This window comes from Xiphophorus maculatus, chromosome 11, assembly GCF_002775205.1.
Source record: "Xiphophorus maculatus strain JP 163 A chromosome 11, X_maculatus-5.0-male, whole genome shotgun sequence".
NCBI lineage: Eukaryota > Metazoa > Chordata > Actinopteri > Cyprinodontiformes > Poeciliidae > Xiphophorus > Xiphophorus maculatus.
Window position 1 is genome coordinate 21,655,651 of NC_036453.1, and position 134,355 is coordinate 21,790,005.

A 134,355-nucleotide genomic window follows, 5' to 3' on the forward strand; every position below is an offset into this window, starting at 1 on the left:
TGTAATAATTTTTCAAACATGGGAGCGACATTTCTCCTTATAGCGTACCCTTGGTTTCTTGTTCTGCCATATAAACCTGGAGATGATCCGGTTCCACTCGTTAAACTGCTTGGTAGGAATTTCTATTGATAAAGTTTAAAAAAGGAACAACAGTTGAGGTAAAATGATCATTTTTATGGTTTCTATTTGGTTGTACAAATCGAGCATCAGGGGAGCCCATTTGTCAGGTTATTTTTAACTTTATTAGTCATAGTACCATCATTTGCTTTGTATATTTTGTTTAAATTTTTAGTTATATTAACACCTAGATATTTCATGGTTCTTGTTTTCCAATTAAATTTGAACCGATTACTTATATCCTCTCAGGGTGAGTAGTTAAAGCACAGGGTCTGAGTTTTGTCCAACATTTAATTTATAACCTGAATGAAGTCCAAATTGGTGGAGGCAGGACATGAGGTTAGGTAGACTGGCATCTGGGTCAGATAAGGTCACCAGGACATTATCGACGTATAGACATGATTTGTATTCTCTCCCCTTAAATATGATTCTCTTAATTTCTGGGTCTTTCCTAATTTTTTGAGCAAGTGGCTCTATAAAATGTGCAAAGACAATTGGGCTCAGAGGACATCCTTGCTGTTGTCCTCTGAGCATCCTTGTTCCAGAGGGATTGTACCTGAAAGGCCTCCATTTATTTTGATCTGGGCTACTGTATGTTGATTTTAAACAACTTATGATTGTATTATTAAAGCCAAACCGCTGCAGAACCAGATATAAGTATTCCCATTGTACAGAATCAAAGGCTTTTTCAGCATCGAAACTGATTGCTAAAGATTTCAAAGGATTTCTGCTCATAATGTCGAACAAGTGTAACACTCGCCTCACATTATCCTGTGCACAACTATTTTTAATGAATCCTGTCTGGTCTGTATCAATCAGTTTGGGGATAATATTTTCTAGTCTACTGACAATTATTGAAGTAAATATTTTATAATCAATATTCAAGACCGAAATGGGACGGTATGAGCTACACTCACTTTTATCCTTTCCTGGTTTTGGTATAACGGATATTATCGCTTGTTTCCAGGATGGTGGAGTCACGCCTTCTTTAAGCACATGATTAAAACATTTTACGGGGAGAAGAAAAAAGAAATATTTTGGTAGTTAGAAATATTTTTGGCTCAGCCGGAGATCTCAGCAGTAAGAAATGCAGTATGGTCGGTAAAAGTCGACCTACGGGTTTCTAATGAAGATGGAATTTGTTTTTGTTTTTAAATGAAAGGTGAGATGTCGGCTGATAAAAGTACCAAATAAACCTGCAGATCACACAAGGCAGGCATCTGTAAAAGTTACTGTCAGTTGCCATCGTAAGCACATCCACAAACATGTGCAGAAACAGGTTTGTGTCTGCACATGTTTGTGTTTGAGTGTTTGGGTTATAGTTGGAAACCCAAACATAACAACATTAACAACAAAGAAAAAAAAGAAAATTAAAAAATGTGTTTAAATAGAAGAACAAGATAAACTAAAATAAATGTCTGCTGCAACTGTGTCGTGTTAGAGGTATGTTAAAGTACCTGCCCAGTTTTTTATAGTGTGTAGCTGTGTATGCTTACTTTTGCACAAATGTGAAGGCGGAAGGTGACTGTAGTTGCAGTGCTTACACACTTCCTGTACAACCACCTTTGAAACCGTACAAACAACACTGTCACACAAGAGTCCAGCACCACACCTGACGGCACAATGCAATAATAATGTTAACTTGATAGTGATTGGAACCAACCAACCCTTCCCACCCTGACCCAAAACCATAACTCTCTTGTTTTGACTTGAATTTTTTTTTCAAATAGACGCATAAACAAACAAACAAAAAAAAAGCAAAACTGAGAAGTGCGATTGATTACCTTAAATTCTAAACAACTTCCAAGCAGGTCATATTTTCAATGCATATAGTTTACCCCAGTAAGAGGGAACCAGCTTTGTTGTGCTGAGCTGAACCCAAAGTTTTAACTTATTAATAGAAAATTAAACAAAGTCTGGATGATTTTCACTGACATCTTTTGGAATTGTAAGCAGCTCTCTACAAAATGTTTTTCTGCTCCTAATTTGTGGAAGAAAAACCAACGACAACACAAATCAACTTTAAGTTAGTTGAATAATTTCATACAGTTCTCGAGATAAAAAAATACATCTTAGATGCACATGCCTTCATATTGTTCCTGAGCTTAGGAATGGAACTGTATGTACTCAGACTTTCAGGTCGTCGTCTTTGTGTCTTAAACTCCTCTTGCTGCTGTTGCTGGGGCTCAGAGCAGTATTTGACTTTGTCATGGACTGCTTTAGTGAAGATTCAGACACTTTAAATTCACTTATAGGACTCTTCTTGCTGCTGTTGGAGCTGAGAACAGTGTTTGACTCTGTTATATACTGCTTTGTGAAGACTCAGACTCTTTAAATTCAACTGTAGATGGAGTGGATGTTACATTTGGACATTTAGCATCCATCTTTGACTGCATGCAACAAAGTCCGTCCACGATTTTTTTGGAACCCAGGCTGTACATTTCAGCTACATTGAAAATCATGTAGCTGATCAAAACACAAGCCACCGCAAACATGAAGATGAGGAAAAATGTCTTCTCTGCGAGTCAGGACATGTAGCAGGTCACCATGTTAGGGCATGGATAGTTGCATGTGTACATCGGCTGGAGTTTAAAACCGTACAGGAAGCACTGAGTGGCAATGAAACCAGCTTCAAACAATGTTTTGAATACAATGTTTAGGATTTAGGTTCGCAGAAGAGCACTTTGCAGATTCTCATTGACCTTGTTGGGTTTCCTACCAGGTTCCTTGGATGGGTTGCTCCTCTCTTCCTCAGTGAGGACAGTATGAAGGATGTGGCCCAGGTAAATGAAAGGGCTGCAGAAACGTAGATGACCTGCAACACCCAGAAGAGGATGTGAGAAATGGGGAATGTCTTGTCGTAGCAGACGTTTTCACAACCAGGCTGCTTGGTGTCGTGTGTAAAGATGGACTGCTCGTCTCCCCACACTTCGTCTCCGGCAGTTCCGAGCACCAGGACGCAAAAGGTAAACTGGACGGCGAGCCAGATCTTCCCTACACTGTTTCTGGGCACTCTTCAGTACCTTCTCTAAGACCTCCCAGTCTCCCGTTGTAGCTCAGACGTTTATCCGCAGGTAAATCTGTAAAACCAGAAATGAGGAGATCACAAAATGCATTTAAACTTGTGTAAAATTGTGAAGTAGCATAAAAGCTTTGGATATAAAATGTGAAATGACCACTCTATTGGTTCTTCAAAGGTGAATCTATTAACAATGAACTAAAAATATACATTTAAAGAAATTCTTATGTATACTTGATTAACTGATAATTAGCATCTTTACCATGAGCAGCTGATCTGGATTGTACAGCTGCAGGTTAATAAACAAGATGAAAAAAAAAGTTTTACAGCATGAATGATTATTAACAATTCAAAAATATTTATGTGGAAAATATATATATATATATAAATACAATTGAAAATCTTACTGCCTGCAAGATTTAAAGGTACAGCATTGAGGAATCAGCTTTAAATTTTTGTTTGATTTAATGACTATTTTTCAGATTTCATAATTGTTTTTTGTTTTACTAATCTGCCTGCTACTGTGTGTAATAATACTTCAAGTACAGAGGTAAAAATAAATTGTTTTAGGTTTTCCAGAATCTTAGCATAAAGTGTGGCACAACTGTGCCTTTTACATTTAAAGTAGCTTTTGGATGTGACTTGAGAGCAGCTGATTTTTAATGATGTCTTTAATCTTAGTTTAACTCTTATCTGTAATCTTAGGTCTCCAATCTAGGCTCGCTGAGTTTTTTTTCTTTTGTTATTGGAAATCAGGGAAAGACTCAAACTCCCCTGTTTGCTTCCCGCTGAGTGTTAAAGTGACAAAAAGCCTCTTGACTTAAAAATGAAAACATCTTTGAACCGGTTTGTTCCTCTACCACCACAGAGGCAGTCATTATCACAGATTAGCATAGTTTCAGCTCGTGTTTGATCCTCCCATCTGGTTTGCAGGGAGACAGGTTAAACTGTAGTGATCACACAGTCAGTCTGCTTAGCAATCTTTTCATTCCAACCAGAAAAATGCATCCCTGAGGCGCAGATCATGTCTCCACAATGAGGTTGACTTTTTCTTAGAAAGCCGAGAAACTAACTCGCTTGCATTTTGGTTACCTAACAACAACCTCTTAGTAACTTGTGCAGGGGCAACTAGAAGCAGTAAAGACAGCTTATACTGTAAATGCACAACAGTTGAACATCACTGATGGTGAACAACAAAAAGATGACACTTCACCCAGAACAGAGCCAGCTGCAGCACAGTTCCTGATTACCAACAGCAAAGCAGAAAAACAGAAGCCAACACAGTGGGATCCTCCAGTTGAGCTCAACCACTTAACGGAAAGCCAAAGACAGACTGTGAGACAGATACTGAGAGAAGAGTGTCATGCATTTGCCTATGATGAAGATGACATAGGTTTAATTCCCACTTTGAAACTTCACATCACTCTGCATGACACCACTCCAGTGAAGAAAACATATATGTCAGTTCCCAAGCCATTACATCAGGAAGTTAAAGAATACCTTCAAGACCTACTGAATAGAGGCTGGATAACTCAGTCACGTTCTCCATATGCATCACCAGTGGTGTGTGTGAGAAAGAAAGATGGGGCTCTGGGGTTGTGCTGTGACTACCGGGAATTAAACAGAAAATCTGTCCCTGACTGCCACCTCGTTCCCCGAATCCAAGACATGATTGATTCTCTAACTGGCAGCTCCTGTTTCTCTGTATTAGATCAGGGGAAGGCGTACCATCAAGGGTTTCTGGATGAGAAAAGTAAGCCCTTAACTCCTTTCATAACAACATGGGGTCTGTACCAGTGGATCAAAATCCCCTTCGGTTTGAGTGCTGCCACAGCAGAGTTCCAAAGAAGCATGGAGGATTGTCTCATAAAAGTGTTCAATGATATCCATATAAATATGGACTGTGGGAGAACCACAGTGCTGGTTCTGTTGGACCTTAGTGCAGCTTTTGACACTGTCAACCATGACATTACTGAATCGACTGGAGAGTTGGGTCGGACTCTCCGGTCCAGTGCTCAACTGGTTTGAATCTTACATAAAGAACAGGGATTTCTTTGTTTCAATTGAAAACTTCTCATCAAAGAGGTCAAAGGTCACATGTGGGGTACCCCAAGGTTCAGTCCGAGGACCCCTCTTATTCAATATTTATATGCTCCCACTAGCTCAGATTACAACAGGAAATAATATTAGCTACCATAACTATGCAGATGACATACAGCTCTACATTACGATGTCACCAGGAGACTCTGAACCCATCCTATCACTGAACAGATGCTTAGAACTGTCAGGAAGTGGTGTGGTGGCTGGTGAGGTAGACGCGGTGGAACCAGGTTGCAGTAAAATGATTATATTTAATGAGGAGAAAACAGTACGAAACTCGAAAAACAGTCCAACATCCAAGGCAGCACTGCTGAGAGGAGACCAGGGCTCATCACAGGTAGCAACAAGGATAAACGAATGGACACAACAATGCAACGAGCACACATTAGACAAGGACCCGACGAGGAACAAGGAACACAGGTGGAGTTAAATACTCCGAGGGTAATCAAGGAAACGAGAAACCAGGGAACAATCAAGGGGAGGACAGGACAGCATGGAGACTCAGAGACACAGAAAACTTGAAATAAATACGCAGAAAAACTCGAATCCTGACAGTACCCCCCTCCCAAGGGCGGGTGCTAGACGCCCAAAACAAGTCCGAAAAGGAAAACACAACAAGGGTGGGTGGAGGGTCGCTGGACGGGGGGCCAGAGTCCAAAATACAATAAAGAACAACCCAACAGGGTGGGCGGAGACGCAGGAAGGAGCCAAGAGTCCAAAAACAACAGAAAACAACACCCAGAATATATCACATGGCTTCCTCAGCGCCCGGCATCGGCTACAAGTGACATATAACTTCGGAGTTGTATATCGAAAACAGTTTGGCAGTGCAGGTTTATTTACAGCAAGACATGATTATTACGCCAATGCAACAGTTGTGTGGCTGGTGTGAAGAACACAAATGTTAAAAACCGAACAAACCGCTTGAACTAAAATATCTTTAGTAGGTTCCTTTTACACTGTTTCAACTAAAAGCTGCTTGTTGCGGTCCGACCAGTAAGGCACAAGGACAAAGGCATATATAAAAAAATATTTTCTATTTATTTTTCCAAACAGTCTTAACAAAAGCCTTTTAACAACAAATCTCAAAAATATAACAAAATGGGCCCAAAAGAAATCAACTAAGGCATACCTAACTCAGAATAACAAACCAAAAACTGACCTCACACAATGAACACACAGGGGAATTTATACACAAAGGCTAGCCTACACAAACGAGGAGGGGTGGGAGATGAGACAAAAACAAACAATGCATAAACATAAACGACTAATTCAAACCAACACATTTTGACTACAACACAACTGTAAAAACAAAACAACCTAACACCAAAAACGTTTTAGCAGTTATGCTATTAGTAGAGAGAGAGGCAGACTCTTTATCATCAAGTCCCCTGCTTCCAGCAGCCTGATGGTTTGTTCCACTTCCTGGTTTGCCTTTCAACCAGTCCTCTCACTCAGCCAGTCCTTCAAACTCAACAAAACAAAGTAATTAATGGTTCAAATAAACAAAAGGTGTTTACTAAATGTGTGCACCCATAATAGTAAACAACCTAATGCAATAGACACAAAAAGAGTGAAATTATAAATATGTTGTGTGAAAACATTTAAATAAATACTAACACTGGGAAAAATATGGAGGAATATCCACACTGCTGTAACCCTATTTTTAATGCGTGGTTTAATTTTGTCTGCAGGAAAATGAACTCTTTCTCTGTTTCTGATTGTTTTAAGTACGGTAATTAGTGTTGTGAGAATTTTCAAGGCAAAGGTAAGACGTCCTTCATTTTAGTAGCTGCATTTATGCCTAATCCTAAATGCATCTAACCCTAACCAATACTAACTTGAATTTGAACCCAAAGCTAACCTGACCTACCAGAAAAGCAGGCACTCTACATCAGGATTGGCCTTTGGTCTCATAAAACCTATTAATACAACAAAAACCAAAACGGTCCTGAATAAGTAACAAAAACAAGTACGTAAACACATACACCGACGAAAAAACCAGGACTCAAGGATGTGTGCTAACTGCACTCACAATAGTTCTAATAAATAAGGATTGTGGACCAGCTGGATCAGCATTTGGTGCTGGTATGCCACCTACTGGTAGGAATTGCTATCTGCATCCTATGCATAGTGTCTATTTTGTTAAATCACCTTTATGAAGTTGGATCATTTGGTTAATAGGTTAACGTTTCATGCATTCAGGGATGTACTGTAAATAACAATGTTTTGGGACAGTCTCACTTAATTCACATCCATGGCAGAGTTCAAAGTAGAAAATCTCTGCTGAGCAAAAATAACAAAGATATGTTTCATATTTAAAAGATAAAACAAAACAACTTAATGATTTCCAAAACAACTGGGTAAAAGTATTTACTAAACGGATTAAGCACAATTGAAATCTTCTGAATAGTTGTGCACCATTATATTTAACATATGTATAGAACATCAGAAGAAAATATATGCATGTTATTGGTAGCAACCCTTTTGTTGAGCTGGCACCCAGTGGTTGAGATGTGGTGTACACAGATGACCTCAACATGTCAGAATCTTATTGCTTAAAAGTAAATTAATAAATGAATTATTTATTAGCAGAAAAAATTTGAAAAAAGTCACATTTTCACATCTTACTTCTTGCACTTTTGTTAATTTTAACCTTTAAAGTGGCATACAGTGTGATGCAAAAACAATTGTTTCAATTCACGGATCAGTTTCATTTTGTCATTTCCTTGTGATTTCCCCTTTAGCCTTCTTAACTTTTGTTTCCTGGTCACATTCTTCCCTCTCTCTCTCTGTACCTCCAACTCTTCCAGTAGAGTGGAAAATCACACGCTACAATGATGTAATGAAACAAGAATAGAAAGAATAGTATGAAAACCATGAGGAAGATGGAGAAAAATATAAGGTATCAGTCAGAAGAAAACACAACAAATAAACAAAACAAGTGTCATAAAGAAAACTAAAAATATTTCCTCCATTAATGCTCCATGAAATAATAAACATCTCAAGCTATGTTTGAAATATAGTGATAGCTTGAATTTGTTACTGTTCTAATTACAGTTTATCTCAACTGCTTTGGTGAATTTCTTGAATCATTTTCAACAATTACAAAGCAGAACATTTCCCAACAATTCATACCAACAATAAAAACAGAATGGAAAAGCCAGTTTCTTTCTTAAACATGAACATATCAGTGCCTCAAAATGACAAGTCCTTATTTCCTGTTGTTAACTATGGATTAAGCTTTGATGACAAGAATTGCAAATTGTGATTATGGGAGATCAGTGGCAAGAGACTGGGCAAGATTCACGTTTATGATTTTACTGTAACTTGTGATTCATAAAACAGAGCACAAAGGAAAAAAACTAAAGTAGCAATAGGAACACAAGACAATCTCCTTAAGGAAACATGAAGGGATTACAGTGCAGTCTTTCTTTACTTTCCACCTCCTTCAGCATCTGTTTGTGGGTCGCAGACCATTCTCTGATGATGCTGGACTGATGGAAACAGGCTGATGTCCTCATCTTCTTCTGCCTCTTCCTCTGTTTTCCCTCCTAACTCCTCTGTCACAGCCTCACTCCTCTTCTCTCTGGCTGTTGACTCCGTCCAAATCCTTGTTCTTCCATTGTCATAAATGTACCATGGTGTTATTTGGCTGTTGATTGTTCATGAGATGTACAATCAATCTATTTCAGAAAACTGGTTGATCTAATGCTCTACACATTTACCTACATTGGAGAAACTTAGGACTCACCTGGGAGAAATGTAACATTTTTGGGGCAGATTTATAAAAAAGTGTAATTTAAATTAATTAAAATATGATTGACATTATGACAAGTTGTTCAGGCATTTTGCATGTTAAGACTTGTCCGATGAACAGATGCTTAAATGTTGTGGAGTTCAAGACAATTCAACAAAGACCCGTATATCATGTTTTGATCAACATGACAAAAGCAATTTAAAATGTAGAAAAAAGCAAAGCAAATGCTTTGCTTTTGCTTTGGGCAGCAAATGCTAATGCAAAGCAAAGCAAATGCTTTGCAAAACAAATGCAAAGCAAAGCAAACCACTTGTAACTTGCTCAAAGAAATTAGAATACATTTTTATGTGCATAGGGGACACAATGATTTGAAGATCAATCACACAGTTTTGAGAATTTTAATTAAGAGACTGAGAAAAACTACGCTTTTCTATTTGACAGTGAGTCTTTAAACCTAGACGTAGCTCTTCTTGCTAAATTTGTTTTGGAGCAAATGTTTCCTTTTTTCCTTCCAAAATAGGTAGACCAACTCTATCACATTGAGAAGCAGAGATATTAAAGCTACTAGAAGCATGAAAACGATGAAGATTGTTTTCTCTGTGGGTCGGGACACATAGCAGAAGACTTTGGTAAGGCAGGGCCATTGTTCACAGGTGTACATCGACTGAAGGCCAAGTCCGTACAGGTAGTACTGACCTACAAAGAAGGCTATTTCCAACAGAATCTTAGAAACTACATTGGCAATGTACATTTTCAGGACTGCACCTTTCAACTGCACTTTAGGCTTACTTTTCGAGTCATTAGGTTTACTTTTCGAGTCATTATTATAAGATTGGTTGTCTTGATCTTCGTTGGCATTGCTTGATTTCTTGTCAGTGCGGTTTTTTTGAAGTACAAACCCCAGATAAACGAACGTTGGTGTGGAGACAAAGATGATTTGCATAACCCAGAAGCGAACATGAGAAATTGGGAAGGACTTGTCGTAGCAAACAAGTTCACAACCAGGTTGTTTAGTGTCACATAAGAAACGGGACTGCTCATCATTCCACACTTCTTTAGTGGCTGTTATGAGAACGAAGATGCGGAAGACAAACAGCACCCAAATCCAGACTTTACCAACGCTGGTCGAATGTTCTTGGGCACCCTCCAATAGCTGAGAGACCACACCAAAACCTCCTGATCCTGCCATTGGAGATGTAGCTTTGTCTTAATCAGATCCACCACAGAAACCTATAATGAAAGAGGAAAATGCCTTTTAAATTTGGTGAACTGAGATGGCTTCCTCCAGGTTGGGTGTCAATGACCACCTTAAGTCATGATGGTGGACAGGAACGGGAGATGGGTAGACAGGTTGCGACCGAGCCAAATGGCACAGGTCCCATTGTACTTGATTTACTTGGTTCAGGCATCTGATCGGACACCTCGTTTTAAAGGCATGTCGGACTGAGAAGAATCCCTTGGAACAATCCCAAAACTTTCTGGTGGAGCGATACCGTCGCCTATGGCGTGGAGAGATAAGAATGTGAAAAAGTTAAAAGCAGGTTTCATTACAAACAAACAAACAAAAATAAACCTTGAACATTTTCTTAATCTGTGCCTTAAAATTGGAAAGTTTATGACTCTGCTGCATAAAAACCTATATCAATCAAATCAATCAAATTTTATTTGTATAGCACATTTCAGCAGCAAGGCATTTCAAAGTGCTTGAACCATGTACAACCATGTACTTAAACTAACAGACAAAAAGAGCATTAATGACAGAGGCTTATGGTAACTTTGCTGCTGCTAAGGAGAATTACAGTTCAGGTAGGAGAATATGTCGTCAGGACAGCTATTAATCATAAACTCCACAAATCTGGACTTCATGGAAGAGTGGGAAGAAAAAAGGTCAAATTTTCACGCTTTGGAGATGTTTAATAGTAGTAATAATAGATGGAGCTTAACGCAAGGCACTCCTTTAAAAAACAGCTAAAAGGTCTAAGAGACTATAGACTGGAAAGGGGGTTCAACTCCTAACAGGACAACAATTTCAGACAAGCATGAGGCAAGAGAAATGGGTCTTTAACTGGATGTCCCACATTCAGAAGCTGCTGGTCATCAGAAGCATTTATGCAGGTTTCGACTCCTGATTTCACGTCTCTGCTCTATGTCCTTCCCTTTCTATTCACTTCAAATAAAGCCACCAATGTCACAACATCTTAGAAAAAGAGTTCTCAAAAAGTCACAGTGGTCATGTATGAGTGAATTCTTATTAACTATGGAGAAAACCCTACCTTTTTTGTCCTAAAGTGGCTGAGCCTCCTCGTCTCTTCACTCTCTTGACTTGGCAACACAAAATCCAGTAAAGAACCTGTTTATTAACCTTCTGCTACAGAGGGAGGTTACTTTGTGTCACCTGTGACACTTCCTCCTTAATCCATCCTCTAGTTCTTAAGAATTATTACCTTCAGTATGAAAGCAACCTGACAACTTAAATATTTGGTGGTTTGTCTCTGCTGTTCTAACACATTAAATGGACTATACGGTTTCTTGCAAATCATGATGAACCTTTTTATTTTTTGTCCTATTACGGCTACAAATGCCAAAAGTTATTACATAGCTCTCAACATTTTAACACATAAGTGTTTAAGCACATTTACATTAAGGCACCTTTTATTTTGATACCCCTAAATAAAACTAAGTGACACCAACTCCCTTCAGAAGTTACCAAATATTTGTTAGAGATAGGTCAGACGAATAATACCAAATAGAATCTATGTAATGTATTTTAATATGTATTAAGTGACTGATCTTTGACTTCATTAAGTGTGCTCTACAAATTTAGTTAGAAATATTTTGGCTCAGCCAGAGATCTTATTAGTAAGAAATGCAGTACGGTAGGTAAAAGTTGACATACCGGTTTTTTATGAAGATGGAATTCTTTTTCCTTTTCATGCGATAGGTGAGACATCCAGATAAAGTACCAGATACACCTGCAGATCACAGAAAGCAAGCATCAGTAAAAGTTATTGTCAGCTACCGTTTTAAGCACATCCACAAACCTGCAGAAACAGGTCTACACGTTTGTCTTCCATGACATGTTTCTAATAGAAGGACAAAAACAAACCTCTGTAGTTTAATTAAGAATTGTTCAGAGTGTATGAGAAGTTTTCAATTCATTCTATTTTACAATACATTTTCAGATTTTAATCAAATTTGTTATCTGTAAAAGTAAAATGATACTAAATTACTGTTTGATGCCTTTATAAACTGTAATATGTTAGCATTATTAGAAATTTTGAACATCCTTCTTTGACATCTGTTCATCTGTCACCTAAGGGAATATTTGTACACTGCAGCTTCTTAATGTAACCTATGAAACAGTAAGGCCGTTGTGATTTTAAAAATGTTTTCATTTGTGATCAAAAATAGCCTGACCGCCCGATTCTAATCTCCCTTCAGTGCCCTGTCTGGGCTTTCTCCCATTGAAGTGGATTTCTGCAGTAAAATTTCAAATGGGATAATCAGCAAAAAGGAGGAGAAGTTGTGAACGATGATATCGATTTTCTTTTAAACTTGAAGTCTGACTGTAGTTTTAGGAATGGCAGCAGAGGAAATGAATGAAGCTGTTCAGTCAGTGTTGGCCACCCTTAATATAAACAGCTGCCTCGTTCAGCTCTGCACTTCTCTCTTAGCTGGGGATGGTTATTTATGGCAGGGAGAATCCCTGCACCGTAAGTTCGTAGTGACGAACAAGAGCATTAAATATATCACGTTAAGATTGGGTAACTCGTTTTCACCGAGCAGGAAATAATCGTTTCTCTATAGAAATGTTGCAGCATGAACTCACCATGCAAAAAATTACTTACTGATGATCACAACCATTAGTTTTACCTGTCAGGTTGTAGACATAATCTGCTAAATCTTAAATGTATGCGTTATTAAACAAAAAAGGGATGCAGTGACTTGCTACTAATTGACAACTGGATTAGAGTGCTCTGGAAATTTGGGAGATCTTGCATTCATATTAATGATAACTACAGTAAAGATCCTTCAGTTTCTAAAAAAGAAGAAAAAAGGTCTAACCAACCTGTCAGCGACGGTTATATGGGTGTCATGTGGTTTTGTGTGAGATCAGCTAATACTTTAAAGTTCAGCTGACAACATTTTCCAGCGTTTAATGACATTACGGGAGAAGACACATAGCTCCACTATTCAATCTGTCGAGCGTTTTAAAGACAGCGTGACTTCTGGATGTCAGTTGTGGCTGATTTTTCTAATGAGCAGCACTTTAAAAATGTTATTTTCCTTATGCAGGAGAAGACACTTGGTCCCCTACCCCCATTTCAGCAACGATACTCCCTCAGTCTGCAGGGCCGCTATATATAGCCAACAGACAGGACTCCTTTGCAGTCCCGGCTCTCACCAGTGTATGAAGGCATATGATTGGGAATGTGTGCATTAACACTGATCTGTGTCTGTCAACAGAGCAGAACTGAACTGATCCTTTGAGCAATTTGTAAATTGTGAAAACCTAATTCAACAAATCCTCACAAATGTATTCTATAAAGGTCTTACAGTTTATTTAATGTACTCATTGTACAAAGTCCTAAAAACTAATATTAATATTCAGCTCTGATCAGAGGTTTTCATACATGTATTGGAGGATTTAATTTTATGATATATAATATGATAATCTTTTTTGTAGATGCCATTAAACTGGCTTTTTACGAGCAAATGACACAGTGGAGACACATTGCCTATGACGTAGTCAGAACATCTGCTCCACATTTGCAATAACATCCTTCAAATGGCATTTGAATCAGAGTGTTGAAGTAGCGTACAATCAGAATAAAGACTTCACAGTTTTTTTGTTTGTAAAGACTACTTTACAAAAATCCATAAACTCCTTTGGCAATCATTTATTTTTCAAAGTATCATAGGCATAAGTCCAAAACAAATACAATAAAAAGGCCATCAGATAATATGAACTGCTAGTTCAGAGGTATGTGCTTTTGAAATTTAAAACATCTGCATGCAATGTTTTTGTAAATGGGTGTGATTTTAACAAGACTTTGATTTTAAAACAACAACAAAAAGAAACATTTGATGCACCCCAAAAAAAAAAAAAATCAGTGGTGCTATATTTGGCCAAAAGTATCTTTGGCACAAAAATACATTATTAATCAGAGCAGCTAGACAAAGTAGTGCTGCTGAAAAATCTTCTTAAATGTAATTAACCCTGCTGAAAGCATGCATACTGTATTTTGAAAAATTAATTCAAAGTGGGCAAAAGACACCAAAGTGCCCAGCCAATGGTGGGATAAACTTAGGGGGAAAGCATGGCTGTGGTCAGGATGAGAAAACCAACTTATCTACTTTGTTCCTATATTGTATTTGGAGACTTTTGAATCTTCTCTAGCAACTTTTTATTCAAGAAAGCAAATGCGGTACTCTGTGACATAAAGCTGTACCATTGTAAACAAACGGAGAATTCACTGCAGTAGTAACCTACCAAGGCAAAGTATTGCAGAACTAATCAAGTGTACACAAAAATTTGTCCCGAACCAAAAAGACAGCAACCATTTAAGCCAAAAACCCCCCCACAAAACACTATAAGCTATTAAAATTGTAAACAAACAGCACCATGGCTACTTAAAAATGTCTTAATTTTACATTAAAACTTGTCAGTATTGTAAACATATCAGGAAAATCTCCAACAATAATAATTCATACATTCATCATGCCATAACAGTGCAAATTAACCTGTTGAAAACAATATATAGATTCTCCATGCATCTGAGGATTACTCAGTGATATAGTCAGTAGGTAATGCAGAAATGAAACATCTTAAAGAGATCCCTGAAGTTTACAATTACAACACACAATTGTTAATATCATTGCCAATATTTCATGGATCAAAGTGGTAAATGCAATCAGTTACAAAATATTTTTTTCTTTCTGTCTACTTTGTCAAGATTTTTGACATTGCCTGTAAACTCTGAAACCTTCAAAATTCATCCCAATACTTCTGTTCCTAGATTCTGCCGCACTGAGTGGTTCAATCTAACGGCCAGGGGTGGGCACTCCTGGTCCTCGAGGGCCGGTGTCCTGCAACTTTTAGATGCATCTCTACTTCAACACACCTGAGTCAAATAATGAGGTCGTTAACAGGACTCTGGAGAACTTGACTGCACTTAGGAGGAGATTCAGCTGTTGGATTCAGGTGTGTTGGACCAGGGAGACATCTAAGAGTTGCAGGACACCGGCCCTCGAGGACCAGGAGTGCCCACCCCTGATCTAACCTCTCTGGAGCTAACAGATTTCTAAGATGCATCACATCCTGTGATGGATTTTTCCTGTAGTCCCTGAGGCTTGGGAGGAAACATGAAGTTCTCAGATCTTCAGGTCATCCAACCTGCCCTTGTTGTTGCTGTGCTTGCTGGACTGACTGTTTCTACGCTGGTTTTCCACAGGAGGATCAGTAACAGGACCGGATATTTTTGTCTTCTCTGCATCATCTCCGTCTGATCGGCCTTTTCTCTCTACAGCCATGTTGTCCCTGTTCTGCTTGTAGACTACTTTGCTGTTGTAGGGGCTGTAAGCAGAGTTTGGCTCTGCTATGCTGTACTTTGAGTTTGCAGGAAAGGGCTCCGTCACTGTAGAGTGACCTGTAAAGTAGGTGTAGTTTGGAACGAAAGGTATCACCCCCTCACCTAAGGCCTTGGGAGCTTCCCTTTCCATCTTTGACCTTCTGACGCGAAGACCCTGGTGGCATTTTTTGAAACCTAAATGGTACATTTCCACCAAATTTAACAGCAGGGACAACGAAGCTACTGCCAGCATGAAAAGGATGAAGACTGTCTTCTCTGTAGGTCGAGAGATGTAGCAGTTCACCACATTAGGGCAGGGCCAGCGGTCACAGGTGTACATCGGCTTCAGCTCAAATCCATACAGGAAGTACTGAGCTACGATGAATGCCACTTCAAAGAGAGTCTTGAAGATAATGTTGAAGACATATGTCCGCAGAAGAGCACCATGCAGACGCACATGGCCTTGGTCGTCCTTAATGGAGGCCTTTGTGGGCTTATTGCTAATTAAGTCTTGTTGTTTTTCATTCTTTATGGCGAGGTCCTTGAGTTTCTCCTTCTCCTTTTCCTCCTTGCGGACCAGGTGAAGGATGTGACCCAGATAAATAAGAGTAGGCGTGGAGACGAAGATGATCTGCATCACCCAGAAGCGGGTGTGTGATATGGGGAAGGTCTTGTCGTAGCAGACGTTTTGGCAACCGGGCTGCTTGGTGTCACATGTAAAGCCGGATTGCTCATCTCCCCACACTTTCTCAGCAGCGGCTCCGAGCACCAGGATGCGGAAGATGAACAGCACCGTGAGCCAGACCTTGCCCACCACGGTTGAGTGAAACTGGGCACTCTCCAGTAGCTTCCCCAAGAAGTTCCAGTCTGCCATGGAGGCTCACGAATGATCAACAAAGCCTGGGAGAAAACCTGCAAGAATGAGGAAAATTCATTTACAATTAGTGCAAAACATATTGTCCAGTAAAAGACAAGAAACTTCTGACTGAAAAATAAATAAAATGAATTCTGAGTTCAACTCAATTTTCAATAATTTGGGCCATTGTACGTGATTTCAGCTAGTATGAAACTAAAAACCCTTGTTTTACCAAGACTATAGCATTTTAAAGCAGACATTGTTTTTCTTTGTTTTTCAATGAGACTGGATATTTTGTTCAAGCAATCTTGGTTCTAGCTGGTAACTGTACACTGTAAAAAAAAGATAAAGAAAAAAACCGTCTCCAATTTATGGTAAAATACTGGCAGCTGTAGTTGACAGAATTTTCCATTTTTCTTTAAAGTGTACATAAACATAAACTCCACTCCCAAAGCATTACATTCCTCTTGTCTTGCATAAATGTCTACGTTGCTAATTTGTTTATATCTTGACACACTTTGTGGAAACAGGTGGGGGCAGGACAGACGTCAGGTGGCTTCAGAATGACCACAGAAAACTAACCTGTGTCCTAATACAAGGTACAACCATTTATGCAAAAGCATCAGCTGCCAAACCAAAAACACTTAGACATGTTTCTTTTCTCAATCTGTGGAAATTTTGATTTTATCTGTGCTGATAAACTACTATGAATTGTCAAATGATCTTCTGTTTTTCTGAATACTCCTGCTTATCTTCTAAACAATATAAAGAACACACATCTGAAATATTGATCAAATTAATTTTGTAATTAGCAGATTCTTTATAATTAATATTCTCTACTATAATACGTCAGAAAATGTATTGTAACTTTTTTATCTATTGTAAGGATACTGATGCTGATCTCTCATGAAGTTAATCTTTGTTTTTCTCTGTGTGGTATCCCTTAATGTCCAATAGGAACGTCCTGGACGAGCTAACTGTGTGAGACCTGAAGCGGTCTCGGTGAGACTGCTGGGCTTGCCGGGGATCTTGTGACAGCGTGTCCAACCAAACCACGCATGCTGTTTTAAAAATAGTTGCAGTTGTCATTTAAATATGAACATATCAAGAAACACATGGAGATTTCAGTATCTGTTCAAAATACAGACTATGTGGCAGAACTGTGGAATCGGTATTCACAAGTACCCAGCCACGCTGTTTAACCTGGACTGCTGTCAGCCAGTAGTCATTGTAAATTTTGTGTTTTCAGAGATCATACAGGTGTTTGATAAAGTAGGACATGTTCCTATCTGTCTACTGGAAGGAAGACCTACCTGATAATGTTCATTTCCCTCAGTCTTCAGCTGAGTGGGACTCTTCACCTCACGGTGGGACAACGTTAGAGGAAACCGGAGCACAGAGGTGATCTTCTCCAAGATAGTTTTCACTGAGCAGTGTGTGGAACTGCCTGGTATTATTGCGACTTTCCCGAAGTGTTTGTTCAGAAGAGGAGCCGCAGCTAAACCAGATGAAACGTTTCCAATTTGTTGAAAAGTCTGAGATTTTTCTTTTGAACTGAGAGGCAGCTGAAGAGTCCAGTGAGGATGCAGATAAGTTGACGTGTTGGTGAGCTCTAAATATAATTCACGGTGTGGGGAGTGGCTGCAATGCTAATCTTCTAGTGACATGAACCCCCACTGACTTTGTGGAGCAGCTTCAGGCTCAAGAACCTATCAAGAAATTCAGTCTGAGAATTTAGAAAGTAAATATTTTAATCGAGAAGAATTGCTTTTACAGTTATATTGCCTTACAATCGTATTATGATGTACATTTTTTCACAGTTTTGTCACGCTACAACCACAGGCTTTATTTTATTGTATCAGGAGAGCATAAATGTAATGTGCATGGACTATTCTGTAAAATATGGCCTGTATTTGTTTTCGGGTTCTTTTATTCTCATTCTTTTAATTAAAATCTGGGAGAACCACAAGGCTTTAGAAGCCGCCTTATTAGCTGAGAGAGTCCATCTGCATTGAATTTATTCTCAGTATTAAATGCATGTTTTCAGTTAAGGGCTCAAGAATTTGGTAATCATCATAATGAAGATCAACATACCCACTGGATATGTCACAGATGGAGTTGTGGAGAGGTTTGCAGCAGAGTTGGGATTAAAACAGAACACACTAAACACATGAAAAACACACCAAAACTGAGGTTTTTGGCTTAGCTACATGCAAAGAAAACATTACGAATTCCCCATTAACACACACCCACACACACACACACACACGCATAAAACATGGTCGTGGCAGCATCATGCTGTCAGGATTAAATAATGAAAACATTTGCATAATTGAACTTAAGATTTATAGTTGTGCGATTCCGTTTGATTGAACTATTGAATAACTTTTAATACAAAAATGGTTTCAGGATAATAAAAACCGTTGCTTGGCAGTAGTTGTAATTAGATTTTTTCTTCAGCTTGTCATTAGCTGTCAAAAAGTCAGATTAACTTTAACTGTAGCCAATTTAACAACTTTCAGCTGAAAGGGTCAGCTCCCAATAATGTATGTCATTACTGCAAAAGCTGATTAACTTTTTATTACCTGTTTTTTTTTAGTTCTTCTGCTTTATAGGGGAAATTTTTACTTCTACTTCTAGAATCCTCCTGCTTCAGTGTTTCTCATTAATACGGACCTAATAGATGGGGAGGTTTTGGCATGACCTCTCCCGACCCCACAGACCAGGGCATACAGAAAATTGATGGATGGGTGGATGGTTTTGGCATGTTCCATAAAAAGATAAGCGCCACCTTTCCAGACCCAGCTGTCCTCAGGGTCACTCATTGTGACACACACACTGACCCCCTTACATGGGGCGGCTATTGATAACCTCAGGACCCAGTGCTCAGCTAACTATGACGACGACAGCAAACTGAGACGCTTGCTCACAGGTGGCAACATGAGATCTGTCTAAACTCGGTGAAGAAGTTGCTAAATGTGTTAAAGTTTCATTCAGGGTTTTCTCTTTTTTTTCTTTGTATCGATTTGGTGGCTGCTGAAAGGAGCACAGATCAGTTTTATCTTTGGGAAGACTGCTACCCTCTGGTTAAATTTGGTATTACAACTTTATTTAGGGAGAGAATACACTGACTCCGCTTATTTAAACTTAAAAAATCCAGATGAGAGCTACTTTAATTTGCTCTATGAAGGTATTTAGGACTCTTGACATTTTTAGGATGATCCTGTTAGACAACTTGTTAAAAACCTGAGACTCAGGCAACGGTTCCCCATCCAGTGAGCCTAAACGTGCAGCTGAAGCTATTTAGATATTATAATGGCCCAGTCAAAGTCCAGAACTCAATCAAATGTAGAGTCAGTGGTTGAAAAGACTTAGTGATGTTCACAGATGCTACGATTTGTTACGAAACATAACAAATTGTGAAATCGACTTATTGACATTACATTGTAATTTATCTCAGTTGCGCACAACTTGGTCTATTCAACAAAATCTCAGTAAAATACATTTCTTTGAGGCTGCGAGAAGAAAAAAATGTAAAAAAAGCTTCCGGCCAGTGTAATAACACAAGTACACACTTTGAATTTATTCTGTTGTGCATGGCCAGTGACAAAACCACTACAAAGAAAAAGAAGAAAAAAAAACCCATTACATTTGAATTCTGGGTTTAGGAGTCTGCAATAAACATCAGAGCAAAAATTTGCTATTCAAGTGTATTCTCATTATTCAACCAAATTTTATTTGTATAGCACATTTCAGCAGCAAGGCATTTCAAATTACCTTCTGCTTCCTTTATTCAGAAATGTGAACAGCATTGAAAGTCACTTTAGTGCAAACAATGGTTAAAGTCATTATTTTTCTTCAACACAAAATGTGTAATTCTTAACATGTTATGTTCAAGTCATAGTCAGATATTTTCCCTATTAAAATTAATACAGATTCCAATAAATAATTTAATAAATAACATTAATAATGATACCGACCATGATGCAGGCCCATCTTTGCAACTGTTAATTATTATTATTATTTGTGACAGGATATCTTTGAACTCTTGAATTGCTGGCACAATAAATTGTCTAAATTTCCCTCTTTGAGCCTGAAACCAGATGTTTCTCATTAAACTATCCCTTTAATTCTCACCAGTTTTAAACTAAGTGTGCACTGGTTAGAATGAACGAAGTTTATGTTGTATCCAAGCTCCCATAGTTGAGTCTCCAGCACTGTGCAGATGCTTACCGCAGGCTTTCCCTACTAGGAATGCCACTTCTGCAATGTTGAGCAGGATACAAACCCCAGACACGGCCAGCATGAAGACGGTGAAGACCGTTTTCTCTGTGGGCCTCGATACAAAACAGTCCACCGTGTTGGGGCACGGGTACGAGTCACACTTCACCAACCGGATCATCTTGTAACCGGGATAAATCATGTAAAACAGAAACATAAAAATGACCTCAAAGACGATACGGAACAACAGGCTGATGACATAAGTCCACCACAGAGCCCCTGTGATTTTCATCTTCTGGGTCTTTATCTGCTCCAGGTCTTTGGGATTGGTTCGCCCTGACAGTTTGTAGAGCCTTTTGTCGACGTGCCGGCGGTGGGCCACGTGCATGGCCACCAGCAGGGCCGGGGTGGAAACCAGAATGAGCTGGAGGGCCCACAGGCGGATGTGGGAGATGGGGAAGAAGTGGTCATAGCAGACACTGTTGCAGCCAGGCTGCTGGGTGTTGCAAGTGAAGCCGGACTTCTCGTCCCCCCACACGGTCTCAGCCGCAACCACCAGGACCAGGATGCGGAAGATGAACAGGACAGAGAGCCAGATGCGGCCGATCCCAGTGGAGTGTCTGTTAACGCCGCTAACGACAGCATAAAAAGATGCCCAGTTCATTTTTGGTTCCGGGTCTGTAGCAATAAAAAAAAAAAAAAAGAAAAAAGCATAGGATAAGGTCAACAAATGAAAAACATCTGTGAAAAACAACTCAAAGATATTTATAAAATTTATTTAAAAAAAAAAACCTCTTAAGCAGCATAGACACAAAAACAAGCAGTTAAAATGTAAACATTTGATGAAACCGCCAACTTCTGATGATCCACATTCATAAAATCAGACCCAATTACAGAACCACAGGGACTTCAAATGCGCGTAGTTGGAGATGACTACTAAGAAACATTATTTTAACCATAACTCTGTGATCGGGACACACTGGAGAAGTAATAAAATCATGAAATAAAAGGCAAATAAATGTTTTCAGTAAAATTTTATGACATGTATTTTAAATAGGAAAAAAACAACAAGTGAAAAGGCAACATTGGAATAAACATTAAAGCATCTCAGAGGAACAAAATATTTGTAGAAGAGTTAAATGCAGATAAAATATAAATGTTATTGTTCTTTTTCATTATGTGAAACTACAGTAAATGTCACACTGTAATGAAACTAACTTCTGTTCAGCACTTTTTTCAAAATAAAAGTTATTTTGAAGTGTGGCTCTTTATTAATTTTATTTTACTCACGTTTGTAGATATAATGCTCAGTAAATAGCTAAACTGACATTTTTTCCCCCACGTAATTCCTACTTAAACAAATTTAAGGCCGATCCATGCTTCCCAACAACAGACAGCTTTGTACTTCTACTCTGTGAAAACAAAAAATTAATGCAGCGAAGACATTTCATACTTCACAAAAATCCAAGAGCAGACATCCCTGTAAGTCTTTACATGTCTCTCCTACAGCACCACACTACCTTCATATTTCTTCATCTGGTTCTGCCCAGAATGTGCGTCAAAAACAAGCAGCAAAAAGAGAATGATGTGATTTTGTTTTCGCACCAAGAGAGAAAAACATGATCTTTGTTCTTGCAGAGTACTAACAGAAAAAACTGATGAAGGTAAGACTGAGAAGTTCAAATGAGTTTTGCTATAAATAGTTCTACCTTTCTAGTAAAAGTTAAAAAGTGAAATAGGACTTGTACTACATGAGGTTTGTGTGCTGGATAATTTGAGATTGGATGGAACAAGCTTTGACCAGTTTAGCGACTATGCTATTGCTAATACCTTTAACACTGAGGTAGTTGTGGATTTTAAGGTAAAAATGTTTGCATGTCTAATTTTTAGAAATATTTTAAAAGTATATATTTTTTTACTGGTTCGGTAATTCTATATCTCAGTCGCAAACTATTATTTTTTTCCTTTTTAATATGGCAGGATGATGCCAAAGGTTGTGCCAATGAAAATGTAACTAACTTAGAAAAACAAGTCCATTTAAAACAATTGTCAGAATTTAATAAATTTCACAAGATAATTTTTTACAATGAATTATTGCTTAAAATTAGCCTAATAAGCGTATATAAATTGTTTGCATTGTCTGTAATTCAATTTAACCTTTTGTGTTATTGGTTAACAGTGCCTGAGTGGTGTCCAAAGTCAGTCTATACGGATCAGTGTTCTGCACGTTTTAGTCCAGTCCCTGGTGCAACACATCTACATCAAATGATAGTTAAGCAGCAAACCTCTGCAGAACATAATGACATGTCCAGGTGGTTGTGAGTGAGCCGTGTTGGAGGCACATCTGAAGCTGGCGGGACAGCGGCCCTTGAGAACCAGTTATATATGCTGACCTCAGGGTTGTGTAATTTAGTACCAATAGCGAAAAGTTTCTTGTTGTGTGCAATGTTACTATAATCAGCTAATTTAAAAAAAATAGTTCAATAAAATTATTGTTGATTTTTTTTTACTCTTTTAATGACATTTTCAAGTTGAACATTTTAAGAGATACAATATTTTTAATAGAATTATAAACAATTGTAGATTTTTCCACAAGCAAATCTGAAAATTATCCCAAAAAGGTGAGAGAAATACAGTCGAGATCCTATGAACGCTTACTGAATTAGATTTGTATTTGTAGCGTTCGCTGTTAGATAGCGTCCTCGTTATTGAGTCTGTCGACACCTCTTTTTTTATTACCTAAACAAAAATGGATTAAACCCTGAATTCCAGTGAAAAAGCAGAAAATATTTCCTTGTTTTACATCGCAATTTCTATCTTCTATGATTGATCACTTAAAACATTGATATTTGCTGCATATTTAGGACCATTTTTAAATAATAGAAAAAAAAAATATTAGAGATTTTCTAGATGACAATATGGTTGTGTTTTAAATCAGACATTTGACAGGCACTGTAAAGAAGACTGAATAAGTAAGTTTGCATAAAATCTTAAAATATGGTATGTTTCAAACTATTCTCCAATCCAGCATTTCTGTTTTAAGTTGTTCTGGGTTCTTTTAAAACTTTTTTACTTTGTTATAAATGAAAAAGATTGTTAAAATCCAGGTTTTAAAAGTGTTTTGACATCATGAATTTATTTTAATAAATATTCTGTAGTGGACTGGCGACCCTGCCTCTCACCTGATGATCGCTAGTCGCTAGAGATAGGCGCCAGTCCCCGTTTTGACCCTTCAAGGATAACAGTGCTAAGATGTCAGATGGATTAATGGAATAGGAATGTGCCATTAAAAAATAGACTCATAAACAAACATGCACCTTCATTTAAAAGTTACAACTTAAGTGTTAATCAGTATTGCACAGCAAAATTAACTTCAATCGATCACAAAGTTTTCTCTAAAAGAATTTCAGGATTTAAATGTATATAGTCTGCTCATCAGTCATCCATCATGAAATGCATCAAACCCCAGCCCAGGTATGGATGTCAGAGTTGTTACCAGGCTCCGCTGGAGGTGTCAGAGGCATAGGAGGCAGTGTGGAGAACAAAAGTTGACCTGCTGGTTTGGCATGGATGTGGATCCAGAGGAGGGAGGAAACCTCTCTGTCCCCCCTGTGAAGTTGGCTCACTCACTTAAGAGCAACACAGACGCCCGGCATCATGTGTCATGTGACACATGTTAACGAGACGTCATGATGCAGGGTGGGCACCTGTGCCCAGTGTAACAGCGTACCTTCGGTTACAACAACTGAAGCTTTAAGATCACTTATAAAGTTTGTTGAAAACTGAAAAACCAAAAAGTTTTTAAAGAAATATCCTATTTGTCATACAAGTCTTGGTTGATGGTTTTACATAAAACGCACGGAACATATTTCAAAAACAGACTAGTTTTCATACAATTTCATTCGATTTCACTTTCAATCTATGTTATGTGACATGACAGAATACGATAAACCAGTTGAAAACACTGAATACCTCTCTACGAATTTGACAGCCATCTGTGAAGCACATAAAAAATTAGACGAGCTTACCGTCAGCTGCGGTTTTGAATCAAGTTCATCCAGAAACATTTGTGCAAACAGATTTCTTTTTTCAATCTGTGACCGTGAATACGAGTATCAGAGCACCATGACTTTGCATTGCTAATGATTTCGCTCACACTAGCCACTGCCCTGCACTGAGAAGGTCATATGCCTCTATTCAAGGATTTTGCATACAATGGCCCCATTTACGAGGACAAAACAAACGGCCTCAGAGTCCAGATGAAACGTTTTAATTTCTGCACAAGAATCTGAGTGGGGGACCGCTGTCTGTCCTCTTGTCCTCATTGTGCTGTGTTGGAGAGAGTACATGGAGGATGTTTTTTGACGCAATATGGAGTAAAAGATGAAAGGTCAAAAGTAGAACTGAGTCACGAAAGCAAAAGATAAGAAAACAGTGGCTCGTTATTCTTTTATCAGTATTTACATCCACATTGTTGCAGCCCACTAAGCATTTAATCTCTATTTCAACGAGTGGATAAAGGTGACCAGCAATTGAACAATGCTTCTGTTGAGTTATTATTGCTATAAAACTCTCTTTAAACTGTCAAATAACTTGGTTTGTCTGTGTTGTAATCCAGTAGCAATATATATATATATAAAGAATCAAATTGAGATAAACTATAAAAGCAACTTCAATAAAAACTTCACTCACATGCTTAAGGGCAGAACGCACTGATTTCCATCAATCTGGTGCAAATTGCACAGCATTGATGGGCATGTAAATAATAAAAAAAATTAGGGAACTTACACTGATAGGACACTAGGAGGCACAGTTGATGCCATTACAAGCAAAGCAGTGATGATGTCAGGCAGTTATACAAAACTAAGTGAAAACAGCGACTGAGGGTAGCCGACACATATTAAAGTAATTAGATAGCATTCTCAAAACTTGACAAGTGACTTTTTCGCAGAACTGGTTTGTCTAGTCTGCATAAACATGGGACTCTACCTAAGTTTCCTCTGGCTTTCATAATCAATCAACCAAGCTGACCATATCCACACAAATGAGCTTCCATTAAGGAGAACAGAAGAAAGTTCAAAAAGGTCATAGCCATTGATGTTCAGTTTTGTCATATTTCCAAGTATTGGTGCTACTCAGGGAACAATCCTTGGCTGAAGCTCTGGTGTACTTCACAGTACTTCACCGTTATTGTCAAACAGTGATGTTGTAGGTGATCTTTGCCTTAATTCACCTGGTCAGCTGGTTACACAAATCTCATCATACTCTTGAACCAAGAGACCAGCTATCCCTGGCACAACTTAGGCGTTATGGGCTGTGGCAACCTCAGTAGCAGGTGCGGGTTAATTTGAACCCTCTTTACCTTTTTGGTCCTTTTCAAAAATATCCGAGATTATGAGAAGGCATCTAAATGCTGTCTGGACAGGATGTCATGTTGCACAACTGTTTGACCAATTGGTAAGGGAGGACAACCATGCACATTTTCAAGAAGCCTTTTAGAAGTTTGTGTTTACCTTAGATAGAATGACCACACGAAGGGGGGATTATCATTTTTCATACCAAGAAGTATTGCACCCCATTACATCTGCACCTGCCTTGTGATAACAGGTACTGAACACTTCACAACGTCTCAGTTAAATGTCTCGTACGTAAGATTAATTTCATTCAGGCATGGTTTTAAGCACACAAACCTTGGTTCATCTGTAAGAGAGGCCATGTTGTGATGGCAATTCAGTTAATGTCTTCAAGACACACACCAGCAGTAGACCTGGCATTATAGTGTTGAAGGCCATAACCCTCCCTAAGACATCACCCTAGAAATGTCTGTCAACCAAGACAGCACCAAATCACACATGAGGCAGGAGTCTACAGACTGGATGCTGAATTTCGAGCTCCTCCTATTGAACTCAACCCACATTTTTTCTCCCCAACTGAGCGTGGGTGAATTCCTCTTTGACCGTAACTCTGCTCTGTTTGATCTCCAGGGCCAATTATAAAAGCTGCCAGCTACTAATACTGTATGACTTAGTTCTGCTTCAAGACACTGCATGTTTTATAGGTCTGAGGGGCGCCACGCATTACTGAAATGGGTCCACTAGTTTGCCGACACTGCCAACATGGTTTTCTGTTTCATCTTATAGCCTGGTCACATAACCTTTCAGCAAGTTCAGTTTCATTTTTATTACTCTTTCTGGACATATTTAACATTTTTAGTCAGAGTGTAATTTCTCTTCAGTAGCTCATCTTTACTCTAAAGATGAGGTAACTTCCACGCGGTACCCAGTTTACCATGTTTGATGTCCACTGGTCCAAGGTGCAAATTGGGATATGCAACAAGCCAATTTAGTTCAGTTAGCTGTAAAAGAAACCGTACAGAAATATTCTTATCTAATAACACTCTTTAGCTCTTGTTTTCATACATGAGGTTTTAATGAAGTGTCAAGCCTAACTCTTCAAATTGTTGAAAAATAAATCTATTTTTAATTTACTGACTATAATAGGTTTCTGATCACACAAATTACGAGCCTTGTACATGTTCATAGGATGTTTGCCAATATACATGTCATGAAGACCTGGGTTTTAAATAAATCAGCTAAAGCCTATGTGTTTGAGTATTGTCTAGATTTAGTTCAGCCTGAAGAATGACATCTGGAGTTCATAAACAGTTACTACAGTTACCAAAGCATACTGTAAATCAAAAATACCATACTTAACTAACTAAAACGGAAAAAAAAAACAAATCAAAAGTAGTCAAGCATTTGTCAGGGTTGAGGACCTGTATTTTCTGTGAAACCTTCTTTCATTTGTATATGTGGGAAGGTAAAATGAATGTTTTTTTTTTTTTTTTAAAGTTTTATTGCACATGTGTTTTAAATAAAAAATCAAAATAAAGACAAGGTTTTAAAAGTAGCGTGTAGTTATACCTTTGTAACATTACTAGTGCATGTGTCCTTGACCAACTCAATTTAAATTCCTGATCAATACCAGCATCATCCCTCATCTCATTACCCAGTTAATGACAAAAAGTAACAGCAAACACCGTAAAATAGATTATTGCTATGGAGAACTAGTCACTCCAAGATGCAACTCTTGACTACAATTTTAGAAAAATCAGCTTTAAAGACTCGTTTTTACCCCCCTCACCATCCATCAAATTGTGCATGGTGGCAAAAATAAGACTTCATTTCCAGTAAATATTGCTGTCATTGTATGAAGTCATTTCCTGACTTACTGTGATCAACTTGAATGATGGATTCTTTTGTCTGAGAGAAAATAGACTTCCTTCCTTTGTTTTCACACACACCAGCATTAAAGTCAGTCAGTGATAATCACTTATAAGGCAGTTTGAGTAAAAGTAAAATGTGCTCCACTAACATTTATTTTATAAGAAATGTTATGCGTGGAATCTTAAATTTAGCAAAATAAAATAATTTGTTGTTGCTGGATTTTCTTCCTCTCTGCACAAATCCATTTAAACCAAATTTCACATTTTAAGGCAGCTTTAAAAGTTAGTTTTTACCCCATAAAAACTAGTCTGCAATATCCTTTAATGCAGTTGCAGATTATGCATGTTTACAGATGTGCCATTAAGTGCACAGGTACGGAGTGTGTTACATATGGATGTTTCTATTATGCTAGGTTGCTTTTGTGGAGTGCTGTAAAGGTTAACTAAGTGTGAGGCAAGCTATGTTCTGAATCTTACTTCTTCTTGAAACAGTAACACACCCATTACCATTACACTGTTCCCGTGATTTGTTGAGACGTCCACTGTGTCTGCGTGGGAAAAATATTGCAAGCTGAACTGAAAGCAGTTCTACGATTGCTGTCTAAACAGCAACAGGTGAAAACTTGATGACTTCTGAAAGTCATGCTTGCTTCATTTCTGCAGAAAAAATCCCATACAAATGTGGAAGTAATCAGTTTATTTTGATTTATTAGCATGAATGCTGTAGGCTTTCACACTCTTGAGTTCCTCCACTTTTCTTTATACACTTTGACACTTAACTACTTCTGCATACTTTGTGCTATTTTCAACATTTACCCTACACTGCTCATTCAGGACATTACTGCTATGTCTTTTGGTATTGGTATCTTCTACAGTTTATGAAATATTCAGCTTTCTGTGATCATCTTGGGCTCCATTGAACCTGATGGAACATCTCATAATTTCTGAGAAATTCTTATAAAATCTTTGCACAATTTCACAGCAAACTACAAATCGACCACAATTTACACTGGTGTGACCAATCACAATAACTCTTGCCAGGTGAGACATCACCACATCCACAGGATGGACAGAAAATGTAAAGCTGCTAGTCTGTGCTGTTTAAGCTGAGATTTTACATTACTAAACTAATGATTTGTGTTTGTGGGATAGTATTTATTTTGTAAATAGTATTTACTTTAGTTCTTCAAATAAAGTTTTAATGATGAAAAAACAAATCTGCACACACTTCTCACTCTATTAAGCAGGATAATGTGAGGCAAACACCTTATCGACATTATGAGTAGAAATAACATGAAGTCCGTAGCAATTAGTTTTGATTTCAATAAAGCCCTTGATTCCATGCTATATTTACATCTGGTTCTACAACATATATACAACATATTTGGGCCTGAAGGGCCCAAATATGCCAAAACGTACAAGCATTTTCACACTGCCTGGTGTATTTTATTGTATGTCAATTTGCTAGTGGTAGTCTACATGATATAAGTATTTCAGCTAGATTCAACTTTTTAGTTAATTTTACCTTAAAACTGTTGTGACCTTACAGTATAAGTTTGAAATCAGTGTTGTGCAGCAATTTCTAACCATCTTTGGGTGGGATTTTTGTATTGTATTGTAGTTTTCACTCCTCTTCTAGTTTTTCTTTATGCATCTGCCCATTTTTTAAATTTCTGCATCTGACTTCAAATTCTTCTGCATTCATACTGCATTTCAGGAAATGCATTTTTTTCTATTTCTATTTAATTTGTCCCCCCCCCCCCCCCCCCCCGACCCCCTTTTTTTAACAGGATGTATAGATATTGTCTTTGTTGAAACTGATTTTTTTATGTATGTTGGTGCCCCAAAAATTAATGAAACTTATTCTATTCTATTCTGTGACCTTACAGTATAGGTTTATGAACATGTTGGAAAATAACATTAGCATTTTATAACCTTTTGTTAATCATTTGAGATACATTTATGTGCTATTTTATTTCTTGTATTTCTGTTATGTAAAATACGAATACTATTAGGTAAAAATAAGGTGTGCAATATTTATTTTCTTTTAATATGGAAAAATACCTTAAACTGTAATTTTCTCCTTTGCTAGCATTACTATTAGATTTCCATAATATGTGGAGGGAGCCATGTATGTACAGCTCCCTCCACATACATGGGATTCTGTGTGAAGATGTGTACAAAATCCATAAAACAAAGGGCTACCAATGAGAGTTGATGTTTTTGACATTTTGACATTAATCTGACTAGATAAGACCACAGTTGTACTTGTGTCATATTGGAAACCCATAATGGTGAAACAAATGAGGATGTATGGAAGCCCATTTCTGCCACTGTGATAAAAAACAAATAAACAAATGACTTGTATTTCATAATTATGACTTAGGTTATAATTAATATTTCATTTTTTTTACTATGAAATATCTATCTATCTATCTATCTATCTATCTATCTATCTATCTATCTATCTATCTATCTATCTATCTATCTATCTATCTATCTATCTATCTATCTATCTATCTATCTATCTATCTATCTATCTATCTATCTATCTATCTATCTATCTATCTATCTATCTATCTCATTATTTTCTCTTATAGAAGCAGTTCCCCTTTAAGAACCTCCTGGGTGTGGAAAATGGGAAGTTTTTTTGTGCGACGGTAGCCAACTGGTTTCGTTCCATTGCGTTTTTTGTGACGTCCTCAGCGTAAAACGGGTGATTACATTTCTTTAAAATCCGCTGTTCACTTAAAAAACACACACAACCCATTCACAGTGAGTGGTTTTAAGACATGGTTTCTGGCGTTAAATACGACGAACTTGTTTAAACCACAGGGAAAGACAGACGGCGGCTTTGTGAGAGGGGGAAATATCTCGGAATGGAACGCGGCCAAAGGAGATTTAGCCGCTCTTCTCATCACGATACTACAACAAGGAAAAAGTGGCAAAGCGGACCAGGATATAATTGAACCGAAGCGTAAACAACGCGTCCATCAAGGGGCAACGGGGTCAGCGAGGCTTAACCGGCTGCGTTCACCGCTCCGTTCCCTCCGCAGCTCCCCAGCGGCAGCCGCAGGCTCCCCCGGACACCATGGTTTGCGCTCCTGTGAGCAGCAGGGAGTTTGTAGTCGCTTCGGCTGAACTGAAATGAGCAGTGTTCCATAGAAAAGCGGAGGCAGCGTGTCTCCACAACAATTCCCAGCGTCTATTGTGTGAAAGCAGCTCGTCTCGAAGATGGGGCACCCTCCTCTGGAGTTCAGTGACTGCTACAAGGACAGTCCAGACTTCAGAGAGACCCTCAAGTGTTATGAATTGGAGCTGGACAGGACGAGCAAATTTCTCAAAGAGTTGATCAAAGATGGGAACAGTGTCATCACCGCAATCAAGGGTGAGCATGTGTTTATTTTTACTCTCAAATCTATTTTACCTGCAATAAGAAAGCAATAAGGATCTGCTGCATCATCAGGCCTTAATGGGGGCCTGCAGGGTTAATGGGAGTGAGTGGGAGAGGCACATTCAGGGAGGTGCTACTCGCTCCTTTTGAAAGGTCATGCTTCGGATGCAGATGTGCACGATGACCAAACTGAAAACATCTGTCTCCCTCTCTGAAAGTTTTCCACTCTGCGTGCTTGGTGCTTGTGTGGGTTCAGTCCCACTGCTGGAATACGGTGGACCAGAGCCAGAATCAGCACACACACCAACTGTAGATATGTGCTTATGGGTCTCCGTGGCACCCACAAGGCGGACACTGTACGTCCAGTAAGAAATCCTGAATGACCAGCTTATCACCTCGACAACAGAAGCTGTCAGTGTTGTTGCTGTGGAAGTGTTGGCAGTCCAGATAATGGTCACTGAGCAGAGGTAAAATTGCTCCAAATAATCCCAAATCTGGATTATTTACTGGACTTCAAATGCTTTGAAATATGCAAGTTATGCTTGGCTTGAGACGGTGAACGTTTTGCTGAAAGGCTGATTTATGATATATCACCATCCAAGCTTCTGAAGCGTTGCCATGCAGAGTTGATCAGCAGGCTCTCTGAGTGAAAGGGGAGCATTAATCAGAGTATCAACTAAGAGGTGCAACGGTGGTAAGTCTGAAATAGCTGCAGAGACCCCAGCTGAGATGGTGGAATATTAAACAGGATTGCTGTCGAAAATATTAATCATTCACTTCACATTTCTGGGAGAATGGCAGGAAGAAAAACATCAGAAGTCCAGTTTAAAATTCCCCACAAGCGATGAAGAAAGAAAAGAAAATAAATCCTAGAAGGCGTTCTGATGACAAGAAGAACTCATGCATCAGGTAAAAACATGGTGGTGAGAGCATCATGCTGTAGTGGATGCTTTTCGTCAAAGACACACTTCATCAAATATGACTGAGCGAAGCAAGAACAAAAAACAAGCTTCAACTGTGAAAAACTGGTAGAAACAAACTCAAAATGCTTTGAGTTTGCATTGTCTGACGTTAGCTGGTTGAACTTTTCAGGTTTGTTTTGAACACATTTTCCTTCACAATTTGTGTTGGGTTTATCACACAGAAGCCCCATAAAATACTTTTAAAATGTGTGGTTGCAGCTCGAGACGATGTGGAAGGAGTTTGAAAGTTCAAGGGGCATAAATACTTTAGGATTGTTTATGTTTGTAAATGGATTGAGGAATTTTACTTTCTGGTCGTTGGGAAATAAATCTCGTTTTTTAACAGGCTATTCCTTGGCAGTGCAGAAGTTTTCCCAGACTCTCAGTGCATTCCAGTTCGACTTTATTGGCGACTCCCTGACGGATGACGAGATTAACATTGGTAAGATGTTAATATTGATCTTCATATAAAGCTTACAAAGGAAAGTTCTTTAAAAGAAAGTTTCTCTAGTAGGTTAATAAGTTAGTCTAATTAGTTTTAAAATAATTTTTACTTATTATTATTGTTTTAAAATTCAACTTATTCCCTTCACTTGACCTCAGTGGAAAGAAGCTGCCAACTTGCAAGGAACCAGGAAGAAAAGCAGATTCTTAAGCATGTGAAGAGAAACTTTGTAGAAAAGGTTTTCATTACAAAGTTTATGCTCAACTGTTTTCTTTTGTAACGTTTTGATTACATGAAAATGTGTCTCCATCGTTTGTGTGAGGAATTCAGCAGTAAGTGGCTAACTCCGACTTCTGGTCCTTGTCTTTGTGTTGTTCTTCCCCAGCTGAGTCATTCCAGGAGTTTGCTGGACTCTTGCAGGAAGTGGAACGTGACAGGATGATGCTGGTAGGTTATCGGCTTCCTCCAAAGACCCTTCTGCATCCTATTTGAGCCCTCAGTAGATATAGAGCCACATTAACACGTCCTGCACAAAAGAGGCTAACACCACGGCCAAACACTTCTCATTCTGCTACACACACTTCCAGCTGTCTGGGTGTGTGTGTGTTTAATTCGAGTATATTGTCTTAGTCAGGACATGTTCACACAGAGGCGCTGTGCTGCCCCGTGCAGAAAGGATAAGAGCAATGCTGGCAATTATTTTAGTTTCCATTCCTCTTTTTAGTGTTCTTGTTCCCCTTTCTGTTAATGGAGCATGTGTGGGTATTTTTCATTAGGTTTCAAGACCTCAGGCTCCGACTACTAAAACTTTTCTGTGCTCTAAGTAATACAAAGGTTAGGTATGGTGCTTTTCAACTTTATCCTGTCTTTCCTGTTGGACTAGGCTTATGTATTTTAAAAACTTGCAGAACACATGATGGATGGAGTTGACAATGGAAGCACATTCTCTTTTCAGAATTACTATTTACTTATCTTTTAAAGGCCAGATATAATCATTTGCACAAGCTCTCCTTTTCAGTTGTATTCAGGCTTGTTTCTCACTACAGTCATATTCATTTTTATGATACAAATGGAAAAATATGAACAAGCACCTGGCAGCTGAGAACACAGTCAAAGTTGTTGGAGAGGGATGATGTTATGTCTGCAGTGCCACAATCAGGGATCAATGAACTGCAGTGACAAAATTACAACAAGCAAAGTCTTCAGTGCAAATTTTAGTTCATAAAATGTATAGATGTAGATGTATATTATGATTTGGTGTTTTAGGAGGTCAGGAGAACTGCTGTTTGAAAACAGCTGCAGCTAACTCACAATCTTGAGCAGTGTGTACACGAGCATGATTGAGAGCGCCAAAACTTTCCTCCTGGCTCTGATTGGTTGTCTCTGACTGGGAGCGATGTATTTCTGCAGATGAAAGTAGGTCCACAGGGAGGCGCAGAGGAGCTAGATTCTTTTCACAGTTTGTCTGTCACATATCATGCTGTTACAACAAACGCTTTTAACAAATATATAAAACACATTTTATAAATAAAAGTTTCCTTACTGCATGTTTAATCTATCTATTCTAGCGGCAACATTCGCCTTTTGAGGCCTCATTCCTAAGCTTTAGACATCTGGTTCTCTTAAAGTCTCACATTTAACATGTTTCATTTGATATATTGTCGGAAAAAAATGTTTTTTGGTCAAGAAAACAACCCATCTGCGCTTTTAAAATGGCATTGTTACAGACCCAACACATAGTGCCTTCCCGTATTAGTGGGCATGACTCATCACTTTCTGTGTTGAGTCATGTTGAGGGTTTTAGGTTTTGGTACTCGTTAATCTCTATTAGCATCAAAACTCAAATTTGCTAATTCTGTCTCTTCTCTTCTTGGTAAGTAAAAGCGCGGTTTGTGTTTTATTCCTTTTCTTCATATAAAGTTGTTTCCATTTTTGTCTGTCCAGGTCCAGAATGCATCCAATCTCCTCATCAGGCCCTTAGAGAAGTTCAGGAAGGAGCAGATAGGCGCAACAAAAGTGAGTGCTGTTATAAATTTCTCTGCTCTGCAAAACAAAGTGTGGCTCATTCATTCAGGACCAAACAAGTAGGTTTTTGGATCAGCTTAGAACTGAACATGCATATTCTTATACGGTAATGTTTACACACATTTCCTGCCATTGTGAACCAAAATCTAGCAAATCTAGAAACACCATGAGCTACTTCCACTTATCATTCAGAGTGTCTCAAGTTACTTCCTCAAAATGTTATACAAATTTTCACACCCAATTTATGACCATGTTGTATATGAACCAGTTATGTGTAAAAGTGGGATGGGTTTCAGTTCTTCTTTTTAAATTGAACAAGTAAGATGTATTTTGTTCTTTTTAAAATGAAGGCTGCAGCCAGCTGGAAAGACTGATTGTTTTTAGTGTATTTAAGCGTATTTTGCCTTTTTTCTTCCACACATTCACCCAGTTTTCTAAGATGACAGGCTGTTAGTGGAAAAATGCCATTGTCCCTTTATGTAGTCTGTCTTTAGAGAATTTCTCGCTGATGAATTTAGAAATAGTGCAGTTGAACACTTCAGATCAACTTGATCAATAACACAATGCAGTGACACACAAAGTGAGGCCAAACTAGCACCTGTTAGAAGTGTAAATCTTTTATTCACAAACATTTGAGCTATGCACTGACCTTTCTCAGACGATTAATATGCCGTGCTGCTTACAGAAACAGCTGATCTAATGTGTTAACCAGGCAAACCTGTTAATAAACCAGCACTGATCTCTCTGAGTCATTCTTCCTCTCTCATATATTTTCTTCGCAAACCCTAACCGTTTACTGACAAAAATAAACCGACCTGTTCAGCTACTTCAGTTGAATTCACACATTTTCTTTTGCAGGAATTAGGACACAATAAGTTAAGTGCAAAGACTTCAGATTTCTAACTTCCAAGATACAAGTGAATGCCACATGAGTTATGAAAGAGAAATAAAGGGTTTGTTCCAGGTTAGAAGTCACTTTTTAATTTAAATTAGTGACTTATATTCCTGTGCCAAGGGGAGTTTGTGTAATTCATTGTAACCTGCTGTAACATAAGCCTAAATTAACATATTAGTCAAAATATTTATGCTCTGCATAACAGATAATGGAATTTAATGAGTCGGGGAAAGCTGTGGTAAATCATCGGTTCTTAGACACTCTGGAGCTTTTAAAGTTTATTCTAAAGCTATAATTTCTAAGCTTGACATGTTTGACATTTCTGAAATATAGTGTTCTGAGGATGAACAAGCTAAATAATAAAATGTTCCGTTTAAAACCACTAGGTTACTTTCCCATTTAGATATTGGTGGTCACATTTTTAGCTTCTCGAACATTTTGTGTAGCTTCTGTTAGCCTCTTTGGTGCCCATTAATACATGTTTTTTCCTGTTTTTGGCTACTTATTGACTGCAGATATTTTCTTCAGAATCAAACAGATCAGAAGTGCATACAGATGCGTACACTCCACTCAATACAAACATACAGATTTATGGTCCGTTTGGTTTCTGTTATTAAAAAAATGTAACCACGTTCACGGCATCAAGTTATCGACTTTGCAGCTATCCCTCACACTGAGCATGCATGTGGTGAGAGTGGAAAGGAACAACTCCCTTTTTGACAAGAGGTAACTTAGCTGATATATTTTATTTATTACCCCCCCCCCCACACACAGATTATTTCTCATTTTATGCTGTGAGGATGTAGAGAAAGTTTTTTTTAAGCTTTATTTTTAATCAAAGTCTTATAATTTTTCATAGGAAAACACAACGTAGAAATAAAAACACATAGAACAGATGGGTCACCGAAGGAGGAAGTTAGTGATACATCACAAAAAGGACATGGACAACAGAGTTCTGAATAGTAATGGGTTACTATTGATGAAATGCCAAAGCGGTGTTGGCACAAAGCAACACACCTTGAGCACAGGGAAAGAATAATAATAAAAAAAAGTGGCACTACTTTACATTGCTTTCATATTTGCATACGTTAACAATTTTGACCAATAATTTTGGGCCTTGTTACTCCAAAGTCTTTCTTTCAACATCAAGGGGTCCTTAATAAGCCATTTCCTTGTTATTGAAAATACATAAATTAGGGTGCACCTATTGCAATTTTCTGGCTGATCGCTGATTACCAATCTTTAAAACATCTGATCTGCTGATTCCGATTTTGGCTGATACCAATTTTTTTTATCTGAACTGTCGCTAAACTGGTTAATTATTGTGAACTGTAAACATAGGTTTGACTGATAGACCCGCCCACCAGGTCTATCAGTCTAACATCTTTCACGGCAGAGCAATAGAGGACACTGGTTGATCTTTAGACCGTTGCCAAGGTAGATAAAATTGGTGGGGAAAGATGCAAGTATTGGCCAATAATCAATCTTTCAAAATTAAGGAAATCTGAGCTGATTTATAGCTCCACCCCTAACATAAATGTATAGTTTGAAAGTTTTGTTCAATGTCAAAGCCAATGATTCATTTGACCTCTTTCTGTTTAACCAGTAGAAAGACATTAATGAAAATATGACAGTGGCATGTCATCACATCATTATGTTGTCTCCCAACAATGCCCAGATTTAGCTCTGCTGGTCTGAGAATATGTTCTTTTGGGGTCATAAAAAAACTCCTAATAATATCTTCCATGAAAATTCCCCCTAGTACCATGAGTTAGTGGTGGTGGAATTAATTTGGCAGAGGTTTAGCCATTCATTGTCAGTATTATTTTTGCTTTCTTTGTCCACATAATTTTGACGTACAGTGTATTTTTTGTTTTGTTTTGGATTCTAGATAGCCTCCTCTTCCCATAAGGTTTACATTTATAGGCATCACAAAAGATATCCTGACAATGCTTTTCTAATATGTTAATGTTTTTGCTAAAATGGTACCTGAGCTGCAAATATCTGTAATAGTTTTGCTTGTGAAGATGACATTTTTCCTGTAGTTGTTGGAAGCTGTCCAGGTCGGTTCCAGATGAGCGCACGCAGCATGAGCTAATGCCATTTCTGGTCAATCCCTTGAATCTAGAGTCAAGCTGTGCTTGTCTAAAATGCTTTTGTAAAGACACATAAAAACACATAACTTTTCTGAATATGTAGTGTTGAGGTGTTTATCACCCATTGGAGATTTTGGGATGTCAATTTGACTTAATTCTAGTTCTTTCCACTTTGCATCATACCCCTCTTCAAACCAGTAGACAAGCGTACTGCAGTTCTGCTGCTTTATAGTGATTTTCCAAACATGAGAGTAACATTCCTGCTTTATCTCTTGGTAATTGTAATGTTTTATAGCATAACCTTGGGTTTCTTGTTCCGCCATATAAACCTAGAGATGGTTTGGTTCCACTCATTACACTGCTTAGTAGGAATTTCCACTGAAAAAGGAGGAACAATTTAAGTAATACAATCATCTTTATCATTTCTATTCAGTTCTGTAAATCAAAATCAATTTTATTTTGTTAGCCATAGTGTTCCATAATTTGCTTTCTATATTTTGTTCAGAGGTTTAATAATATGAACACCATAATATTTCATAGTTGTTGTTTTCTATTTAAATTTGAACAGTTTAGTTGTATCTTCTCAGGGTGAATAGGTAAAGCAGAGATTGAGTTTTTTGTCTATACTTAATTTATAGCCTAAATGGCGTCCGGATTGGTGGTAGCAGGACTTAAGGTAGCAAAGACATCATCGGCGTATAGATTTCATCCAGACCACTGACAAATTATATATTGATTTTAAACAACGTATAATTGAATTATTAAAATGTTGTAGAACCAGATATAAATATTCCCACTGTATGGAATCAAAGGCTTTATTGAAATCAAAACTAATTGCTAAGGATTTCATGTTATTTCTACTTATAATGTCGATAAGGTGTAACGCTCGTCTTACGTTAACCTGTTTATGTATATTTTAATAAAGCATGTCTGGTCTATATTGATCAGTTCAGGGATAATAATTTCTAGTCTGCTAACATTTATTGAAGTGAATATTTACTATATTTATATGTAAGACAGAGATGGGCTGATATGAATTCTGCTCTGTTTTATCTTTTCCTGCTTTTGGTATGATGAATATTATTGCTTGTTTCCAGGATGGTGGGGTCTTGCCCCTTTAAGCGAAACCCCATATTTAGAGCACTTCAACAGCAAACGCGTTATGGATAAAAGTTTTATACCATTCAGCTGGTAATCCGTCTCTGCCTGGCGCCTTGCTTTCCTTCAATTTTGACATGGCTTTATCGACATCTGCTTCTGTTACATCCGTGGTTATCCATTTATTTTGTTCTATGCCAATTTAGGGATTATCCAAAGAATCTAGAAACAGATTTATTGACGTAAGCTTGGTTAGTTAGGGCTGACTATTTAAATTCCTGTGATATATTTCAAATGACTTGTGCTATACAGCAGAAGAAATACATGTCCTGTTGGTAACAACGTTTTGTTTTTAAGGATGAGTCTGTCCAATTATTGTATTTTAAGTTGATAGGCCAATATTTGGTTTTGGTCAAGATCCATATTTTTTATGATTTAGTTTAATATATTTGAGTTTAAGTTCCACTTTATTGAGTTTCTTGTTTAATTCTGCTTTTACGACAGCAATTTGCAGAATGAGAGTAGGGTCAAAAATAGTAAAAGAATGACTTCCTAAACTACACAACTCATTAGGGAGTCTTGGTTGAAAACGAAAGTCCCCAGATGATGGTTGGGAGGTGGAGCGGGTCTCTCCAGTGCAAACTGATACAGTTCTGTAATGAGTATAGGCTCAATGCACATCCAGCCTTTAAACTGGTTCCCAAAACAATAGTTGTCTATTGTAATCTACTTATAGGAAACAGTAATGCCTATTTTGTTAAGATTAGCGAAGGCCAAATGTCTGACAGGATATCTTTATGAAAATATTCAATTCCTAGTTCTTTCACTGGATCCGATCTCTATGATTGCAAATCTTACAACAGGGATGTTAAATAAATTTACAGGTGGGGTTTATCTTGGTGAGGAGGCTGCATCATGACGACAACTGAAACTTAATAAAACTTTCAAGAAACTCCAGCAAGTTGTCTCCCTCTGCGTCTCCAGGAATCCCATACATGTTGTTTCTTATATTTTATCTTGGTTGCTTGTAGTTTTAGATGGCAACTCCTTCACTCCTCCATTTCTGCCACACGTTGTAGTGATTCCTCTGCTCTTTCTCTGGTCTCTTTCATGTTTGCCACAATTTTGTTTAGTTTTCCTTTGACCTCCTCTCTAAAACTGGTTTCTCTTCATGTCACTGGAGAAGTTGCCACGAAAGCAACTAAAATCAGAGCAAATGGCCAAAATCTCTTAGTGGTTAGCTCCGATGCTAGCTTGAAGTCATTCCTGTGTTGGTCGAATACGTCTTCATCAATTTTTCCTTTGGAGACTCTTTTGCCTATTTCTTATGTATGGTTTGGTGTACAGTTATTTGTTTCATTCAGTGTGTCCCCATATTTTAACAAATGTTTAAAAAACGTAATGGGGTTAATAGAGGAGCGATGTTGTGATGACTTCCTAAAGGTGGAGTGTTGGAAAGAGCAGGACTTTCTTAAAGAGACTGAGTACCAGTTTCAAGGGATCGAATTTCTTTTAAGTAATATTTGATTTATACAGCATTTTTTAACAACTAGAGGTAGCAGAGTTACTTTATTGTGTTATATAATGACACTATGTGGTTGGAAAACACATAATACTTCCCCTTTAAATATTTTTTCTTGTATAATTTTTTACAAATGTTCAGTGCTTAATAAAAAACCCCTACTGTAAGCAAGCAGAATTTATAAAATAAAACTTAATTCCCTTTCAGTTTCATAGAATTAGAATTTTGCTTAAGTACACTAATAAATAATGCCTCTTTCTTGATTTCTGTTCATGCATCAATAAACAGTTACACATCCTAAATTGCTTATGCATCCTGCAGGAAAAGAAGAAGAAGTTTGAGAAAGAGGGTGAAAAATATTACTCTCTGCTCGATAAACATCTGAATATCTCTGCCAAGAAGAAGGAGAGTCAACTTCAAGAGGTGGGATGTGATTCAAGTGTTTTGCATCAGTTCGGTGTTGAAATGTGAAACTGATAATGACACCGTTGTGGTCAGTTCAGTAATCAATCTTCTTTGCTTTTCTCTGAAGGCTGATGACCTCCTTGATAGGGAGCGGGTGAATTTCTATGATTCATCAGTGGAATACGTATACCAGATCCATCAAGTTCAGGACAGGAAGAAGTTTGACGTTGTGGAGCCGGTGAGTGCTGTCGGCGGTTCCCCACTCTTCCTCTTTGCTACCGCACGCGCAGGGAAGAGGGCTTTTCATTCACCTCGACAGTCGTGCTTTCAGCCACAGTCTGAAAATATATGTTTCGTCCTTTGGTTTGATAGGTGCTGGCATTCCTTCACAGCATTTTAACTCTCAACAACTTGACAGTGGAGATGACTCAGGACTTTATGCCTTATAAGCAGGAGCTGCAGCTCAGCTTGCAGAATGTAAGTGGTGTTGCTGGCCATTGTTGGGGGATTTAATATCTTCTGACTTGAGCCCTTTTAGTTCTATTCTGTCTTTGCCTGCAGTCTAGAAACCACTATGAGAGCACTTGTGAAGAGTTGGAGGAGCTGATGAAGAGGATGAAGCATCCTTCTCAAATCTCAAAGATGCAAAACTTTCTGCCGATGGAGGGTTATTTGTACTGTCAGGAAAAGCGTACGTATTAAAGATGAAGATTTCAGACGTATTGTAAATGTATTTGATTGAATTTGTGTGATAAACGTATATAGAGTCACATCCTATCTAAATAGTCAGGGATAAAGGTATGAAAAAGTTTGATTCAGGGTTAAGTTGTAAAACAATACCCCAAACTTTAAGCAGTTCCAGACAGTTTATCAAGTCATCGTACAAAAATGAAAATCATTTTATGTTACATTAAAGGGGCACTATTGTGTAAAACTGACTTTATGTAGAATCATGTTATAATGTTATTCCCTCATCAAAAACATACCTGGAGTGTTGCTTTGACTTTTTTCATGCATGTTTAAGAAATCCTTTAATCTCCCATGGCAACCATTCAAAACGCGGTGCAAAACGCCTGGAGGGACAGAGTCCCCCTTGCAGACTCCTCTGCAGCTCCTCTTCAGAGCAGCAGTTTACAAACTTCTGAGCTCCTCCTTACAGAGCAGCCCTCCTCCGAGACTCCCTCACTCAGCTCCTTTAGACTAACCAGCAGCAATTAGCATCTGGTGGAACTGTGCATCTGTTGAGGTCATTACACAAACTACTTTTCAATGCAAAGTTGGTAAAAAGATTAAGGGGTTAATAGCGGAGCAGTGTTGTGAGGATTTTGTGAAGGCGGAGGGTCAGAAAGAGCCTTAGTTTCTTAAAAAGACAGAGGCCCCAATTTCAAGGCTTCGGATTACAAAGTCAAATTTCTTTCAAGTCATGTTTGATATACAGTACAGACCAAAAGTTTGGACACACAGTTGTGTCCAAACTTTTGGTCTGTACTGTATATACAGCAATTTTATAACAACTGAAGGTAACATAGTTGCTTGATTGTGCTATGAAATTATACTATGAGGCTGGAAAACATATAATACTGTCCCTTTAAATCTACACAAACTTGACTTTTAACCTTAACAGACCAAGATGGAGCATTTCAGTCTGTAGGAGGCATGTTCCAAAAAACTTGTAATTGTAATTGCAGTCAAACATAGTTGTACAAAAATATTTATTCAGGGGAAATGGAGAGGAGAATATTTGTTGCTAACTTTAAATGTATTGCTGTTCTTTCACTGTTAATGTGTTAATCTACTACAAACACAGTTTGCAGTTGTAACATGATAAAATGTGAAATCACACATTTTTGAGTTATTTTGTCTCCCAAGTCTCAACAGATCTTTTTGTGTCTCTCTTTTTTTGGTCACTCCAGGGGCTTTGGGTGCATCATGGGTCAAATATTTTTGCAAATATCACAAGGATGGGAGAATGCTGATCATGGTGTCCTGTGAACAGAAGCCTGCAACAAAACAGGTACTATTACCACCAATAACCAGAACCTGGGGCCTTTGTCGCCACTTACATTCTTCAAACAACTTACCGTACCGTTGTTGACTCCCATTACCGACCACTTCTCCCAACTTTCTCTTTTTTTTTTCTTTTCCATGCAGGCCCCAACGATACTCACCCTGAAATCCTGCATCCGCCGCAAGACCGACTCCATAGACAAGCGCTTCTGCTTTGACGTGGAAACCGTGGAGAGGTTAGCGCAAACACAACCTGACGAGGCAACGCGAGAGCCTTGTGGGATAAACAGGTTGAGGCGGCGAGGTGAACAGGTGGCTTACAAGGACAGAGTGTGAAGGCTAAATGGACCGTAGCCCAAACAATCCCTGAGCAATGAGCTGGCGCTGGAAACAGATGGCAAACTCTCTGATTGCAGGGGGAAGGAACACAACAAGCTCATATTTATATAAAAGCACACTATTTGGAACAAAATGCATTTTAATAACTGCTTGAACTACGAGCTTCCCTGTCACCTTGCTGGCCTTTCTGGTCTTGAAATGGGTGGAGATACTCGAATGTCATTTGTGCTGTTTGGAGGGGTTTTATTGAGATTGAATTCTGCATTGAGAGTGACTCTGAGTTGAACATATCTGGTAGTTGGCTGTTTGGTAAACTCAAGGTGGCAGTGCTGTGTAATGAAATGCTCCTGGAGTTAAAGCAGGCATTCAACTTAATAGAAATGGATCAAATAAAATTCATATTTAACCCAGATTAGTAATTTTAGTTACTTTGATACCTAACATTTCCCATGTATAAAAGATTTGACATTTATTTCACTCTGAAAGTTGATTGCAACTTAAATTTATTAAAGGGTTTTGGCTTGCCAGAGGAAGCTTTCATCTCACTGCACAGTTGTCTTTGTTAACAATTGATTCACATCCCCATGAGCTGCAAAATCTGGCACTCGACGGCGTTTTCTGCACGACGACTATTGCAGCAATGTGTTTTTTTTATTTTTTATTATTATTACTTTATGCTTACTTACTTTTATCTCGTTTAGCTTCCAGGATGTAGTCTGATACATCAAAGACGCTCCCTCCCGGGGTGTTCTTATCGGTTTTTCCTTTTTCCATCTACTCCATTTGGCTTTAAAGATATGAGTCTGATGTGTGAATTTAATCAAACTGGCTACTGTTGAAGAGTGCATCGTTTCAGCTGAATAATTAAACTGCAACCTTTGCCTTCCTAATGGCTCTTGTTTCCGTTTCCACAGAAACGCACCCGTCACTTTCCAGGCCCTTTCGGAGGGGGACAGGAAGTTGTGGATGGAGGCCATGGATGGGAAAGAGCCTGTGAGTTTGTGTTGCTCATTTAGAATTGGTCTTCTTCGACTCTGATGAAAAATGGCTTTGCTTGGCAATGATTTTTAAAGTTAAATTTGTTATAACTTTTTCTCAGCTCTACACATGCTCACAAGAATGCACACAGGTTCAAATACAAACCCTGATTAATATTTGAGTTGATGTTAATTGGACCACAAGCTTTTTGTTGCTTTTAAAAGCAAACAGATCATGATTACCCCCTTTTTTGATCATTCTTTTCACTCTTTCCTCCTTTTGAAATTTCCCCACCACTTTTGGTGAGGTTTAACATATTTACCACTAAAAATATACAGTTGTGGTCTTTGAAGGCAATGAAAGTCCATCCAACAGACTGTTTGTCATTGATATGCAGAATTTGCATGCATTGAACATAAAATATAAAATCCTGCTAAATATTGTTTCCAGATAGACCTCTGAAACTGTGATGACAGTTGTGATTTAATACATTTGCTCAACTTTACCTCCTTTGAAGTCAAATAGCCTAATGTTTGTCGGTTCTGACCAGACAACTTTGCCCCAGAAGGCATTGGGCCTGTCCATGTGGGCAGATGTAAAGATCAGTCGAGCATAAAGTTGTTGATTTTGAAGCAGGAATTTATTGTCAGCTGGCTTAAGCATTTGTGGCTCCTAAGTTGATCCTAAACATCCCAACTAATTGCCTTTTTTCTTAAGATTACAGTTTGGCTCAGATGATTGATACTTGGACACAATGTGGTGTGTTCCAGTATGAAAATGTTCCCAAACAAACATAAAAAATGCTTTCAAAATCGTTATTTTAGGTTTTTGTAATGGTCTTTCCAAAACCCCGAAATCAACCCTACTAAGAATTTATGCACTACCTTTAAAAGCCAAGTCTGCCCTGGGAAACAAACCAGTTTCAGTGAATTCTGCTAATTCTAAAAGCACATGTCTGAGGCAAAAATCTCAAAGGGACATTAAATTAAATATTAATGGAGTTGCGTGTTTTTATTTAGACGTCTATGGATAATTTGAACATGTGTTGGTAACAGAAAATCCACAATGCATGCAAATGTTTTTTTTCCCAAATTCTTGTTTTTCAATCCACAGATGTTGATTGTTGTGTGCTTATATATCCATAAAACAACTTAATCAATAAAAGCCCAACAACAATGTGAAATCATTCAGTTTCGAGGTAGCAGATCTGGAACCAAAAGTCAATTTTGAAAAAGCTCTTAGTAGCACTGATTATTGTTGAAGATGTTTAAAATACATCTAATTAAATGTGGTTTATCTAAAAAAAAAAAAAAGAAAGACCAAAAATTAAAAAAAAACTTAAGCTAAAAAAGAACCAGCTGAGAAAAATCCTGTTTAAATGATGTTCAATTATTTGTGTAGGCGTAAAACAGCATGACGACTGGCAGCTTAACTTTAACTGGCATTTAACTGCTTAACTGGCATTTATGAGGCACCAGGTTCTGTACAAGATACATCTGAGGTAACATGATGCTTTCAGCGCACAACAAGGTATTTGTGTGCAGGTTGGTTGGCTGCAGCCTCAAATGACTTTAAACCAAATAGGGTTTGGTGTTGATGGAGCAAATTCTGCAGAAAATACATCTGTTCTGCATCTTGGGGAAAGGAAAAAAGATCCTACTTGCTACAGAGGATTTTCTTTCGTTTTGTGCCTCCTGATGAATGTCGCATCTTACCAGTTCAGTCTATTATTTGCTTGTGGTTGACAAAGACAAATAAAGGATGTGAAAGCGACACGTGGCACACATTTTAGTGCCCTTTTCCTGTGACACTTCCCCATCAGAGTCATCATATTTTTTAAAGCCTATTCTTGCAGTTTACTCTGACGGGTAAATTCACTGTACGTCAAGCCGACTTTGTTCATTAAGCACTTTTAAAAACGGCAAACATTGACCAAAGGACAAAACATGAAACTGCAAAAGAGGAGAAACAAAAACATGAGCAAAACAGAATAAAATGCAACTAGTGGTCTTGGTAGGAATATGAGACCACTAGTCTCTGATTCGTATTCTGATTCAATAAAATCAGAATACCAAGGACTTCTTATATTTGGTTAAAAGCTTAACCAAAGACATGGATTTTCACAACAAATTTAAAAATGAAGAAGCTGTTAAAAATTTGTGAACTTCAAACAGCAAATGCCCTGGCGCTTCAGCACTTTCAATCTAAGTTCAGCAAAATCTGGTCGGCTGATCTGTGTGACTGAGAAAGGGAATGCGAGGGCAGTTGTCCAGATTGGTTTTGAGGGGTAAGATCATTCAAATATTTCCCAACAAAAACCTTTTAAATGAAGTCTAAAGTAGACGGGCAGCCTGTGTAATGAAAATAAAACGGGAACTCCTCCGTGTTCCAGTCTAAATCTTTGTGGTAGCATTTTGTGCCCACTGAAAGAAAGCCAAGGAGGGCAGCTTAACACCAACAAACAAATCATTCCAGTAATCCAGTCGAGTTGTAATTAAAGCATGGGTTTTTCTTTCAAAGTCATGTTTTGACATCGGTTTTGTTTTGGCCAGGTGCCTCAACTGAAAAAGATGGATCACACCCCTGCACTTTTCTGACCACTCAGCTTGAAATCACTGTCCATTTTAAAACCTAAATTAGACAGCTGGTGTTTCATAGTGTACCACAGAGCCCATGCTCACTGAGAAAGACCAGTAAGTGGCACCAGTCAACATAGAGGAGTTATCTATTTGTTTCAGGAGCGTATAAATCTTGGTATCTTTTGTAAAGCAATGAGAAGCAATTTCATGCCTTCTAAGATCAGCTAAGGAAAAAAAAAGTAGAGGACCAAGAATTGGACCTTGTGGGGCTCCATAGAGAGCTAAAATTAGCTCTCATTTTGGTTACAAATATCTACACAGTGTCATAAATACAGTACAATATTCAGGTATTGTGATCTACTATCTTGAAAGAGGCGCTGAATCTTGGAGAACCAGGACCACATGGTCCCCTGAATCTGTACCCAGAAGGATTTCATGTAAGATGCTCAACAAAGCAAAAACTGAGCTGCGACGTGATTTAAAACCTGACTGAAGACTCCCAGAACACAATTTTCTTCTAAAACGCTTTCAGTTGGACGCAAACAATTGTCTCCAGAATCGTGTCTTTCACATTACAATATCCTGAATGAGAGACAAGATACAGTGGGGCAAAAAAAGGTATTTAGTCACCCACTGATTGGAGAAGTTCTCCTGCTTAGAAAGATGAGAGGTCAGTAATTGTCATCATAGGTACACTTTAATTATAAGAAACAATTCCAGGAAATCACATTTTAGAATTTTTAAAGAATTTATTTGTAAGTTATGGTGGAAGATAAGTATTGGGTCACCCACAAACAACCACAGATCTGTGACTTCTTCTTTAAGAAGCTCTTCTATCCTCCACTTGTTGCCTGTAATAATGGCACCTGTATAAAAGACACCTGTCCACAACCTCATACAGTCAGACTCCAAACTCAGCCAAGACCAAAGAGCCACCAGGAAGAAAATCGCAGATCTGCACCAGGCTGGGAAGAATGACTCTACAATAGGCAAGCAGGTTGATGTGAATGAACGAAGAACGGGGCAGTGCATCGTGAGATTTCAAGCCAAAACCTCCTTCCATCGGTGAGAGCATTGAAGGTGGAACATGGCTTTGTCCTCCAGCGTGACAATGATCCCAAACGCACCAGTCGGACAACAACGGAGTGGCTCCATTAAAAAGCGCTTCAAGGTCCTAGAGTGGATTATCCAGCTTCTAGACCTCAACCCCATAGAAAATGTTTATAAGGAGTTGAAAGTTTGCCATCAACAGGCCCAAAGCATCTCTGCTCTACTGGAGATCCGCATGGCGGAATGAGCCAAAATACAAACAACACTGTGTGCAAATCTGCTGAAGACTTACAGGAAATGTTTGACCTCTGACATTGCCAACAAAGGTTATGTTGCAAAGTATTGTTTGCGTTTGTTGACCAAGTACTTATTTTCCACCATAATTTACAAATAAATTCTGTAAAAATAATACAATGCTTTCTTTAATTTCTTTTTTTTTTAAATTGATTCCTTTAATTTTTGGCATTCATAGTTGAAGTGTACCTGCTGTGAAAATTACTGACCTCTCATTAAGTAGGAGAACTTGTACAATCAGTGCCTGATTCCCACTGTGAGGAATCTGAAAGTACAGCTATAGTAGTAAATTTTCATCTAGAGCCAGATTTCAGTATTTTTTTAGACTAATAGACCAACACTCTGATATGGATTGCCATTGTTATTTAATATCTGAAGCGGCAGATTCTTTAGTAGAGGTCATTTTTAATTAAACTAAAATAAATTGCAAATCTTTCCTATTCAGAGCTTTGTAAAGCAGCAAGTTTTATATATTTTTCAGTACTTTACACTGCTTTTTATTGGGATTTACATGAGAGAGAAACACAAAGTAACACATGCTTGTGAACTGGAAGGAGAATATGTCGTGGTTTTCAAAAATGTTCATGGATAAAAATCTGAAAAGCGTGGCATTAGTTTGTATTCTGTCCCACTTAAAAAACACAGTTACAACAATTTGCCTTCAGAAATACACTAATAAGCAAACACACACTTGAGTGTAATTTAATCTTAATGTATATATCAGGATTTACAATATATTAATACATTAAAGCCTGTTCCACACGCCAACAACTTCAGCGAATAAAGTGACGAGTCACAGATAAAGGATAAAATATTTATATTTATTTTAATTGTATTTTTTTATATTTTACTTTTATAGTTGGTGTTTAGATATTAATAATGCCTGCCAATAACACATATTTATATAGTCATATTTTCAAATTTTCTGTCAACTTTAAACATTTTTTAACTTAGTAACATAATGGGCTGCTGGATGATTGCCCTACGAACCCTACCACTGAGTTTAGCAAGTTTTCAGGGGAAAACCCTGTACATTTAATGTAAAAACTATGATTTTTCTCCAACTTCACAATTTTGTGGTACTTTTTCATTTTGCTCAATCACATAAATCCCAAACAAATTCTTTGAAGTTTGTCGGAACATAAAACAACGTGAAAAAGTTCATTATTAAAACTTTTGCAAGACTCTATATGCATCCAGGCATATGTACATGATATCTGACTTTTATAAAAAAAAACCAAAAAAAAAACCACGCATCGGTGTTCTTGCTCGTTAATGCGTTCATAGATTTGGAATTCATTTAATGACCAGGATTTTCTTTTTTTTTTTTCAGAAACATGCAAAAAACTGAACGTATCACTTTTCTATTTGGCTAATTTCTGTTATTCCACTCTCCAAAAACGGGTCTAATAATGAATGCGTGTAGCTGCAGATAACTTGATGCCTCCCATTTCCAGACATCTCTGGTAAACCCAAACTGGCCCTCGTTTCTCTTCTGCTGCGAGTGTAAAAACAGCCGTAAATCACACTTGACCACTAGACTGATGCATTACAGTTTCGATGAATGTTTTGGCAAACTTTTGTGCATTTCACGGCCAAGACATTGACATGCCTGATCTCACATCCCAAAATAAAAAGTTATTCCCCATTAAAAAACTTTTTAAAAGTACTTGGCAGTCAAGGGGAAAGAAATCCCTGCATGTACTTCTCCAGAGTCTCTTAAGCGACTGGATATGTTGGCAATTTTCTTGTTCGGCACAGAAAGAAAATCAATCATTCAAAATGCTGGAAAATGGAGTTTCGCTTTTAACTCTTAGTAATTATTCACTCTGGCATCCCCATTATTATTGTTTTTTTGTTTTTTTTCTTCCCATATGTTAGATTTGTTAGTCCTAATGCAGAATGTAACTCTGTGGGAATACCATAACACAGCATGCTGGGAGTCGGCAGCCTCTGAATCAATTGTCGGGTGTGACTGCCATATTTTTTCCCCAACTACTACCTGCTGCTTCGCGGTCATTGAACAAGACTCTCCCAGCGTCTCCTGCTGCTCTGTACTTAGCCCTGACCTCTGACGGCTGTCAGAGCCACGAGGAGGAGGAGTAGCGCGCTATTTCAGGAAGAGAATCAGATTGAAGCATTGATATAAAGACCAGCACATTTGATAAGGTCTGGTCTCACGGTCAGAAGTTCTAAGTCTGACTTCCTGGCAGCTGTGCCTGCAATACCGGAGCCAAATTTACTCAAAGATTGAATGCATCGTTCTTTTTCTGCTCCTCGTTGTCGTTCTATGCTATAAAACCGTTAACTGAAACCAGAAAATGGCGCTCATCACCTCGTAATTCTTCCTATGTCGCTGTGCATAGGAAGCTGGATCCCATGGATTTGTTGCCTTGAACCCTAAGTTTTTTTTCTTTCTTTTTTCCTCCTCTTTCGCTTAAAAAATGGATGCAGTCATTAATCACAGTGGTGGATTTTTCCACATGCTCCACAGTCTTCAATTTCTTTTTACATTTGCTATTTTCATTTCAGATTTATCACTCCCCCATTCACAAGCAAGCAGAAAGTAAGTCAGTCATCACTGTCCACTGAGGCTGAAGTTGTGATAAAATATTCAGTTTTTCTGTGAGAAGGTCTAATTTCTGTGGTGGGGTATTTTTCTTTTTTTTTGTTTTTTGTTTTTTGTTGTTTGCTTTCCCACAGTGGAACTAAACGAAACTGGATTCAAGTTTGTGCGAAAGTGCTTCAACTACATTGAAACTAAAGGTAAGTTGTTTACTGTCTGTATTCTTGTTGGTTTCTTACTCGCCTGTTGGGGGAGTAGTTGAGTCGTCTGTTGGCATCACTCGTTGGGTTGTTGTGAAGGGGAGCTATCGCTCATCACAGCGCTGTTAAAAGGCTCATATGAAACCTGCTTCAGGTTGGAAAGCTCTTCACTCAGCACATCCAGGCTTCCTACGCAGTCTGGAAAAGTCTCAAATTTTATTACAGAGTTTTCCGGATCTGGATCAGAATGAAAAAAGAAAATAGTGTATCAAAATACTTTACTTGCTGTCCCACTGTCTAAATTTCCTTCATACCTTGTGTCATTCCTTCTTTCTGTCTTTATTTCTCTTTCTTTTCTTCTTTCCTTTGTTGTTTCCTTCATTATGCACCTATTCGGTCTTTCCTTTCTGCCTCGGCTCTTCCTTGTGTCCTTTAGTTGGTTCTTTTTGGTCTGTCCTTCCTTCCTTATAATGTTCCTTTTGTCCTTAATCCCGTTTTCCCCGAGTGTCCTTCCATCTTTTCTGTCTCATGTCGTCCTTTCTTTGCCTTCTACCTTCACAATGTCCTTCCTCCATTTAGTCCTTGTATCCTCACGCCTTTTGTTTAGTCTGTCCTGTTTTTTTCTTTTCCTTCCTTCCTTGCTTCCTTTCTTCAATCCTTTCTTCCTCCCATCTTACCTCCTTTCTTCCTCCTTATGAATTTGGCATAAATTCTGCAAACACATTTTGTATTTTAAATTCTAGAATCAGAACTTCAAATTAAGCAAAATTGAATCGGGGAAAGTCTCAAATGATTAAATGAAGAATGTGTTTCAACTTTGCCCTTTGACGTCTCTCACTGTTTCTTTGGAGGGTGTCTTCAGTTGGTGCTAAAAGCACTAGCAAACACAGAAACATTCAGCAATTCTTTTTTAATTGCATCTTTGCAGCAACACCAAGGTTTGATTTAAGGAAACAGGATTACAGATGTAACTTGTCTATGAGTAGTTTCAGGCAGGAGCTACATGCAGAAAAGAACGTTTTCATTCTGTTTCATGTCAGGCATTAAAGAAAGCATGTGGTACATTTCCACTCTACAGCATCTGCCCAGATTATACTCCCTTGATTTCTGTTTTTTTTTTCCTGTATCCTCCCCTCTCCTCTGTCCAGCCGCCACACAAGAAGGAGTGTACAGGACAGTCGGCAGCAACATCCAAGTGCAGAAGCTCCTGAACGCCTTCTTTGGTAAGGACACAAGTCTGTGAACGTGAGCGCCATCTGTCCATCTGCTTTTTTAAAGCACATTAGCCTCCTGTAACACTTAAGAGGATCTGCAACATTTTCTGTCACGTGCATAGAAGGTCCAGGTAATGAGATGCCAGAAATGGCGCCATAGGTGTGTGGACCATAGAAGAACCCAGCTCTGCCACTGCCAAATGCGATGCTGCACTTTGCTGATCAGCTGTCTGAAACCTGGCTTTCACACTTTTCTCTTGCTTACAACAAACAAGTTTGGCTGTTTGGAAATATCAAACAAAAATATGTGGAGCCCAATGTAAAACCTAACGAATGGCCTCCTGTTATATTTTTAAGACCGAAGCTGAGAAGCTATGAGTGCTAACTAGCTGACTGTAGGCTCTTAGTCAGTCAATCAATCAATCAATCAATCAATCAAATTTTGTTTGTATAGCACCTTTCAGCAACAAGGCACGTAAATACAAAGTCATAGAACACACAGTCAACTATTGAAACATTACATTTTACCGTCATTACACACCACATTGTTGATTAATGTTTCATTTATTATGTTTCAAAAGCAACCCAGCATGGTGGCTTTTTAGTCGAGATTTAAAGAAGCTCAGTGTTTCAGCTGTTTTGCAGGTTTCTGGAAGTTTGTTCCAGATTTGTGGTGCATAGAAGCTGAATGCTGCTTCTCCTCATTTGGTTCTGGTTCTGGGGATGCAGAGCAGACCAGAACCAGAAGACCTGAGAAGTCTGGAAGATTGATACAACAACAGCAGATCTTTATTGTATTGTGGTGCTGAGCCATTCAGTGACTTATAGACGACCAACAGTATTTTAAAGTTTACTCTCTGAACTGCAGGGACGTTAGAGCTGGAAGTGATGTGCTCTAACTTCCTGCCTTCAATGAGAACGCGGGCAGCAGCGTTCTGGATCAGCTGCATTTGTCTGATTGATTTTTTTTAGGCAGACCTGTGATCAATGTGTCTAAAGATAAACGCATGGATGAGTTTCTGTAGATCTTGCAGAGGTATTAATCCTCTAGTCTATGAAATGTTCTTCAGGTGATAGAAGGCTGACTTTGTAACCGTCTTTTTGTGGCTCTGTAGGTTCAGGTCTCATTAACTTTTAAACATCAACTTATTGTTGTAGAGCAGAGCACCAATAAATTTCTTGTTTTTGATTCTTTGTCACACCTGAATGTTTTAGATTATTAATATTTGAATAGAGATAACTTGAGATTAGAAGCTGTTTTCAAGTGATGCCTTCATTTATTGAGGGGGGAAAAGAGCAGTGCCTCCTAAACCTAATAACTAATAATAACTAATTGACATCAAGAGTTTCCTATAACTGGCAATGTGTTTCTACCATTGCCACAGAGGACTCATGTTTGACATGTTTATGGTCATACTGCAAAGTCTGGACTTTGATTTAAGTCCAGACTTTGACTAGGCTACTCCAAAACATTTTATTGATTACATTTTTTTGATAAGATCTTGTAGTAATTTTGGTTAACCGGTCTCTCCTGGGAAGGTTCTCCACTGCTGCACGTTTTCTCCAGATGTTGATTATGACTCTTGGTTTGGTTCGCTGGCAACCCAAAGTCTTGAGCTTTGTAACCATTTCCAGACTGACAGACATTAATCACTTTGTTTTTCTACTGTTTTTGGATGATTTGTTGCTTTTTGAGAACTTTCAGGCGTCAGAAAGGTTCTCCTACAATTATTTATTATATCTGCAGGTGAGGTGATAATCAAACTTGTGTTTAGCCTGTGAAGTTGAGCCAAGCTTTTCAAAAAAATAAAAAAAATGTAGTTGAATCAAGGTTGATTCATGGTTTAAGAATGGGGGCAATTACTTTTCCCAGAGGGCCAGCTTGGTTTGGATAACTTTTTTCCTTTAATAAATGAAATCATCATTTGAAACAATCTTTTGTGTTTAAGTCAAGTTTATTTTTATAGCACATTTCAGCAACAAGGCAGTTCAAAGTGCTTTACACCATAAAGACATAGTACTGTAACCAATTATGAAACAGCAATAAACTTTACATTTTGTCAAACAGCATCATCAAAATCTTCAAAGAAATATACATCAAATAATCAAAAAGCAATGTTCCAGTCTGCTTTAGCCTTGAGTTAAAGGAACTCAGTGTTTTGGCAGTTTCTCAGTTTTCTGTAAGTTTGTTCCAGATTAGTGGAGCATAGAAACAGGTTGTCTTCTTTTAGTATTACAATTAATTTCTGACTAAATTTAGCAGCTGTTTGTTCTGTGTTTTTAATTATGTTTATGGGACAGTTCTGAGATAAAGTTCTGAAGAACGCCAAGACATGGTTGTGTTATAAAACAACATCTTTGAGCACTTTCCATTTTACCACTCAGAAACCTACTAAAGCTGGGTTCACGCTGCGCTATTATTGGCCGCCATACGCAAAACACCTTTCATTGTGAGAGAAAATTTCTGGTGGTGACCTCGGTCATTCAGTACGACAGACGCAATTTAACACTCTCCTGACAAAAGGCGAATTGTGACAGATCTCAAGCAGGGTCTACTATGTTATTGGCAAATAGTGCAATGTGACCTCTGCCTCAACCCAATTCTCGTTGCAGTCCTCTTTTGTGCACCATGCTGCTCCCTTCGCTCTTTTTTTCTACTCTAATAGTAAGAACACTAATATCCACAATTTGCAGTCCATTTATTATTGGACTGAAATAATGCTGATGAGGAAATTTGGCCATTTAATTCAGGTGAGTTGGAGAAACTGCGCATCCTAAAGTTGTAGGATATTAGCTCTCGAGGACTGAAGTTGGTGACCCCTGGTCCACGGCAACAAGTTGTGCAGTCTCGCATCCTCATGTGGTGTGACAGGAGTTATTGTCACATCAAGGTCACACAGTGGGAAATGTTTAAGTCCGGTACGATTTTTCAAATCCCACAGTGTGAGCCGAGGCTTAACACAAAGGCTGGCGTCCACCAAAACTGACAATGCTGCAGGAGCGCCATATCACCCTAAACACATCATACCCACCTTGAAACATGGCAGTGGCAGCATCATGCTGTGGAAATCCTTTTTTTTTCCCCAGCAGAAATGGGGAACATGGTCAAATTTGATGGAAGGATAAATGGAGCAAAAAGGTGGTTCTGAAAAGTGGTGACCTGAATACATGACAAATGAATTTTAGATATTTTTATGTAGAAATTTGTAAAAAACATGCACCCTTTTTTCCTTTGTGCCCTACTTTGTGTTTTTCTGCCACATAGCGTCTCTATAAAATACATTTGCTGTAGGTTTGTCAAGATAACGTGATATAAAAGTTGAAAGTGACTTATAACAACTCCTCTGTCACGAAAAAATAACAGCAAAACAGTCCACGATGACACAGTATTAATGTTGGCATTTTAGTGCTTAAATTGAACTTTTGCAGCTTTGATTGATTGACATCTGTTCCTTATTTAAGCGTACGTAAGCATCTTTTTACCCTCATTTAGTTTTAGTTTGAGCGAAAGACAACACTTGCGGTGGTAAGACTTTGCTAAATTACCAACTCGGCGACTGCTGCAGGTTGTCAGCTGAGCAAACATGGTACATTTGATACATTTCCTGGCAAAGAGAGCGAAGCCGCAAAGATACAGTAGCAGAAAGCATGCGTGCCGCTTTGCCACGTGAATGAGCACATTTCTCCGTCTCTTAACAAGCCATTCATCTTGGCTTGAGTAAGTAACTGGTGATCAAGAGGTGTTGGATTCAAAGGAGCGTCAAATGATGCTATAAACACCCTCAATAATAATTCCTGGCTTACAGTTTTTTAAATTATAATGAGGGAAATATAAAGAAAACCTGGCTGATCCGAGTGTGCTTCACAGAGCAGCTGCTGGATCAGCGCTCCTTTACTGGAGGGCAGAGGTCAAGAGGCTTCAAGCAGAGCAACATTATTTTTGAAAGAATAATTACAAGATTTAAAAAAACTTCAACACATGGGTATTTGTAGGGTAGGATTCAGCTTTGTACGCTTTCATACAAAATCCAAATAATTTGAATCACCCCTTCTGGAAAAACAAGAAAAAAATCCCAGGATTTACTCAGTTGAATTGTACAGCTCATTATTCTGTATTTCCAAATCATATCCAGGATACTTAATAAATCTATTTTAGTTGATGGAAATTCTTTGCAGATTGAACAGGGGGATTAAAAGGGGGAATTTTTTTTAGAAGCACTTAAAGAAAAAAGAAAAGGGAATGAAATCATGCTTTGTTTTGCAGTCATTTTGCAATAAATACCTAAGTGCGCAAGAGCAAGTGAGCAGTTAGTAGAAATGCTTACAAACCTCATAAGCTGTGGCACCTGGTTCATGGACCGGAAACATGACTCCAGTATGAGATTAAGTATCACTCATCTTTAAAACAAATAACACAGTTGGCTAAAGAGAATAATTCATGCCCTGCGGATCTCTACATGCGACGCCTGGCTAAACTTCATAACCCTTGAACTTGTTCACATTTTGTCCTCTTACAGCCACAGTGTTATTGTGATTTCATGTAACACACCAACGGAAAGTAGTGGAAAAATTGTGAAGTTGAGATTTTCAAATACTGTACTGGAAAAAATATCTGGATTGCCTGGCGTGCATTTCTGTCTGGTGTTTAGCTCCCTTTGCTGCATTCAAGAGTTTATTTCAGATCGTTGATGCACAAAGTAGAGACATACTTGGGGAAACAAAAAACAACCTGCAGCTATAATTGGAGAAAAATATTGTTCTACAGAATATTAAGCCTGTCGCAATACACAATAAATCAATTAAACGCATGATAAATTAAAACAAGCTGGATAATTTCCATCTGAATAATTGTTTTTTTCTCTTTTCTCTCTCTCTGTCTCTCTTTCTACCAAAGATTGGATGATAAAAAGCTTCAGTTTGGTGCTTTGGTCTCAACTAGGCCCTTTTTTGAATGACAGTTTAGTTTACAGAGACTTCAGTATTGCATTTCATTTGTTGTTTTGGTTGTTTTGAATGTTTAAAATATTTTCCAGTTCCAGTGTTAAACATTCCGTAGAAATGAAATGTTTCAAAACAACAAAATTCTCATTTATTGCAATAATTTCTGGGACGATTTATCATTCAGCAATCTATCATGACAGGCCTGAAAAGCATACAACAGGGGTGATGCATAGAAATGCATGCCACACCTTGCAGATTTCTTTGTAAAAAAAAAGAAAGTATCCTTTACCTCCACTCCAGCCTGGTAAAAACCAGCTTCTTGTACTACGCTTTGGTTTGTACAGAGAGTCTGGACCCTCTACTGTTGAGGAACAGTTGCTTACTGGAGACATGGACTGTGTTGAAGTTTTAAATGATTGGATCTGATTTTCATCGCTAACATTTGGCCGTGACGCATGTTATGTGCCAGCTCGACCTTGAAGGATCTACACTATGACGTTTAACGGAAATTATGTGGGCTGTAAACAACCATCACCCTCTGCAAAGAGAGAAATGCCGAGCTGAACAAGATGACTGTTCATGTTGAAGCAGTCCTCTTGCTCCAACTTTTATTGCTCAATATTTGGAACCGTGGCCAACGCAGACTGACTGGTTTATTCACTGCCTCCGCTGCCATTGGCAAACTACAATCACAGGCAGACAACAATTCATAAATCCTGCAGAAACTTGACATCGTTCACAACTCCGCTTTCTGTTCGCTGATTGGCCTGCTTGAAATGCATCCTGAGAAATCAAAGTCAATGGGACAAATCCCAAACGGAGCACTGAAGGGAGATGAGAATCGAGGGGGGTTGATTTTTCACATATAACCCCAATAAAAGTACATTAATGTCGGTGCGTGCAACATAACAAGATGTGAAAAAGTTCAGAGCTTTTGCAAGATTCGTGTTCATGGATAAATCCCCAATCTGTGTTTGGACAAGAAGCTGATGCTGGAATTCGTTTCCTGCAGCGCCGCTAACACGTATCGAGACGACTGACGACAACAAGAACGTTTCCTCAGAGGACGATATCGAGTTGAAAGGAACTGAGGAAATGACAGTCATTACCTCTACTATGATTTTGCAGGTGGATGGTGAAATATGGAAACTTTTCCAAGTCAGGAGATGATGGAGTCAATTGTCAAGATGATGACTCATCTTTACCTGTAATAGAGATCTTTAACTTCTCCTCATGGAAGACGTATCAGATGCATGGCCAGCAAACTCATCCTGTGAAGCTGACCTTTATCCAGCTCTGCTGCCTGATGGATGATGAATACTTTGACAGTTGGTGCCTCTAAGAGTTTATATCATCAAAAAGGATATTGGAGATGTACCAAAACTGCCCTATGTCTCTCTTACTTCATAATTTAATCGCCCTTGTATACCCCCCCAAAAAAGGAAAAAGAAGAGCAACACATGCCACATGTTTCTAAACTTACCGCATGCTTTTTGCTCCTTTGTAGATCCCTCAAATCCTGGAAATGTGGATCTCAACAGCAGCGACTGGGATGATAAAACCGTTACAAGTGCATTAAAGTTCTACCTGAGGTTCGTTTGTTTGTGTGTTTGTGAATACGTGCCTAAGAGGAAAAAAACAAAATCCACGCAGTATGATTTTTTTCATTAATTACGTTACATTTGGTCACACGTTACGTCATTTCAAAATGTTTCCACAAGGAATTAGATGTTTTCCAGAAAACCGTTTTATCATCTGGCATTAGACACAACTTGCTGTTTCCAAACTAACCCCACCAGAGGGCTCACTCTTTAACTTCTTAATAGTGTGACTATTTAATGAGTGGATTCTTGTTTTATTCTTTCGGTGTTTGATGTTTTAATTTATGTTCCCCATGTGTTTTCTCATTTTGTCTTTCCTTTCCCACAGGAATCTTTCTGAACCTCTAATGACCTACGATCTGCACGGAGAACTCATGAGCGCTGCAAGTAAGACATGTTTGAGAGCTTTTACTTCGCTAAGATCTGCATGGATGGGTTACAGCATGAACCCTAAAGTTGAGTTATGTTGCATATTACCAGTTGAGTCCAACCGTTTCTCTGAAAAATATTTGATCTAGCAGTTTATAGAAAGGGTGGAAACTTCGGATTTACGAGCTTGCTTTTTTTTCCTCCCCTTTTTTTTCTTTTTCTTTCTTTCTTTCTTTCTTTTTTTCTTTTTGCTGCTACTTTAGCGTGGCTTACACTGGCTGGGAAAAAAACATCGAAACTCTAAATGGATTAAAAGAGCCATTTGTAAATCAATACAGTGCAGGCTGTGGGTCGAGCATCTTTATCTATTTGGACACAGAAGAAAATCCAATCCTTTATTTATACTCGTCTGTCACTGTGCATTATTGTAAACCTGAGAAGATGGTAGGTTTATTAACACCAGCCTCTTTCTGTCAGGATGTTGCATTAAAGTACATGGAAATGCCCTTCATTAGCCGCACACGGTTCTCCTCATTACGTATCGTGACAGTTTGAAGACTCCATTTTATTGGCTGCATACCATTGCACTGGGTGGTCATGCTTCACTCCATTTAACTTTGCAATTAAGGGGAAACTTTGTGATTTACACGGCTTAGTTTTACAGCATGTTTTAGATGCATCATTTTCACCTAGATTTTTGCTCGGAATATTCATGTCTTTTTGCTTGTACTAAAACGGTTAAAACTTTGCAGAGCTTCTCTCCTCCAGTTGATTTTCCTCTTATGTTGGAACTAAAGCCTTATCAGAATTATTACCCACAGTATTGGTAAAAAAAAAAAAAAAAAAAAAGTGGCTTCTTTGCCATCAGCAGTATGCTTGCCTGTATTTTGGCCAGACATTCAGACTTTTAGGTTTGATATTTTTATGTCATTGTCATTTATTAAAACACAATTCAACACAGATGTCACCAAAGCGCATGTTTAGACCAGATGTTAAATCAAAACAGTGCTAGGGGCTCCCTTAAAGTGTAAACCCCTACTTTGAAGATCTTTTTGTTTTTTTTCCCGATCACATTGTTGCATATCGTTTGCATTATTTAAGACGAGCATTATATTCGTGTTTAAAGGGCTGACCTTTTTAGAAATGTGTGTTTTGTAACCACAAGTTCCTGTGCTTTAAATCTTAGCTCATACAATCACTGTAGAATCATAAGTCAATAAGTCGCTGCGCCGCACATGATTCCCGTTGTGACAGAAGATTAGTGCCTGCACTGAAATGACAGAACAAAAAAATATACAGATAGTTCAATGAGAAACTATTAGCCGCAGTTCCTGCAGCATGCACAAAAATAGATGAAAATTTGCTGCTATTTCCAGTTCCAGCCACAAGTTTATACTTACGGAGTGATCATAGAAATAAAAATTATATTAATTTTGGGCTTTTAACGATAAATTGAACCTTTGCTATTCAATGATGGAGAGAGAAGCTTGAGTATTTTTGAAAATAAGTATTGGGTGTTCATTGCGAAATTAAATGGCAATGAATACTGCCGGCATGATGACTGTCACTCACTTTTTTTTTACACCATTATGATGACCTCAGTGCTCTGCTTGAGCTTCAGTAGCCAAATACGCCACATGGTGTGTCTTATCCAGATGAAGTTTTGCATGCATTGGTATTGCGATAATGTTAGCCATTTTGAGAATAACGCAGATTTTGCTTGACAGGGTCCAGTTTATAATTTATATAATTGAGTGCTTTTACACCGCACAGAAATTTGGTGGGGGTCTAAGTGTTTCTTAGCAAACCACAACCACACATTTTTTTGCAGCCCTCAACAAACTTCTGGCATAGTTCTAGTGGGATATTGAACCACTCTTCTTGGCAGAGTTAGCAGAAAAAACATTTAAATTGGTGCTTACATTTTCAGTGGGATTCAGATCCAGGCCTTTCCAGGAGCTTAACGTCGGCCTGTTTTATCCATTCCAAAACCAGTTTTGATGAATGTTTGAGTTCATTGTCCCGTTGGAACACCAAATGCACCAAAGCATCTGAATCAAATTGGGACAGTTTGGGTAAGATGAAAGGAAATTGGTTAGAGTGTTCAGAAAAACCAAGGAAATCCACAAGGCTCCAACCCTACTGTGAACTGTAAATTGCTGGAAGCAGTGTCATTGTCCACAGTTTTATACTGGCATTGACTCAAAGCATACTAACAAGAATGAAGCCCCTGCTATTTAATCAACTTCCTACATGGAGCAGCCAGACGACTTTTGGATAAAATCCCTATGGTCAGATGAAAGAGCAAAAATTAAGCTGCCTGGTCACAGTTGATGAGAAGAATGCTTGGAGAAGTTATGGTCAGACTATCAAACCTAAGTACTGTCAAACTGTCGCACAAGGTGGTGGTAGGAGTGTGCTGTGGAGTTTGGAGGTGATACCAGTTTATTGCTTAATGACCTGGAAGGATTTGGGTGGGATATTCTTCAATATTCCATCCAAATCCTTCAGCTTCCCCTCAAATCTGTCCAGTTGACTCCAACCGAATTACTAAAACCTTGAACATTCATCAGAGCTTTTTTTTAAAATGGATTAAGTAAGCTGATGTGAAAGTTCTGGATTGTCTCCAAGCCCAATGTTAATGAATATCTAAAAAGGAAACGAGCTCAACCAGCTATGGTTAGATACACTGCAAACACACTAAATGTTATCAAGTATTTTTCTACTTTCTAGTGCAAATATTTTAGTACTCATGAAATAAGGCTAGACTGTGTTAAGTCAATAATACCTTAATATTAATGGAAAAAAAACCTGGCAGATTATTTAACTTATAACATGGAAAAAAGTGTGTTATAAATGAACTATTTTAACAGTGCAACTAGTACTTTGTATCAGTATTAATCAGTACTAAGCTTTTACATCTTGCTGAAAAGTTACTTGCAAATTAGTTTTGTCTTATTCCATGTGTACTACGATATTTACAGTATAAACTAGGCCAAAAGTACATGGTGATTTGTATTTATGTAGTGTACGGTAAAATATCCATCCAAAACTGTTCCATAACCTTGTTGAAGGTTAAACAAATGGATTAAGAGTTTGAATTTGTTTGGTTTTGAGATTTCATTTAAATTCAAATTTGTGCTTCATATTCCTTGTTTTAAGTCACTGAAGTTTTATTATTCAAAATCATTTCATCCTGAAAAAAAAATGTTCAAGTGGATCATTAAAAACCTCAAAACATTGTTTTTCATTAGTGTTGCAATTAGCCGTACAGGCACAAGAAGTATTAAACTTCGGCATTTATTGTTTGTCTCTATTTTTTATTTTTATTTTTTTACAATTATCTAAAACAACTTTGCACTGTCTGCCACAGAGTCTGATAATCTGGACTTTCGACTGAGTGAAATTCATTCACTCATCTACAAAGTACCGGAGAAGAATCGTGAAATGTTGGAGATGCTTATTAGGCACTTAGTAAAGTAAGTCCAAGCTGAGTTCATTGTGTCGTTTTTTTTACCACTTCCAGAGAAATAAATCCTCTCTTTCTGAAGTGAGCTCATGCTTTTTTTGTCACCGCCTGGCTTGAGTTACATTTTATTTAACCAGCCTGGCATGATGTTGACAGCGTGTGCAGCCACAGTGATGAAAACCTGATGACTCCCTCCAACATGGCAGTTATCTTCGGCCCCACACTCATGAGAGCGAAGGAGGAGACGGTGGCGGCCATGCTTGATATCAAGTTCCAAAACATTGTGGTTGAGATCATGATCGAGGACTACAACAAGGTACAAGTGAAGCGAGGATGTCCTTTTTATTTTTTATTTTATTTTTTTTCAATCAACAGGGACTGTTAGGGGTTTTTATTCTTAATTCATACTACTTCCATATGTCTGTGTTTGTAATGTCTTGTTAGTGGATTAGAGCTGTTATTACATGTGGTTTGTTTTCGGTTAATGAGGACCCGTTGGAAGCCTTGTTGCTGTCCAAGCAGTTGCCAGCACTGAAAACAAAAAAACAGTCAAGTTGAGTTTGTGAACTGTAATTATTACTGAAATGTACCAGAATTTATGTGTTTTAAATGTATTATTTTGCTGTAGTTTAGGCACTTTTGTTATGTATTTTTTAATTGTTATTATTTGTATTTGTAAATGTCTACAAAACTGTGCAGGGCCTTGCAAAAGAACTCATCCCCCGAGAACTTTCCTACTGTTTTAGTGATGATCTGAGTTCAACATAAAGTGCCGAACAATTATAAAAAGTAAAAACCTTCTGCAAACTAGTCTAAAATGTATTCAGCTTCCGAAATCTGACGCTTTAGGAAGAAATCTGTTGCACAACGGCATGTGGAGTGAAGTTCCCCGCTGCCCTTTTCCTGGAAGTTTGTGGCTATAACATGATAAAATGGGGAAAAAATCAAGATGTGTGAAAAATAACCAGAAGACTCTGTAAAATCTACTAAAGAGTACTTATTTAGTTGCTGTTTTTCAGCTCGTCATGCTTCAGCCTTTTACCTCAGTTACCAGCTGGAAGAAGCTGAAAAAGCAGCCAATGAACCAAAGTGCTACTGTAACTTTTTATGTGATTCCAGATCTTCACTTGCATGCCAGAGGACAGCGCCTTCCCACCTGTCCCTCCTCCTCGGATCACGCCGAGAAAGCGGCAGCCAATCACCATCTCCAAGCGGCCTGCTCGCGTTTTCCATCCTCTTACTCATGAGCAAGTCCGCGACGCAGAGAGTAATTATCAGCCGACCTAATTGTGGTCACCCTCCTTCTTTTCCCATCCTCCCTGTGCTCAGTGTACAATTTCGTCTTTTTTTTTTGTCTGTAGAGACCACAGCAAGGTCACTTCTTGGCATTTTACAAATGGGATTTATTGAAGCGTGCTTGTTTGTCCCAGTAATTATCACGAATTGCAAAAACCTGTAAGCAGTTTGCCAATTGAAATTCTTTTTTTTTTCTGTTTACTTTTTATGTTAATAGAAAACCATGTGACTTTTCTTTTTAATAGCTCATTTGACATACAAATAAAAGTATCCACTGTTCGTTTTTACCCTTCCACAGTCTTATTCTTCTAACATGTCAGAGTAAAATCATGACATTTTCTGTCTTCTTTTTAACCTCCTTTGTTGGTTCAAACTAAAATGTTAGTTGTGCCTCCTTGCTCTCACTGTGGCCCAGAAATTTGGCTCGTCTTTGTTGGGATATTTAACTTTTTCCCTAACTTGCTGCTTTTGCAGAGTTTGCAGGTTATGCACATGTGCAATTCATTTTACTGCAGTAAAGTTCTACACTGCTTGTTTACATTAACTTTGCACCCACTGTACAATCCCAAGGTAATTTCTGGTTTTTACATTTCATCAGGTGCATTTCACAGCAGTAAAAATGCACATTTAATGGTGGTTTAAGGTTACAGTGCAGTTAAAGCTGGGTATCATTTTTTTATATATGTTTTTGCAACAGATGGGCAGAAAGACACCTCTGTGGTGGATGGGGATGTCTCAGCGAGCCCCAAACCCATAAAGCCGATGAAACCCATGAGCTGTGCCCCACTCGCTCCAAGAGAACCTCCTTCGAGGCAAACGGGGATCTACAGGCCGGCCAGCCGCCAGGACCGGCCGCCCGACTCCGACGCTGAGAAGTTGAGCGATGTGAGACAAAAGCCAGACTCTTCCCCAGCAGCAAACGGGGATTCTGGGGTCTTTGTGAGTCGAGTGCCGTCGTTCCAACGTCAGAAAGCTTCTCCGAAGGGAACGTCAGCCAACCGAGAAGGTAAGAGTCCACGTTTTATTAATGAAAGTGAAACTAATTTATGTCGACATTTTATGTGAGTAGAATAATATAGATGATAACATCGGCATGGATTGTTATATAGTTTGAATGTTTTTCTTAAAGAGTATATGTGGTTCCTGTGGCGTTAAGGTGCTGTTGATTGTAACAGTGACACATTCCCATCATTTTATCTCAGAAGATTAACTGTGCACACATGTATAAGCTTAACATAATATGTTGGGCTTAAATACAAATTCACATTTTAGGAGGTGTAGCTTTAAATCGAATTTGTCATTACTAGAAGATAATGGGCCGAATTTCTACAATTAAATCCAACGTTATTCATAATTTAAAGTAATATTTTAAAGTTACAAGCACGTTTCTTGTATCTCGAAGTATGAACTAAAGATTAAGGTGAAGGCATGGGTATGAGTAATTTTGGGCTTTTTTGTAAATGTTCAACCACCAGCCTCTGAACTGCTGCTGTTAGACTGCTGCTCCTTGAAGAGCTTTTACTTTTCTGGGAAGGCGAAGTAGGTTTTCCTCAAGAATCTCCGGGATGGACTTGCCAAGTCCCGCTGTTGTAAATCAAGCTCCGCAGCGTGATGCCGCTACCAACACGTCTGCTTGTGGGGACCGTTTTCATGGGGTCACGAGGTGTCGGGTTGCACCACAAGCGGCAATTTCTTTTGATTATCACAAAGTTAAAATTTAGTCTATTCCACATGTTTGGAGATCTTTCAAGAAGGTTTCTTGTTTAGTTTTTTCCTTTTTTGTTGTTGCTTTTTTTTTTTTTTTGTTCCGGCACCTTTTTTTAGCCCAGCATTGTCAACTATGCAAGTAAATGCCTCCTCCAGCTTTTTGGCTCACAAGTCAAGGCGACCCAGAAAGCAGTGGTTTTAAAAAGATGCATTTATCGAAAGCTGGCAAAGCATTCAACCTAATTAAAAATTTTATGTTATGCTCATGATTAGTCAGACGTCTGGCAGGTACAGATTTAACATTTTTATTCAACCAAGCAGTTTGTTTAATAAGAGATGAGAGGAGTCTCTTAGAAGATATTAAAATAGTAAAAGTAGTATCAATTAAAAAAAAATTATTTACAATTTATTAATAAAGACACAACTTGTGAACATGTTATTTACAGATGTATTTATCTGCAATAATTCTGGTCTCTTGGGTTTTTAAAGGTAGTGCAGATGCGTGCTTCCTTCTCATCTAGTTCGTGAGTGGACCTCCCAAAATCTGCAAAGTGCGTAGAAGCTGGCTGGTGCACAAGCTACCCTGCCCTCTTAGCATTTTTTGGCCATGACTTTTTATTTCATCTCCACCTCTCTTTAATCATGTAGCGAAATTTGTCATCCCAGTCGGGCAACACAAACAGCTCAGACGTGGCTGCTGTACATACTGAATAATTTGCTTGTGTTTTTTTTTAAATTTTTTATGCTTATACCTGTTTTTTTGTTTGTTTTTGTTTCGTCTCTTAGGACATTCTGATGGTGTAACCAAAACAAAGTCTGCAGAGAAACATCCCATTTGTCGACCCCCCATCAGGCCCCCTGAGCCCCCATCCAGATGTCCCGCTCCACAAAAACTCCCAGTTGCAGCCAGCAGTGAGGGCACGCCCACATCTTAGTGAGTACACCAAAGTCTCTACCCTCATGCTTTCTGGGTAATTAAACGCAAGGCTTTGAGCAAAGTGTCTAAACCTGTTCAACTCTAAGATTTAAATTATATAGCGACACTAAAGCCCCTTTCGGACTGCAGGACCGAGCCTGGCTCGGCCTGGCCCGGGTTCAAGCCCCGGGTCCGGCGTTCTTGCGTTAGCGCTTAGAGCTAACTAGCCGAGAGCTGTGGTTCCATTCGGGCCAGCCAGACGGGGCTGGTATGCAGTCAGACGTTAATTGGTTCATTTGCCGCCGAGGCGGGCACAGAGAAGAGTCATCTTCCAGATCACATGTTGTGTTTAGACTTTCTCGAAGTCGGCGTCAAAATAACTCTCGTCTATTTTTAACCATCAAATTTTCAATGATAATTATGACATGCTCAAAGGCATTTAATTTTCATTTAGTTTAATTAATATTCAGCAAGCTGAAGGGAGGATCCACATGGCGCCATCACACGTCAGGCACATAAGTGCATGTAACTTTTTCTCTGTAGTGACAAAAACAGACTATTGACCCAGCAAATTACTTATAAACAATGAAATTAAATGATTGATCTTAAGCTATAAGCTATTTATCTGCAGTGGCCTGAACGTATAGAATCTCACCACTTCCTGGCCTGAACCTGAATTTCCCATCGGTGTGCGTAAAAAATATCTCAATTTTGATGTTGATCTGGAGGATGAATCTGCGCTACACTGGAGACTGGAGACTTCAGCCAAAGGTTTGAAATCGGGGAACATTTCTCTAATTGAAGTGATCAGAAGACTCTCTGCACAAGGGGATTTCCTCACCTCGCTTCGGTCCAGCAGGGGAATTCCCAAAGGCGCAGTGGTAGTTCAGCTGCACGAAACGTGGGTCCAGCTCAGAGATGACACTCAGATGAGGAATTTTTTTAATGATTTAGTTAAAGGTAAAAAGCTGAGGTAATTCTTTTTCCCAGCGCTGACTAGCATTTACAGAAGAAGCTGGACGGGATAACGACGAAGAACTGGAAAAAAGCTGGACGAGGAACGTAAAAGTTTTCCACGGTGTCTGGGAAGAGGCGGCCTCGGATCCTCGCACACTTTCCAAATGGAGTACATTAGGGCCGGCCCAGTGGCTGCCACGTCGGGCCAGGCAGTGCAAAAAATCCTATAGTGACCTTGAAAACATGACAGTTGCAGTTTTGAAGAGTCAGCACATTTCAAACCCTTTTATTTGATCTAAACTGTCACAAAACACACCACTGTTACAATCTTTAACTTGAGTGCAATCCACATGTAGACAAAGAATAATAGTTTTTTTATTGTCCAAAATCACCAGGGATTTATAAGTTTTATTAGTTACATTTTACTTTTGCAAATGGTTTAGATTTTCTTGGGAATTTTTATTGCATCTTATGATTAAGGTGTGAGTAAATCAAATTTCCCAAAAATCAGCAAGTGGCTTAAGGATAATTGCCAATCCCATACACAGCTTAGAGCAACTGGAAGTGTTTTTTTGACAACGTGTTGGTCTGACAAAACATAAAAAATGAATGTTGAAACCACTTTTTGCCCACTGTTGGGCATGAGGGAGGATCTGTGGGGCTGTGGGCTTCTGTCACTTCCAAAGGCCTTGTACTGGAACCTTGATGAAGTCTAAGGACATTTGAATAATTTTTAAAATCACGTCATTTGCTAGAAAACTTTAAAAATTAGTCACCCTTGGGTCTTTTAATGGGACACTGATCATTGGGCCAAATCAACACAGAAATGGTTCCCCAAACACAGAATCGACATAGGGCACAAATATTGAGATTTAGTTGCATAGAAGTACAATATTTAACGACATGGGTTTTGTTTTTCCCCTGAATAAATGTAGTTTAATTAAAAGTTGGATGTTTTGCTCAATTTTAGATTATGTCATCAATGCTCTTTCTACATTTAGGTGTCCTAAATGGACATGGCGGCACCATAAATGCACAATAGATATCCTGGTATCTATTGTGTATCACTGTTAACCATGCAATCTAAACAGCCCATTAAGTAGTGTCTTAGCTTCTGGAAATATGATTGAATGACAGGATGATTTCAATGTACCTGCACTTCCAGCTTCTTACCCTGCACTTTTTGTAGATCTTTCCTAGGAGTTTAACCAGCCACTTACCTTTGTCTTTCAGTGTTGCATCAAAGACCAAGTTTTTTGAGAATGCCTCCAGACAAGTTGTCAGGTTTGTAAAGCCTTTCATTGTTTCTTATCCACTTAGTCCATTTGTTTAGCTCACTTGACTAATCAGATGCAGCTTTTTCTACAATAAATGTCAGTTTAACTGCATGAAAGTGTGACAAGGATTTTAATTCCTATTATATGCATCAGCACTAAGATTTTAAGTCATTTAACTAAGTGAATAAATGCTAACTGCCCCATATTATTAAGATTTTCCATGCTGTGGCTTGTTTTTTAGAACATTAAATCTGTCTTCATTCTGGACTTATTTAGATGCCCAGACTCCCACGTGATAGGAGTGTGTATGTTGGTTTTATATCCCAATGGGAAATTAAAACTGAATGCACACCAGCCCCTGGAGACATCCTCTAACTGCAGGGACCAAATCGAGTTCTCTGTAGGTCCAGATTGCCCATTGCAAGTTAGGACTTTGCTTCTCAGGGAAAGTATAAAATTTCCCTTAAGCTGTGTTAACCAGTGTTTCCGCTGAGTTAATGACTTAGGCCTGGCGTGCGTGTCAAACGGCGTAAAACTTTAGGTAGTTTTATGTGCATTGTAAGTGTTCCCTTACACATGGGCCCTTTGATTTTTTTTTTTTTTTTCACTCATGCAAGATCCTTTAGCTCATGATGTAGTGGAGTCTGTGTGATGTGGAAATGGACACATCTGCTCTTTTATGATTTGCATGGCTGAGCCAATTCAAGGCCCCTGCTCTCTGCCCAGTGCAGGCAACGATGCACGATGTAAACGAAGAATGTGGGAGTTTTATCAAAGAGAGTTTATGTCTTTGGTGTTCTTTTATTGGTATCCCCCTTCATTATGTTGTCTTGAGTTTAGGCGATCCTTTCCAAAAAGTAGAAGCCTAGGCTTGAGTAAGTTTTGTTTTGGCTTTTGAACAACAGAGTATCAGCTTGCGACTTCAGGAATCATTCTCCCTAACCTGAATAAAATCTGTTCTGCTTAAACTTGCACATTCTGAATGCATTTCAAACATTTCGTTTCTGTTTCTTTTAATTTAGCCCTCCAACCTCTTCGCTATCCTCAGTCGTGACAAATGTGAAGAAAGAGGTAAGAGTTCAGTAGATTTTCAGATATTTACAGTTCTGTAACGATTGCGGAGTAGGATTAGGTTTATAATGATCTCAAAGTTAGGCGGGGCTGGTTTTGAACTTTTAATTTAGGTAAAACAACTGCTTGTTTTATTCATACTGATTTCACTGCTATGGATGTCCCATGCGTTTCATTTCTGTTGTTGATTAAGGATTCGGTTGAGGCCTTTATAAATGATCAGTATTGGAGTTGATTAAATTTGCCCCCCAGTGTTTATTGTTGGTGTGTTAGCAGTTTTACATCAGCTTCACGTTGTGACAACTTGCATACTGGTTAGTCATGTTTTGCAGATTTTAAATAATTTTTTATTGATAATCTAATGACAGTGTGTTTTTCCTAACTATTGTAATATTTCTCACCTGTTGCTATGATATACAGAGTGAACAAGGGAATGTACTGACTGCTGCAGCTGATAAAGTAGCTTTTCTTAATGTCACCCTGTGGTGAAGCAGCACATAGATCTTATCTGCCAAAACTCCATCTGTCAACCATTATTTAGTAAACCTGTTTAAACCATCTGCTTCTCCAGACCACCTATATGTCTTTATTATGTGAAGTTCCAGTGTATTTTCTTGAGCAGTGGTGTATGTTGTTAAGATTGTATGTTTGAATAATCTCTGCTGTAATATTTATTTAAGTTATGTGAATTGTTACCTTAACTTGGGAGTTATCTGGGGAATGCTGCATAGTTTACAAGCAGTGTTTTGTAACAGTCATAGCTTAGCTTGGCATTTCTTAGCTTATTTTAGCATCGCTTAACTAGTTTTAGCATTGCTTACTTCACACTAGCGCAAGATAGCTTACCCTAGCAAAGCACAGGTCTTGCTTGTAGCAAAGCTTTTAATACAATAGTTTAGCTTAGCTAGGTATATTTTAACATTGCTTATCTTATTTTAGCTCACCTCACCTAAGCAAATGTGGCTTAGCTAAGTTTACATTAGCATAATGTAGCATAACTTAACCTTTTAAGCTTAGCTTGATTTACCTACAGCTTGTCCTACCTGAGTTTATGTAACCTGAAGCAAACCGTTGTTTAGCTTGCCTTAGCTTGGTTTAGCTTAAAGCTAAAGTATGCATTTGTTATCTGTCATTATGTCTTGACAGTACAGTGTGAGGCAGATAATCTGTGGAAAAATTGAGCCGTCTCCCAGTCCTGTCATCTTCTGTGGTTTATGAAGATGAGCTGTCAAGTAAATTTTAGTGCCAAGGTTAAAACTCCCATTAGTTTTTCTGACTGATTAAAACAGTAAACTAAAACAGCTCCTTGCTTTGTTTTTATAGCTATTTGAAGAACTGACTCTTTCAGCAGTTGTGTGCTTGTACTCAAAACTCTTTGGCGGGAAACTTAAGTTCAAGGTCATAACTCAAAACACAAGGCTGCCAGCACCGCCTTTTGAATGCTGTGGTTATTTATGGTTTGTTTTTAAGACATGGATATCATAGCAGAATATCTTCATAATTGTACAGCATAAACACCACAAAGATTTAGTTGTAACTTCCAATTTATGTTTACTGCTCACAATATTATTATGTATTTTCTACCACTTTGCTACTTGTGAAGTAAAATTGATCAAACTAATTACCGTTGTTAGCCACCACATTTAAATGTTTATGTTTATTCAGTCAATCAGTCACACGTTGTTGTTTTTTATCCGGCTAGACGGATAAAAAAAACAACAGTATATACATGTTCAGTCTACTGTATTGACACGCAAAACCTATTTATTTGATGCTTAACCAACACCATGCTGTCTGGGCTTGTTACAAACATTTATGTCAAACCATCAATTAAAGGTGTTGGCTCTCGTGTTTCTTTTTTTTTTTTTTTTCTACTGCCAGAGAAATTTATAGACAGACAATTTTTTTCACTTCTTTCTATTTTTTTGTGTCTTTTCCAACTTGAGAGGAATTTCCTTCCTCCAGTCGTAAACCCCCAGCTGAATCATAGCTCACATCAACAGGTTGGGAAGAGTGAGAGCTATGCTACATTACATACTACCGGATAAAACTCTTTACTGCCACCAACATGTCAATAAACGGAGTTTAGAGTCCAGAAGCGGTAGCACGCAAAGCCCTAGTGGTTTTAGGAATTTGAAACCAGCTCGTGCTTAGTTAAACCACCGTCAGTGTGGTTTGTGGCAGTCTGAATCGATCTATATAATGTCTGCCGTTTGCGCCATCACTACTGATGAAGACTGGCAAGAAATGAATCCTTTTGACATGTTTTCGTTTTCTCTGTTTTTAACTTAAATGATGTCTTCCTGTTCTCCAAGCACCATGTCGCCCAGCCCTATTATTTACTATTACCCAGAGTGTGCTTATGTGAAAATATGCTTAGCATATTTGTCTTCCATTTATACAGAAAAAGGGGCTGAAAATCATGTAAAATTGACCCTTGTCAGCTTTACATCATGTTATGTTAGCCCCTCATCAAAAACATACCTCGAGTGTTGCCTTGATTATTTCATTCATGTTTGAAAAGTTCTTGACTCTCCTGTGGTAAAAACACTGGGAAAAAACGTTTGCTCTCACCGAGCGCCGCATCAACCGAGCCTCAGTCTCACAGTATGAACCGCTGCCTCCACTCGGCTCCCTCAGACTAGCGGCAGCAGCGATTGGCAGACACCTGGTGGAAGTGCACATCTCCTGATCTCATCATATGAGCTACTTCTCAGGGCAACACTTAGAAACGTTATTGAAGGCTTACTGGGGAAAGGTTGTGGTGATGACTAGGAGCTTCTGAAAGAGACAGATGCCCAATTTCAAGGCATTAAATTGCAAAGGCAACTTCTTTGAAGACATTTTTATAACAACTGCAGCTAACATAGCTACTTGGTTGTGGTATAAAATGGCACTATATTCCAGGAAAATACATAATACCGCCCCTGTAAGACATTCTATCCGTTTTGTTTCCCCAGAACTGAAGTTAAGAGGTGGAACAGTGGACGACCTGGACAGATGTTTTCAGCTGCACTTTTCAGATTCCATGAGAAAGAGGCTCCCATCAGATCTGAAAGGGTTTGTTTGGGTTTCAGCTGATTATCAGCTGTGTGACTGCATGGTGTTGTAAAGCAACACAACGTCAAACTCGATCGTCATTCCCCAACGCGTGTTGCATTGTTCATCAAATCTTGTCTTCTTGCTATTTTGATTTGTTAATTTATTTTGGGTTTTTTTTTCCATTGTTACTTGCATAAAGTAACCACTGTGCTGGTTATGACTTGCAGTGCTAACAGTTGGTCTTAGCAGTATGAAGTATTTTCCGCAAAGAAGAATAACTGACCTAACTGTCAGTTATGGTCAGTTACTGACTAAACTGTCATCAGTTTAGTCACTTGAAAGTGTAATCTATTACTTTAGATATTAACTTCTAAAATGTTTAAAAGGATTAGCTACTGCAGTTGTTTGCTAGCTGAGAAAGCTAATTTTGTCATATTTTTCAGTATTAAAGCATGCAGCACTGGAAGGGCACTAATGAGAAACATTTTTACTTCTGGCAGAAAACTGGAGAAAAATGAAGAAAATGTGTGTGTTAAAGCTAATAAATAAAGAAGCTATGATGGTTTTGGCTTGCATTCCAGCCACTGTATATTGAATTAATGACAGTTTTAGTTACAAACTGGGTTCCCCCTAATGAATTTTCTCTTTTTTTTTTTTTTTTACCAGCTTTTAGGTATTTCAAGTTGTAGGAGTGTTTTGTCAATTTGTTCCAAGTTGAAATGGTTAAGATTACAAAATCAGATGCAATCATATAGAATGTTACAAACCACACTCCAATGTTTTATTGTTGTTTCTCTTCTTCATGTTATGGTCATTTTACTTGTTTTTTAGATCATTTGAAATGTTTTTTTTTTGTCTATCTTTCAAAAAGAAAAATAAACAAGGACATATTTGAAAGACTCAGAAGTACAATTTATTTCTTTGAAGAGCTGTTGTTCTGATGTTTTACTGAAAGGTCCACTTATCCTTTCTCTTGACTCCCCTAGTTTACTTTTCGGATTGCAGGGCTCAGTTCAGTTAAAGTCATTTTGAGATTTTAAAGGCCTGTTAAATAATGTGGTAGACCCACGTCCCACATGTGCAAGCCATCTTGGAAGCATTTTTATTTTTTTTTTTTTGCTCGAAGGCAGATTTATATTTACTGAGGTTTAAGAAATGAGTTATTTATTTTAAATAGTGTTATTTTTAGTGCCGTTTTAAATGAGACATTTAACAAAGTCAATCAAAGTTATTTTGCTCTAGACTCAAATTAGCCTGGAATATTCGCTTGCAGGTCTGCCACATTTACGAGAAAAGATATAGTAAAGTAAATAAAAATGCCTTATGCCGTAAATTCATGTGAGTATTGTTGCATACCTTTCTATATCTATAGATATCTATATCTCTATATATAGATATATAGACATCTATATATCTACATATATGGAGATGTATATATCCTCTTTATCCTCTCTATATAGAGATATTTATAAATCTACATATCTAAATATATATGCAACAACAGTAACACACAAATTTAAGATAAGATTTATTGTCATTGTTATCAACAGATTACAACGAGATTGAGATTTGCTCCACTCGAGTTAAGTTGCAGGTTATGTGTATATTCATAATATACAAAGATAAAGAAATGAATAGTACAAAATGAGAAATAAGTAGACATCAGAAGATGGTTACAGCGCCTGGAGGTGTCGCAACAGAATTTACATTTATAACAAAGTGGTGTCAAGAGCAGAAGTTCTTATGCCTTTGAATTTAGTGCCATGATTGCCATCGGGTAAAAACTGTTTTTTAGGCGATTTGTCCTGGTTTTTATTGCTCTGTATCTCTTGCCTGATGGCAGCAGCTGGAAGAGACATTAAGGCATTTTTATTTACATTATTACATTTATTCACATTATTTAAAAAATACAAATCCTACGACAATTATGCCAACAGCAGTCTTGTGAAACACATTTTGTTCTTCCTGTGGGATTTTGTCTTATTCTTTAAATGTGCTCAAAATACCTCAAATGTTACGTTTCGTCCTGCAAAAAAATGAATGAATTTCTTTTTAGCGGTTTTTGTACCGTGTGGTCAACGCCGGATGCTTTTGCTGACTCCCATATTAACCAGAACTCCTATTTGTACCTCGGTCACTCCCAATTCTTAATCCTAATGTTTTACTGCTAATAATAAAACAGGCCCAACACACAGATTGAAATTGTCAGACTGCATTAGTCCTAGCGTCGTGACTCTGAGAAAACCGAACCTTTCAAAGGCTCCTGTCTGTTTAGTCTTTATAAATACAGAAACTAATTCACAGAAAAAAATGCAGAAATAAATATTTCCTCTGTGCAATCCTAATTTATTGCTTCAGTTTGGGGGGCGGTGGAACCCATAGTAGCGCCTTCTTGAGGCTATAAACTACGATGGTGGTGTTCAGAGTGAATGCCAGTGCCAACACGCTTGCACGCTCACCATTGCAATGACGATTTTGAGGCAGAATTTATGTCCACTGTGTGTTTAATGGCTCTTGGTGGCGCCAGAGTGAAAAAGGGATCATCAGTGTGATGTCTTTATTCTTTAGGAGGGCAGGGGAAAATGAATTTTAATGAGATTATCAGTTGGGATATTGAAATAAATAAAAAAAACCCCGTCAATCCGTTTGTAAACATCCGCATGACTTTGAGCTGCAGAGCTGTGATCATGTGGCGTCACGAGGGGTTGGCCGTTCGAAGCATTATTTGAGAAAGAAAACCAGAAGCAAAGCAATTCAACACCTCATATGTGGACAAAGAGCTTGCCTGCACATTTGTTTTACCATGCGCTCCTCCTCCTCATTCCAGTGGGCACTGCCAACGCAGGCCTGAAATCCCTCCCCCCTCTCGGCTCTTTGCTGTTCACTCCACCAGCTCGAGCTGAGCAGGGTGGAGTGGTGGCTCCCGTAGAGGTACAGTCAGTTTTCAAGCCTGTGTTAGTGATTAAATGTGCAGTAAAGAGTGACTCTGAGGAATCGGTACAAACCCCCTAGATCAGGGGTTCTCAAATCCAGGCCTGCAACTTTTAAACGTGTGTCACGTCCAACACGCCTCAATCAAATGAGTGAATCGCCTTTTGAGTTTGCAGTCAGATTCTCAGAGTCCTGCTAATGACCTCATTGAGGAGCCCTGCCCTACACTAACAGAGGCATCTTCATTTTAAAAGGTCAGTGCTAACATTTTAAGCTCACAATAATTATTGGATTACCACTAAAAAAATAAGTTTTTAGTTAACCAAAAAAAGTGTTTACACCCCTTGAGCTTCATCAGCGTTTGCTTGAGCAGCCACCTTTTGCAGCACTGAAAGACAGATTCAAATTCTATCACATTTATATATACTTTTAAAAAAAATAACTTTTATATTACCCAGCAACTTACTTACTCTTTGGTTACTTAGCAACAACCTGTTGAGTAACTTGCGCAGCAGCAGTTTCAAGTTTTTCCACTAACTCACATTTTCTAAATAAAAAACGACGACGTGAAGGTAAACCAGTGGATGAAACAGGAAAAATCACGCTGCCATTTTGATAGTATTTCAGATATTTGGAACTAAAAACTAATAAATAGCTATTTATCGATTGATATGAAACGTTTAATCGTGATATGTTTTTCAGTCATGATTGTAAAGGCGTATCACACCTTCTGTGTTATTCTTTGTTCAGGTTTTTTCCACTTATCAGTTTTATGCCCTACTTGTGTTTGGTCTATCACATAAAACCACAATAAAATGCACGTCGGACTGTAAGACGCTGTGTTCCCCGTTGTTGTTGTTGTTTGTGTTAAAACAAACCAAGAGTCCACGTTTCAGAGTCTGACTTCTTTTAATTGACCTCAGAGAGTGATGTAACTTTACATATTAGAAAAAACCACGCATAAAAACACAGGTCACAAAGGATATAAATCATACAAGAGATTTCTTTGAAAAGTGTATGAACACCAGAACACACAATAAAGTGATCAATATATACATTTACTGTAGAATGTACAAAGAGCCTTGTCAATATGCAGTACAGTGGGCACTTACCAGCTATTCTCTTTTAGAAATTAAAAAATACAAACACTTCCCCGCCCCCCTGACTGATAAAACCATGTTTGTATTAAAAGTTTCCACATGCATCCTCAGGACTCGCCTTTGTGTGCAATACACAGTTAATGCCTTCATTTTCCCCCTGTATGATGCATGACAAAGCTGAAATAGAATAAAAGCACAATCATGACAGACATTTTTTTACTTTTTTTTTTTTTTTTTTTTTGCAAAACCCTAACAATATAGTGCATTCAGGAAACGTTATAATCGGTCGCTTGTCTGTTACTCCGGTTCTGGCATCCCTCCGTTCGACGGATGTTTACCGAACAGCTACGTGTTGAAAAATGTTTCGATCGCACTGCGTTCCTCACCAGCCAATACATTAAGTCACATTTCGATGACTTGAAACACATTTGTTTCGAACAGACAAATAGAAAAGAAAGACATCGTCCACTTTGACGTTGAAGTGAACGCGGTCCAAAACAAAAAAAAAGGTGAAACTTGACGTCATCGTCCACCTTTCCGTGCTCTTTTTTCCTTCTGCTGAATCTCCCGCACAAAGAACAACGATGACACAACCAGTAATTGCACAATAAATAGATTACTGGAGGGATACCATATGAATGTCCGTGCATCTGTAAAGCTAAAAGTTACATTTAACGCTTATAAAAACACATAAGGCATGCAACTACCAGCTTAGAAAATGTAATGTGAATTATTTAATTTACATACTAATAGAACACTGTTGAAGACCACTAAAAACTGCAAAATAAGCTAGATAATTTATGTAATAGAGTAGTTATGACCTGTTACATGTGCAGGTTGATAAATGAAAGCAGTAAAGCTGGATATATTCTCCCATCTTGGGTTTTAATCATTGTTCTGCACATCAAGATGCACATCAATGAATTTGAATATCATCGAAAAATGATTTATTCCAGTAACTCAGTCTAAAAAGTGAAACGTTTAAGTTCTACCTTCCACTCAACCTTCCATTAACACGCTCCACTGCACAACACGAGAGTTTCTCATTGAAAATTTTTTCTTTTTTTAAATTGGTCTTGATCGAATGTTTTTAAAATATGTATTTTTGGAATTTTGGAAACAACATATTCAGTAGAATTAACAGAAATATACATATATCTGTAAATTACAAAAATGTGTTTGGTAATCACTCCTAAATAGAATTATTGACATAAATAAATTTTTCAACCACATTCCTATTGAGATGCACCTCGACCAAGTTGTATATACAAAATGCCTCGTCATTCACTGTTTAAATCGCTTTTAAATAAAACAAAATGTGAAACCTTTTGATTGTGTTTGACTCCGAGAACCATTTCTTTTTTAAGTTGTGTTTGGGATGGCTTATCTTGAGGACATTCCACTCATTCCGTCTCTCGGTTTTCATCACCAGAGGTTCAGCAGAGCCAGTCAAGGACTTTCACACTCTTCATGTGAGACCTTCCAGCTTTCGTTTGGCTTTGGCTTTGTTGCTCCAGCTGGGACATCAACGCCTAAATTTCAGATCTTTGGCATTCCTAATTCTTCACTTGTCTGGTCTGGATGCTACATTTTCAACATGCTGAGTAAATTGCTGCTCACCCCATTTAAAAAAAAAAAAAAGATTTTCTTCATTAAAGCACTGATGGTAAGAAAAAAAAAAAAAAAGGTGTGCACGTCATTCTGGGTAAATTCTTATCGCTTTCTTTTGTTTACCCCCTCATTACTTTGTTCTTTTGTTTCTTTTTGTTAAGTTCTGGCTGTGATATCGGTTGCTAAAAATATCTACTGCTTACAGAAAAAAAGTTACTTACAGTCAGGCATGCACAAAGTGTCAGTTGCGGCAATTGTTGCATCATAACTTGTCTGAAAAGGCAAAACTTGTTTAAAAGGATGCTCGGTGAGGCTGAGCTCAAAGTCGTTAGATTAATTTCCTAACGCAAATTTCACAGACTCCAAAAGGGCTGGGAAACAGTTCTCCAAGAAAAACAGCAATAACCGTGCCGTTTCCTGGTTTGTAGGCCTCCACTGTGTAGTAAAAGGCTGAGTCAGGTGCTGTAATGTAACACGTCAATGCTGAACTCAGGCATGAGGCTGATCATAGGGAGAAAGTGAAGCAGCCAGTGGGAGCCCGAAAAAAAAAAAAAAAAAAAATCTGCAAGCTCCCTCCATGTTGTCAGAAACGGTTTGCAGGTCGGATCGTGTCTGCAGGTTTGTCAAGGCGGTGTTTTTGGGCGCAGCGGAGAAATCCAGCTGCGTCAGAGATTCGTCACATCATAGTAGTGCAATAATTATTTTTAAACAGTGCAAGATTCCAGCTTATATATTTATATTTCATTAATGATTTTTTCTTCATAACTCTGAAGATGAGAGAGGCTAACTACATACATATGTCAAAGGCCAGGTAAAGTTGTATTGGGAAGGATAATTTAAAAAAAAATCAAACTGCACACTTGCCAACTTAAAAAAAAACAAGGAATAAACGAAACAAAAATACGAAATGTCATTAATTTTATGTCGCAGCTTCTGTGGTGGAGGCCACTGAAGCTGTGAATAAATTGGGGCGTTTCCTGCAAATTCTGATTGTTAAAGATATTGCCCTTTCAGAGATAAATAAATGAATCCACAATGAACACCAGACTGTTGGTATGCTGGGATTGGCCAATTAGTTTCCCAAATCCCACAAAGTCGTTCAATCATTTCTACACCAGCTTCTGATGAATGAGACCCAAAAGTACCGAACCACAAAGATGCTACTTTGAAAATTCTAACTCATCCAACATATGTTTTTTTTTTTTTTTTTTTTTTTTTTTACAGTTTTTTGTTTCCACAGGATGTCATGCATGTTTTTGTAATTAAGTTAAACACTACTTAAGAGGCTGGGAAACAAAAAAACAAAACAAAACAAAAACAAGTCAAAAACATGAAAAACTAGTTTTCTTTTTTTTTTTTTTTCAATCTTCAATAACAGTTATTGCCACGAGTGATTTCAGATCATTTACGTCAATTTATGAAAAACCCTAAACAATGGTAGAGCTTTAATGCTCTTGCTGGGGTAAAAACTTCGTACACACGGACAAGAAGCAAAACATCGCTGAAAGAGTTTGTATTTCTGTTACGCGGCTTATTAATAATGATCTCTAACGTTAAAAACAACCACCAGAATGACTCTTCTATTAGCAAGAGGAGGTCGTATACCATATAATCAGCAGTTTTACCGATGATTGTGGTATTTTAGTCCCCACTGTACACATTTACTGAAATTAAAAGTTAGATTTTTAGTGTGAGATTATGATGCTGTAACAAAACATTGATTTTACTTTTCTTTTCTTTGCACATCTTTACATGGGATTGATGGTTTTACAAATCATAAACCAACAGTTTTTTTCTTAAAGGATAGGATTCGACTCATGTTCATGATCACAATTAAATAACTGTGTTGCTGTGTGTTGTTTAACCTTGTGAATTCATTTAAAACCAAGCAACTTTCCTCCATCTGTAGAAGACACTCTCTCCACCCAGAAACTGCTGAGCTGTCAGCAGATGAGGCCTTGCAGCTCTTAAGATAAAAGCCTGACCAGTTCTACATAAAAAATCTTAACTATATATAAAAGGTGTAAAAAAAAAAGAAACTTGAGCAATAAAACAGTGTTAACAGGACACGCCTGAAAGCAATCAGACAGACGATGTGGGGAAACAGTTCACAGCCTTTGTTAAAGTTCATGAAGGCAGCACTTAATTCATTTTTAATGAAAAAAACCAAAACAAAGAACAAAACAAAAACAAAAACAAAACTCATCCTCCTACTTGTGGAACAAGATTGGCTTGGCCAGACCTGCGAGGATCTTTGGAACGTGCACCGAGATGATCTCCCCAATCATCTCGGGGAAGCTGACCTTCGTGTGAAGCGACTGAGCCTGAACAAACAGGTCAAAGGTAAACTGATGGAGCTTCTTTACAGTCTGAAACAGAGGAGAACAGGCAATCGGTTATGTCATATCGATCAAATTTACTACATGTGGCGATGAGTCATTTTAGGTTAACAGATCCCGCTTTATTCAAATGTTTTTCATGTGATTCCTCTGCGTCTGCTGCCATAAAAACTTTTAATGTTATTCAGCCACAGCTCTCTCCCCCTTGTTTTTGCCACCCTTTCACCACAAATCCCTCTATTTTCTTTTTTTTTTTTTATTTTTCATGCACTTTTGTCTCACCATCTGGAGAGAGTCTAGGAGGCGCGTCAGCTGGTAGAACCTCTGAGGACAGTTTGTGGTCATCTGGTAATTGATGAGGCGATCCAGTTCTTTGATGTAGGTGAGCCGTAATTCGTCAAAGTACTTCTGACTTTTCAAGCCCTCCACCGGAACTGTAAAACCAAAACCAGACCAACAGCTGCACGTCTGCTTGCTTTTTCACTTTTGTCACACTTTAATGTTTCAGATCAACACACATATCATACAAGGAACTTGATTAGTGCGAAATAAAGTTCTCAAATGATGATTTGATTGCGTACGAGACAAGAGATCCAAACCACCATGACCCTATGTAAGAAAACAATTGTCCCTAACCATAAAGGTGAATTATGTTGCTTCGGTGAACAAAATAAGTCAGGTCTAGGTCTATTGCTATACAGAAAATGTTCATTATTTTTAATATTTTGCACAAAGTCATTCTTAGATGATGAGACTTTAGTCTGTTCAGTTCTCACTATTTTGAGCTTCTTTCAGAATGAATCATTTTAGGGACTTCTGTCACTTCTGTTGTGCTAAGTGCTTGGTCTTTTGGAACAGCTCAGGCCCAAATGGAAGTATAAAGTAGGAAGTATAAAATATGAATTTTGCAAAATTGGTCCCCTTTAAGAACTGGTTGCGCCATCTTTAGAGCCAACGACTGCCGTCGAGCTTTTGTTGTAACTCTCAATGAGTCTTTTGCGTCACCTTGGGGTAATTTTTGTCCAACTCTTCTTTGCCAATTAATTTTAACTCCAACGCACTGGGGGGTGTTCCAGCATTAGCAGCTTGTTTGGGGTTTATACCAGAACATCTCAAAGGGATATAAGTTGGGACTTTGGCTAGGTCATTGAAAGGTGAACTTGGTGAGCTGGTGTGGTTCAGATTATTGTGTGCTAGGGCTTAAGGTCACAAACGAAGATTCTTCTTCAGGATTTTGTGGCAGATAGCAGAACTTGTGGTTCCATCGGTTAAGACAAGCAATCCAGACCCTGAAGTTGCAAACCAGCGAAAGACCAAAAAATTACAACCGCCATGTTTGATTGTCAGTATGACATAAAAAATGTAACACTAGATTTATAACAAATGTAATTAGGCTAACACCTTCCAAAAAGTTCTACTTTTGTCTTGTTGGTCTACAGAATATTTTCCGCAAAGTCTTAAGAATCGCTACAACGTTTCTGGGGATTTATTTTGGTAAATGTGAGACACATTTTTCTGATCTTTTTGGTCATCTGTGGTTTTAGGCCCCATTTCCACAGAGCTGCTCTACAGTTGAGCTGTGATGTGTTTGCAATCCAGCCTCTTGTGTACATGATGCCACTTTATTCTACGCAACAACAAAAACAACAAAAACAATCACGGATAGCATTGTGCTGTGTTGTGCTAACTTAGCCTGCTCAGCTTAGCACATTTTCTGATAAGGAATACATGAGCACTGCGTTCATTGGAGTTGAGTTATTGTTTTCTAAATGAAGTGGAAACTATCGAGGTGGAAGCTCTGGCTCAAAAGCACATTCGATGACATGCTAAAATCACAGCGCCACACAGTGGCGTGGCATGACAACTACAGCTGACTCAATGTGTCTTGGTGCCGTTTAAACGTGGAACTTTTTCCCAATCAGCATTCGAAAATATCGGCGTTTTCCAGCGGTCTTGTGTAAACACGGTCTTAGTCTTTGAACTCTCTCAGGGATGTCTTTGTCACCAAATTTCTATCTTATAGCTGAATGAGGAACATTAAATTAAGACAACAGGCCTACACCTGGGTTCTTCCGCAAAATTGAATTGGATTATATCTGTTTAATAATCAAAAATCTGTAAATGCTATTCCAATGCACTACAGTACTTACTGATGCTGAAGAGCAGCAAGGCCTTCATGCAGAGGAACTCCTCCTGGGTTATCTGCAGCAGCACAAACTCCTGGGACAGATGTCTCATCCGCATGCAGTGCTCATACATGGTGGAGATCTGCATCCGATGTCTGCAGAGGCAAAGAGGTCAGAATGAGAAGTGTAAACTAATGGAAGTGACTCGATTTCCGGGAGGTGAGGACATTTTCTCCGCAACGCATAACTGCTGGCAGGAAAGAGTGTCAGAGGTTACATCCATACCTATCAGGGATTCGGATTCACATTTACAGAAAGAGCTTCCTGCACTGCAATCTTTAACACCTGGGGCAAAATGTTAAAAACACGCGGCGTATGGCGACACCGTCCCATCACCTGCCTTTGGCTTCGAGTCGAAGAGAAATGACTGAATTTTCAGTGTTCACCTCGAACAAAATGAATAAAAGGCAGCGCCATCAAAGTTTGTTAGCTTTGCTGAAATGAAATCATTCTGCCTTTATTACAAACTTCATTCACACTTCTCAACTGTGCCGATAAAAGTGAAATGAGTTTGAGTTTATTAATTGGAATAGAAATGTCACCATAGAAACTCCAGCTGAAAAAAAAGAAAGATAAATGTTCTACCAATATAGAGTCACAGGCGAAAGTATTCCTACCTTTACAACATTGTTACACATTTTGTGATCTCACAACCTCAAACTTCAGTGAGATTGTACGCATGCCAACATACAATCTCACCACTTCCTGTGTCTTTCCGCTTTACGCAAATGATCAATTTTCTCAGTCCGTCTGATACAATCCAAGTAAGGGGTTGCAATGTGACAAAATGCGAAAAAGGAAAACGTCAGTATTTTGCAGGTGGGTGTAAAGTCCTAATGTTACAGTGTTACAGAGCAGACCCAAGCAGCCAGAGAGTTTGCATCAAAGCCACAAAAGACTCAGCAAGTGCAATAAAAGGAAAATACTGGACTGTTTAACACACTGAGTTTTATTCCATCTTTGCAGGGGCCTACTTCTGTTGTATTTATTTTATTTAGTGAGCATAAAAGCAAAACCTGTTGAACCATTTTTATTATATTACAGCTATAATTTTTCACATTAGTCTTTTTTAATGGTGACCATAAATAAACAAACCAGGCTATGAAATTCCTGGATTAAAGTGGAGTGACTGAAGTTTAAAGTGGAACCACATACTGTACAGTAAGTGTGTGTTTAGATTAGAATAGGAACATCTGGTTCAGACTAAAAACTCTTCAACTCTGTCTGAAAAGCCAGATATCTGAGGGGAAACCTCCCACTGAAAAGGCTTCGGTGTTATAAACAATGTGTAAAAAAAAAAAATAAAAAAAATTGTGTTTTTTATCCTGGTTGGTCCGGCCCTCATCAGCTCTTTTCATTTCCACCAGTGACTTTCTTTTTTTTTAGCAGCTACATCCCGCCGCGCTGCATTCACAGTTTTTGTTTCAGATGAATCTGCAAGTGCTGTTTATAAACAGTGTCCACTCTTATTTATAAATTATGATTATAGATTTCAGATTGTTTCTGTTTAGGATTGCTGAGTCAAACTATCGTTCCTCAGCAGCTTACAAACACCGATTAGAGGTTGGACAGAAGTGTCAACACTTCAGAGTGTTTCTTCACACAGAATCACAACACTCACTGAAATATATTTATGTGCAATATTTAAATGATAAAATACTGCTACAGTTGGTAGGCAGTTATATTTGAAGAGCAATGAATTAGTGTCCAAATAACCTTTTGACAAATTCTGGCACATTTACAGTTATTAATGTGCATTTTCCCTACTAAATAAATGAAAAAATAATAATAAAAAAAACCCAAAACAAACATCTCGCATTTATAAATGATGACCCAATTGCAGAAAGTTGGATCAACATTTAAAATGAAATATCCATAAATCCTACTAAAAAAAAAAACAACAAAAATGTTAAAAGGTAAAACTTCAAAAAATAATAATTAAAATCTAACCTTGGGGTCATATTTCAGTAATTAGTCGTCTTTGGTACGAAAGATGACTAACTTTAATTTTCCTCTTATGAATTCAGTCTGCTGGTAGAGCTGTTGCAAGGCAACAGCTCTACCAGCTCTACTTCGATTCCCGGCCTGGCGTCTTTCTGCATGGAGTTTGCATGTTCTCCGTGTGCATGGTGGGTTCTCTCCGGGCCTCTCTCTGTTAGGTTAATTGGTCTCTCTAAATTCTCCGTGTGTGTGTGTGCATGGTTGTGTGTCCTGTCTGTCTCTGTGTTGCCCTGCGACAGAATCGTGACCTGTCCAGGGTGACCCCGCCTCTCACCCGGAACGTTAGCTGGAGGCACCAGCACCTCCTGACCCGACTAGGGACAAGGGTGTTAGAAAATGGATGGATGGATTAATTCATTCTTATGTGATTTTGACAGATACTTTAAAAAAAATTCTCTTCATCTTTAGTTATTTAACAAACTACTAAAGGTTTTGAGTCAAAACATTTGAAACTGAACCGTTGATCAATTTCAACAACAAAATTTCCATTTTGAAGAAAAAGTAACCCAACATAAAGATGCTGCCACTATCGTGTTTCATGGTAGGTATGATGCTATTTTGGTCATTTTCAGTTTTGTTTTTGTTAAGAATTGAGGCACAGAGTTCTTAAAGACCAGAATTTATTTGTCAGCAAAGTTTTAGCCAGACCTGGATGTTTTTTTCTTCTTTTTCTTTTGAAAGAAAGAAGATATGGAGGAAGTTGGATATGCAGAAGAAAACCGATGTGTGTACTTTTCTCCTGATCTCTTTATAATCCATCTGAAAAAAACTAAAAGAGGTAAATATGAAAATGTGAAGAAGATTCTATATAGTTGGACATTATTTGTGGATCATCAGATTAACTATATTTCATCTTAGCTGTGACTGAATGTTGCTACTAAATCAAAATTTGTTTTCAATTGAACTGAAGAGAACAAATTCATCACGATTCCTATTTTTTTTAATTTTTTGTACTTTTTTAAGAGTGTTCATCTCAAACTACGGTAGATTATAATCTAACTCAGAATCTTCTGTGTCTTTTTCCTGTTATCTTTCAGATGTTACAGCGTCTCACTCATAAATACAAATCCATACTGAAAAAAGAAAATCTGGCACCTTGCATTCAAAAATTAAACAGAACCCGAGCTGAAATGCAGAAGCAGAGAGTTTGAAAAAAATAAAAACTCATAATTGAAAAGCTTGTGGAATCACCTTAAGCAGCTGACGTCGTTAGTAACCGTCTTCTGCGTGACCTTATCAGTCTCTCGCATACTGAGAGAGGATTTCTGGACCCGTGTGCAGTGCCCTCTGGGTTCATTAAGGTTTGTCACAGTTTGTCAATGACAGCTCATTAAGGTCCAGACCAATAGCCAACTGTCTAACACGCTAATGAACATCTTAATCTATTATTCGCTGTTTAGGTTTGGATTTAGTGCAGCATAAAATAATAACGGCCAATGCTTTGTCTTTTGTTATGTAAATTATAATCAATGTAAAACTATATTTTGTACTGAAGCTCCCAATAAATTCTCACATTTCCTGCTGTTTGGCTGATTGAATATTGTCAGTAGGACACATTGAGGCATTTTCAAGCTTTCTTCATGCTAGAATGTAGTTAATAACAAACATTTGTGGCTCCACAGTAAAATACGTATTATCAGTTTCTTAAAAAGCAAAATATCCCTTGATCTTCTGTTTTCCATTTTGTCAACTTGTAGACACCTTATATTTTAGCATAGATTACAAACGTACTGATCAGTAGTGATGATTTCACACAAGGTAAATGAATGGACATTTCAACATTTCACAAATTTTTGAATGTAGCATCCCCACTGTGAGAATCTGTGGTGACACTCAAAGTGCTGCTTAAAGATGTTCTTGTCATGATTTTTGTGTGTTTGTGTTTTGGTTTGTAGTTTTTGTTATGGGTTATTTTAGGTTTGTAGTTTTGCATTATTCCTTCTTTCTGGTAAGTCTGTTTTTACAAGTTATTCTGGTGTTACCCTTCCTGAATAATTTCTCTAGGTTGTTCCTGTTGGTGTAGGTTTATTCTAGTTTAAGTCGTTTCATATTCTGCAAGTTTTTTTTTTGTTTTTTTTACTCCTTGCTCATGGGTTTTGTCATCCTGGTTCATGTCTAGTTTCATAGTTTATTCTTCAGTTTATTATTTATTTGTTTCTCTTTGGACTATTCTTGTCTTGTTCTTGTATCAGTGTTTTGGTTTTATTTTTATTGTCAATTCTCACTAGCTCCACTTCTGCTATTATTGTTCATTTCTTTGTGTTTTTATGTTCGTTATGTTTGTTTTTATAGTGTAGCACTTCTTGAGTATTTGGATTTTCTTTTTTACGAAGACTTATGTTTTTATAAAATAAATCATGCTAATTCCACACTTCAATGTTTGTCTGCACATTGGCTTCCCAAGAACCCCCATGACAGTTCTTCATATAATCCTGTTGCCGTCTACTTTGCAAGCTATTTTGCAATAATTCAATTTGTCGGATGTGCAAAACTACTAAAAAAAAACAGAAGATCTTCAGCTGAAATCTCAGCAAGAAGAAAAACACATTATTATGGGGAGGTGGAATACCTCCCCATAATAATGGGGAGGTATTCCCCATTATTACACACTTTTCAGATTTTATTAGTACAAAAATGTGAAACCCATGTGTTAGATTTTTTCCAGTTCACTACTATGTGCTACTTTGTGTTAGTCTATTGCAAAAGTCCCTCTAAAATACACTGAAGTTGTGTTCAGAATGTGAGTAAATGTTGAAAAGTACAATTATGACTACTTTTGCAAGGCAATGTGAATATACAGTTAAATTAATGACTATACTTCCAGTTGTGTGCTATAATGGAGCAACACACCAAACTCACCTCAGCACTTTTTTCTTGAGATAGTTCAATCTGATTCAGCACAAAGCCATGAGTCTTACTACTGAAAAATGTTCCTGACTTTAATTTCTCAGCAACAAAAGAACACAAAGAAAAGGCAAATTGGTTCCACATGATTGTAAGAGGGGAAAAAACCCTCCTGCTTTACGCTGTCAACACCTGGAAGCTTTTGTGTTTGTATGCGAGCAGAAAAATCAATTTACAGAAAGAGATCAGGGAGGATGAGAATAACAGCTCGACCAATGTGAGCGATCACTAAACACAACGAACCTTTCCAAGGGAAGAACTGAGATATTCAGAGTGATACGTACTCGTTAAAGACGAGGTCCGGTGCAAAGTAAAGCATTCTGCCGTTGACGTTCTTGTAGGACCTCCATACCAGGGCGAACACCATCACCCCCATCCAGGACTGCTGGATGACAGTCATCTGGTCGTCCACGTGGAGATTTCTGAAACCTAAAGATGAATATTACAAATCATAATTGTTCCTGATCATTAGAAGAACACTGCTCAAATTATTGCAATCCATTCGTGGTCAACACACCGAATTTTGAAGAAAAATTCTAAATCATAATTGGTTGCAATAAAATATTGTTAAAGATGTAATGTGTAACTTTTATACAGAATATTTTCAACTATTTGTTAAAGCTGTCACTATGTTGTTACAGTTTATGAGACAGATAGTCTGTAAAAAGATACATCTCCTCCACCTCCTCCCTGAGTTACTGTTGCCGCTCCCTACCAAAAACAACCAATCAGAGCCAGGAGGAGGGTCTTAACGCTGTTAATTAACCTCGTGTATTCGCTGCTAAATGTGCTAATGGCGGAGGAACAACTTATCCTAACAGGAAAACTGTTTATCTGCCATCATCGGTGGGCATGCTAACTAGCCTAGCATTCCTGACAGGCTTTGTTAGCTGCAGCGTAACAGAGCTCAAAGCGGGAAGTAATAATGGGGACGAGTCGCAGCACACCAGATTGTGATTGACAGCGCTAAGATCCTCCTCCTGACTCTGATTGGTTATTTCTAGTTAGCACTGGGAGGACTGGCAGAAAGCAGATAAACTAAATTTTTTCACAGATGTTTTTCATAACATAATGTTAAGACAGAAACAGTTTCAACAACTGTTGAAAAAAAATTAATAAAAGTTACAAACTGCAGCTTTAAATCTTATTTTTATGCCAACTACCTGTCAAATAAATTCAAACCCAGTTACACCTTTAAGACTATTTTAACTGATTACTTAACAACTTATTAATTTCCTAAACACTGCAAAAATAGAGGGAAAAATAAAAACTCCTCCTGGGTTGCATTTTAAGTCTGTAAGATTTAAACGACTTCATTTGTATCTCTTGGCATCAACAGGTTGCATGGCATCTTAATACTTTGGCTGATGAAAATGTTACCATCATTTGTCTCAGATTTTAGTACGTTAGTGTCATGTCTTCTGCATAAATTAGCTATGAAATCTGGGCAAGTTTGCTTGGATTGCTCGCCCATTGCCTCCAACAAATGGAGACGGTTTTGGACGAACACAAGACTGGGAGAAGAAAAGGAGAAGAGTGGGGGGGAAAAGGAAGGAAAAAGGAGAAAAAGGGAAAATTGGAAGCCCTCACATACCAGCTTCATCTCACAGGATACTGAGAGGCTAAGGAAATCTTTATAATACTTGTAAACTCAAAGGAGCAACTACACGTCTGGCCAAGAATCACCCACCCACCACTCCGGAGCCTCATACAGGTCATTGTTACGGTGCTTTGCAAAAGCATTCATGCTTCTTGAAATTTTTCTCATATTGGCATGTTTTAAAAACACATTTCCATCTATTTTATTGGGATTTTATGTGTTAGGCTAGCACAAAGTAGGGCATAAATATGGATTTATTTCCCAGCCTCCTGATAAGTCTAAATAAAATGCTTTGTTGACAAAGGGAGGTTGAAACCACGAATGGCATACAAATTTTTATTTGCATAGACTTCTGAAAGCAATTTTCCTTCCACTTCCCAACTATACACCACTTTATGTGGGTCTATCACATAAAAATTTGATAGAATACATTAATATTAGTGGTTGCAATTTGATAAAATGTAAGCAATACTCCCGCAAAGTCAACAACTTTCATATCATGGCAGGTCAAGCATTGACAAAGGCGGCCTGTGTCACTCCGCTCTGCGGATCGGTCCAGTAGTTTGGGCTTGTTCGTCTTAATGCTTTGATTTGATTCACTCCATTTGACCTCGTGACTATGACTGCAACCTAACAAAGCAGTTGAGTTCTGTGACAAACACTCCTACCACCCGACGTCTGCATGCTAGCAGATGTCCGGCACAAAGGCATAGAGCCTGGTGGAAAGCAAAACTCTGGTGAAATGAATAAATTTCATCAATAAGTGACATATGAAGGTTTCCCTGTGTAAATTCTTTCAATATGTATTTGACAAACTTTAAAATAACTGAACTTTGTCTGCTGTCTGGCATTCAGTGATGAGTATGTCTGATCCAAATCAAGCAGAAATTCTGTTAACACTGTTCATAATTCAATACTACATTAATACAATACATGCCTTCAACAAATGTTAGTTAAAGTGTTACTGAGTCACTCTTAGCTGAAAAACTGTTCATTCTCACTGTTGCTGGCATGATATGATAAATTCACAGTTTGTAGCAAAACAACATAACAATAAATAATATGTTGAATATGGATAGCATGAGCCAGTTGCACCACAATAGTAAAGCTAGCTTTAACATAACTCATTTAGTTGGCACCCTGTGGGGTTTACTGGGAAGGGCACGCAATTAAAAACATAAACATGCCACACAGAGGAGAAAACGCTGTAAAATGTAAGATCGTTGTTCCAGAAGGAGGTAAATAGGAAACATGGGAACAAAACAAAAAACATCGTTAAAAGTAATAAAAATGGTGATTATTCCTGAACTACACATTGCTGCAAACATTTGGCTTCCTGTAAAAAATACACAAGCGAGTAGAATCTATAAGGCTGTTGTTGCGTTTACACATTTCAGCACAAATGTTTCACATGTTGCACTATTAAATAAATGGCAAAACTACATGATATTTTAGTTTGGTGGTTTGGTTTTTACAAGGACCTAGAGAGGTATTTTTTGTGGCATGGAGAGCTCAGTATGTTCTCTGTTACCAGTGTATGCCTGCACAACGAAAAGGGTTTCCCTACTGTCTAAAGCATGCACAAAACTTCTGTAAGGTGGTCATTGAGGTTTATTATTGTGGTGGCAGGATATATGGGTCCTGTATGCTACATGGTGGAGCATTGTGGCAGCAAATCTGTGGTGCCCCATGTATACTTTGCATGGGGCACCACAATGCTCAAAGCATTGTGCTTAGTCACTGCTTTGGCTGCAACCACAAGGATCTCACGAAGCAGCAGTAGGGAAAAAAACAACAACAAAAAAATAAAAATCCACAACATAATGCTACTAAACATTGGACCGTGATCAGTCACCTAGCAAATAGAGAATGGTATTGGCTGAGTGCGCAGCACTAAATTGTGCAAAGCCTGTTAAACAGCAGGTAGATGTGAGTTTTTCAGGTTCCAGTTTGAATACAAAATGGGTTTTTGTGCAATCAGCGAGAAGGTTTGGGAATATATGTAGAAGGAGGGAAGAGGACAAAGAGAAGGAGGAAGACAAAGGTCAATTACTGGGTCTGGGTTTTCAGTGGAATAAAGACGCTATAAGACTATATGGGCTTCGAAGACGCCGACCTGCATCTGTAAGATGAGCCACTGGCTCAACACACTTGAATGGCACAAAGAGCTGAATTGGCTCCTTAGCAGGCAGTCGAGGGCCCCGTCCCAATACTTCCACCCTCGTGTCCTTCAGAGACTCATTCCTGCTGAAAGGTTCGAGTGTGTATTGTGTCCCGATTTCCGGAGCGATCTTTAGCCCCGCCCCCTTCGGACACTTCGGCTAAGCATCCAGGTGGACTTCGGGGAAGTGTATTACCCACAATTCATCACAGCATGTGATATTTTGAATTATGGCAATGTTCATCAAACAAGCTGCGTTAGACAGTTTTCATATTGAAATAATTTTCATTTGACTCTGCTGTGTGAATACTATTGAATTTTACTCCATATTCAATACATTGGAACAGCCAAATATTTCCTGCATTAACTTTGGAAAGCAAAAATACCTATATTGTACTTTTAAAATCTAACTTATGGTAGCATCATTTTTAGCAGTACAAATGCCAAATCAGCGACCACACCCGCCATTTTGAATGTCGCAGTTAAGACGCAGAGGCGTCAGTTGATGACATAACCCCACTGTCCCAATTTGACCATTTTTGCACACTTGTAATCTGAGCACTCGAACCCTTATGTACACTTGGAGGGAGGACATACTTCATAGAGAGCCATAGGGTGCAGTGTGAGTACTGGGACCAGGCCAAGTTCTTCAGAGCTCTTATATCGACCTCATTATTTGAGGTGTTTTGTAGCAAAGACTGATCTAAAAATGTCAAGACAGCAGCCCTCGAGGACTGAAGTTCGACACACGTGACACATGGGGAGAAGCACACACGCCACCAAAGTGTGCAAGAGTGCAGGTACTTCTGGGTTTTTCCAGGTTGCAGTTTTAATGCAAACTGTATTAAAACTGGTCACACTGCCAGAGTCTTATCAGTGTAATTAGTGAAGAGGAATGAAGACAAAGAGGAGAAGGGGGAAAAAGTCCAAGAGTAATTTTACACTAATTGCATCATGACTCATGAAAACTTATTTCAGGATTTGCAACCTCGGTGAATTTAGTTCGCGTTGATCACTGGGAGCGCACAAGACTAGCAGCGAAGGCTGTATATAATGCCCCTGCCTCTCTGGACAGGGTAACGTTTTTGCACATGATGGTGGACTCTGCAGTGCATAGCTCTTCGTATTGAAAACCCTTTATCTGGACACCGTCATTCCGCTGATTAATGATGAAAAATACTGTTGGGGTTTGCTCACAGCTGCACCTGATTGTGGAGGTGCAGAGCCCAAATCAAACATATAAGAAAAGACTGAACATTTGAGAAAAGCTGATGAGATCCAATTGCAGTAGTGATGTGCTAAAATAGCCAGAAAAGCAGCAGGTAAAAGACAACTTTTTCCTGGAATCTAAGAGTGCAGCAGCCTCTTGATACCTTTACACTCGTGTGATTTTATGTTTTTGGCGTGCTTGCTCTGTTTTCTGCCATGATCCATGCTGCTTACTACTTACTCTCCTTCCCACTCCTGCTGATTGCTCATTGTCATCGCCTGCGCTGCTTCCTATTTAAACACCTGTTCTTCATCAACTTGCTGTGAGATTAATCCTCTTTCACAGCCTTCTAGGTTTGTTTCATGAACTGTGGTCAAGTTTATAAGATCAATAACCTGCCTGTGTGTTTGTCTAGTCAGTACAAGTTTGTGAGTGAAGTTTTTTTTTAAAAAACCTCTGTAGCTGTCTGACCTGACCATGACCCTGCTTCAAGCCAATCACATTCTGTATTGTTTTTTCCCCCCTGTCCGTCTGAGAACCTCCGACATCTTTATGGATGACATCTTTTTTAAATTGTGGATGCTGTCTTTCCAACAAACATTTCGGAGGCTCGCAAGGCCAAACCACTCACAAATCTTCCAGTCCTGCAGAAGCTGGATTTCTGGAGGTCGTGGATCCCAAATTGCTGGTAAATCTGAATTTTTTTTATTATTTTTTTTGTTTGCTTCCTGGTCCTCTTCCAATCACATCACTCAAATCTGTTTCCGTTTTCCAGACCATCCACCGTAAACAGATCTAAGCAACACTAAATAAACTATTCGAATAAATCTATTTGAACTGTTACTTTGTCTTGGCTGTGTTTTGGTTTTCTAAGATTGAGTTTTAATATTTTCATATGTGTTTTATATTCCGTATCAACCTGTGGATGGAAACTGTGTTTTTTGTCTTTTACAAATTAACCTCTTCCAAATTTGCCATGATCAAAGTAAATTTAAATGGTTTTTAAGGTTAAAGAGACCATGAAGCATTCTTAGTGTTTTCACACCTGATGGTCGGGTAGACTTTGTTAGATTGGGATGAACGTTGCAACATTTGTTATATTTTCAGCTGGCGTGGTTCACTTCCACTCTGCACCGTCTCAATCTAAACAAATTAAAAAACCTGTTCACCTCCTCGCCTGTGGTGGCGCTGCGCAAAGAACCACATAAGGAAATGACACGAAAACCTCCAAAGACCAGAGCAGCTTCCTCCTTCACAAAATGTAAACCTAAATGGAGTAGTGTCAGATTTGAGCAGTTGTAGGGTTTTTCTTTTGTCCCTGGTGAAAGACCACAACCCATTTTTCCCTGTAGAGCTAGACTTGCACATACCATAGTCTGCTTCCTGCTTTTGGAGCGGCTTCTAGTCCACTTGCATTCAGAGTTCACTTCAATCGAATGAGACCCAGGTTTTTAGGTGGACCAGAGTTTGCGTTTTATTTTTTTGGGGGGCCGCACTAGAATTTGTGAATTCATACCACCCCAAATGAACCAGAGTTTGTAGACAGACAAACCAGAGTTTGATTAAACCGAGCTAAACGGGGTTGATGTGAATGCGCTCTTAATCCTGTTTCTAATCAATCTGTGATGTCTGTGTGTTTGTTCTGGTGTCCTACCTGGTAAGCCTTTAGCCCATTTGACCACTTTGACCAGTTGTCTCTCTCCCAGCTCATTGAGGCTGGTCAGCAGGCCAGCAGCTGAGTCTGGTTGGCCACAATCATGTCCAGCATTCACCACCTCAGGCTCGATGGACTCAAGGATGTTCAGGAAGACCATCTGGGAGTTCAAGCTTGGACCTGACTTAGGAGACATGTTGTGGGGTACTTCTGGCGCTTCCTGTCCAGGATGTTCTTCTTCTGGGTTCTTCTGTTGTCCAATCTTCTTCAGTTTGCGAGCTACAAGTAGAAAAAGAATAGTCAATAGTTTCTCATGGGTTGTTTTATTTTATTTCTTTAATGCCATATCCTATTTTTTATTGCTCTAGGTGTCTATTGGTGTTGTTACTTGCTCTTCTCACCACCTGTTTTCATATATGGCTTCTAGTCTGAACTATAAATATATTAGCTGAGCATGAGAAGAAACATGGGCGCCATTGAGAGAAATCTGAACTCGGCAGCATCATAATTAGCTCAATTTACAAATTATGGTCAGAATGAGACATTAGTTTTGGTTTGTGAAGATTTGTAATTTATTTTCAATATAAATCTAGTTGTTTGGCAAAAGCCTCAGTGGTTTGTTGGGTTTGTTTGGCAAAACCAAATGAGAAGTAGTCGTGCTCGCCAACAACTGATGTTATCATACAAGATATATTACTGTGGCATTCCATGTGCTGCAGAGATACTGAGACAGTCGTACAGCAACAGTTCTCACTGTTCATTTGAAAAGGCATGATTTAAAGCATTAATCAAATCAAGGAGTTAAAATCACAAAAGCAGCCAAGTGGTTAGTTAACTCTGCAGGAGTTGCAAGGGCAATAATCAGTTGGCACAACTTCAGGAAGTTAACCTGCGGCACAACAAGGCGGAGTGTTTCATCAGTATGCTAGCCATTACGGTCCATAGAGCAATTCGTTGGTAGAAATTACAGGGAACACTTCTTTCTGTCTTCCAGCAAATAAACTTCAAAGTCTATAATCTGCTTGGCAGAAATCCAACTGAAAATTCAAGGCAAGACAAAAAAAATGGATGTTGATGATCTGGCAGCTTGAGCTGCTTTGTGTACAGTTTTAACTCCATTTGCAAATCATACAACCAACATTTGTACCTACTGTACATGCTGCTTCTGTACCGGCATCAGGTTATTTGTTCCGCTAGCTTGTTTGCTTGGCCTTTGTTTGTTGGGTTTGGGTTCGTTTTGAGATGTTTTGATATTAATATCTGATATTAAATCACAGTTTGCATCCATATCCTGCCTCCTGCACATCTGGGTTTTGGTCCTATGTTCTTTTAATCGTGACAAACTATGTTCCCAATAAGTGGGGTTTATTTTTTTTTAAAAAAGAACAATCAATTTTCTTTAACAATCTGCAGTCCGGGCCCAGTAATATGTTTTCAAGTAATGAATCATATTTCATTGGATAGAAACCTCCCTGAACAGATGAGACTCATCTGTTGGAAGAGCCAGCATCATCATGTCCATCCGCACTAACAAAGAGAGGGATAAATTATATTTGTGAACAGCATGCTTTATCAACGCAACTTAGAGCACTTCAGGTTCACATTTTTGTTTCTTTGTACCTTGGAGTAAACGTATCCAGGGTTTAGAAAACAAAGCAACTCTTGCTTGTTTAAAATACATCTCCGTGTTTTCTATATGGAGTGATAATGAAGGATCAAATTCTCTCCAAAAAGAATTTAGAACATCCGGCAGCAGCTGCTCCAAATGACATCCAGTACTTAAGAACCAAATTGGAGAGCAATTTTTATTTGGATAAAGCAGACGGCCTCGTGATATGAGCAATACGAACGGAGCAGAATACGATGCTAAGCATCTGCCAGCGCTATTTTACAACAAAGTTTTCACAACTTACAATCACTCACTTCATGCACTCTGTGACAGTTTTGTTTCCAAAAGTTACAACTGCGGACATATTCAGCATCTGTCTTGCTTTAATGTCTTTCTTTCGGGTTTTTTTTTTTTTTTTTTTTTTTTTCCGAATGAACGAGAATTACAGGAAAATACAAATTGTTATCAAGTCCCAGGGGAAAATAAAGAACAAGTGCTTCTGTTGTTTGGCTATTTTGCAGTCCAACTAGCATGGAGAAAAAGTTCGAAACCCACTGATCAAATTCAAAGACAATAAATCTGTTGAACTATTAAGAACACAGATAATAATAGACATTTTACATAAGAAGCAGCAAATTGCTTCTTTGTTATAAAGCAAATTTGGTGAATGAGAGTAAAAAATAACCTTTAATTGTCATGCAATTCCTCTGGCAGGCAATGTGAGAAATGTCTCATTATAAAACTGTAGCCTGGCTCAGTTGTTCACTTTGATAAATATTGAACTGTGAGGGTTAGACACGACTTAAATCTTTTTGAAGAAAAATTGCAGATTATTTAGGATTTCCATTTCTTATCTCTGATCCAGTAACAAACATTTCAGGTGCAAACAGTTAATTAAAATCTCTCGGCTTTTCTTTCCTCAGTTTTGACAGACAGGTTTATGATCTTTGCAGAGCGCAGTGTGAATCGGTTGGGTTGAACTAACCTTCATTGCTCCATAGTTGAGATGAAGCCAATATAAACACACACAGGGATACAGGAGGGACTGGTTAAAGCAAAGAGCTGTCTTTTTTCTTTAATGCAAATTCAGTGCAAAAGTTAAATTACAGATACCAGATGTTATCGGCTGTCAGACTTACAAGGTGGTCTCTAAACGGAAAAGAAAACCTAGCTCTGGAGTCAGATTCATTGTGGACAGCTTAAATGCCCAGTGAGGGAACTGCAGAGTGATCCATTACAAGCTCAATTTGCTGCAAAATCAAATACCACATGTAAGATTTATCTCCAATTTTCTCCTCGGTGGCTGCAAATTTTCTGTCCCTTTACCAGTCTCATGATGATTATAATCAACATCTTCATCATATCAGTACTTTTTTTTTTTTTAGAATGATTGACTGCACAAGAAAAAAAAAAGAAAACAAAACAAAAAAAACACACCATAAGTTTAACTGCCACGTCCATCTACTGAAATGCCTCTGTGTGACCTTAACTCTTGCTTTGGTGTCCAAGTTCTAGACATCATTATCGTATTATTTTGGCAATAAAAATTGGCTTCCTGCGTACAGTAGTGAGCCTGAAAGTCTGGTAGAGAGGATAAATGAGGAGCAGGAGAGGTCAGAAGTAATACTCAGATCCCCTTTTACCACATAGGATCTCGTGGCGCGATATCTTGAGACGTTAAAGCAACCTCGATATTTCTTCTACAAATGAACCCTGCCTCATAAAGTGCTATTCAGTTGCTGTAGGCATACGACATCCTCTGGTGAAATAAATGTATACTTTTATTTGGAGCCCAGGATAGAAAGATGAGTGTTTAATGCTTGACATGCTGACGACTATTATCCTGAAGTCAGAAAGAAAGGAGCTCTTCAGTTACCCCTTTAGTGTTTTACAGAATGACCAGTTCATCTGTGTGGCTAACAACACTCAGAGACAAAAACTAAAGCATGTCCCCAACTCCCCACCATTTTTAAAACATTTTGGTAGACAAAAGAATCAGCAACAAAATGACCAACAAAATAGCCTCGGCTTCATACTTTGATGTAAGCAAGTGACTAGCCAGCAGAAAAAGACCAGCGACGAAACCTACATATCCCTTGGTTTGCTGTGACTGCAAAATATTATGCACTTTTCATATCTCCTGATTGCTGAACTATATGCCATACTGTTTTTTTTTTTAAAAAAAGAATAAGCTAATGAAGCTGACAAGTAACCAAAAGTTGTACTGTGGTAAGTCTAAAAATGAACACCATAGTGTATCATTTTCACTTTTTTGAGAATCACCCAGACTGGGCACTCTTGATTGAATGTTACAAAATCAACTGTACAGGGGAATTATTTTAAGATCGAAAACAATAATAGGAGTTGTAACCACCTAAAATTTAAGATTTTGCAGCTCATTGTATCAATCAGCTTTTAAAACCAGGCGGTAGAATGGTGCTGCCAGTGGTATGGATGAATACATATTGTAAGATTTTTAATAGTATGTCAAAAATCATGATGCATGGCATGAAATGATTGAGAACCACTAAGTTAAATTATTCTTTGAATCACCTATAAAACTGCGATCTGCCACCAAAATCCATGGCTGGGAATATGGAACAATTGGATAAGTTGGAGATAATTATGAAGTCATTTAAATTTTAAGATACTGAAAAAAAATTTCAAAAACTACAGGCTACTTGGATTGAATGATGAATCATTATGGCAACACCTTTATGGTAAGAATGCGTTTTTTACTTAGAAGAAAAATATTTCACTTAAATTTCACTTGTGTGAGAAAGATGCCTCTTGCTTGCAAAACCATTCTCTCTCAGTTTGACCCCCATGAAAACTGGTAATGTCACCCTGGGAAAAAAACATACCATCAATGATAAAAATTTGTTGATGAACAACCCTGGTTTTCCAAGTTCTTTAAGCTCATAATTTTCTTAAACCTCAACCTGTTAGCTGTCCTAACCCTTGACACAATGTGGGAATCGCTTTAAACGCCTGTCTTCATATTTTGATGTGCCCATCGCCCTGGAAAAAAGGTTTCATCACGCCACATGACACTTTTCAATTGCTCCAAATGCCAACCGCTATGCTCCGTAGCTAATGGATACCGTTTTAATTACCCCTACCAAAGGGGATTTTCTCAAGGCCAAACAGCCAGTTGGTGCCAGTAAATTGAGTTCTTGCCAGATTGTACGTGTGAAAATGCTAATACTTTCACTGTTAGGCACTTCTGTGTGAGTTTAATGGGTTTCATTTCCCCCAAACTTTTCCAACGGTGGCCAAGATTTATTTGATTCAGACCACATTACTTCCCCCAAGACAGTAATTTACTTAACTTATTGAACTATTAATAATGTGCTGATCAGTCTCCCACCTTCAGCTTACACAATTGCCCCAGTTGTTTTGTTTGCTCCATCCAGATTGGTGGTCTCAAACTACAGTCCTTAAGTGCTGGTTTCCTGCAACTTTCAGATGTCTCTCTGCTTCTGCACACCTGGCTCCAATATCAGCTCATTAGCAGAACTCTGTAGAGCTGGACTGCGTGCTAGTGAGGCAGATCTGCCATTTAACTCAACCATGTACGGCAAGGGACACATATAAAAGTTGCCGGACTCCGGCCCTGGGGTACAGCAGTTTGAGACCACTGATCCAGATCAATGATTTGGTAACTTGGAAATAGTTGTTGCTGAATGCAGCATAATCCTCTCTAATTGGGATGACTCTTGCTGAGTGTGTAGAGTAGTTGTCTTGTAATCCAAAAAATGAGGATTTGATTCTAGATTCCTCCTGCTGCATGTCGATCGGCCCTGGGCAAGCCATTTAACCCCCAAATTGCCTACTGATCAGTGTAATGGTGCAAAAAGATAATTACAATTTACTGATGCTGTTGCATGACTAGAAGATCTCTTTTAAAAAATTTTATTTAATAATCTTAGCTACTAGTCCTATCTATTTGCTTTATTAACTGCGGGTTGAGAATTTTTTTCTTTGTTCTTTTTGTGACTATGCAGTTTATGTACTCTATAAACCTGTTTGACATGCTGTATAAAATGCAAAAATAATAATTAATTACAAAAATAATCTTATTGTTAGCTTCTAAAAATGGGCAGAAAATGCAGTTTAATTATGTTCTTCCGACTCATTGAAAATGGATGTTGGTAAAGTTGTGTAAAATATTTTAAAATAAATTCATATGTTACTGCAGTTGGGTAATTTCACACAAAAATCTGATAATTCATGTCAAGAAGTTCTTCTTTAACTGTTCTAACGCCCCAATCTCCTTTGATTGCAGTTCATAAGAAGCAGACAGAGAGACAGATCTTTGACCTTTCACCTTTACACAATCTCTTTAGTTCAAACTCTTTGCCACACAAGCCAAAATCGTCAAGGGAAAAGCACGCACAGCGCACAAAACAGTACATTTCTGATTTCACTAAATATGCAGAAACTACTTAATTTCACAAATTTTACTGCGTTGTCAGCAACATGAAAGGGCGTAGGTCGCTCTTTGCACTCTTTATTTTTAAAAAGGCTTTCTTTCTTCGGCCAGGTTTTAAGAAGACTTTTATGCATCTATTTGAAAGCCTTGGATTTATTGAACATTTCGACAGAATTCTTTTCAAGTTTCTACCTGCCTCCTGCGCAAGCAAAATTCATGCCGATTTATGATTTGCAGTTGCAGGCCGCAAAAAACAATTCTTCCGAGGGCCTCAAATGGCATCCAGACTACACTTTGGACACCCCTGCTTTAGATCATCCAGAGTCCTGTCTGACATTCTTTTCCCTTTAGTTCACCCCACAGGTTTTCCATAGGACTTAGATCTCGGGATTAAGACAGGAAGGGGAGAGAAAGTTAATTTTGTCTGGTGAACCATCTTTGGTTGAAGGTCCACCTGAAGGCCGGATTCTGCTAATTCTTTGCACCAATTTATACCAAGAGGTGAGCATACTGTAGACTTTACCTGATGTCTTACTTTCACTTCACCTTTGCTACATTTTAAGAAGAAAAAGCCCTTCCTTGTGCTGACATCAAAATGATGCATTAACGTACTTTGCTTTTATAGGATAAATAATTTTCCACCTCATAATTTTTATTTTGCAACATTATCTTGAGTTTGAAGGAATGCAAAGCAAAAACTTTCCAGACCTGCCAGCAGACGTTTAATCCAACGTACCCCCTTTCTCCTTTCAGAAGGCCTCCGTTTTTTTTCTTCTTCTTCTTCAGATTAACGTCTGTCATGTTTATCTAGCAAACTGCAACCCCACTCACTTCATTCAGTCAAAAAGCCACATAGGAGAGTAACAGTTGCACTTAAAAGAAGAAAAAAAAAAACTCCCACAATCCAAGTTTCATACTGCCACAAAGTGATTCTTCTTGTCAAGTTCAGAGTTTTTCCTCCTGCATCATTGATGGTTGAACAACTTGTTGCCAGCTCCAACATCTGCTGTACATTTCCAGCGGGAGGGTCTTTTAATATTGCTCCTGATTTATCTTCCTTTAGCTGGACGGCTTTTGGTTATTTCTCAAATGTAAGACACCGTCTATGATGACAGTAAATTGCTTTGACATGTTGCTTTTATATTGAGTGCAGATGTCTCCATGTGGCATTCTTTTAACAATGACAGGGGGTGTCGCATGTACGTTGTCTTCAAGGATTAAACGGCATAATGGAAACAAATAAATAAATGGGACAGTTACAAGAGGGCTTTGAAAACAAAGCGGAGGGCTGTTGCTACATTGCATTTTGTCTTGGAAAGCAGTGTGCGCTCTAAAAGAGAGCATGGAGCTCTGGGAACAGGAGCAAGGAAGCAGACCCTCTAATTGCACTCGTGCTCAAACCAACAAATTAAAAACAGATATTAAAAAAAACTAAATAAAATAAAAACAAATATTGACACTAACACACTTTTTCCCTCACAATGAACAGTCCTACATTCTCTTCAAAGTCCACCCTGAGATGGGATCAAAAAGACAGAGTATAATGCTAAAACCAGGCCTATAAAAGGTAGCCCACACTCTCAGCGATCATGCAGTAAGGCATGCTAAGAGCTAATAAATGTTAGGCCCACAGAGTTAAACCAGACTGGGATTTAGGGGCTCTGTAAATTAACAAACACAAACAGACGCACTGAAAAATAAAAACACCGTCCACCCGTCCTGTAACCATTTCTGGAGAAGATCTAAGAATCTCATGATTTTGGAGTAAAACCAAAAACGGCAAGTAACTCCTGTACAGTAGCTGCAAAGAACACATTTATAACTATTTCATTATTTAACATCACACATTTTATTTATTTTTTTTGAACAATAAAAAACATTTACAGCAGCCTGACTGGAGAATCTTGACAGGATAGTGAAGTTTGTCAACCACTGCACAGAAAACTTTGAGGCAAAAGTCACCTTGTGTTACTTGATAACTTGAAAATGTGATGTGAATCAGCAGCCAGTAAGTTTTAAAGTTTGATGTGGAGATCTTAAGAGATTTTGTTTTCCAGGATAGCACTTCTTCAACCTTCTTCATACTTTGTCCCATTCTAATAACAAATTTCTATGTATTTTCTTAGATAAAAAAACTATTTTATAAGCCAATACGAGGTTGCAGATAATTGTCAAGCTGAAGCAAAAATGACATTAAACAATAATGATAATAAAAATGAAAATGTGTTTTTATTCAGCTGAGTTAATACTTTATAGAACTGTGGAAATATTCTGGGATCTCTACCAGCACTGCACATCTAGAGACGATTACTTCTTTTGAAACAACGCCCACCCAGACAGACCGGATGGATACCATATGTAAACATCAGATTTAAAAGGGGTCCTATTATGCAAAATTCACATTTTACACAATTTTCTTCTTCCATTTGGGTCTCAACTGCTTCTAACAACAGTCAAAGTGCTTGAAAAAAACACCCCAATGTTTATTGGCAATGCGTTAATGTTTTTGGTATTTGGAAAATTTGCTGTTTCAAAAACCTCCCAATTGTTAAGTCACACTGTGTTGTTACTTAGTAACCCTAGCTGAGCTGCTATTTGGTCAGCTGGTTTTACCGCTGTATGTGCTATACAATGGCTGCTGGAAAAGTGTTTTGTTGTTGACTTGCCATTCAGAAACCACAGAAACCAAAGATATACTTTGGATTCTGTACGTCTTTGGTACAGAATCCAAACATGTTTGGTTTCAAATGACTGTTGTCTCATTGCAGATCTATTTGCAGCCATTTTCAAACATTTTGTTTGGGAGGTGCGGCCAGCAGCAGCTTAACTGGACTTAAAGTGACAACAGGCCCTACAACAGGTCATCCTGAAAGGAACTCAAAAGAGGCAGAACCGAGCAGACTAAGATCTCATTATCTGAAAATGAGTTTATGCAACAAAAAATAAATAATAATGTAATGAACATATTCTGCATAGCCTATGGACCTATCTTAACCTGTTGAAGGAAGCATAATAGGTCACCTTTAAATCTTGCCACATTGCCAATTGGATTTAGGTCAGAACTTTGTCTGCATGGACCATTCTAACAAATGAAAATCCCTTGATCTAAACCCTTCCAATCCTTCCCCTGTCCTCCTGGAAGGTGAACCTCCACCAACGCTTGTGAAAAACAAGAAATTAGACTTGTGTGGTTTTTTTTCAATAGTGACTTCCTTTTTTCCACTTTTCTATAAAGGCCAAACCTCTGAGGGCTTCGCAGAATAGCTGTATTTATTAGGGACCCGTTACACACAAGTGGATCTATTTACTAAATAGGGACCTTCCAAAAGCAATTGGTTCCACTGGATTTTACTCAGAAGTGAATGGGGTTGAATCCCAATGCATGTTAACGCTTGTGACAGTTTGTTGTTCACATGAACATGTTGAAAAAGTATAAATCCTTTGTACTTCAGCTGGTATTAAAGTTCTGCAGACATGACCACGCTGGTTTGCTGTAGTTTGTTGGTGTAATAAAAAATTCTCAAAGCAAAAGTTTTTAGAAATAACTCCTCAAAGCTTCAGCAAGACTCTGATAAAATTACTGCTTCAGTCTAAAACTGATGGCCATCATGTTAAATTATTCAGAGATTCTCCCTGCACATACCCAGAGCTTTAAAACCGCACGGAGCTCTCACTGATATGATCGCATTTTAAAATCAGAGCAGAATTCACTGAGTGAAGCCACATAACAGATCTGGGATTTTATTTTAAGTTAATAACCTTCCAAGTTATTAAATCAGAACTCATTTTCCTACAAAGCATTTAAAGCCCAAAAAATTATGCCTAATTTCTGCCACTTCCACATGTCAGATCCATATATTTCCCCGTAAAATGCTAGAAGTCAATTATTCGTCCATGATGAGAACATAAGTGAAAGGATCTTTTAAGCCACAACTGGAAAAGGGCCGCCTTTTTACTACAATCACAGCATTAGATCACATTTTCCCTCCGCGGGGTTTGTCAGTGACTGGTGGCGAAATTACCAACATGTCTGCAGCTTTAATTCACATGTCTCGTGTCAGCTTTGTGCCTTCAGCACAATTTTCCCCGTTAGCAGAATGAGAAAATGGGAGAGAGTGAAAATTGAACACAAGACCAAAATTAGTCCACTACATGTCAATCTTTGCAGCCTAATTTGACGAACAGGTCTGGGTCACAGTAAGGAGAAGTGAATGGAAGAGGTCTAAATTGCATGGCAGCTCAGCCAGGGGCTTGATTATCAGTAACATCCCCTATTGTGATGATGCTCCAATTGAAGAGAACCAGTGGTGATGTGCAGTGCAGAGAAAAAAAGTACTTGGTCTTGGAAAACCACTAATAGTTTCACTTTTAGGACTTCACTTTTTCTGTAGTGGTCTTTGTTCATTTAGGAACTACTGCGCAGCCTCTGATAAAGTCCTCACAGCACTTTTTAGAAATTTCTATTTATAATGTGTGCACAGTTGGTTAGGTGGTGAAGACTCTGTAGATTTTTAGCGTGAGCTGCGTGTCTTCACGAATAGAGAAATGGGCATGCTTTATATTCACCAAACCTTTAAAGCTATATGGTTCCCAGCATGGCTGTGTTTTTTTTTTTGTTCGTTTTTAGAAATTTGTATTTAAATCAATTAGAAGTTATTTTTTATTATTGTGAAGATAGTAGATTCATTCTAGTGTTTCATTTTTGATTATTTATCAGGGCGATATTATGTATTTCCTAGACACAAAGTGCAATTTTTTTTAGCCATCTTATCTTCATTTGTTATAAAAATGCTGTATATATCAAACATAACATGAAAAAAAATTTTACTTCATAATTTGACAGAATGAAATTGGGCCTCTGTCTCTTTAAGTAGGTCCTACTCTGTCTGATCACATCAATGCTTTTCCATTACGCCATTTCCAACCGTTCTTAAGAACGTTGGGCGGAGAAGTAGCTTGTATGATAATCTCATAAGATTCTCAGGTCTTTAAGTGTTTGCTAATTGCTGCTGCCACTAGTCTGGAGGAGCTAAGTGGGGAAGGCGCAGGGGAGAAGCCAAGGAGAGAAGGTGGAAGCTCAGCTTGGAGACTGCAGCTCCAAGGTGGAGCTTTGATAAAATAGACAACACTGTATGAAAGCAAGCGTTTAGGCACCCCCAAACAGTTGTCATGGAAGATTAAAGGATTTCTCAAGCATGCATGAAAGAATTATGCATTCTGTCATTGTGCATAAAATACCTAGAGTGTTAAACTATAGGTATGCTTTTTGATGAGGGAATAACATAACAACATGATATCAAAAAAGTTAATTTTCCATAATGCCATTCCCCCCTTTAAACCTCTAACTAGCAAGAAAAAACCCCAGCAAATCATCATTTAAAAGAATCATCTTTTTTCATCAGCCTAAGATTAATTTGTTGTTGGTCAGTTAAAATTATCACAATTAATTTCTATTTGGTAAATGCAAAAATGCAAAGAAAGTAAATTTTTAACCTTTTTCTTTTACTTCATAAGTTTGCATACACTACAAATCGTTTGCCTTTAAACAGCTTGGTATATCCCAGGTCATTATCTTCTGACTCTGTAAGCTTCAACATGTTAATTAAAAATATTTGTGCTAACCTGTGATTTATTTTATGGGAACAAATTTCTTTCTTGTGTGGCATGATGGAAAGATTTAAATTATTGCATATTGTCAAACAAATAATCCAGCCATCAAACTGTTGAAAAGAAGGCATGTTTTGTTCCCCAGGGATGAGTGTATTTTGGTGCAAAAAGTGTGTGTGTATTGTCACTAGAACAAAAGCAAAACACCTTGAGAAGATACTGGCGAAAGCTGGTAAGATAGTCTCCTTGTTTAAAATTAGTGACACAAATCTTGGTCTGACATGGAATGAAAAGTCACTCAAAGAGGAGGAAGCCATCACTCCAAAAGCAACATAAAAAGCTGAATATATCTTGCAAACGCTCTTGGGAACAAAAGCCATAACTTATGGTGCCGGTCCTGTGTTATGATGAAACTCAAGACTGAAGAGCCTGGGTAAAATGACCATTATTTTTGATCTCATATTTCCATCTTTAAAAAGGGGGACGCTTGCAAGGTTGAGTTCACCATCCCAACTGTGAAGTACAGAGTGCCAGAACCATGTGTTATGTTTCGCAGGGTTTGGTGGATTTCATAAATACAGAAAAGAACATTACAAGGAAATATTGAAACAACTGGTCAAGACATCAGCCAAGAAGTTAAAACCTGAGCACAAATGGGTCTTCCAAAGGAACAATGACCTTACGCATCACAGCAAATTAGTCACAAAGTCAGTTAAGGACAACAAAGTCAATGTTTTAAGAGTCCATCATCATGTCCTGATCTTGGTGTGAGCAAGGCAAAATTTGAGTCTTTGAGAGGGATACCCAAAATCCTCAACTCACGCCTTGAAGTCTAAAAGGCAATTCTACCAAATGTGAACTTTTGAATGTAAAAAAAAAAGCAAACTGGAATAATTTTGGTGAGCTTTACTAACATAAAGCAGGAAATATTCAGATGGTGAGGAGAAAAAAAGTTTGTGCATTTTTATATAGTGTGTAGAAATATTTGTTTCCAGCTAAACATAAAGTAGTTGGTGGAATCTAATGCCACCAACACAATCAAAACAAATCAGGAGAGTTTAAGAGCAGAAACATACTGTATGTGCTAGAGTGTTTGGTGATGGGTGAGGGAGTTAGAATAGGTATATTAAGAGCAGGGTCAGTGTAGCAACGAATGTACAGCTATAGCCCAAAACTATGAAACAAACTATGTCAAAAAATTATTCAATCAGTTCCAAAGATTTATCAAATGATACTAGCAGAAAACTTAGACATTTCTTAAGACTCATGGTCTTTACAGATTGGGTAATTTAGACCCTACAACTGTTCTACACTGTGCGTGGTCCAGTCGGGTCACACTGGCCCCATGTGAGCTTTTATGAGGGATTGCTTTGTGCGGTTTTGAAAACTGACAGCCTGATGGGACAACCCCCGTCACGCTTACTGACCGACCGTGACATTTGCTGTGTTCCTACTGAGCGTTGTGCTAAGACCGTGGGAGGGTCTTAGCACAACGGGATTCAAATGAATGAGTGTGTCCAAATGGCTGCCTACATGGACAGGCAGCCATTTGGTAACTGTAGACAGGTGAATATGTTGGAAAGTTGTTTTTGGTTAAAAAAACAAAAACAAAACTTTACTCTCAATGTGAAAAACATAGCAAAAAGTTTAAGTTTCGGGATGTGGGCCGGTGGGGTTGTTTGCCCAGAGCACCAAACAGGCTAGGACGGCCTCTGATTTCCGACATACAATAGTTCTCCTGTAAAACGCCAGGCTTTTGTGACAGAGAACACGAGACCATGAGGAATAATTCGAAAAGATTTTCAAATTATGATGTGACATTTATTCAGTACAATTCAACTGGAAAACAAATACATCTGCTTCGAGGAAGAAAAAACTATAACAACCGGACAGCATGACTGTGCACGTCCTTTAACTTGTATTGGGCTGAAGCAACTTTTGATTCACTTCCACACCGTAAAGGTTCTCCAAATCTGTCAGATAGTAGTGACATCTGTTGTCTAAAGGTGTTTTCAAGTGATTTCACTTCACTAATTCATAAAATCCTGAATAGTTATCATTTTTATCTCATCTTTTAGTTCATTTTTGGAGAAACATCCAGTTTTTGTAATGTCACTGTTTTAGATTTTATGTAATCATTGATTACTGTCTTTACCAAGTTGGATGGTATGGATACAATTTTCTGTACCTTAATCCTGATTAAAGTACATCTTTGTACAATGACATTTATTTAATCATCTGTGATCTTTCTGCAAACTATGACTCACTCTAAGGGATGCAAATGAGTAAATGCCAGGAATATCCTGACAAGACAAAAACAGTTAAACTTTTATTGATGTTGCACTGATTTTCTTCCAAGCAATGCAAGCTGTGCACCAAAGAAAACTGAAAAGTGAAACTGCAACCAAGATGCAGCAACTTTTTTTTCTGTTTTTACATTCTTCTTCATGAGGGATTTTCTTTGTGTTTCGCTTGAATTGTACAAGATAAATGTCAGACATGTGCAAAATGGCGTTTTACATGGTTACTAAAAATCCTATTTTTTTACACCACAGAAACGTGCCATTTTAAACAGGGGAGTGTGCACTTCGGACATCCCTTTTGAGCCATTTTCCAAGAAAAATATTTTGGGAACACTTCATAAAAACTTTCTAATGGTAAAGCAGAGCTGGCATCCAACAGTGATTGGCTGTTGGTGAATGAAGTGGCGTCAAGTGACCTGATAAGCACAGATTTTTAGTTTGGCAAGATGATACAGGTCTGTGTGTGTCTGTATTCAAGTGTGTGTGCACATAATTAGTTTGACGTATATCTTAGGTGAAGTGTGTACAGTATGTTTTCACTACTGAGTAAACCTCTGTAAACTTTAACACTTAATGTATGCGTTGATAAATGTTCATACAAAGTGTATTCAAAAGGATTTGAAGCAGGGTTAGGTAATGAAACACTCTAAATGTGTTATAGACCACAGCTGAAAACCTAATAGTTATGTAGGCCCAAAAGTCAAACTGTTGAAACTTAATCCAACTGGGAATCTACTGCAAAGAATCTGTGGAAATTGATATTCAGAAACAGTCTGACTGAGTTTACCCAACAGACCAGCAGCGCAAACTGCAGCAAGACGTGGTTCTACAACCTGTTGATTCTCGAGGGGGCTTAACTATGTGCGCCACCCTTTTGAGATTTTTGTTATTGACATATTGGGAAAACCATGAATCACTTTCATTCCATTTCATAGAAACACTCTACTCTATCATAAGAAAGTCCCCTCCCCAAAAACATCAGATGTTTGTGACTAGAATGTATTGAAATGTGTCCAAGAGGTGTGAATAATTTTGCATGGCAACGTATACAGGCTATATTCCTACTTATTCACTAGTCGGTCATGTAATCATATTAATGAAAAGACATCTTAAAACAATCTGCCCTACCTCCAAGAGTCATCCCAGCTTCAAAGCACTTCTTCAGTCGACAAGAGGGGCAGTTCTTTCTTCTTAGCTTGTCAATGGTGCAGTCGTTTTTGCTTGCACACAAGTATTTCTGCTTACCTATTTGATACAAAGGCAAATCATGGGTTATTTGAGCCAGTGAAACATGATCCAATGAAAAAAAATCTCATTTAACTACTAAGTGCTTCCATTGTCAAAAACAGAAAGAAACTCAAGCAATAAATACGTGGAGCGTTTTCAAGCACCGGCACCAAACTGTAAATCCAAGTTGGAACTTCTAATTTACCTTCTGCAGCTCTTTTAAAGAAAACCTTGCAGCTGCCACATGTGAGCGCACCGTAATGGCAGCCAGATGCCTCATCTGAGCAAATCAGGCACGTTCTCTGGGGAGGGAAGAAGAACTCCATGGGGAACATGTGCTCTCTGCCAGCCTCAAACCTGCAGTCAAACATGAGATGAAACAAACGTGTGTACATCGGATGGTGATCTCCAGACAAGCAAACACATGATTTTACTTCTTTTACAGATTTTTTTTTATTGTAAGTGGAATCATTTTCTTTTTCTTCTCTTGTGTTAAAACTCCATGTTCGGTTTGAATCCTTTTTTTCTTGTGAAAGTATCACCCACTGCGGACAAATTAGGCCTAAAGCTCAGCACCACAAAACACCTAATATAATTCCCAATGTCTAACCACAAACAAGGTGCAACTTATATAGATTTGAGCAGAGCATGGTGTGGAAAAAGCATGGAGCGCCCATGCTGTGGCTGTGGGATGAGATGTGGGTTAAGTTGGGCCGGCTGCAGCCTTGAGAGAAGAGATAACAAAGGAGCCTCAGACACAATGTTTCCTCGGTGACGTACTAGATAGATACGAAGGTTCGGTTTAAAGGTGACAAGGATGAAGCGTCCCGATTTGCAGGAAATGGCAGGAGACGTCATTTAGCAACCATTTGGATGGAATAAATTTGCTCTCATTATGTAGAGAGGGAGATTTTGCTGTTTTTGAAGAGTTCTCAGGCTTGTAAATCGGCCTTTTTATTAACCACGCGCACATCCCAGTCAGAGGATGAAAGCTTAAAGACTGTGCAGTGGGATGATCCAGGATGTCGCAAACCACATGGTGCTTTGTTGTTTGTAAACAGGAAGCTGCCATGACTAATCAGACATGCTTCGAACTTTTAATAAAAAAGCAGGAATTCTCTCACAAACATAGGCGTTGTCTTAATGTTGTTAATGTTTATATGTACAGTATATATACGTATTATATATTTATATGTATACGTATGAAAGAAAACCACCGGCATCCAGCAGAATCTCTTAATGCTGACTTTGAAGTAAGGAGGGAGTATCTGAGACAGTTCCTAGATTTACAAGCATGCAGGGATAGTTTGGGACCGATTCAGGAAGGAAAGTGGCTCAGCTCTATGAAGCCCCTTTGAACTTTTCCTCCATTAAACACGTTACACTGATTCCGAAGACTAAAAGTCTAAATGCATGCACAGATTCCTTTTGGTTTATGCATCAGAGTATGATGTTTATGACCACCTCCATGTTATTTATGCATGTTTGACATACTGATTTGCCATGGTTCTCATGCATGTCACCCAAGTACTGCCACAACTTCTGGAGGTATTTGGTTTACCTCTGGTACTACTGAAAATAAAATAAATACAACAATTACTAACTTAATTATTTTCAAAAGAGACGTAAAAGGAAGAATAGTAAAAGAAAAACAGGTTTAAAGTGAAATGGCTCCTTAGCTCTCGGGTCTGTACCATGTTCCCGCTGCAAGTTGGAGAATCAGTGGGATTTGTGTGGAGCTACATGTGTGTATGGATAAAGAATGGAAATTTTGAAATTAACAAGCAAAAGTTCCTATTTTCACTGTAAGGCAGGAGTGTCCACAGTGCCTCCCTGGGACCATTTGCGCCACCCGGAATGATTTTGTTCGGCTCCAGACTGCAATTCAAAACTAAAAGAAATGTGTGCAAGCCCTGACTGAGGCTTGCAAGATGGGTGCTTTTTAAAACTAATAGCTCAAAACTGTTATAAATTACAATCATCCTAATACCAACAATGGAGGTTATACAATAATTTTATCATTTTAAATAGGACCACAAACAACCAGTGACATTTGTACACAGCCATACTTTTGTGCTCCTTTTTGTTTAACTTTTCAAAATATAGCAAAACAGTGACCCATATACTGGTAAGAAATAAGAAAAGAATTAACAAAACAAACATTTTGAAATTGTTTGATTTTCTTTTAGATATGCAAATATACCAGAGACTTTTATGTTTGCATCTACTTTGGATTAAAGATCCATTTTCTACAAAAATCAGACTGCTTTGTTGTTAATATATTTCATATATTTATTGTAGTTTTGAGCTGATTAAAAAAACAATCACAATAACTTTTACTTTTATAATTAAAAAAAAATACTTTTGTGATCTACGAGTACAATACCTTCAACTTGGCGAAAAAAATTTGCTGCTTTTCTCACACACTTAAAAACATCCTGCTTGCTTGCAAGCCTGCCATGCTCTCTCTCTCCCTCAAAACTTTCTGCATTTAGACCTAATGATTCTTGCACCAAAATTCTGTCCTTTCTGCATCTTTCTCCTCAAAAACCTCAACATCCTGCCAGCCTGGGTTAAACCTGTTCGCTTAGGTTCTCTTTTCTTGCAGATTCTGCTTTAGCAGATTTAAGTGCCTTGTAACTGTGCCAGCAAACAGACTTCAATCCAGACAACCGTAGGCAGAGATGCATTTTACTGAAGATTTCTGACCTCTGTTTTTCTGTGTTTTAATTCCTCACCCCTCCCCATAGAGAGCCTTATTGGTTGACTCCGACCCATGACAACAAAAGGCAAGAAGAAGAAAGAGTATGCTCAGTGTTGGGTTACAGAAACAGATTGCTGGAGGTGAGTGCCTGGTCCTGTAAAATCTATAAGGATAGAGGTTTGAGAAAGAGCAGTAAAATGGACTGCAGTGGGGGGAAAGAAAGGATTCTTACATTGCATGCACTAGGTAAAAGAACAATTTAAACCTCTGTAAATTTGCTAAAAGTTGTGCTCAGTCACAAGTTAAACGTTATTAGCAAAACCAGCTAACAGCGTGTTTCATTGCATGCTATTTATTTGAATATGCTCACTAACAGATCCATATAAAGAAGTACAAACAAACGTATCTATCAAAAAGATTTAATCTGGAGAAATAAACGGTCAGAAATTTAAATTAACGCAGTTTATTATTGTAGCTATTGCCATGTCTCAAACATGGCAGCCATATTGGATTTTGAGGCAAGTAAAAAAACTTTAAATGTTTCTTTGAATTCAGACTCCTGGGGAATCGATTAATAAAAACCAGAAAAAATAATTATTATCTTTATAAAAATAAATAAATCATTAAATCATTGGAGTTTTACTATTTTAGAAGAATAAAACTATAGCATATATAAAGCTGTGATGGTAAATGTTACCATATTGTGATTTTGCAGCATCAATCAGTGCTATGTGAGACAAAAACCATCTCAGCTACCCGTCAAATATTTATGCTGCTCATCTCCAGGTGACACTGTCACTTTCCATTTCAGGCTTTTTGCTTCTGTCCAACTTTTAGAGACGTGGTCTGCTGTTCTACATTGACCAGCTACCATGATTTGTTATAGTGACCACCATTAGGTCCCATGCCCTGAAAAAGCATTAATATTTTTCATGCACTTTTACTTATTGCGGCCTGGCAGTCACACTCTGAATTCTCACCTTGATTTCAAGTTAAATTTACGGAACATGTTTATTAATTCTTACATGAGTCCTGCTGTCATGATTCCAGCAGCAAATGATACCATGTGATGCACGCTACCATGCTACAAAAGATACTAAGAAACCCACTAAAAGACTAATCTGGAACAAATTTGAGAAAACTGCTGAAAAACTGAGTTGCCTTTGATTCAGAACAAGTAGAATGTTGATCAATACACTTAATGATTTTGATGACAGCATTTTTGACAAAATGTGATTTTTTATGTTTCGCTTGTTTCCTAATTGGCTACTGTATTTTGTTTTTATGTTGCAAAGCACTCTGAACTTTCTTGTTGCTCATATGTCCCGTGCAAATAAACTTAACTCTCTTTGACTTGGCATTTTCGTTTAAAACGAAACTTTTTTTTTAAGCGACGTGATGTGTGTTTTTTAGCCATTTGCTGCGAGGAAAGGTTCAGATGGGAGCAGCTTTTATACAGATGAGCAGCAGATCCTCGCTGCACATGTTAATTAATAGTTAAGGGTGTCTGCTGAATTTTCTTGTTCATTTGAATGTTTAACCACATGAAATAGCTGTGTTGCAGTAAACAGGTTTCTGGATAAAGCCGCGAGACCGTAGCACCGTCTGGTGAACTAGGATGACCTTGTTGTCTAAAAAGGAAACTGTGAAAAAAAAAAGCACAAAAAAGGCCGTGTGAGTGGGGAGATCAGTTGAATGTTTCTTGTCGCCCTCTACAGTCAAAACATTAAAATAAAGGGCAAATTACAAAAACATGTTGCACCTACATGCATGGTTTCTGAGAAAAAACGGAGTCTGAGAGTGCACACACTGAGTCATTACCTTCAGTGAACTCAGACAGTTGGAGAAAAGCCCTCGGCTATGTAATATATAACTAGAGTCAATCAACATCCCCACACCAGGTCCATTCGGCGTTATAAACCAAACTAAGTCATAAAAGAACATAGGGATGCAAGTTTGAGTGCAAATCTTCAGAGAATTTAGATCTAAACAAAACAACTCCAATATATACAACATATTAGCGACAGATTTTTCCTTTCAGTCATTCGAGTAAGAAAATACGTTGTAAGAAACAGAAAATAGAAAGAGTAAGTTAAGCACACACATGCAAATTAGAACGGGACATTAAAATCATTTGCGTTCATATCACAACCTTCATCGTCGACAACGCCAAGCATTGAGTCAAATTACTGGTTTTGTGATGTTTAAAATAATACAGCTTCATGATATTATGGAAAGCATTTTTTGGTGATTATTTTTGCGTCAAAGCTATTATATTCTCCTGCTTGAGCGAATGGTGTTTGAGTGGGCCAGTGGCCGATCAGCATGCAGGTTTATAATGGTTTTTACCTAAGCAAGAGCGTTATGAGACTACACCATCAGCTATTTGTTTGGTCCAAAAATGTTAAAACAGACCGCCTGGGTAATAAAAACGGGTTTTTTTTGTTGTTGTTTTGTTGGGTTTTTTTGTTTTGTATATTTTTATTGCAAAGTAGCATTTATCCCATGCTGACTGATTTTAACTCTGTTCATAAATTTAATTCAAGGCACATTCATGTTACTCAAATATGTATCTCATAATGAGCTTGAATGTCTGTCTGGTCAACGTTTTCTAATTAATTTGCGTGAGCTGAGTGAGAGCTGTAAAATCCTTTCAGAAACTTGGACATGATTTGGTTTCTAATGAAAAAAAGACACGTGTAGTAGGAATGTAACTACAACAGCTGTCTACAAGGAATAAACAGGATGCTAGCTAAGATGAAACACATGTTTTTATCTCATTATAGGTTTGATGCTTTCGAAGTTTTTTTTCTTTTGTGGCCATTTAATGTCAGTCAGAAACACCAGAGAAGTTGATTAGGGTACATGGTTTTAAAGGGCACATATGATTGATTGCAACCAAATGGTTGAGCTGGGGATCACATAAAATAAAGAATTACTCAAACACTCTTGACTCTTGTAATTTTTTTGTATTTATTTATTTATTTATTTATTTATTTATTTATTTATTTATTTATTTATCTGACATTTACATTGAAAACTGACTTAACCAGACGTTTTGTCAATTAGCACAGGAATTATTTTAATTGTCCTATATGCCGTGAATAACAGGACAGACCAATAAAGTTGCTGTGATTATTTGGAGACTTGAAGAATAGCACTTTTTTTTGTTGCCCGTAAAATCAGAGTGAACTCAAAATCTCTAGCTTGTCTTTTATTATTATTATTATTATTATTATTATTTTGCTGCTTGTTTTTACGTCTAGAAAAGTTTGTACTTCTTTTTACATCCTGACAGACAGACAAACCAGCTCAGACGGCGTGGTCCTTAATGGGATTCAGGATGAATAGGATCACTTTTGGTGATCTGATTACTCACAAAGCGCGAACTAAAAAAAAAAAAAAGAAGAACAAAGAAAGAAAAAAAAGCTAGTCCACTTCATTCTTCAAATATATATATATAAATATATTTACACATTACTTAAAAACTGTAAAAAATAGAATTTTTACAAAGCCAGTTATTTAGTTATCCTACAATAATAATAATTATTATTATAATTATAACTGAATTACCTGGTATCGTTGTAGACTACATCCAGCCATTCACCGACTTGGCTCTTCATGTCTCCGGAGTTGGGATAGGGGGTCCTCAGCATACCGCCGGGATACCACTGCTCCGGGCGCACCACGCTCCCCTCGTATGGATTACATATGAACGCCGCGTTCGGTCCAGACTCGTGTGCGTTCATGCACTGCCTGGACCCCCAGAACTGAGTGTTGTACCTTTTGTTGAAGGTGTACCCGCCGCCCCAGAAAGACCCCCAACCATCGTTTCCCTCGGACTTAATTTTGACGCTGTACTGGTCCGGCTGATATCCGCCGGAGTCGCTCTCCGGGGCATCCACGAAGTCCCGCACGCCTTCCTGAGGGTTGTAAACCGCCCTGCATGGCCTCTCGTTGGCCGCCGCCGTTGAAGTGTGAGCGTACTGGGCTAAGTGGTCTGGGGCGTAAGGGCATGAAACGGCGCGGGCTGCGTTCAGGTGATCCGTGTCCTCAGCCTCGCACGGTGTAAAGTTTTGCGCGTTCACAGACGTCCGGCTGGAGGCGAGGTGATGAAAATGCGCAGGCGTCTCTGAACTTTTATACATCTTCACGGCTGGCTTCTGGCCGTGAACAGGTCGCTCTTCCCGGTCGGGACACCTGTAAGTAATCTGGGTCTGGGCATCGGGGCAGCTCACAGCCGCGGCGTCCACCCCGAAAAAATACTCTCCGCTGATTTGGTCATTTGCCGCACATGGGGGGAGTGCGGCGTCCACGTCGCTCATGTCACTGGACTCCATGGTGAGACCCAAAGAAACGGACACTGCTCTGCACAGCTCTCTGGCTGTCTCTGAGATTGTGGCGCACGCAGAAAAGGATCTGGTGTCAGCGTTTAACAACTCCTCCTGAGGAGCAGCAGCTGTCTGACAGCAGCGCGCCTCCATGTCACGGGCTGGCGGATTAACGCACCCAGACCCGCAGCTCCTGGCATTATTATCGGATTCGTCAAACCTGCCGTTTCCTGCGCAGCTTTTCGTGAAACCGTCTGGATTTTCCTCAGTTTTTTGCGCCATGCCGAGAGCTCTCACCGCGTCGCCTGCCTTTATTTTCTTAACCCCGGACCAAACGGAGCTGCAAGATAACTGTCGGCTGGTTTGGCTCATTTCCCAGAAAGAGTTCGCTTGGCCACGAGACTGGACTTTGCACGACAGAAAATCCCCCAGCTGGTCCCCGGGAACGGTTTATCTGCAGCTCGGCCCGATCTCTCTTTGTGCTAGGCGTTTTGGTAAAAGTCTCACAGAGCAACAGGAGTCGCAAACTCCTCCTAAAGTGAGAGTCGGAGTTACTCGGATACGCTTTGATTAAAGTCAGCAGCAGGAAAACGGTCTAAATATGTTACTTTCTTTCATTGAACGACCGACAAGGGCGCTGAATGATTCATAATTTGCAGACTAATAAACGTAGGCTACGCCGTAATTAATTAACACTCTGAAACGCGTTTCCACGAGACTACCCAAAACAAGCGTCCTATTATCTACGATTATGCTCCCTGCCTGCAGTTGTTTTACATCACGCTTTCATGTGTGCATCACATTTTTATGACCTGCCACCAGCTTTATTTGGATGTTTTGCTCATGGCAAACATTCCCTTCAGATCTCTGGCAAGATGTCTACGAAACACTATAAATATAAAAATATATTTAATGAGGTTTTTTTCCAGTTTTAACAAAGATCAGACTTTACACTGTTTGCGTGCTCTGCACTGTACATTTAAAATATTCAGATTGTTATTATGATTAAGGTTATTATTATTATTAATGGTAAGAATTCGGCACAACTTATATTGCTGTGTCCACTGCCATAACAATTTACGTTATGACTAAAATGTTAGTGCCCTGAAGCTAAATCCCATAATCAGATTCTCTTGTGCTTATTTACAGCGTCATGAGGTAGATGAATGATCGCTGTGCTCCTGTAAAAGACTTGCTGTTTCACTGGTGAAGCTGGGAAGACAAAGGAGCTGCTTCTGTGTTCCAGAATCAATCAATTGATCATAATTGATCCATAAAGCGAGTTTAATTTACATTTATTGAGGTGCTTTTCAGTGAAAACAAAGATCAATAAAAAACTGGTAAGGTAAGACGGTGGCAGGTAATCTGCTGTGGCAACATCAGAGGGGAGCAGGCCAAGGAAGATTCAATAAAAATACAATAAAATGTCCACAAAATAAATCCACACTTGCCCAATAAAGATGAAGATGTCCTGCTGCTCTAGAATAAAAAGGAAACACTGTTAAGCTTGAAAATAAATCCCAGACGGTGAGGCATGTGCCAAAAGCTTAGTCTCAGTGGTTGGTAGTGTAAAAGAATTTCATGCTAGTAAAACTGCTATTTTACTCAGAACATGTGGCACTGGTGTATGGAAGTCTAAATTGATTTTGCTACAAACAGCGGAAGAAAATGCAAGACAAACATCTAAATAGCTTCTGAGCAGTTTGAAGATGTGGCTTGAGCCGGTGTCAAATGCTGCACAATGGAAAATGGGTAATGGTGGAACGACCGTTGTTATGAATACACACGTCTGCAAAAAAAAAAAAAAAAAAAGGATGAGCCAGGGCGTGTTTTTAGCATAGCTTTGTTTGTAATTGTTGGTGATAAAATGAAGCTCTTCGTAGAAGCACAGCATTAATGGCATTAAAAGTTTGGACGAGTTTGGGCTTGAAAAGTAGTTTTGTGACAACAAAATTATTTAAAACATCCAGTTAAATATTTGTGGGTATTGTAGTTGGTATCAATTGCTTTGACCAGCTTAAATGAATCCAACATAAATCACCTTTTCCTAACTATTAGCAGCTACCTACTTCAGTATGAATCCACCTCCTCAAAGATTTTCTCTTAGCAATTAGCCTCCAGGCCTTAAAATATGCCATGTCTGTTTTATCCAAGGCAGATTTTCTTTTACTGTAACAGTTTTTCCCCCCTAACTTTCTTATTCTTTGTTTTTTTTTTTTTTTGTTTACATTTAGAGTACAGTTTCTAAGTTTAGCCACAGTTTGCATCGACGCATGTCCGATTCTGAATTGTACTCTTTGTCAAGAAGGACAATTTGACACGGTCTATGTGAAAAGATAACAATGGTATTCGTATGAAAGTGACATCATGGGCTACACCGGGGCTTTTCAAACCGCAGGGCGTGACAGGAGGAGAAAAAAAAAAGAAAAAAACCCCAGAAAAAGTTACTGTGAACATTTAGCCAACTTCACATAGCTTATGCCAGAGACAAAATTGATAGATGTTTAGTACCTAAAGCTACTTTGGGTAAGGAGACGTAGTCTGAGCCAAGCAAAATTAAAATACGGAAGTATGACCATAATTATTTAACACTTGGATTTTCATGGACTGGATGTGAGGATGTTTCATTGCCACGGTGTTGTCTGTAAAGACCCAGGAGTTTTTTTTTGTTTTTTTTTACTGCGGTTACATCAGAAAGTAGTTCATACTTTTAGCAACGTTAGCATCATATCATGTGTTGCTACACATAGATAAAGCAGGTAAACCCCACAACATCAGTGAAAAATGCCTAAATGGAGCATCAAAAATAGCAACAGCAAAAAGTTTACAGACATAGTAGCAATAATACAACAGAAAGGGGAGGGTTGTCTATCTGCTCTCTGAGGTAGCTATTTCTCCCATACTTTGAAACCACCAATACTATTCTACTGCTGTATTTTACTTTGTTTGTCCATTATGTAATGATTAATTGGAAGAGCTCATACACTTTGTTGCCAGTCGTGTTTTCGCAACTGGCAACCAAGCTGTTGGGATGTTGTTCGAAGGCAACATTTGCTTTTGTTTCATATTTTAAATGTTTTGGCACGCTTAGCGCCCTTTTGCAAACAAAATGTGTCACTTTGACTACGAGCACAGCTGTTTAGGTCAGCGTGTTAAATGCTTCGAAAATGTGGTGTTTGAGTCGACAGCTGCATGAAAGCAATCAAGAAAAACTGTAAATCTTAATTTTACCAACTTGGCTTATAGTTGGCAACAAAAGAGGAGGTGCCACGGACAAAGCCTAGCTTGGTCAATTTTATATAACTAAAAAAAAAACCCCAGTTTGCTGTAAAATGAAATTTACGATGTACGATTTACGACTTGTTTATTTTAAACAGGGACAATGTGCAGTATTGTCCATGTAACCGCAGAGGAAAAGTGCATTAGCACTAATTTCCACCTGTAGTCCCCGACCCGAGAAGAGGGTTATGTCAAAAAGAAAAGTAAACGTCCTGTCTGAATGCTGGTAAGAATAAATGACCAAGTAACAAAAAAGAGCTGTAACCATAAATATTACCCATTTGGCAAGCCAGTCGCCCGCAGAGAGTCAGAAAGGGGAGCACAGAGGCACTGTGTAGGAGCTACCTTTATAGCCATCACGCCCACCTCTCGCACAACTGGATCTGAAACAAGCCAACACAATTAACACAGAAAGGGAGAAACAAACATGCAAAACCCAGGGCTCCCAAGTCATCACACCCCCTCCCATAAAATATGGCTCAATTAGCCACCATCTCATAACACTGTGATTGGTATTCTGAGGAGAATGAAGGAATGGAAGGGGGTTGTGATCCGTATAAACTACAATAGTGTTACAAACTGTACCTACATACACTTCAAAATGTTGTAAGGTCCATATTAAAACCAATGCTTCCTTCTCCACTTGGTAAGAGAAAAAAAAGATGGGAAGGTCCTCCTCTTGAAAAGCAAAACAAAAACAATGTGTCTGGTTTTAAATTAGCATAGACATATCAATATATATATATATATTAATCTGCTGAGCTCGACTGGCTGGAATCAGAAATGTTTTATTCTTTAATCAGATCTAGTCTGTATTGCTCCAAACTCTCTCTCTCTTCCTTCTGCTTTAATTCGCCTTCACACAAACAAACATTTAATCTCAACTTTTCCAACTCAGGTTCCTGTTCTTTAGTATTTTTCTCACGCTTTAAAGTTTGTCAATGCTCCAACATTAACAACTCTTTCTGCTGTTCGAAGCTTAAAGCAGGGAGGAACTACATTGGTTATTAGCTGAGAAAACTCTGGTTCAGCAGCTAACATTTTTTTGCTGCCACCTTCTACCCACAACAAATCCGTCTCAATTAATGTTTCCTTTGTAATAAAAAAAACAACAACCAAAAAAACAAAACTTTTTGTATTGTTCAGAAGAAACAGTACCAAAATATTTTGTCACTTCCATTAGTTGCTCTTTTTTCAAAGCAACCAACAAATGTTCATTTGGAGTTTGAAAAACTTAGCCATGTCCACACCAAACCTCCTCCACCCCCCAAAAAAACAACAACCCAGAAACATAAAATGTACTGGTCACTTCCTGTGACTGGCCCAGAGAAAATCCTGGAAAAAGGGAAAAAACTACTGATACAGTTTTCAGAGTTAGTTTGAAGCTTTGTCTGGAAACACTAAAAACCAGCCACTAGTGAGAAACACCTACATGATGGGGCTCATTCTCGCATAACTGGCCACCTAAAAAAAAACGCTTACAGCATAGACTCCACCCTAGTCTGCATGCACTGTGGTGGTGGATGTTTTAAACTCACAACCCAGTGACTCTGATAAGCAGGGTTATTGGTCCACCAAATAAACAACAGTGAAACTCACCAGTTCTTAAACCGTATAACTAAGATTAATTTATGTTTGTAGACAATGTATAACTCTCTATAGGGAGCCAAGACGTTGTGAAGTCTTCTTTCACATAGTGCCTACATAAATTACCACAAAACTTTTATTTTTATGTCTACTTTTTGTTTTCAGCATTCACTGACTTACTGACTAATGTGAGAAAAAAACCCACAGAGGACTTATAAAGCACCTTTTCATTCCAACAGGATTCATAACTATGAACGAGCCCCCATTTGTTACGAACTTAGGTCATAGTTGGCAACAAAAGAGGAGACTCCACAGACAAAGCCTGGCTTGCTCAGTTTTATTTAACTAAAAAAAAAAAAAAAAAAAAAAAAAAAAACTGTTGTAAAATGAGAAGAGGGTGATGTCAATAATAATAAAAAAAACATCCTGTCTGAAAGCTGGTAAGAGTAAATGACCTAGTAACAAAAAAGAGCTGTAACCAAAAACATAACACATTTGGCAAGACAGTCTTCCAGAGAGAGACAGAAAGGAGGAGCACTGAGGCACTAGGAGCTACCTTTATAGCCGTCACGCCCAACTCTCGTGCAACTGGATTTGTAACGAGCCAACCCAATTACCACAGAAAGGGAGAAACAAACGTGCAACACCCAGGGCTCCCAAACCATCACATTAACCACATCACAATGAAAGATGAACACACTGAGGAGGATAAAAAGGAGTTTTAGAGACACGGGATGAGTTTGAAGTAGGGGTCGTAAAGAGAGAAGCGAAGGATGAAGGATGACGCGAAGGAGAATGAGAAAGAGATCTCAAAGAGTGATGAGGAGAATCTGAAAGAGGGATAAGGAGGATGAGAGGGACGAAAAGGGGAAAGACGGAAGGGGGATAAAGAGAATGAAAAGTGGTAGTAAAAAGGAATGAGATGGATGAGGAGGGTAAATGCAAGATAGGGATGTAAAGAATAAGAAATGGAGAGAATGAAAAGAGGTTTTATAGAGAAATGAGAATAAAAGAGGACAAATAAGGATGAGTGGAACAGAAAGTCTCGTAGGAGGGAGTAATAAGAACCAGAGCCAAACATGGAGAAGCAGCTTCAGCTTCTATGCACCACAAATCGGGGACAAACTTCCAGAAAACTGCAAAACAGCTGAAACACTGGGTTCTTTAAACTCATTGCTAAAAACATGCCTGTTTAGAGCTGCTTTTGACTCATAACCACTGAAACATTCACCAACATCCTCCATGTGCATCGATGACTGATGATCATTGACAAAATGTAATGTTTGTTACTGGTTTCACAATGTTTTTATGGTGTTTTTTTAAAACGTTTTTACAACGTAAAGCACTTTGAACTGCCTTGGTGCTGAAATATGCTATACAAATAAACTTGATTGATTGATTTATTGATTGACTGATAAGAAGGTATTAGGAGTGAGGAGTCCAGAGATCAGTAGGGCTGGAGGCGTGGCCTTACCTCCAAACCCAAGTTAACAAATTAAGACAGACTAAAGCACTTCAAATTCATTCTATATTTGTTCTTACTAAATTATTAATCTAAAGGGTTTCTCATATCTATAGAACAGGGGTGCCAAACGCTGTCCTGCAGTTTTTAGATGTGCCACAGGTACAAAGCACTGGAATTAAAATGGCTTAAATTACCTCCTCCTTGTGTAGATCAGTTCTCCAGAGCCTTGCTAATGACCTAATTATTCTATTCAGGCGTGGTGCAGCAGAGGCACATTTAAAAGTTGCAGGGCAGCGGCCCTTGAGGACTGGAGTTTGACACCTGTGCTATAGAATAATGGATGAATTCAATAAAAAATACAAATAAAGATCAGTAAAAGTAACGTTTTCTGATTTTCTTTGTGCATCAAAAAGACAAACTCCATGAAGCAATTATTACATCTAGTTGTTGATAAATAAGTGAACATGAGATTAGTGGATTTCAGACAATTGAAAAGGAAAACTGTGCTCATAAAGAGTGTGCAAACGGCACACATTGGGCAATGATCTGCAAAATAGGTTCTGTGAAAGGTTTGACCTGCATTCTGTAAAAACAGATGTACGAGCTGAGGTCGACTCTGAGAATTTTTTCCCCTGCCAGGCAGACACGAGGAAGGTTTGGACCCATAATAATTATAATCATACCCAGTTAAGTCAGACTAGACCCATTTTCAGCCAAAAGATGTTCTGAATTAGAATTGACATTATGCAGCTGGGTCCAGAGTATTTGGAGACCAACATAATTTCCGTTACTCTTGTTTGCCAAAACACACTATTCACATTAACCTTTCATAATGAATGTGTGCTTTAATCTAATTTGAACTATTGTTATTCACAACCAAATCAGAGTGACTATTGACAAAGTATAAATCTAATACGTAGGGCCTGTTTATCCAGGAAACACAAGTAATTATACACATTTTCATAAGCATAAATATCATATTTAATTTTCAATACCTTTGCGGAGAATTATTCCCAGAGACAGACTGCCTGAAGTCTAGACATCGCTAATTAATTAGGGTTCCTCCTTTGTGATGCTCCGACATGCTTTTACCTCGGACTTCAGTTAATGAATAATTCTGCGTCTTTCTCTGTTGGGTTTTATCAGCTCATCCCAGTTTAGATGAGGTGAGCGACAAGGCAAAAACTCAGAAGTGAATCAAACTGAGTTTTTGTTTATTTTAATCTAAAAAGGAATACATTTGTTTGACTACCTTTATATTCTGTTACCCAGTTAAACACAGGGATCCAGTGTCTCTGAAAGACCTGTAGAGTGCCAAGAAAAACTTATTTCCCCACCTTAAAGATTTACTTCTGTTTTTGCTTTTTTATCCTCAAACAAGTGTTAGTATTGGATAAAGATTCATATGTAAAAACAAAATGCAGTGTTCCAACCATGCTATTATATCTCAACTCTATATTTTTGGTTCAATTTGTCAAACACCACCCAAGTCTGATTGCTGCCAAACCTGTAGAATAATAATAATAAAAAAGACAGAACCATGCCTGACATGAAGGAGGCCACAATATATCAAAAAGCAACATATCATGCGCTGATCTGAAAAGAAAAAAAAAGAAATTCAAGAACTTCTGAGAAACAGTCACAAAGCCATTTCTGAAGCTTTTTGGGCTCCATTGAACCACAGTGAAATCCATTATCTACAAATGGAGAAAGCATGGAGCAGTGGTGAGCCTTCACAGGAGTGGCTGGCCAACCAAACTTGCTCTAAAAGCGTGGAAAGAGATCGGGCAATGGTGACATCCATGGGAGAATTTTAAAGCAGAAACCTCTTCTGACCAAATGGAACAGAAAGGCCCATCTCATATTCACCGAAAATAAGATCTTAAGAGTTTTAGGAAAATATTCTTTGGACTGACAAGACAAATGTATAACTCTTTGGGCTCAACGTTAAAGAAAAACAACATTGCACCGTTGTTCAAGTGGTTGTCTGATGATGTGTTCACTTCTAGACGATCCTGAAGCACAATGCCCAGCTTTCAGTCAGTCACTTTAAACTAAAGCTGATAATCCAAATGATCCAAATACAGGAGAACAATAAAATGAAGAGCACCTAAAGTCAACCCCCGAATGCCTGAAAAAATAAATAAATAAAGGTTTTAAAGTGGCCTAGACAAAGTTTTGACTTAAATCTGATAGAGATTGGGTGGCAAAACCTTAAACAGGATGAAAACCCACTCCAAAGAAGAGTAGGCCAAAATCCTTTTACAGGGACACAACACTCATCAGTTCTCAAAACCATTCAATGTCCAGTTTGGACTCTAAAAGAATCAAAGACTTTTCATGGTTCTTTACAGATGTACCATCAAATAGGGATAGATGACTGTGAGCCACGAGACAAATGATAAGACCCCGTTCTGTGCTTGCTGGCTCTTAAACTAACCCTTATGGCTATAACCTTAGCTTGCTGGTCTTCACTAATTTGATAAAATTCCTCCTACATCTTCACATCATGCTCCAGGAACATATAATGATCCAAAGCAGGGAGTTTCATGCCATGTCTCCAATGGGAGGTAAAACTGGCAGTCCTGTAGCGTGAAAGCACGTTGTCTCCTGCCTCTAAATTTCAACTGACCTGAAAGAAAATTAACTTAATAGCCTTGTAAATATGTGTTGTTGTTGTTGTTGTTTTTTCACATCCTATGAAAAGAAGCCAGAAACTACTATGGTAGATTAATTCCAGCTTTTGAAAAAGAGAGCTTAGCACAGTATTAGAAACTTGGACTCCAACCATCATGTTTTCTCATAAGAAAAAGTGATTTGTAAATACATACAAGTTCTAAAATTTTCCCAACCTCTTTGATTTTCTTTTAGCTATAACATAAGACACAGGGACATGATAGAGCAGAATTAAAATTTTCACTTTCTGATGTTGTTTATACTCAAACTAGATGCAGCTCAGCTACTTCCTTTAGGAAGTTAGAAAAGTTGATGTTTAAAATTTAAATGAGCAATTGCTTTCAAAGTTGTGTGGGTTTATGGTCTGTTTATTTATTTAGATCACATAACATCAGGCTAAGAATTGTTGGCGCCAGTAGTGTTTAGTTTGGACGCTCCTGAGAGTATTGTTTTAAAAGGGTGTTGGTTTGGCAAGGCTATGAAAAATGGAGGCAACATCACTCTGTCACACAACTTTGTGAAAAAAAGGACACCTTAATAAATATGAAATTCTTTCCAAACAAACATATCCATGTCTGATTTTGTTTGTTTTATTCTTTAGTTTGTTAGCCATCAACCAGTGTTTGGTGGAAAGGGTAAGGAAAAGTTATTCCACGCCTCACTTTTAGCTTTTAGACGTTTAAGGGTTTTTTTAGCACCAACTGCTTGTTTAATGTACTTCCAGACATCTTCTTAATAAGATCAAGCTCTAACTCGGCACAGGACTTTCCATTTCTTAATTCCCAGCCGGTCCCTGGTGTGTTTTTTGAGTCACTCTCCTGTTCAGGGACCCAATTCTGATTCGGCTTTAACATTTCCTTCAAGGAGCCTCCGATACATGGCAAAGATTACGGCTCATTCTATGATGGTGAGCTTGCAACGTCCTGTTGCAGCAAAGCATGCCCTAACCATGACACTCCACATCCTTGCTTCACCATTGGTGTGATGTTCCTCTCCTGTATCTGGTTTGAGGTGAGCATTTCATCTTTTCTGGTTTCCAAAATAATTCAGTTTTGGACTCATTTTTCCAAATATTATTCCAGAACTCCCTGTCCCCGTCTACGTTCTTTCTGGCAAACTGTATTCTGGCCTTCATGAAAATATTGGTTTCCTCCTTGCAGGCCTTCCATGAACATAAAACTGGACTACTCTCTACCTCAATTTCCATGCAAACTTTGCAAAAACCTTGCCATAATTGGCTGCAAATACAGGTACCTATTGTTCCTTCTTTTATCCATCCAAGATTATATATTAATTTATATATCCATAATTTCTGTACTCTGTGAGCACTTGAAAACACAACTCGGAGTCCTTGTTTGTGCTTACACTCCTGGCCTGTAAAGCTGATTATTCCAACTAACAGTATAGCAAGAGCCTGCTTTTGGACAAGTGAGGACTAAATCTCTTATTTTTTGCAAATTTCTCTTAGTACCTTTTGACCTGCTGTCAAGATGAGTTTGCTTAGATGGCAATCTCATGGATGTCCCAGCTTATATGGCCAACCATGTTGACAATTATTTCAATCATCCTCCTCTTATAGACTGTTTTTCAGAGACTTGAATGGCTTGTTTTTAGACTTGTTTGACAAATCTCTTGATCCCTTAATAGACTCAAAAGCCACTACAGTTGTCTTTCAGGAGGTCTGTCACAGGTTATTTGATTTTATCACAGTGATCACTTTAACTATAGGCATTTTCTGCACTTTTAGGTTGGGAGTGAATGTGAGGATGTCCCTTTTACTCCTCTGTCACAAACCCAAAAGAAGAAAAAACACAATTTATGTTCATATGTAAAATTACCTTGCATTGGAGTTATTTTGTAATAGGAATACCACTTCCTGAGTTGCGTTTGAATCAACTCATCCTAAAGTGTTAAGCAAAGGGAAAAGTAGACCGAATCCGTGGAATGAACTGCAGATGTGTCTTGACATTTCATTTAAAGTACAGTTTCCATTAAATATCCATTTACACATCCTGACTTTATTTTCTAACACCTCACTAATCCTGACCTTTAGTCTTCTCAACATCTTAACCGCATTCACACCAAAGAGTGTTGCTCTCGTGGTGTTTCGCTGGTTTTTGAGTTTCTGATTAGTCCACCACCGGATCTAGGTCAGTCAGACTGAAAACGAGCCGAGTTGAGACTTTGTGGGACTCTTAGATGCATCTCGAGAAAATAAATTAAAACAGCGAAAGCAGTAGAAGGATTATAAGACCTCAAGTTGCTGATCACAATGTCTGAGCTTTAACAAAACCCCTTCTCCCCAGATGCCCATCTCCCCAAAGACAATTTTTACAGCGTAATTCACACTCTGGCTGTGAGCCAATGTAGTAAAGATGATGGCTCATATTATCTGTGTGAACGTGTTACATTTGAATTCATTGTGAGAATCTCCACCGATTTTTTTTACAGTCATTCTGGCCTCTAAGAAGTGACTATGTGATCAGCTACACAAAATGGCTCAATCCCAAGCTGTATGCATTTGTAATTACGTTTTCCCTTCTGATTTGAAAAAAAAAATCTTTTGAAATAAACCAGATATTAAAAAAATATTTATTTGCATATGTTTTCCATAACCATCTGAGATAAGAGTTGGTTTTGATTGCATACAACATTCTCAGTATGGCATCTGAGATTTCAAGAAAAGCCACTCACTCACATATTCCAAAACTCACTCTAAAGGTATTTAGGTTAATTTTGGAATATTAATAATCACATGTTTGCTGGAAAACAAAGAGTCAGAGATGCCCACTGCCTGGAGACAGTGGAGAGCCCTTTCTTTCTGTGCCTCAAATTCCTTTTCTGATAATTTCATTAACAGATTAAAGGTCTCACTAATCAAAACAAAGTGTGGTGAATATTTGATCAAAGCCAAATAATTACGTTCAGGTTTGTACTGGACTATTTCTTCTACACTAAAGCTTTTCTTGATCTGGGTTAGTTCTGATGCCAAAACATGAAGAGGGCAGGATTATTCTGTTCAAGTCTATGTGTGACAAATTTTCTATATTGTCACACTAAGAAAAATATGTCCAGTTTTTATTTATTACAAAACTCCGAAGCTTGTGTGCTAACCAAGACCAAAAGGCAGGCTCATATTACATATGTTCATGTGTCAGACTTTATTTGTTTTTATCATGTGGGTTTATTGTTTACAATTCTGTACAGCACGTTGGACTGCTTTTAATGTAAAGGGTGCTTTATAAATAAATAAAATTAACTGACTGACTGTAAACTGTTGATCATCAAATGAAGTCTAATAGCCTTTTAATTTAGCACCAAGTAAGAATATACAAATTAGTCCAGGATTATTAGCTAAAGTAGTATGTAAAGATACATTTTCTCAAAGATGGAATATGTAATTTTTTATAAATATATGTTTTTCATGTATTTGTTAAATCTGTGCCTAACAGCAACAGTATAGTTTGAGACAGATAATTTCCAAAAAATGGGACTCCTCTGCCTTCTCCTAGTGCCAACTACATAAACACACAGCTCAGTCAGAAACAACCAATCAGAGCCAGGAAGAGCATCTGAGTGCTATCAATCATGCTTGTGAATGTGCTGCTCACACAATCTCCCTTGCTGTCTGTTGGCAAGCCATAGAGCTCTTATAATGATCATCACTGGTGGTGGAAGACAAGTCACCACAGTACTATAACAGCTCACAGATTTATATTCTGATTATTTACACTCGTAAAGAAGTTTGATGAAGACCTTTAAACTTTCCAAATACCCATCCTGACCTGCTAAATCATTTAAGATCAATGACACAATCCTTCCTGCTATGCTCTCAATATTAGCATACTTAAAAACAAAGCACACATTCTACGCAAGAAATCGGCTTTGTATTTATATGACTCATTGCTAAAATAAATCATGCCATTTCAGTAATAGCTTTGCAAACAACTGACACTTATTTCTAAAAGACATAATATTAACTGAATATACAGCAGCATTCGAAGAAACCAGCCTTTAACCCATGTGGAAAAAGAAGCCCATTCTTCTGCTGCATGCTGTTTAAAAGCCAAATTTTCCCAGAGGTTACTTGTCAACCACATTACTGCATTGAAGGTTGTCACATGTTGTCCCAGCTAACAGGCAGGCTTCCTCTGATGCTCGAGGATATTTAGCTTTTGCTATCACTTACTGTGTAGAGTCTCAGTGAGGAAAACAGCCAGAGATCACATCCCAGCAGCTGGAGCCGGTTGATCTTAAGCTATTTTTCCAAAAGTTGCTGACATTAACATGCAGTCCAGGTAGCATGCACAAGGGAGCAGTTAAAGACCCACGTACTCAAAGAGTACAACCTCATTGGAGGATCGCTACAATGACACACCAGCAGTTGATGGCTTCAAACGGCTAATTTAAAATCATGCAGGATTTTCTACCAAGTCCTTTTAAAACCACCTGCCAGTCCCTTAGTTTTATGGATGCGTTTGTGACAGCAGATGTCCAACCATTAAATACACCATGCACACCATTTATTTCAGCTCACAAACTTATTTTAAACCATATGATCATGTTACTGTGATCTTTCTTAGAAAGTTGTAACATCAGTTAGTTTATTGTTTATTCCAAGCCGGGAAGAAATCAAATACAGGACAATATTGTGTCGTTTCTTTATGAAGCAGTATTTTTCATAATGTCAGTTAAATAGGGAATTTCCTCATTTTTAGCTCCAATCAATAACTTCATTGTCCCTATAGAAGAAAAACATTCCCACAGCATGGTGCTGCTTATGCCATGTTTTAACATGAGGCATAGTCTGTTCAAATGTGTAAACAAGTTTACTTGAATGACAGTTAAAGATTTAATACGGACTCTGGTAAGCCCGTGGTGGTTGCACTGTATGGAAAACCTAAAAGACAGCAATTCTGTCAAGTTTTAAAAATTCCTTGTGAGTTTTTAAATTAAATCTGCTTATTTAGGAGTGCCGCTATTCCCATCTCTTTGGAGTGAAGTTTAGAGGGTGCAAACTAAAACCTACACCAGTGGGAAAAGTAACAAGAAAGCCTCTATTTTTAAGAAAATATTTGGAAAAAAAAATGCTTTGTCGGAAGAAAAAACTAAAATGCTTTAATCCTTTTTAGATTTTATGACTTAAACCTTTTTTAATGTTGTTACATTAAATGCTTTTCCGTTTTGCTTTTTTTTTTTTTTTTTTTCTCGCTGGGTGCCCTTCTTGTAAATCCTTTATAGCTTCTAAACGCCACACCCAAAAGTGGAGTTGGTTAAGCACTTCATTCCTTGCTGCATCAGAAACTCAAAGTATAGGCGTGTGAAGACAATGGGGACACTCTTATGACAACTTCTGTTTTTCAAAGCATTTTTGCTCATCTAAATACTTATAAGTTTTGCCAGTATTTATGAATTTAAGTGATAGAAATACACTGGAAGTAAATAGAAAACAGAAGAATTGTTTTCTGTAGCCTTGTGTAAAATGTTTTTTAAAAAGTATCTGCCGGAGATCAAACCAGACGCAGGATACAGGAAGTGTTGGCTGCTACTCATTTTTTTATTTACCTCAGGAGTTGGCATTTGATTCAAACCTAACCTTAGATGCTCCAGATAAGTTAAAAAGCCATTACGATGTTCTAATCTTTGTGCTCTGTAAAAAAGCACAAAGATTGCTTTTGCCAAACAACTGTTAGCCAAACAAGCTAACAACACATTATTTTGCTTTTTACATTTTCAAACTATATGGGATATTCATTTAAGATGGTCTGTGTGGTATATAATGCAGGAAAAAATGTAAAAGTGCAAATAAATAGTTTTAACTTTGGTCATTTTTTAACTTTAGAAACAAGGCAGCCATGTTGGACCTTCCTCGTAATTTCTCCAGCTTGAAACTTTAAGTAAAATCTGAATGGAGAACTAAATAGGATCTTGCATTGAACATTTTATATATATGATTATGAAAAAGCATATTAAAGCCCATCCTGCGAAACTGAGCTGTCATCTGAATCTAGGGACGCTGCTTAGATATACAGTATATTTGCAATATTTTTCTTTCCTTGATGGCAGAGTTAAATAGCTGTCTGAGAATTGGGGGAATTTGAATTTACATTGTGTAAACAACATAAATTGATGTTTTCTTCTAATTCTATGAAATTCACGGGGCAGACACACAATGCTATGGTTCTCATTGTATACAACTCTTGAACCTGCACTTAATCCCAATTCTGAAACCAGAAGCAAAGGCTGACATGTTCCAAAAATGTGCCCTTTCAAACTAACAGTCACTAACTACTTATGCAGTTTGCCCACATTTAAAGGAGACATCATGGGAGTGCTTAAGGGAAACCGCACCCATATTTAACTGTATTTATGTAAATCATAGCCAGAGCAAAGTCATTTCTCCAAAACGATGACTGCTTACATTATGTAGATTGCATGAAAGAAAATAAAGGCTCAAAAAAGGTGGTGGTAATTTTGGTGAGGACATCAATGCAGGCAGGATCGGGCAATCGACTCGTCTTTCTGTCCACCTGTTTTTTTTTCTAAACAATATTTAGTTCAAATAACTTGTCTTGTTTAAGATTATTTTGTCATATGTTGTAGAATTCAAAATAGTCTTATTTAATCAATTAAAAAATATTATTGAAGTTCATTTATGTCAGTAATTCACTTGTTGATACACACTTCATATATTAACACTGATGTGTTCAAGCCTATATTTCTGTTACGCGTCTCCGTGTACAGCAAATGAAAACATGACCTTTCAGACTCGAATTACAGACCAATAAAATGATTACATAAATGTGAGCTTATTGTTTATCAGCTGCTCAAAGGTTCTTGTTTTCAGAAAATGTTAATTTATTGAGTATGACTTTACATACTTCTGTAATGTCCTTAACTTTGCAGGCAAGATCCCTTTGTATCATATTTCTTAATGGAGCCTTAGATCCAACTGTGTTCCGGTGTGGCGCGTTGCTGTCGGGCGGCCTATCGGTCCTGTGGTTGCGTTGGCTCGGCTGCAGGCACTAAGCTAAGCTTGGGTGGGAACCTCTCCGTCTTGACCTCTCTAAGGTTTGCTCTCCAGGTGGATGGTAATGGACCTTCCCTTCCTTGGATCCTCTAGGAACCAGAATTTGGACAAAGTGGTGCATGAATGATCACTGCTTCTGATCCTGAGCTCAACAGAAAGCCGGTGTAGTAACAAAGTAGGTAGTTCAGGCTTGCTTAAAAAGTCTTAAACATTTAAATTATAGCTTACTCTGGAGGCATTGCAATAGCTCAATCCAAAATAGAAATAAACAGAAATAAAAGCATGAACACAACTGGCTGTTGGGCAATGTTCTTCATCATAAAGATACAAGAGATACAAGAGTATGAAAAGGATTCTACGTTTTCTCGGGTCTCAAATACTGGATTTTATGGATGTAAAAATGGAGTAACTGCTTGGTTGGTGTCAAGGGTGCCAAGCAAACTAATTTTAATAAGGCAGTCAATCAATTTAGTGAGCTCGTCAAATTACTCTGCTTGGAAAGACACATCTAACTGAAGGTCATCAGCATAAAAAATGTAGCTAAAAGACTAAAATATCTAAAATATAAGTCATAATGGGCCAAGCATTGAGCCTTGGGGAACCCCAACAGTTCAGAGCTTTCACAAAGGGTCATTAATAAAGTTGTTTAATGTGATATCTGGGGATGGCTGATTTATGCCCACTTAGTTTTTCTGCAAATTATTTTGGATCACAAGCAAAGACCAGAGTGTGACCTGCAGAGTGAGTTGGACCAGATGAATGCAGAAGAAAGTTAAATCATCCAGGACATTTAGGGAATTCTTTTGCGGTTTTAGGAAAAACGTCATCAGTATGAATATTTAAATTGAGATTGACAATTTTACTACGCAGGTTTGTTGTGATCTGTGAGTAAAGTGCACCTGTTCAATTATGGCATGAGTGTGAAAGTATTTTTTAAAATTTTAGACGTTTCCAGTTTTTTTTTTGTTTTTTTTTTTTAAGGTATCACAAACAAGTCCCTACATGTATTTATTCATAAATCCAACATAGACCCTTTAAAAAAACTACAGCTTGCTTGTCTTTAGTCCTTGGAGTCCTTGAGGCTAATCCTCACACAGTCTGAAGGACTTTTTTCTTCCTCTCATATGGTTGGGTAAGCGTTCCTACTAAAGTGTCCAGGACTCATTTTAAAACTCTCCTAACTGGTTATTTTCTCAGGCGAAGATGTCTTTGTAGGTGTCAGATTTCTGTCAGTGTGACATAGCAGTCATTCCTGTGGAGCAGAACATTTATTGCTGCTGACTGGCTTATGGTTCCCATACATTCATCTCAAAGAAAAAAATTTATAAATTATCCAATAATTATATAATTATTATTATCCAAACATGAGATTTTTTTGGGATTTTTTTAAACCAGTTGCTTGAAAAATTAGAAATGTGTATAAATGTCTTTTCATGCTTGGCAACTGATAATGATTGTAAGTTTAGAGAAGTGTCATGGGACCTTGCAAAGAAATGAGAGCTGACTCATCAATGAGAACAAATTCAGCTTTAAACACGATAGAGTTTAAACCTTTATAAATATTTAGTTGTACCAAGTAAAAAGAAGGGCGAGGGGCGTAACATTACATGTATTTAAGTCAAACTGTCACAGCTCAGTCGTCCCTCAGGGGCAAATTCAGTCAAATAAAATATGTCAGTCACCAGCAATAACCACTAAAGAGTCAGCAATCAAGACTCTTGCTGTTTGTCATGTTAGGAGTCATGACAAAAAAAATTTAAATAAAGTGATATCATCAGTACAAGAATGGCTGATATTGACAGAAATCCAGAAAGATAAAA

At 38.2% G+C, this 134,355-nt stretch overlaps 5 protein-coding genes and 1 pseudogene across 7 annotated transcripts; 1 reads left to right on the forward strand and 5 right to left on the reverse strand.

Moving 5' to 3' along the window:
- Window positions 1-2,244: 2,244 nt before the first annotated feature.
- LOC111610103 lies at window positions 2,245-8,760 on the reverse strand (annotated as a pseudogene).
- Window positions 7,647-11,334, reverse strand: LOC102218917 (gap junction alpha-3 protein-like). 2 transcript variants are annotated; one of them, XM_023342882.1, is made up of 3 exons: window positions 11,270-11,334; window positions 10,393-10,495; window positions 7,647-10,226 (listed from the first exon to the last, which is right to left on the reverse strand). In XM_023342882.1, the coding sequence occupies exon 3, from the start codon at window positions 10,183-10,185 to the stop codon at window positions 9,451-9,453; it is 735 nt and encodes a 244-aa protein (XP_023198650.1). In that variant the 5' UTR covers window positions 10,186-10,226; window positions 10,393-10,495; window positions 11,270-11,334; the 3' UTR covers window positions 7,647-9,450. The 2 variants fall into 2 exon arrangements, with proteins under 2 accessions (XP_023198650.1, XP_005814887.2); XM_005814830.2 differs by having other exon boundaries at window positions 10,304-10,495.
- Window positions 11,335-15,254: 3,920 nt separating this feature from the next.
- On the reverse strand, window positions 15,255-18,018 carry LOC102218652 (gap junction alpha-3 protein-like). Its single transcript, XM_005814829.2, has 2 exons — window positions 17,738-18,018; window positions 15,255-16,480 (listed from the first exon to the last, which is right to left on the reverse strand). Exon 2 carries the CDS (start codon window positions 16,440-16,442, stop codon window positions 15,372-15,374), a length of 1,071 nt encoding a protein of 356 aa, XP_005814886.1. The 5' UTR covers window positions 16,443-16,480; window positions 17,738-18,018; the 3' UTR covers window positions 15,255-15,371.
- Window positions 18,019-19,980: 1,962 nt separating this feature from the next.
- Window positions 19,981-24,791, reverse strand: LOC102218244 (gap junction beta-1 protein-like). Of its 2 annotated transcripts, none has more exons than XM_005814828.2 (2): window positions 24,674-24,791; window positions 19,981-21,323 (listed from the first exon to the last, which is right to left on the reverse strand). In XM_005814828.2, the coding sequence occupies exon 2, from the start codon at window positions 21,307-21,309 to the stop codon at window positions 20,587-20,589; it is 723 nt and encodes a 240-aa protein (XP_005814885.1). In that variant the 5' UTR covers window positions 21,310-21,323; window positions 24,674-24,791; the 3' UTR covers window positions 19,981-20,586. The 2 variants fall into 2 exon arrangements, with proteins under 2 accessions (XP_005814885.1, XP_005814884.1); XM_005814827.2 differs by lacking the exon at window positions 24,674-24,791 and adding an exon at window positions 24,142-24,245.
- Window positions 24,792-30,586: 5,795 nt separating this feature from the next.
- Window positions 30,587-72,825, forward strand: ophn1 (oligophrenin 1). The gene is made up of 24 exons (XM_023342205.1): window positions 30,587-31,258; window positions 32,573-32,668; window positions 33,057-33,118; window positions 34,616-34,687; window positions 40,629-40,730; window positions 40,840-40,950; window positions 41,085-41,189; window positions 41,274-41,403; window positions 42,626-42,726; window positions 42,864-42,955; window positions 43,973-44,051; window positions 50,492-50,525; window positions 50,663-50,725; window positions 51,874-51,948; window positions 58,388-58,472; window positions 58,810-58,868; window positions 62,224-62,329; window positions 62,476-62,635; window positions 63,439-63,586; window positions 64,313-64,621; window positions 66,109-66,256; window positions 68,429-68,479; window positions 69,495-69,543; window positions 72,504-72,825. Exons 1-24 carry the CDS (start codon window positions 31,105-31,107, stop codon window positions 72,507-72,509), a joined length of 2,397 nt encoding a protein of 798 aa, XP_023197973.1. The 5' UTR covers window positions 30,587-31,104; the 3' UTR covers window positions 72,510-72,825.
- Window positions 72,826-76,836: 4,011 nt separating this feature from the next.
- ar (androgen receptor) lies at window positions 76,837-117,174 on the reverse strand. Its single transcript, XM_005806648.2, has 8 exons — window positions 115,741-117,174; window positions 109,669-109,820; window positions 109,365-109,481; window positions 94,283-94,561; window positions 87,942-88,086; window positions 82,717-82,847; window positions 80,849-81,000; window positions 76,837-80,596 (listed from the first exon to the last, which is right to left on the reverse strand). Exons 1-8 carry the CDS (start codon window positions 116,868-116,870, stop codon window positions 80,438-80,440), a joined length of 2,265 nt encoding a protein of 754 aa, XP_005806705.1. The 5' UTR covers window positions 116,871-117,174; the 3' UTR covers window positions 76,837-80,437.
- Between the last annotated feature and the right edge of the window lie 17,181 nt (window positions 117,175-134,355).

What these genes read in the sequence shown, in the direction of transcription:
- ophn1 (XM_023342205.1), top strand. Translation starts at nt 31,105, where the DNA reads ATGGGGCACCCTCCTCTGGAGTTCAGTGACTGCTACAAGGACAGTCCA. An exon ending in CTTATTAGGCACTTAGTAAA is followed by an intron (nt 62,330 to 62,475) that starts GTAAGTCCAAGC and finishes TGATGTTGACAG; the next exon opens with CGTGTGCAGCCACAGTGATG. An exon ending in GAGGGCACGCCCACATCTTA is followed by an intron (nt 66,257 to 68,428) that starts GTGAGTACACCA and finishes TTTGTCTTTCAG; the next exon opens with TGTTGCATCAAAGACCAAGT.
- LOC102218652 (XM_005814829.2), bottom strand. Translation starts at nt 16,442, where the DNA reads ATGGCAGACTGGAACTTCTTGGGGAAGCTACTGGAGAGTGCCCAGTTT.
- LOC102218917 (XM_023342882.1), bottom strand. Translation starts at nt 10,185, where the DNA reads ATGGCAGGATCAGGAGGTTTTGGTGTGGTCTCTCAGCTATTGGAGGGT.
- ar (XM_005806648.2), bottom strand. Translation starts at nt 116,870, where the DNA reads ATGAGCCAAACCAGCCGACAGTTATCTTGCAGCTCCGTTTGGTCCGGG. An exon ending in CTTTAAAAGAGCTGCAGAAG is followed by an intron (nt 109,482 to 109,668) that starts GTAAATTAGAAG and finishes TGTATCAAATAG; the next exon opens with GTAAGCAGAAATACTTGTGT. An exon ending in CTTGCTGCTCTTCAGCATCA is followed by an intron (nt 81,001 to 82,716) that starts GTAAGTACTGTA and finishes TTGGTTTTACAG; the next exon opens with TTCCGGTGGAGGGCTTGAAA.
- LOC102218244 (XM_005814827.2), bottom strand. Translation starts at nt 24,169, where the DNA reads ATGCCTCTGACACCTCCAGCGGAGCCTG. An exon ending in GACACCTCCAGCGGAGCCTG is followed by an intron (nt 21,324 to 24,141) that starts GTAACAACTCTG and finishes TTATTGCTACAG; the next exon opens with ACCCGGAACCAAAAATGAAC.